The sequence below is a fragment of the Aedes albopictus genome, chromosome 3 (genome assembly GCF_035046485.1).
Source record: "Aedes albopictus strain Foshan chromosome 3, AalbF5, whole genome shotgun sequence".
In the NCBI taxonomy this organism is placed as follows: domain Eukaryota; kingdom Metazoa; phylum Arthropoda; class Insecta; order Diptera; family Culicidae; genus Aedes; species Aedes albopictus.
In genome coordinates this window covers 420,282,571-420,390,792 of record NC_085138.1, presented here as the reverse complement: position 1 = coordinate 420,390,792, position 108,222 = coordinate 420,282,571, and the positions used below count along the sequence as shown (strand labels likewise).

General features: G+C 42.2%; 3 protein-coding genes and 2 long non-coding RNA genes across 5 annotated transcripts; 2 read left to right on the top strand and 3 right to left on the bottom strand.

The window, feature by feature from the left end:
* Positions 1-15,110: 15,110 nt before the first annotated feature.
* Positions 15,111-37,586, bottom strand: LOC109410735 (putative helicase MOV-10). The gene is made up of 4 exons (XM_019684250.3): positions 36,919-37,586; positions 36,588-36,867; positions 36,230-36,525; positions 15,111-16,738 (listed from the first exon to the last, which is right to left on the bottom strand). The coding sequence occupies exons 1-4, from the start codon at positions 37,485-37,487 to the stop codon at positions 15,298-15,300; spliced, it is 2,586 nt and encodes an 861-aa protein (XP_019539795.2). The 5' UTR covers positions 37,488-37,586; the 3' UTR covers positions 15,111-15,297.
* An 11,471-nt stretch (positions 37,587-49,057) lies between these two features.
* Positions 49,058-49,741, bottom strand: LOC134292037 (uncharacterized). Its single transcript, XR_009999418.1, has 2 exons — positions 49,311-49,741; positions 49,058-49,240 (listed from the first exon to the last, which is right to left on the bottom strand). It is a non-coding gene; the product is annotated as an uncharacterized LOC134292037 (long non-coding RNA).
* A 6,117-nt stretch (positions 49,742-55,858) lies between these two features.
* LOC109403373 (putative helicase MOV-10) lies at positions 55,859-83,633 on the top strand. Its single transcript, XM_029875740.2, has 4 exons — positions 55,859-56,765; positions 56,817-57,096; positions 57,159-57,454; positions 80,986-83,633. The coding sequence occupies exons 1-4, from the start codon at positions 56,197-56,199 to the stop codon at positions 82,502-82,504; spliced, it is 2,664 nt and encodes an 887-aa protein (XP_029731600.1). The 5' UTR covers positions 55,859-56,196; the 3' UTR covers positions 82,505-83,633.
* An 8,376-nt stretch (positions 83,634-92,009) lies between these two features.
* Positions 92,010-92,888, top strand: LOC109419365 (ATP synthase subunit s, mitochondrial-like). Its single transcript, XM_062860695.1, has 2 exons — positions 92,010-92,111; positions 92,178-92,888. The coding sequence occupies exon 2, from the start codon at positions 92,189-92,191 to the stop codon at positions 92,789-92,791; it is 603 nt and encodes a 200-aa protein (XP_062716679.1). The 5' UTR covers positions 92,010-92,111; positions 92,178-92,188; the 3' UTR covers positions 92,792-92,888.
* A 1,033-nt stretch (positions 92,889-93,921) lies between these two features.
* On the bottom strand, positions 93,922-95,095 carry LOC134292036 (uncharacterized). Its single transcript, XR_009999417.1, has 2 exons — positions 94,727-95,095; positions 93,922-94,651 (listed from the first exon to the last, which is right to left on the bottom strand). It is a non-coding gene; the product is annotated as an uncharacterized LOC134292036 (long non-coding RNA).
* Between the last annotated feature and the right edge of the window lie 13,127 nt (positions 95,096-108,222).

Here is a 108,222-nt window from a genome sequence, read left to right as displayed (position 1 = left end):
ATAACACCCAGTAAGCCGAGGGGGTCAAAAAATGCCATTAGGCATCTGAGCATTTGCCGTTTTGTGGGCCGTTCTTCGCTGTGTATTATCTGCTTCACGTCGTCCTTCAATTCCGTTGAAAACCCCAGCTCGTCTTCCCTGGTCCTCCACAACAGCCCCAGCACACGTTCGCATCCATAATCGTCGTTCATAGTGAAACACTTATCTTTCAACGGCCCGACTTCTCCAAGATCCTGTAAGACTCCTTCGCTGTTCGACAACCAGTTCGTCAACTCGAAACCTCCTTTCCCGTGTATGAGACGCATTTCTGTAGAGACTCTGCTGGCTTCCTCATCGCTCTCATAGCTTTCTAAAGAGTCATCAACGTAGTGATTCTTTATTATCCCCTCGGTGGCTCGCGGGAATCGATCCTTGAACTCGTTCGCGTTTTTGTTTTTTATAAATTGCGCTGATGCGGGTGAACAAGCCGATCCGAAGGTTGCTACGTCCATTATATAGATTTGAGGGGATTTGGCTGGATCCGTTCGCCAAAGAAATCTTTGTGAGTGTCTATCTGCCGGCCGAATGGAAATTTGGTGGAACATTTCTCTTATGTCCGAGGCAACTCCCACTTTGAATTGCCGGAAGCGCATCAACACGGCCGGTAGCGATGAAAGCTGATCAGGTCCCTTGAGCAGCAGCGAATTGAAGCTTACACCATCGACCTGCGCGCGGCCATCCCAGATCATCCTTATTTTTGCCTTTCTTGGATTGAATACAGCGCCGAGTGGCAAATACCATATCCGCCTCGGGTCCGCTTGAGCAAGTTCATCCGATGTTGCTCGGTGTGCGTAACCTTTGGATTCGTATTCCGTCAGTTGTTTCTGTAAGTTTTCACGCAGTGATGGATTCCTGTTCATTCGATTTTCGAGACATTCCAGACGCTTGAGCGCCATACCGTAGCTCTCCGGAAATTCTACGTGATCGGTCTTCCACAAGAGACCTGTTTCAAAGCGATCGCCTATGCGTACGGTTGATTGCTCCAGTATTCGTAAGGCCCGTTCTTCCTCCCTCGAGTTGTTCATCATTTCACTTTTCGCTCCACAGTCTTCCAGGGCGAAATAGCTTTTCACGATGTTGTGCACATCGGCATCTAGTTCTCCGTTGCAGCCGCAGTAGTGACAGTTGACCGAGAGTGGTTGGCAGTCCGATCGTTCTCCTCCGTAAATACACCAACCCAATCTCGTCTTTACGGCAACTGGCTCTTTGCGCATCCCTTCCTTCACTCGTAGTGGTACCATAACGTTCAGGTTATTTACGCCGATCAGCAATCGTGGAGTTGCATCCTGATAGCTTGATACTGGAAGTCCTCTGAGATGTTCATATCTTACCGACAGCTTTTCCAGCGACAACGACTGTCGGGGCAGTGCTAGCTCTTTCACCGTCCGCACGTCGACCAATTCGTACTCACGTTCACTGTCCATTGCAGAAATGCTGAGTTCAACCCGTCGAGAGATGTCCTCCGTTCGTGAGACATTACCCGTCCACAGTAGACATAGTGGCTGCAGATCTCCCTCGACGCCAAGTTGCTTCGCCAGGCTGTCCTCGATTAACGTCATGGACGAGCCATCGTCCAAAAATGCGTAGGTATCGATCGATGCAACAGGTCCATGCAGAGTTACTGGGAGAATGCGGAAGAGCAACGAGCTTTCCAACTGACGACGAGCATGGTTCTCGGCGTGAGTAACTGCGTTCGGTTGAGCCGAATGTAGGAGGGGATGATGGCGGTAGTGGCATCCGTTGATTCCACATCGATTTGTGCTACGACAGCTTCTTTTTCCGTGATCGTTGAGACATGTTCGGCAAAGTCCTCTGTCCTGAATCAGCTTCCACCTATCATCAACAGAATACTGCTTGAAGTTTCCACAATCGACGATTCGGTGATCAGGTCGTCGACATGCATTACACAGCTTTTGCTGTTCCTGTCCGCTTTCTGTTTCCTCAGCGTGAACATTCAGCATTCCACGCGGCCTTGAATTCGTCTTCTCAGTAACACCACTTTTAGCACTTGCACTTGCATACACGGTCACTTTGCTTACCGACATGACGACATCAGACATGAAATTCGCGAAGATTTTCAGGTTCACTTCCGGAAACTGCCGAAGATAAGTGCCCCACTGAATCTTGACCTGACCCGGTAATTTCCCTACCAGTTCCGAAAGCAGCGATGGGTTAGACAGATGCGCGTGCTGGTCTGCCGCCTCCATATGGTCACACAAGCTTTGTATGGCCATACCGAAATCGATCAGCGTTTCGAGCTTTTCGATTTTGGGAGCTGGTACTAGCCTGACTTTTTCCAGAAGAGCGTTGATCAATATCTCAGGCCTTCCGTATAGCAAGTACAAAGTATCGATCACGTGCGGTACTGACTCGGGGAGTAACAACCGACTATGTACCGCCGTGTATGCTTGACCCTTAATGCATCGCTGTAAGCGTGCCAAATTTTCGGCGTTCGTGTACCCACAAGATATCGTAGAGTTTTTAAAGCTGCTTATGAAAACAGGCCACTCGGTCGGACTACCCGAGAACAATGGGAGGTCGCGAGGCATAACTTGCCTGGCGGCTAACTGCGAGGGGGTAAGTACGAATTCGGACATATTCGTATTTTGAACATTCGGAGCTATGGGAATGCTCGGATTTGATTGCGTCATGTTGCCATTTTCGTGCCCCTCATGAGGTAGCCAAGCTTGCCTGAGAGGGGTCAAGTTCGATGGAACGAACTTGGGTTGAGCAAAAGCTGGGAGTGATGGGATTGTCTCCACTGGATTAGGACGTGACAATCCAGCATCGTATAGCTGTCTACACAGGAGGTTCATATCACCGCTCTGTTGGGCGGGCACATTCTGAGTTGGATCATAGGGTGACTTACCTGGTGCCCGAGTGGGGAGTACGGGGGGGAGATTACCTACGTCCGACATTTGGCTTTCTTCACCATCAAAGGCCAGCCGCCTAGGCCTGGGTACCGGCTTAGGGCCCGGTACGGTATTCGGGTGCTCATCCGATGAACTGAGACCGACCAGCTGGGTCTGCTGGAGTTGGCTGAATGTCACTTTCTCGATACACCGCCGCGGATGCGGATCCGTTTCTCCAATATTGGTATTTCCTCCATCGTTCGGTTTGTGGCTCCTGGTTCCAGTGGGATCATCAGCGTTTTCCTGACCAAGGTTGCGTGACGTATGCGAAGCCATCAACGGTGGATTGGTTCGACCAACAGCGCCTCCTGCTTGATAATCCGCACACGTATTAATCCACAGCCTCACCTTGTCGTCGTTTTCTCGCTCACCTATTCTGCCACTGATTCCGGTCCTGTCACTGTTGAGTGAATCATCCAGCTCCAGTTCGAGAAGCTTGTACTTCTCCTCGAGGAATTTACGCTCTAGAGCGTACCGTTCATCCAGTTTCCGAAGCTGCAAATCCAAACGGGAAGATCTAGATGCGGCCGAGCGTGACACCGATCGTACACTCAGCGAAAAAAACTAGCAAAATTCATCAAAATACCTTATGAAAATTTGCTATAACTAATTCTTATGGATGGCATAAGAATACCTTATGAAAATTGATCGTGCTTGCTATGACAAATTTCATAAGATAGACTTATGAAAAGAACAAAAAAATCCTAAAATGAAGCAGACTGGATTCGATCCATGAACGTCGGGATCACCGAGCCCGTGTTTTATCCACACGGCTATCGACGCTTGAGAATACCAAGTTGCTAAACATGTATAAAAGCCAAGCTGTGAGACGATTTTACGTCATAGAGTGACCTTATGAAATTCATCCGAATCATTATGAATTATTTAAAGGCCGTTTCATAAGTTGGGCCTTATGGAAATCTTAAAGTTATTTGGCTGAGTGTATGCTTCCAAACTCTTGGAGGCATGTTTGGCAAATCCATTGTCGACTTTCTATCGATTGTGATACGCCAGCACAGGACATATGCCACCAGGCATCACATTGGTCGCATTGCACCAGATTGTCGGCACTATCCAATCGATCGCAATTCGCACAGTTTGATTCCGCAGCTGGCGTTCCCCGACCGCTGCCATCCATACTTCTCGATTTATCTAAAAGTTTGTTCCGGCTACCGGGCGTGCAGGGAGTACCGACTTCATTTAGCGAAATAACGAAACACGGTTTGTGTGGTTTGATGACGCTTTTAGCTGTAATTACACGAAATTCAGTTCGATGTTCTGGTGGTACAATAGTGGGATTGCTTACATAAATCGGTTTAGGAGTGATTTCTCCGATCCCGCAGGAATCCTTGATCTCCTACACGCGTTCCTAAAGGGCAGATGCCGTTAGGTTAGGTTATCAGCTTGTCCTCTTTAGGTTTACAAATTAGCAACAAATTTTCGACTGAAGAATGGAACTGCTTAGGTATTTAACAAATTTCAACGTTTAGGTTTTCGAATTCTAGGTAGGAACTAATTTTAGCAATCTAACAAATTATTGTCTGCCTGTTGACCGTCTGGTCGAGTTTTCTGCTCACGTTTCGGGCGGAAATCGATTCTTGTCTCCTACTTCACGCCTCAGTGCCGACAACATTGACATTAGGTGGAGAGCGCCGTGGCGACCCCTCCAACGTCATCCATGGGCGTCGTAGTCTGCGCAGTGCTCCCAGCAACAACTTGATTTGAATTTAAAATAGATATGAATTGGATTTGGATTAAAAGTGATTGAGATTGGATTTGAATCCGATTTAAATTTGATTGGAGTTAGTCTAGATATGGATCAGATTTAGATGGATTATATATGAAATAAACTTTGATTGAATTGGATGTGACGTGAACCTAGATTGCGTTTGATTTTGATATGGAACAGATTTGGATTGGAATGAATTTTGTTGGAATTAGATTGGATTGGACTTGTTCTGAATTTGAATAAAATATGGATTGAATTTGGATATGGAATTCAAAGGAATGAAAATCGATAGAATTTGGACTGAGTTTACTTTGGAATTGGGTTCTTTAGGGGTATCCGGATTATTTCAGATTCAGATTCTCCGCCCGAAAATTAGCCGAAATCCAAAATTTCATAATTTTTTGAGTCCGGGAACTATTTTTAAAATGCATTTAAAGTTTGTATGGGGATTTTTTTTTTGTTCGGGTTGAACTGTCATTTTATCAATTGAACTATCATTCTATCCACGAAAAATAAAACTGATATGTTAATTTGAACATCAGAACAAAGGTATTTGAATCCAATAAAGTAACGTTATATTCAAAAAAATGAGCTCTTTCGATTAGGCTACAGAAAATAGCAATATTTTATTCACTAAACAACCCAATTGAACAAGGTAGGATTCCCTCAAGGTGATTAGATTAGTTATGAATTAGATTCAATGTGAATTGGGTTCAGATTTAACAAGTATCGGATTTGCTTCGAATTCAACCTGAATATGAATTGGGATGAGATTGGTTTTGGTTTGGATTCGACTTTCATGATGGCCTAGATTCAATTTGCATATTTTGCACAAAATTTGAGCCATATAGAACATACTTATTGAAGCTGAGTTCCCACAATTTACTCACAATTTTAGATCAAGTAGATCAGTACACAAAGAGTAGAGGAGAGGAAGGATGTAGTGAATGGGGTTCTGTCAAATAACTGATTGAAATTTAATGAGCGTGTTTGCGGTCGGTTGAAAATCCGCAGTACTAGAAGAGGAACAATATTGCGCATTGCGCGGTTATAAGTGCGACGATGAAGTGCGGAATCTCAAATAAAAGTGCGATTTTGCGTCAGATCGTTCCGGTGTCTTCACCGCACTTATTCATTAGCTCGTGATGAATAAGTGCGGTGAAGACACCGGAACGATTTGATGCAATATCGCACTTTTATTTGAGATTCCGCACTTTGTCGCAGTCCAGTTAGCAATGCAATAAACTATATTGATGACGATGATTATATTACCCGTTGCAAGAAAATAGAGAGCGAAAAAGGTGCAAAATCACTAATAGACCGCCGCTGGTTTGTTTAATCGTTATGGTGTCTTCTACAATAAGTGCGCGAATTGGCCAAGGAATACTGCGCCGAAAACACCGAAATGATTTTTCTTACAGACGGAGATGTATGGGCGCTTGCGCGTACAAATTTTCGCGCAACGCATAATACTCCGTTTGCGAGCGCACGCACACAGACACACGTACTCGCTGCTGAATGGCATGATGGACGGAATGAACGAGAGAGAATGAAAATGGTATGTGCCAGAAAGAGAAAGAGATTATTTTCGTTGGAGAGTTGGGTTCTTGAGTTGAGAATGGGGAAAAAAAAGATTCATTCTAGAAAGTATTTTTGCAGCGGACGGTCGAGTGTGAGTTTTGCGTTCCGGAATTAGTTGCGGTAGGGGCATTCCGGTTTCGTTCACTACAATTACCTCTATTGAAAGGATGATAGGTTGATCTGGAGGGGAAATATTGAACCAATCAATTGATCCATGGAATAATTTGACCCATGGTTTGAACAATCTTCGAGAGGATTGATGTAAAATTTTTGAAGGTGGGGAAATATTGTAGAGAAAATAGAAGTAAAATGCGCTACGGAGGGGAAATATTGCTGCGTGGTTGATCAAACGGAAGATAGGGGATAAGTTGAATGATTGATATCAATCTATTTTTGAACAATATCATACATTCAATGTTTCCATAAAACGGCCAACTATTGATCAATATATGCATCGTGTGACTGGCGCTATTTTCTCTGGTGTATGCAAAATATTGTTGGACCGGCTCGAAAGGCAGCTCCCTCCACTACCGCAATACCAGATGGCTTTTCAGCAAAAACGCAGCGCCTGCGACCAAATCTTTGTTCTTCGAAGAATTCTGGATGAGAGATGGCGGGAAGGAAAAACTACGATACTAGTGTCGCTAGATCTACGCCTGGCGTTCGATCGCATCGACACTTCTAAGCCACAGACAAACAGACGTAACACTTGCGAAATTTCCATCGACCACGCTTTTAACGATCATTTTAATTTTTCCTAGTTGTCGCTTTCACAACCAGAGGCGCTCGCATCGTTTTTCTATGCGTTTGACGTTTCACACTAGCGCCTTCTGTTGACGATATTGCACAACACAGTGATTCGTGCAACTTTTCCACCAGGTGGTGGTAGTGTGAACTGGGCGATGGATTTCCATGAAAATCGTTCAAGGTGTTACGTCTGTTTGTCTGTGTCTAAGCTATCGGCAATACTCAAGTCCATGAATGTTTCGGTTGCCCCAATCAACCGTATTTTGAAAGCATGCGTTACCGAAAAAACATCGATACAATGGTTTGCCAACAGAGCCTCTTCCGTCAACAAAAACCGTGGCATCAAGAAAGGCTGTCCGATCAGTCCGATCCTATTCATTTTAATGTTGCACAATGTTTTGTCAACATTAAAAGAGTTTATGCCGCAGCTGAACGTTGATGACGTTGAATCGATTGTTTTGTCGTTCATATTAGCATACGCGGACGATATTCTATTTTTATGCGAAACGGAAGAAGTAAAGAGAATCATTGAGCTATTAGAACCCCTCCTCGCTTCTATTGGATTGGAAATCAATCAAGCCAAGTCAAAAGTTCTCTTTAGAATACCACATATAACAGACAACAACGATTCGGATAATACACGCTGACGGTTACCTCAAAGATCCGACATCTAGGGGCGTACATAACTAGCAGTCTGTCGAGGAAAGAGACCACGTTCGATCGTATCAAAAAAGCATACAAAGCGTTTTATACCTTGAGTATACCTTTCTAAGGCAATACCCACTGAAATGGAAAACGGTAAAAAAGCTTTACCACTCGCTAATAACGGCAGTGGTCACATACAGCATGGGAGTTGCAACCATATTGCGCAGTTCCCACCCCACTGGACCCCTTTCGCAGTTAGTATAAGTGCGGGATCGTGAATAAAACTGCGATTTTGCATCGAATCGTTTCGGTTATAGATAGTAGAGTAAACATAGATCCCTGTTGATGAATCCGTTGTATCCAAACGAACTGTCAAAATCTGTATCCAAACGAGCATGACGTCACGATTTGAACAACATCAATGGAGCGCATGACGTCATATTCAACCGTCACACTCTTGAAAATTACTACTTACACGCTTGAAACATTTTAGTCAGCGGTGTCCGCGGATCTACACTGAGGATACTGCAACTCCGAAAATCATACGAATCAACTATGATTTTTTGCCACAAGAATTTCTTGCGAAAATCATAGTTACGAACTATGATTTTGGATTCAAAGGGCCAACTATTATTGTCATACTGTTACTGTATAAATTTCATAACACTCACGTATGAAAATCATACCGATAACGTATAAAAACTGAAACTATGTCGTATGACTATCATACAGATTTTTATGAAATATTTTACACAAATTAAAAAAAAATCGCAACCTGTAATCGAACCAGGGACGTCAAGGTTTACGAGCGCGTGCTTTACTCATACGCCCATCGACGCTTCGGAAGTTGAAGCGGTTAGAAGCCAATAAAAGTTTTGTTGTTTTTTAGCAATGGTGTTTTATAACACATCTTATTATTTTCATACGATGCTTCTTATGAGATTTTTCATACGACAAATCTTATGGATTTCGCATTTCAAAGTATGAAAAGCATACGAGAACTATGAAATGATGAAAAAAATAAAAATTACTGATTCATAAGATGTAAACTATGAAAATCATACGAACAGTATCCTCAGTGTATGTTTACTCTACTATCTATAGTTTCGGTGTCTTCTGCGCACTTATTCAGCACAATGTAATGCATAAGTGCGCAGAAGACACCGACACGATTCGATGCAAAATCGCAGTTATATTCACGATCCCGCACTTATACTAACTGCGAAAGGGGTCCAGTGGGGTGGGAAATGCGCAATACTGAAAAGAAACCGAAACTCACTACGCCGAATGGAAAATACAATGTTGGCGGCGCTGAAATCCCTTAGCATCCCAGAGAACTTAGAAAGTGACGAGCCTCTGCAACAACCTAACGATCAGGCTGATGCCAACAACGCGGACAGCGAAAATCAGTCCAACTCACGAGCAATAGCTGCGCAAGAACTGGAACCATAAACGACAAAATAATAATAGCAAGGCTGCATTTCATGGGTCATGTGTTCCGAAGTGCCAGGAACGGCATCATGCATAAAACACTAAGCTACAGAATACCGGAAAAAAAGAAAGTTGGAAGACCATGTTTCTCGTGGAAATCCAGCGCTAGACAAGATGTGGATAGGAGCGGATGTTCGTTGGAATATTGGAAGGACATTGCCAATGACAGAGCCAAATTCAAGGAAGCGACGAAGCCACGGTATCAAGAGATGGTGGAATCGGACTGCAAAGACGACGATTTCTTAGAAACCACAGGCAGCGAAAATGGTATAGGCGTATCGGATTTCGAAGGTTTTAGTGATGAGGAAGAAGCGATATTCCAAGGGTACAACGAGCACTAAACCACACCTAGCACAAAAAAAGACACGATCGAACGGAAATAGGAGAGAGAAACCCAACTTTAAAACAAACCAAGTATGTTAAAAACGCCATCGAATCAACAATTCAAAGGTAAATTACGTTGACCATGTAACTAACAAAACATTCTCTTACAGCTCAATACACCACATCGATTTCCCACCTTTCCTAATCCTTAAGGCCACGCAAAACTTAAAAGCCGCAGTGCTAAAGAGGTTGCAATGCCTACTCCCAAATTCAAAGGTGTATTATGGACCACAGAGAACAGACATCCAAGTCCAATCTGAATTTTGTGTAAGCAATATTTCATCGGCAACACAAGTGGCGCTGCAATCGGTTAAATTCCCATACTAATTAAATTCACCACTTGAAATGTTTCAATTCACCACTGACTGTGGCAATATGGTGTTTGGCGGCGTGAGTGTTGTCATCGTACATTGGTTTGCAACCTTACTCAAGTGAAGATTCAAATCCTTACACAACTTTCTGAATGAAATTTGTTCTAGCCTGGATGTCTGTTCTCTGTGTATGGAGTATGGACGGTGCAAGCTGTCGGACTTGCATTGGAGACTTGGCCCTATGACCCCCTTGTGCATCAATAAAATAAAATAAAATAAAATAAAATAAAAATAAAACATTCAAAATTGGTCGATGTTATTACACGATTCAACACTTATGCTTCATATTTGAGGCAATTTACTTGTTTGAACTTTAGACGCGTTTTTTTTTCGATTGTCTGTGTTTGCACATGGGACAATTATGCGTCCACAGGCAGTTTAACTTTATGATACAATTTTTTGAACCAAAAATATGTCACATAGTTTCATAGAGGCCCACCCAATGAGAGTCTAATAGGAGGTGAGGAAGAAGATACTTCGTGTGCGTGAGATCCGTGTCTGGTGCAAAACATGTCACTACTACAAGCAAAGCGAGCTCCCATAAGAACGCGTGTCAAATAGTGACGCCACTATTTGTGTTTACATTTTTCTTTGCTTACTAATACATAGCCATATCTTCTTCTTCCCCACCTGTAATATACTCTCATTGAGGCCCACCCAGTACTGATTTTTCAGAAATTCTTTTGACAATACAGCGGCCGTTCGCTCGTTGCAAGTCCGCTAATTGCAAAATTTGACAAGTTTTTGCAATCAGCGGACTTGCAACTAAAAAACTTTGCAACGAGCGAATGGCCGCTGTACAATTCTAATCAAACCCACACATGAATTTGTCGCAATAACCTAGAAGTATAAAAACGGTTTTTTTTTTGCAAATTGGGGAATATCAGTGTATTTCTGCCCCTATACACCATGCTCCCAAATATTAAATCCGGGGTTCCGTTAACAAGGAACAACTAAATGACCACTTAGAGTAAACCGGATTTGTTGATTTAACTAAATACTTGGGCTGGACCCGGTTGAACTGGGTAACTACACTTTGGGGTTTCACTCGGGAGCTTTAATAAAAACACTTGTTGTTAGCTTGAGTACTCGATCAGAAAGAACCTCTTGGTTCGATTTATTTATCTTTTGCGTTTGACAGTAGCGTTGCGCAATCAGCTGCGCATACGCATACGCGCTCATCTATTGATAGTGGAATACACTCTAAGTTGTATTCACACAAGTTTACAATATACATTAGCTCTTCCCCCTTTGGAAGTATAAACTTCAGAATGAACAATTATTCATCAATAAACACTTCTTAATCTAGGTTTACAACATATTCTCGAAAGCCTGGGTAGGCCAGTAAGCCTAACCGTATTTGCTAAACATTTTCTTTTTATAGTTTCACAATCTAATATTTCAGACAGAACACTTTTTCTTCGATCAGGTATTTGCCCGACATCGGTCTCGTACTGCGCAGAAAGCATCACGGGTTCCTCGACAGTCAGGATCGACCAACCAGTCTTGACATCCTTCGTCGGCAGGCCTGGCTGACTCGAGCTACTTCGTCCATCCTCAACGACTCTGTTTTGGTTTGGATAGACGCGAACCATTGCCCTATTGCCATCTACGATCTGTAATGAGTTTTCAAAAGAACTTTTTAGAAATGATGTCTTTAACAAGTTCCCATGTAAATGCAACTTGTAAATGATTTTGTAGCTAATCAAAATCAACATCCCTAATTTGTAAGCAAATACCTCTATGGAAGGAAAATAAACCTCCAGCGTCACGCAATTGATTTTATAACCAATGAAAAATAAAGTTATCTGGATTTCAATACACAACTCAATCATTCCTAAGATCAAGGAAAAAATCCCGAACAGATGTTTAACCGTTTCTATTAGTCTCTTTCCCTCGCCAGCAGGATTGTTTAGTATTTGTGCTTGAATACATTTGTGAATGGAATGTGAGTTGAAAGAAATACCATCGTCCGACAATAAGTCTGGCAATCTAAACCAATCAACACATTTTGATAAAGTTTTTTTCATACTGTTTACCCCCACCCATTTAGAGAAACTATTCACCAACAATAAGAAGGCATTGTACTTAAAACGAAAATCGATTGTGTGTTTCTCATCAAATGGTGTCTTGGCAGGTTTGCATTTTGTAATGATATTTAGCTTTGGAAGTATTGCCAAACTTGCACAAAGGCCACAAGCAACAACAAACTTTTTGAAAGCAGTGTGCCAACCATGGTGTAAAAAGTTTAAAAGCTGTTGTAACAACGTATAACGCCTTATCTGCTTTGCCATATCCTGTAAAATTACCGGTGAGTTGTTTTCAATCATCAAGCTTTTCTGCAGTTCTCGATCATATTTCGTAGGCAATGACACTTTCGATCGGAATCGTAAACAAACATCAGCATTGCCCATTAAGGCAGCACTGTGGTTTAAGATTTGCACTGCATTCAACAAATCAAGCGTTGAAATTATCGGTTCTTTAACGTTGTCCAAAATACTAGCACTTGCTTGGGGTATTGTTTCAATAGAAATAGTTGACTTCTCTGTATTAAACCTATTATCACATTTAAAAATAATCTCCCGAAAATAAAAGGGAACGTCATAAAAATGTTTAAAAACAGGCACTTCACGAGTTAAAATCAAGTCTGATTCAAAATATTTTTCAGTTTTTGTCGAATTCTTGACCACTATGTCAGAAAAGTTTGGATTTGTATCAGCAATTAGTGTTTCGCTTTGATTTTTCAAAATATTGTTCACTGGCATTAAATCACCAAAAAAAATTCTCCAGATGGGACAAAATTCATCCAACCATGGTCTTCCCAATAAAGGAATGAACTGGTAATCACAATCAATCACTAAAAGATTTAATTTTGCAATTTTGTCATTATGTTCAACCTTAACTTCCACTTCGCCAGACACCTTTAATCTGGAACCATTGACCACTACAAGTTGTTTTGAGCTTTTCGATATAGGAATGTCAAATTTAGAAGTAAATAATTTTTTGCCCATCACTGTAACTGAGGAACCACTGTCAACCTCCATTTGTACAGGATTGTCTTCAATAGAAACATTCAATAGACAGGGATCACTTTTTCCAATGGAAGAAACATGCATGCACTCAAGTTCACCAGAATCACTACCGTCCGAACCACAATCGATGGTCATTTGCCTGTCAACTTCCTCGGTCAGTCCATCTGCATCATCGGTAAACGCCTCAGGAATGTAGTTGGCTTCCTCTTCGCACAAGTCGTCCTGGAGTTTGTAGCACTTTCTTCGCAGGTGTCCTCTTCCTCCGCAGTAATCACAGATTGGTTGTTCTATTGTCCATCGCGTGTCGTCCATTCTTCTGCGCTTATGGATTGTTCCAGATGTTGGACATCGACGCCTAGGTTGCAGGAATTTGGATGTTGCTGCGTGATGGCGATCTTTTGCAGATCGAAAATCAAAATGACTATTAACTGCCCTACAAAAACCATGAGATCTTTTTGTCATCACACGTTCAGCCAATTGTCTTCCATCATGAAAAGAAAATCTATTATCAATTGAAGCCAGTAGGTCAACATTGTCATTGTTCTTTAAAGTTTTTGTGTAAATATCCGCCATTTCCCAAGAAGCGATAATGTTTTCAACATGTGCTAAAGTCAATTTCGAACTATCTTCAGTTAAAAGTCTATGTTTAAGGGAATTATCAATTAAACCAACAAGAATGCGATCAAGTATAAGGCGATTTTTTTGGTCACCAAATTCACAATGTTCCGCCAAAGCTTTAAGCGAAAAAATGAAATCACTTGCAGTTTCCCCAGGTTGTTGCACTTTCATACTAAAATGATACCTTTGTAGTAGAATTGAATCAGTTTTATCAAGTTTTTCTTTAAGCTTTTGAATTAAAATTTCATAAGACACTTCGTCTAACATTGTTTCGGTCGGATACAATTTGTCCGCCATACTAAAAAGGTAATCTCCACCTAAGAGAAACATTTGATCCTTCTTTTGATCATCACTGACTTTGTTGACTCGAAAATGAAATCCTAATCGTTTAATCCAACTGGAAAAAGATTGACCTTTGCGGTATGGTTCAATATTAGGATTGACTACATACGACATATTTGCCAAAATTGAGCAAAAACACCAAATTTAGTCTTTAAATACACTTCACAGGTTCACAACACTAATTGCAATCCATAAAAATTCAAAATGTTAAAAAGTTTTAAAACAATCTGTCTATCGTAGTCCTACGTCAAAATTTCTTCAACATTCGCACTCAATCAAATAAATGCAAAAACTAAAACACAAATCTTCAAACTCGTCGCAATAAAATCTTCACTACTCACCTGATCGATGTCCCTCTTACCACAACGCCAACGGACCAAGGACCAGTCGTCGCCCGGCGGGAAGAAACCGCCGCCCTGCGAAACAGCACCAGAAATTCTCCCGGCAGAACGAAACAGCCCAATATCGCCGCACAATTGCTCCCGCTATGCAGATGGCTATTCACTCAAATAAAAAGAAAATACACTTTTAATAGGTTGTAAAAAAAAACAAATTTGTTTTGTCAAAGCCAATTCGCTGCAAAGAAAGGTAAACTAGTTTTTATTGTTCTGTTTTCACAAAACAATGCCGCCAATACAAATGGCGTTTCGGGATTATCACCAAAAAATCTCACCGAAAAAATGTTTTGCAATATTTTCTTTCACCGTTCACTTTACCTTTTTACCTTGCTGCAGACCAGTAGAGTCGACGCCGCAATTAATCTTCATCAGCCTGCCGCCGCCGGAGATGAAATTTTCTTCCTACTAGCTGCTGTTGGTTGGTGGTTGGGGAGGCCAAAATCACGCGTCTCTCGTACGGTAGAACGCCCACCGTTAAGTTTTACCTCGTCGCCACTATTAAATCCGGGGTTCCGTTAACAAGGAACAACTAAATGACCACTTAGAGTAAACCGGATTTGTTGATTTAACTAAATACTTGGGCTGGACCCGGTTGAACTGGGTAACTACACTTTGGGGTTTCACTCGGGAGCTTTAATAAAAACACTTGTTGTTAGCTTGAGTACTCGATCAGAAAGAACCTCTTGGTTCGATTTATTTATCTTTTGCGTTTGACAGTAGCGTTGCGCAATCAGCTGCGCATACGCATACGCGCTCATCTATTGATAGTGGAATACACTCTAAGTTGTATTCACACAAGTTTACAATATACATTACCAAATTTAATGAATGATAGCTGAAAGTGATATGAGAATTACTGTACGATAATGATTTACTTAATGACATCGAACTTAACGCTTACATGTTAAAAAGACAACCTCACAACAGTAACTACATTTGACGATCTAGGTCGAGGCGGTAGAAGCTATCGATTGTTGCTTGAAGTTCCTGCATATTAATTCCCTCGATTCAGTCGTCTGGAATCGCCGCCATCAGCGAATTCATTGACGCCAAAGACTCGCCCGTCGAGGCAGTTACCTCACTATCACTGTTCGTTTCTTTCCCGTTCAACTTCGGCTTCCGGTCATGTGGCCTGGCAATCGCTCCGTTTTGGCGGCAGAATTCGATAAACTTTTCCCACAACGGATCCAGCCGCAACGTTTCCGGATTACCGATCACAATCATGAGCGATCGCGCCCTGGTAAGCATAACGTTTAGCCGCGCGGCATCGGCCAAGAATCCTACGTTTTTGCACCGAGATCGAACGGTGGAAATAAGCATGATGGCTTTCTCCTTCCCTTGAAACTGCTCGACCGACCCTATTTCGATGTCAGTCCAATCTCGCGATTTGCAGCAATTCTTCAGATAGCGTACTTGCTGAACGTAGGGTGAAACGATACCGATGTCACTCTGCGTTACCGACCTTCCGTTAATTCCTTTGTTCAGCATATCGCCAACGTAGAACATGACCTTCCAACATTCCTTCCGGTTGAACAAGCTGAAGTTGTGCTTGTCCTGTTCCGTTTGGCCATCAACCGGATGCAGAATAATTGGACACTTTCGGTTTGGCAGACGCCACCATCCAACGGCGCGCTCCTGAATGTCGTATGGAGCCTTCGCTTGAAGCATCCCGTTGTAGAATTGCTGGTTGCAAAACTCCAGCAGTTTGGCATGAGAGCGAAAACTCTGACGTAGCTGCGATACAACCTTACCGTTGTATTCGTTCGTCTCCGGATCCTGAGCGTACAAGGGAAGGTTCATCAAACGTTCGAGCATAGACTGACTATGAACGGTTTGCTTGAGTAGCTCGTACTGCAAAACTGGCCCCAGCTGTTTGGGATCGCCCGCTAATACAATGCTGGCGTTGATTTCTTGGTTATGTGTGGCAAGTCCAGCTATCGGAATCAACGAGGTGATCTCCTTAGCACTTCCGCATTCATCGATGAATATATAGCTGAAGTGCTTGGGATTGATTTGCGCCTGCACCAGTCTTCCGGTCATCGTTAGGGTAGTCACCACCACTCGGGAGCCGTAGATGTCCTCATGGCAGATGTTTCCGGTCGAACTTCCAGCCAAGTTGGAAAATTCAACAATATCCCAGTTGATTTCGTCGATCTTTTTGCCGCTGGTACGCGAAAAGTATCGAAAAATGCTGCTGCTCGGGATGACCTGCAGCAGACGGCAAGTCAGTTCATTGGCGGCAAAATTGGACGTGGCCGTCACCAGGATGTTTGCAGTTGGCCGAAGCTTGTAGACTTGGGCTATGGCTTCCACCAGGGTAGAGGTTTTGCCTGTGCCCGGAGGCCCGAATAAGATGTACGGGGCTGGGAACGAAGTCTGGTTGACAATGCTCATGACGGCCACCATCTGCTCTTTGTTGGATGTAATGCCCGGACGGAACCATTCGAAGCTGGAAAACAGAAGGAAGGTAGTGGGAATAAAGTGAAAATAGCATAAAAAGAAGTTATAAAGTCGGCTTTATCGGCGACCAGTCCACAACGAAAAATCTTCCACAAATACAGTAAATATCAGATCTCAATGCATTGGCTTCAAGGTGGCATACGACAGTATCGACAGCTCAGGGTAATGGAAAATCGTCGATGAGAACGGCTTGCCTAGGAAACTAAAAGTCTACACGCTTCAAACTCTTTTAATTTCTCTTCACTTTCCTTTCGTCTATCTCAAGTTCAGTTGTGATTCTCAACTTGAACAGTTCCGGAACACTTGGTTCAAGCTGTTGTGCTAAACTTTTCCACGCAAAAACGGGGAATTTAGCATCTCACCATGCAAAATTCAGCTCAATACTAAAAATCTAGTACTTCGTGTCCTATTTCCAACGATTGTCAGCCGACAGGGTTATTGCAATCTCCAAAGTCAAAATAGGAGAGATCAAAGATGAGGCGATATCAACAGTTTATGGGCGTTTCCCATGAAACAGTGACACATTTCGCGTCATTTAGATCCCATTTAGATCCATCACGAGCTCACTGTACTCTGCGACGACCCCAGCATCCAGAGGTATTAGGATCATCCCGTGGACGAGAAAGAAGCATAACAGCCCGGCAGGATCGAACGGGCTCATCAGGACACGTAACTCTTGTCGCTTTGTGGGATGATCCGTTTCAAGTGCCAGTGTTGTCGGAAAGGTGAACACACCTTCTTCCGGTTTTCAGAACATTTCCTGTGCACGCTCGGTCGAGTTGCCCTTGTCCAACTGGAGACTCCTCTCAGCTGCCGTATCGGATTCCCCGACCCGTGCAAGAACTTCTTCTGAGTTTGACAGACCATTCCACAGGTGGAACCCGCCGAGGGAGTGTACATGTTTACGTCCAAAACTATCTTCACCGCTGCCTCGAGATTGTCTGCACTGTCGAGATAGTCATCCACGTATAGTGCTTTTCGGCGTTTCTATTTCCAACAAACTGTGTCGAACACGGCAAACAGGTTGCTCCAAACGTGGCGACATCCATACGATAGACTATGCTCACGTTCCGCGATCCATACACCGTCCACCCCAGTCGAGACTTGGCCGCAATAGGTTCTCCGGGCCGACCTTCCCGCATCTTCAGCATCGCTGTGACGTGCGCGTTATCATTGCCGAAAAGTATTCGCGTAAGCGCGTTGTCATACCCTCTAATGGGCAACCCCTTCAGGTACGTACGGGAAAGTAGCTGCCAATTCTGTATATCGCAGCGATTGTTGTGATAGGTTCAGTTTTCGAACTGTGCGCACGTCCTTCAAGGCAGATTTACAGTGCCTCTTCTCTTCATAAAGCTCCAAGGCTACTTGTTTAGAATCCGTCTCGACGCGTTTTACGTTGAAAGTCCACTGCAGGCACAATGGAAGTGGTTGCCCAGTTACACCCAACTCCTTTCCGATCTCCTCGTCCATCCATGAAAGGCATACGCGGCCACTGTCCGATTATTGCGATTTGGAAACGTACTGCCCTGTCCGTTGAGTGGTGGTTGGTTATCGCATTTGATCCTTCCGCCTTCGAGTCAGCCTTCGCATTATTTTCGTTTCCTCTCTGCTTCGAGTACAGCAAAGAATGGTGTCGCAGCTGGCATCCGTCGATATCACATGTTCCTGGAATCCTGCAAGGACGTTTCCCATGGATTCTCAAGCAGTTTCGGCATAGGCCCAACTGCCCGGTTAGCTTCCAGCGTTCTTCCAGAGGCTTCTTGGCGAACACGGAACAATTCTTCACCCGATGTACTGAATCTTTGCAAACCAGACAGACTGGACTCGATCGCTCTTCGCCGGCGTCTTCAAAGCTGCTTCCCGTAGAGTACGCTCCGCAGAACGTCTTGTCCTTTCCACCTCTCGCTCCTCGCTGCTGCTGTTGTGGTTGATGCTTTGGGTCGTATTTAATGCAACGTGACGACAGCTGCCGCTCGCACTAGCATTGGCATGTACTGTGAAAATGCCCGGATGTTCGGATCCACGCAGCGTTGCCTCCCCGCATAAACCAAAACCACAGACCATATCAATTGGGGCTCTTGCACTACGACAGTTTATATTGGTTTAGTTGAGACGGTTTTGAATTTAAGTTTCAAAGTTTTTCTAATGTTTTTGTTTATGCTTTAAACACGTCATCCTGTAAACTAATTGAATTCAAAAATCATCATCAAAAATTTTGTTTATCATTTCATTTGTTTATTAGTTAAATGGCTACTAATGTTATGTAAACTCCTTTGTAAAGACGTTTGGAAGACCGGCTCTTTTATTTGGAACATTTGTTCCCATCTGTTTTCATAATCCCATATGCTTGACTAATAAAAATTCGAACTTCTATTAGAACATGCTTATTACCTGAGAAACACACCGCTCCTGTTTTATTTACCTGAATAAGTTTTATCTCTTGAAGGTTTTTTATATGAAGATCCATGCTTTTGTAACAGTGTAATGCAAAAGAACAACCTGTTTCTAAAAGAAGGAAACGTCTCAGATGCAGTTTGGTTGTTAACCAACTTTTTATCAGTGTAACTGGACGCATTTTCTCATTTGTTTAGTTTTTGATTTTTTATTAAATAATGAAGCAATATTTTTATAATCGGTTTTTATACACAGTTAGAGGAAGGATCGAGCTATCTCCTGGAATTTTTCCAGGTGTAAAACTTTTACCAATTTTTCAAAAACCATATTTTTTTAAATTTTATTTCAAAATGGTTTCCATAAAACTGAAAAACATTTTCCACCTGAAAAAAAAATCAGGAGATACCTTGATCCTTCCTCTGTGTACGAAACCCGATTTTGAAAATATTGCTTCGTTATTTAATAAAAAATCAAAAATCAAAAAGTGAGGAAACGCTTCCAGATTCGCCTTAAAATAGAAAATCTACCATAGAGTTAACAGTTCAACTTTCATAAGCTACACAACAATGCCACTCGAAAGAAAAACTATGATTAAAATAAGAAAACATTTCTGTTGTCATTCTCAGGAGTTGGGCCACAAAAAATGTAACACTGTGACTTGAAAGAACTGCCTATTATTAAAAGAAGGAATAATCTCAGAAAGAGTGGCAGTATAAGGAGCAGGAAGAACAACCTTTGTGACAATTAGGACATGATGATCATTCTGCCTAATATTAATTCGGAACATTGTGCATTCGGCTGGACGACGTTCGGCCTAATAGCCGTCGGCCCGACATCACTTCCAAAATATTCCTTTTCTCCTTCCAGGGATGGATATTACGGACATTTTTAGCCTTCAAAAACCACCATATGCAAAATTTGGTTTCCTTTGCTTTTTACTGCTCATGTTATGTTAGGCTCAGTGTACCAGTTATGGCTATTGTACCTCAAATTGGCCATAGTTGATTTTCAGCATTTAACGATGCACATCAACACGAAAAAAAATGTGAACAAAAGGTCATATTCACATAAGATGGAAAAGCTCATTAAAACATCAACATTTGCTACAATTATAGTAAAAATAAATCATTTTTCTTTAAATTTCGGCTCCTTTGCACCTTATTTTGCCATAGTGTACCAGTTATGGCAAGTCCCATAAGGAATGCAAGCAAATAGTGCGAAGTGGAACCAAAATTACAAATGTATCCATAACAGGTACAGGGTGCCTATCATTGGCACACGCCGTAATAAATATCAAAGGCAGTTTTGATATCGTTTCTATATTTTTCCTCTAAAGTATGGAAACTAAGCTATGATTTGACATATTGTTGACTTTCGTAGGTTTTCTTCTTATTTTTGTAGAAATAGTTTTACTTAGGTAGTGTTATAACCGGTACAGCCGCCCTACTTTTTTTGGTTGAATAGTAGGAGGGTCCTGCGAGATGGGGGTCGCACATGACTTTTCAAACATGTGTTGCCTTCAAAACCCATCACATTAATAATTTAGTTCCATTTACTTTGGTCTTCATATTATTCATATTATTCATATTTGTTCTATAAATATTCAGAAAAGTGTTGATTTATTTGTACAGGATATGTCCTTCCAGCGCGGGGAAGGGCCTCAAGCTATCATAAAAACATTTATTGTTCTCTTAAATCTGCACATGGCAAATTAGGTTCGGTTTGTTTAATTGGCTCTTAAGTGATGAAGAATTTTTCGATTCATTTGTTTGACAGCCCCCTCTTTCCAAAAGGTGGAGGCGTCTCAAGTTATCATGAACGCATTTCTTAGCTTCTAAACCCTTTACATGTCAAACATGGTTCCATTTGCTTGATTAGTTCTCGAGTTTGCATTTGAATGGGAGCCCCCCCCTTTCCAAAGACCCTACCATAGTAACGTGTTTTGGCTTCTAAAACTCAAGTTATGCAGTAATTTCCGTTACATTTGTATGGAAACCCCCTTTTCGAGGGGGGAGGAGTCTCACTCTACCATCGGAACATTTATTGCTTTCTAAAACCTCCGCGTAGCAAATTTGTTTTCATTTGCTTGATGAATTGGCCACCACCAAAGAAGGTGTTGAGATAATTCCATATTCTGAATATGCATGCCAAACTGAGCCGAAATCCAAATTTTCATCAATTTTGGTGCCCGGGAACCTATTTAAAAATCAATTTGAAATTTGTATGGGAGCGATTTGTCGAATCACCCCTCGTCCCATTTTGTACTGAGCGGAGCTGTCAAGCAGTTGCCCAGCTGTCAAAAGGTGATTTCAAAAAATCTCTTTGAAATTGATTTTAGATACCAAAATAAAGTTCTAAAAATCTGAAAAAAATCATAGCGGCTCAGAAAAAGGTGCTCTTTTGTTTAAAAATAGAAAATCATTAAATTTATCTTAATTTAAAAACCCAATTCTCGAGTTATTCATTCAGAAATGTCCGTTTCATGTATGATGGAGCCTCCCTTTCCACAGAAAGGAGGGGTCCCACAACACCGGAAGAACATTTGTTTCCTTCTGAATCCTCCCCCCCCCCTCCTTGCCCTTTGCAGGAGCTAAGTGGGCGTTTCGGGAAAACTCTGCTTAGGTAATATAATTATCCTGCATGGTTCTTTAGAGCATACATATATGAAAACTTATTTGCGTCCAATAAGATTTCTTTTGTTGGACCAGCACACGGCTCGGCCCGCGAAACCAGATCAGTTTTTGCGACTTACCGTAACCGATTTCCTTCCCCTGTTGGCCAACCCCCCTCCTACAATGCCCGCTTTCCTGTCGGCCGAGTACAGGCCCAGACACCGCTCACCTTGCCGTCCGGCGAGACTTCCGGCCGCACAGCTCCACAGGAGTCGCTGATCGGTGATCGAACAGCAGCGTTATGTTGTCGATTCGTTTCAGCCCTTTCAAATATGACAATCATTTCAGCGCCGCACTCTAGATTGGATTTGTTTGCGACCGTGTTGAACTCCTCTCCCAGCTCATTTCCGGTTCATTCCTATGGGAGCCCCCCGTTTTAGAGACCGGAGCGGTCTCACACCAAGCCAAAAACCTTCCCCGGCCTCAAACATACCCACATACAAAATTTCACATCGATCGGTTCAGTAGTTTCCGAATGCATAGCGGTCAGACAGACAGACAGACAGACCGACAGACAGACAGACAGACAGACAGACGGAAATTCATTTTTATATATATAGATAATTTAGCTTGGGGTAGTGATAGGACTGATGGCAGGGGTTCCCTGATTATGGACATGATAGATGATCTCAATTTAATTATTTTGAATGATGGGTCTTTCACCAGGGTCGCTGCGCCTCCTGCTCATCATTCATGTATTGATTTATCTATTTGTTCAAATAGTTTATCCTTGAAATCTAATTGGAAAACTATAGATGATCCAAATGGAAGTGATCATTTACCAATTATAATCCAGCTTTCCACGCTAGCCATAATGGCGGATGCCATAAAAAATTTGACAAGATCTGTGCCCTGTGCACTGAACTGAAATTGAAGAAAACAATCTCAGCAAACCTTGAGTTTGCCAAACTTGTTTGTTGATTTTGATGTCACCTAACCAACCGTTGATTTGTAAAAAAAAATATAAAGGCGATACTGAAGGTTTTTCAATTCAGTTTTGTAGCATTTAATTATTTTCTTTTCGTTTTAGATTTAATTGAACTAAGCTTGAATGTGGATCCCGTGAAATAATTTTGGAGCATTATCCATTCAAACGATTCTGATGAGTTGGACTAAGAAATGTGAATTTTCATCGGTCCCCATTGTTGCATAATTTTTTCTTTTGAATCCCAGAATTTTCCCTCAAAAATTGTAACTGAAATCGCCCCAAATACCTAACGAGAAAGAATATGCTTAACCCCGTTACGAATCGTAAAAACACGTGAACTTCTCATGAATGTGAACTCATAAACTGAAATCTCTATCGGAAAGTTAGAAGATTCGCTCCTAAATCAGGCCAAACATTTCAATAGGTCCTATCTGCATTTGAGAGGCTCTCTTGGTTCACTTTCTCTTTCTATTATTGCAAAGTAATGATAGACATTTCAACTATTTTTGCAGTACAAATCAAAAGACGAATGTTTTGACTATCGTTCAATGCAAGGAGACAATCATAATACAAATAAACAGCTGAGATATTAGCGAAAGAGAGGGAAACCAAAGAGAGCCTCTCTTCTGCAGATTGGACCTTTAGACATGTTTGGCCTGAAATGCTCACTGAATGTCATTGGCTATCTTTAATTATAGGATCAAAACCGGAAAAGCTCCGCTCGAGCCACTTCTATGTAACAGACATCTAATCATTTCTAACAAAATAATAGCATGGGTTTCTCTACGCCCTGTCGTGGATCGCGTGGGACTCTATCCTGGTCCGGTGCAATGTCTATTCTCATTACTTGAATGTATTTAATACGTTAAGGAATTTTTCCGGGATAAGTAGAACATAAGCCCACTTAAGGCCCATCTGCAAGCGTTCTTGGGTTTGCATATGACCGTTCTTATGGAATCATGAATATCTTTTACAATTACATTTATTGAAGCGAGAATGTGTTTAGCTCGCGATTTTCTGATTAGCTGACTGGCATTGGGATACGGTTTGAGAACCCCGGTTATAAATTGCCCAATATGGCGTCAAGTGGTAACCCCAATGGTGGGGCACAACCACGGAACGGGGCTCTGCAGGGAGCTAGATCGGACGGTGCACGGGATTCGTGAAAGGTCTGTCAAATAGCGAACATCGATGCGAGTTTTTTTTGGATAAGATTTGTAAAAGTTGTCAGGCTTTGTAGCTTGGTTAGTGATTCGATCCCCATGCTCCAAGGTCGAAAGCCTGCCAAGCAATGGCCTGAGTGTCCTCCAGTGCCAGTCGTGGTGTTCCGAAAGTTTTCACCCATGGGCAGTTGCCACCGCTTTGCGCCACCTTTATCTTCGGGGTGGTAAGTGGAGTTCCTGGAGCACATCCTACTGCTGGCGTCCATTTTCGTTTCTCTACCGACACCGTGGTCAGTGCTGCATCTACCACGATACTGTAGCCACAGTCGTAGCTCGCCATTGTTGATCGCCACACGACTTCCCCCCCCCCCCGGCACACGTGGCCGCTGAAGCCTCCGCTGCCACGGTTCGTCAACAACGCGGTCAGTCCGCAATTCTTTAACGTCCGCGGATCCCTCTCAAGCTTTGCACGCGACCACCGAAGCTGTCGTTGTCCCGGAAGACCGTTATTACCGACATCCGTAGGAACATCCCAGAAACGTGCGTGGCTGACTGCCTTCGTGGATAACTCCGCATGCCACCGACTTGACCTCCTGACATTTTCGCAATACGGATACGGACGCTGACTGAAACTTATGTAGTAATCCTTAAAATAAGAAAAATCGTAAATTATGGAATTTAAAGAAAAAATGGAAGCAAAAATATCACGTCTGACAGGTAACAACAAAACGGCTAATTTTAGATAGCACAGCTTGCTGAGAATATTTTCTTCAATTTCAGTTCAGCGTGGGGCACAGTTCTTGTCAAACATTTTTATGGCATCCGCCATTATGGCTAGCGTGAAAAGCTGGATTAGTATTCATAGTCCTTTTCGAGATCATTCTTGTCAAATTCCACACATTCCTGATTTGACTAAAAATGTTGATTGGGATAAATTTTCGGATTTAGTTTCTTGTAGTTTGAATAATTTCAATAACTCACTTGATCCTGTTCAAAATTATAATAGTTTTTCAAAATTATTAGTAAATTGTTTACAGAAATCTCAAAACAAAAAATGGCCGATGCAAATATTTAATTTGTTTTATGTCACCCCCCCTTCAAAAATCCCAAAATATTGAAGGGGCGAAAAAAAAACATGGCGTCCCATGACTCCATTTTCAATAGAAGTTTTTTTTACAAGCAACTATTTTTCAATAGTTAAAAAATATTTTTTCAATAGTTGGTAATTTTTTTAATTTTTCAATAGTTTTTTTTTTGTTTATTCCTTATTTATTTTTGTCCCCCCCCTCGTACCTGATGAGAGGTCTCGGACATAAAAGAAAAATAATAATTGCATCGGCCTAATTTGAATTCCTTTAAAAATAAAAATCCTTCCTTTTGGTGGGATAATGATTGTACTGTGGCAATGCAGAATAAATCTATGGCTTTCAAAACTTTTCGTCGGTCGGGTTCCAGGGAGCATTATATTTTATATCGTAAAAGTGAAGCTCAGTTCATTAGAGTAACCAAATTCAAAAAAAGAAATTATTGGAGAAATTTTGTCGAAAATCTTGATTCTGAAACCTCTTTGTCTAAGTTGTGGTCTGTTGCTCGTAATTTGAGAAATTATAATGCTTCTGCCCCTGATATTTCGGAATATTCCGAAGAATGGATTGATAAGTTTGCTTCGAAGATTTGTCCTGATTTCGTTCCTCCCTTTATTAAATTTAAAACTCATCAAACTTATAATTATTTTCCTGAACTTTGCATTGAATTCTCTATTGAAGAAATGGAATTAGCATTGTCAATTACAAATAATACTGCACCTGGTATTGACAACATAAAATTTATTTTGTTGAAAAACTTGCCAATTGATGGGAAGTTACATTTGCTTTCTCTTTATAATTCGTTTTTATTACAAAATATTTTTCCTTTAGAATGGCGTTTTATTAAGGTAGTTAGTATTTTAAAGCCTGGAAAAAATCCATCGTTAGTTGATAGTAGAAGACCAATTAGTTTACTATCTTGCCTTCGTAAATTGATGGAAAGAATGATTTTAAACCGTCTTGAATTATGGGCCGAAAAAAATAACATTTTTTCATCCTCTCAATATGGGTTTAGGAAAGGTCGCGGAACTCGTGATTGTGTTGCGTTGTTGGCCTCTCATATTGAACTATCTTTCAATAGAAAACAAGATGTAGTTACTACATTTCTAGATGTTTCTGGTGCTTACGACTCTGTTTTAATTGATTTACTGTTTGAAAAGATGAATAATTGTAAAATCCCTTTATTTCTTTCAAATTTTTTGTGTAATCTCTTTTCTTTTAAAATAATGCATTTTTTTCATAACGGGTCCTCTAGATTGATTCGTAACAGTTATTTTGGACTCCCACAAGGCTCTTGCTTAAGTCCTTTTCTTTATAATTTATTCACCAGAGATATTATATCCGTTATTCCTAATGGATGTTATTTAATTCAGTTTGCTGATGATAAAGCAATTTCTATCAGTGGCAAGTGTAGAGAAGTAATTCGGCACTATATGCAAAGCGCGTTAGATAATATTGATTCGTGGGCCCATGATAATGGTTTTACTTTCTCAGTTCAAAAAACCAAATTTATTTTATTTACCCGCAAGCTATCTCCAGTTGATATTCATTTGTTTTTCAACAATCAGCAAATTGATCAAGTTTTTGAGTATAAATATTTGGGCATATGGTTTGATTACAAATTAAGATGGAGTAATCATATTCAATATGTTCAACAAATTTGTTCAAAAAGAATTAATTTTCTTCGGATGATTACTGGAACATGGTGGGGGGCCCATCCCAATGATTTAATTTCTCTTTATAAAACTACTATTCGTTCTGTTATGGAATATGGTTGTTTTGCATTCGGAAGTGCCGCTCAAACTCATTTAGTCAAACTTGAAAAAATTCAATTCCGTTGCCTAAAAATTTGTCTTAAATTATTGAATTCTACTCATTCTAAATCCGCTGAAGTTTTAGCTGGTGTAATTCCACTCAAAATTCGTTTTCATGAAATTAATTGTAAATTTTTATTACAATGTTTTGCGAACAATCATCCAATTATTGAAATACTGAAATCCATATTTCAAATTAATTCCTCTAGTAGAATTTTAGGCTCATTTATTTATTGTTCTGCTGAAAATATTTTACCAGATTCCTCACCTGGATTTTATGATTTCAATATGCAGGTTCACTCTTTTCGTCCATGTATTGATTTTTCATTGTATGAAGAATTAAAACTTATTCCTTTTTACTCACGCATTCATTTTGCCCACTTGTTATTTGATCGTAAATTTACTGGAGTTGATCTTGAACAAATTTATTTTACTGATGGCTCTTTGATTGGAGAGGTAGCAGGTTTTGGTGTGTTTAATCATTTTCAAACACATTTTTTCAAATTGGATAATCCTTGTTCTATTTATGTAGCTGAGTTGACAGCTCTTTATTTTGCTTGTACTTTGATTCAAACTTGTGCGCCAAATATTTATATGATTTGTTCTGATAGCTTTAGTTCGCTATTGGCTTTGGATTCTATTAACTTTAATTTAAAAACTCATCGCTTAATATTTACTATTAAAGAAATATTGTTGAATTTATATTCTCAAGGATACATCATAAAATTTGTATGGGTTCCAGCTCATTCTAAGATTTATGGCAATGAACAAGCCGATTATTTGGCAAAATTGGGCGTTTTACGTGGAATAACCTACAACCGTGTAATTTTACCCTTTGAGCATTTTCCTAAACTAAAGAAAACATCTATGATTGAGTGGCAAAATTCTTGGAATTTAAGTGATCAAGGACGATATTGTTATTCTATTTGTCCAAGGGTTAAAAAAATTCCTTGGTTTAAACATCTACCTGTTGGGCGTAATTTAATTTGTTGTTTTTCTAGACTCATTTCCAATCATTACATTTGTAATTGTTATTTGTACCGCATCAATATCAATGACTCTAATCTTTGCTATTGTGGCGTATCATATGAGGACATAGACCACATTGATTGTTTTGAATTGTTCAAGGTTCAATTTACCAAGGCAGATATTTTTTGATCGAATATCCAATTTGGGTTCAACTATCCCTATATCTATTCGTGATGTTTTAGCTCAGAAAAATGTTCCAATTTTGAAACTCATTTATAAATACTTAATGGATATTTCTTATTCGGTTTGAAACTTTCTGCTGTTTTTTTTTCTTGCCTTTTCATTTTCAGATACCTTGTTTTTTGAATGTTTTCCTTTGCCCGCACTGATGCTTCAAGCTTCGCCTTCGGTTGAGATGGATTCCTTGAATGATCTCGGCTCCGACATGGAATTCCTCCGGATGAGCCTAATTTTAATATATAGTATTATAACGTTAATTTGAAAAGATATAGAGGTTTTGCGCCCTTTTGAGGAAGATTTCAAATGGAAATCACTCAAGGGGGCTTTTCCCTCTTCCAAAATTTACATTTAAAAATAAATAAATAAACCGTTATGAATAAAGCGTGCGTTTGGGGGTACCGATAATTTGAAATTTATTGAATTTAAAAAAACAAACAAAAACACACAATTAATATTAATAATCAATTTGGAATTACTTTTTTAATGCCAGTTAGTTAAGAGATCATCTTTAATCAACAAAATTGTTATGAAAGTTCAGCATGAAAGACACTGCATTGGCTCGGAACAAGGTTCGGAACTTGGTTCGGAAACACTTTCTAGGTGTCGTTTAAGGTGTCGATTGAGTACGATGATTTTGATGTTGAAGTCCGGAACAATCATAACTGTAGCTTTTATATTGAATCCTGCCGCGGGGGTAAGCACTGAGCATCCCTGTATGATCGGAATTCTCTTGATTCGAATCTTCCTTCAGATCACCTTTGAAATAAATATTATCGGTAAATTTTCCGCTCTTAAATACTGAAGCGCTAGAAATATGATGAAACACTTACCTTCACATACGATTATTAGAACGCACACCTTCGTTTGATTTGATTCGTCTTTTTGATCCTTGAACTGGCAAATAACTTTAAATTAAAAGAAAACAGCACATCAGAACAATCCAGAGGAGCTAATGAAAACAAACATGGCTACCGATCACCTCGGATAATGCTGTGCTGCCAGACAGACCAGACAAAGTTGATGGACATCAGCATCTATGGTACTTCTAATGTTTGGAAAAGTCTCTTCACAGTGGGATAATTCCCAACAGTAAATGGACAATAGTTGATGATGAACTTAATGCCTGCAATATTGTTCTACCATATTGTCTATCCGGTTGGAATCAAGACCGACATTCAATCAAAAATTGCCATTTTCTTGATCCACAAGTGTCGCAACTGTTTCGCATCTAGTGCGCTGTGTTGCTGACAACAACGGGAAGGATGCGCACTACTTTTGGCATGATTAAAAAACGTCGCGAGTTGGGTCGCGTCGCGACTTGATTGTGCGAAGTCCGGTTTGGTGGCGGCCCGACAATAATTAACAGACCATACGCGAAATGTATGATAAATAGGTGACAACAAAAATAATGGTAATGTTAATTTTCGAACCGTTTTAGGTGCGGTAAATTTCTATGCGGGTCTACAGCAACCAGTCCAGCATCATGTTAGCTGCTAGCTTATTAACCAACTCGAACAACATCGGATTGTTACGATGAGCCCAGGGAGAACGACACTAGTTTTGCAAAGGCAAAAAAAAAAACAAAAAAGCAGAACTTTTGCGGGTTTTACTGGTTTTTTCGGCTTTTTTTAGTGCTCGGCTTGACAAAACTAGTGTCCCAGCAAACACAAAGTCTTATATAATGTTGAATAAGATGCTAAAGTGGAGCCCATATGCGTATATGCTTCCAATTAATCGCGTGTAAAGTGTGCGTATGTCGCCTCCATTTTTGCATTCTATTCAACATCATACGCGATCGTGTATTGACTGGGGTCGCTCCCCCTGGATGAGCCTGATGTCCGCCTACCTCCAGGAGGTGATCGATGAGGTTTTGCACCGCCATGCTATATCCGATCAAAGTCTCGAGCCCATCCTGTTTCGGCGCTGGAGCCCCAAGGACTTTCTGCAACAACGTATGGTTTAATAGGTCCAGTCTACCATACAGCGCCTCAAGGATAGCTAAATATAACGTGCAGAACGGCTGCAGGAACAAGCAAACGACTACGCACTGCGTCAAGTGCATTCCCCTTCAAACTGCGCTGCAGTCTGGCCAAGTTCTCTGCATGTGAATATTCACACGCTTAGGTTGTGTTAGTGAAAGAGCTGGTGAACAGTGGCGAGTCTTCTGGGTTTCCGGTAAATGTGGGTTTTTTTTTTCCTGTAGGGGTACACAACCACTGCGACCATTAATTGATCTATTGTGGTAAGACCCAGTTGCTTTATGCAGTACATTAGTACACTCACTAGTATTAAGAACTAGCGATTGTTTTTTTTTTAGGCCTGCATTATACCCCAGTCTGGAATAGCTTCCAAAATGAAAGCCACTACTTTCTTGGGATTTATATTCCACCAGATATCTCGCTGCTTGTGTCGCGCCGCGTAGTGCTCGTAAAAATCAGAAATCAAAACGCGTTCGAAGTGATATTTCGCAGAACATTCGATATTTTATAGGCTTAGTTTGCGATTTGTGTAGAAGTTTTTCGATAGTTGGAGAAGGGGGAATTCCAATTCAGAGCAAAAAAGGTAAGATTACGCGATACTTGTTAATCGGCTGACGGTAGCACCCCATTCGGCTTCGTTCATGTGGAATGCGTAGCACCATCTTGAGAGACGAAGTAACAGCAACAAGAAGAAGGTCGTGCACACAGTGTTTGTTGTGGAAACTTGCACGATGTTGCAGTGTTGCCAAAACTTTTGCGATGGATTTTTAGTTTAACCCTCTAATATCCAACCCCACCTTTAGACGGAGTATAGTTTGAGCATTTTTCTAATTGTTGTTTCGTGGAAAATCAAAATTTTTATATTTTTGGCAGATATTTAGGACTGTTTTGTCTATCACAAAATGGTTTTTGGTGTATTTAAAAGCGTATTTACATTTTTTTTAAAATTATTGAAAAATTGATGTTTTAGTCACCTTCTAGAAGTAATTGTTTATTTTGTATTGAACCGCTACAAATAACATATTTTTATTTTTTCCCAAATCATTCTATCCTAGTTTTGTAGTTTAAGGGAATCGAATACACTCTAAAATTAGTTTCCTTAAAATTACACGGAAAATAAAATTTTCTATGAAAAAAAATAAAAATATTTTAACAATAATCATAAAATCTCAAAATGTTTTCATCTGAAAAAATCCGTACCCCAAATAGGCTTCCAGGAAAAATATAAAACTGTGGGGATGTCAAAAAATAAAAATTAGAAAAAAACAAAAACTGAAATTCACGAAATCGAGAATTAAAAAGAATCATCTTCCAAAACATGTTTAAATCGATTTTAGATGACGAAAAATGATATTTAGATCAAAATCAAAAATTTGGGTATAAGAGGGTTACACTCAGGAAAATTGCCTCATACTTAATGGCAAATATCCATGTGCCAAACCACATCCAAAGTATATGCAACCAATACCCGATTACGCAGGCAAATTAGCGCATGAATAGTATGTGCTCTAAATTGTATGAGTCGCTGCTGTATGGTGCCTCATCAAAAATATGAGTCGCACTAATGGAAAACATTTGTTTACCCCCATTTCAAAAATCCATGTCCCGGACACATAGAAGGAATTAAGATTTTTTTCCCAGTGTAAGAAATGAAATTTATTATCAGGATTTATCCCAAGAACTCCACAAGAGCTCTCAGCATATACCGTAGTTGTTTTCGCGGAATTTCGGTTAGTGTTCTCTAGGGATACCTCTTGAAGGTGTTATTCTCGGCATTTCTACTAAAGCTCCTCCAACGGTTTCAAGGAGTTTTTCATTAATTTTCTGCAGAAATTTTTTCTGGGATTTCTTCCGAAGTCTCTCCTGTGATTGTTTCAAGAAATTTAGCTTTTTTCTATAGTTTCTCTCTGGATTTCTACAGAAGTTTCAGCTGGTATATTTCCCATAAGTCCTCGCGGGATTTCTTTTGAGATTTCTCTCGAAGCTTCTGAGAGAAAGATTCCTTCCTGTGTTGATCCTGGGATGTCTCTTATAGTTTTTCAGAATTTATCTGTAGAGAAATGCGGGAATAATACAAAAAAATGGAAACTTTAATAAGATTATGATTAAGCCATATAAAGCAGTCGAAAACGCATTGTTTTCAAAACAATGCGTTTTCGACTGCTTTATATGGCTTAATCATAATCTTATTAAAGTTTCCATTTTTTTGTATTATTCCCGCATTTCTCTACATTATCCTGAAATTTCTTCTAAAAGATGTTTTAGAAAGTCTTCTGGGATTTTTGCAGGAGCTACTGCTGGCTGGTGTCTCTCATATAGTTCACGCCGCATTTTTTTTTTCGAATAGTTGCTAAGGCTTTTCCTTGTAGTTCATTATATAATTTCTTGCAATGATCCATCTGAGATTATTTTCTTACAAATTTTCTCTGGATTATTCCCAGACCTCTTCCCGGATTCTCTACCAGAAATTATCCCGAAATTCTGGATCCTCCTCTTTAGCATTTCTTCAAAAATTGCTCCCGGAGTTCTTGCAGGATTTTTTTAAAGAGTTTTTCTCGGAATATCTCCAGAGATAACTCACAAGATTTCTTGTAAGATAGGGGTAGGCGGGGCATTATGGACACCCGGGGCAGAATGGACACCCTCAATATTTTGAAATATGTGAACTTTTTTGAACTTTTAATGAATGGAGAATATAGTTCATTTGTCTAAAACGTAGTTTCAGGAAATAAACATTCGAAATTAAAATTATACTTGATTTTACACAAGAAAGTTGCGTCCTCCGTTTTTTGTGCATGGAAATTATAATTTTCACACCATCTAAAATAAGATTTAGTGATTAATTTATTGCAGGTAGATTAAAACCTGATATTTCTAGAACACATGCAAGTAGTTTTGCTGTATCTACATGCTTAACATGTTTATATTTTCTTCTTTATTATATCAAAAATCAAGTTTGGAAATATCTTCTGCTGCCGGGGCAAAATGGACAATCACCTTTTTGAAAGAAGCGGCAAGGGAAAAATATAACCTAAATCACAAACCAACCAAATTCTTCGATTTCAGTATATTTTCGGTTAAATGTTCACAATAGTAGACATAGGGTGAAACAAATTGGTCAAAAAACGACAGCAGTGGAAAATAGTTTTTCTAGGCACAGCTGTACATGCCGACAAAAACGAAGCTTTATCCAAAACAGCCTGAATTTAAATTAACTGAACAAAAATGAACTACTTCGGCGTATTATTCATCCATAACAGTTGTTTTGTAATGAAATGACTTTATAGGTGTAAATAATGTACGAAATTCGTAAAAGTCTCATGGTGTCCATATTGCCCCATGGGGGTGTCCATTCTGCCCCGTATGCTTGAAGACGGTCATGAAAAACTAACATTTTTCATAACATTTTTTGAAGTGGATAAATCATTTTTCCTCGTGAGCTTTCTTATGCAATAGATGCTAAATAGACTTTAAAAGGATACATGTATCAAAAACTAAACTTTTTTGACATCTTGCCAGGTAAAGTTGGCAAAAACCTTAGGGTGTCCATATTGCCCCGCCTACCCCTATTTCCGGAGAAATATTCGAGAACCCGGCCAAATTTTGCGAAAATCTCTGTACAGATTATTGGAGAAATCTCGAGAGGAACTACGAAAGAAATCCTGAGAGAACTGGGACATCTCGGAAAAAAGTTCTGGGCCTAATCTCAGAAGGAAATAATTAGGAAATTTAAGGAGGAACTCTGAAAACCTCTAAAAGTATGTAATCCCGGGAGAAACTACGTGCAAAATCTCACAAGGAAATCCACAATAAATATCTGAAAACTGTCTCTGGAAGAACTTCTGCTCAAAATCCTAGCGAAATTCTTGGAGAACTTTACCGAAACTTCTAAGAGAAATTCCTGGAAGAACTTTGGAAAAAAATTGGAAAGACCTCCGGGAGGAAAAACTCTGAGAGAAACTGGAAATGAATTGAAAGGAGAAATTCTGGTAGGATTTGAGGGAAGAATCATGGGTAGACTTTCGAAATCTCAACATAACTACACCACCAGCACAGAATACAAACATCCAAGTTCAAATTCATAACTGTGTATGGAATTTAACGGTCATACAGTCTGTGGAATTGGAATTACTAATTGAACTCCTGAATGTTTTTTCTTGATTTTTTAAAGTATTTGGAAGTGAAAGTGTCAAATCAATGTTTTTTCATTAACCAAAACAAAAATTGGGAAAGTTTAGAAATATTCCAGTTTTTGCAATATATTCAAAAGAGTTTTGTTGTGCGGTAGTTCGGCAGCAGCAAAGCTTCGCGCGCTTGCTTTGCTAGATTTTTGCGATTTCTTCTTCTCTGCGGGGCTCCGACGACGACGACGGGACGCCAAGCAGTCAGTAGTGTGCGGTAGTTCGGCAGCAGCAAAGCTTCGCGCGCTTGCTTTGTAAGATTTTTGCGATTTTTTCTTCTCTGCGGAGCTCCGACGACGACGACGGGATGCCAAGCAGTCAGTAGTGTGCGGTAGTTCGGCAGCAGCAAAGCTTCGCGCGCTGGCTTTGTTAGATTTTTGCAATTTTTTTTTCTTCTCTCGGCGGGGCTCCGACGACGACGACGGGACGCCAAGCAGTCAGTAGTGTGCGGTAGTTCGGCAGCAGCAAAGCTTCGCGCGCTGGCTTTGCTAGATTTTTGCAATTTTTTTTTTCTTCTCTCGGCGGGGCTCCGACGACGACGGGACGCCAAGCAGTCAGTAGTGTGCGGTAGTTCGGCAGCAGCAAAGCTTCGCGCGCTGGCTTTGCTAGATTTTTGCAATTTTTTTTTCTTCTCTCGGCGGGGCTCCGACGACGACGGGACGCCAAGCAGTCAGTAGTGTGCGGTAGTTCGGCAGCAGCAAAGCTTCGCGCGCTGGCTTTGCTAGATTTTTGCAATTTTTTTTTTCTTCTCTCGGCGGGGCTCCGACGACGACGGGACGCCAAGCAGTCAGTAGTGTGCGGTAGTTCGGCAGCAGCAAAGCTTCGCGCGCTGGCTTTGTTAGATTTTTGCGATTTTTTCTTCCCTGCGGGGCTCCGACGATGACGACGGGATGCCAAGCAGTCAGTAGTGTGCGGTAGTTTGGCAGCAGCAAAGCTTCGCGCGCTTGCTTTGTTAGATTTTTGCGATTTTTTCTTCTCTGCGGGGCTCCGACGACGGGACGAAGTGTGCGGTGGACGCGTCGTGGCTCGAGCCGGTTCCGAATTTTTCGCTTTCCGTCGGCGCTACTTCCCAATACACTTTTAGTGGATAATAAATATTTTTTTTTTTTGCATTAACACAAAAGAGTGGAAAATGATAGTTCGGGCTCGCCGGTCGAGAAAAAAAATCCGGGCGCCGACAAGTGAGTCGCGTTCAGTGTATTTCTGTGTGGAATAGACTAAAGGTCTCTGCTCCCTAGTGGAGTGGAGACGCGCGATAGAATTTCCTTTTTGGCTAGTTCTTGCGTCGAAAAGTGGTCGATTGTTAACGGCGGTTTGTGTATATTGATCCATTGTCAAATCATATCACCAACCATAGGTGACTCCCGGACTGACAATGTACCTTACCCTACTAACAAAAAATTCCTTCCTGAGACAAACGTGGAGATGCAGCGATTCGCGGTCTTTTTAACAACGTTTGTCTTACTAACATTCCCTCCCATCCTCGATGACCGTAAGGACGTGGCCGGCGCCGTTATTGACCTTATTAAAGTTGAGAGCTCTCGAACTGTGTACATTGAGAATAGTAAGCTAGTCCCAAGCCCTATTCATTGGTTCCTTGTGCAATTTCGATTGCTCTGGTCAATCACGGAGTAGCAACTACGAATTGTGCGGTCATCAATGCTCATGCTCATGCTCATGCTCATTTATATTCCACCAGATATCTCGGGGATGCATGATGCATCCACCGAAATAACGTTCTCTCTTCTTAAAGAGAAAACTACACTCACAAAGTAGATGTTCCGAGGTTTCAGAGTTGAAACCACAGAACCGACATTCTTCTGATTGAGGGCATGTTGAAAGAACGCCGGACAACAAACATGCAAAGTTGGTGTTCGCTACTAATCCGGTTGGCACGAAAAGAGGTGGAGCGTAGGGACAGAGAGAACGATGGGGCGGATCAGATAGAGAGAGAGAGAGATCAGGCGAGCGTTGGTCGTGACCGGACGTTCGGACAGATTTCCTTAACTTACGGTGCAATCCCAATTGTGTCACACACATATCCATGCGACTTACCTGTCAATAGCCTCCACAGGACCGCCGGTAACTGCCGTGGGAAAGCAAATTTGCTCGACCAGCGGCTCCTTCATCAGTACCACCGCGGTTTGCTCCAGCTGAAACGTGGATCGGTCCACGTGGAACACGACTCGTGTCACATCATCGATATCAACTCGCTTTTCCACGAGGATTACGATCATCTCCGCGGTAATTTTCGAAATATATCCGAACACATTTTTGGACTTTTCTTCTTTGACGAATTGTACCCTGACGTCTTCACTCAGCAGGGACGGTCTTACGGCGAATTGTTCAATCTGGAAAATTGATATTTTTGTAGATAGGTAAGTGCTATGAGGGTACATCCTAGATCATTTACCGAAATGTTGTAATGCAGCGGAGATTCCGTCGCTTGGATGACTGGTTTCTGAAGTGTGTATTTGCCGAACTCCTGCAGCAGGTGATGCAGTTCGATTTGATTTAGAAGATCAATTTGTTGGCCGTAATTGCTCGGCGAAAACTCCTGCTTGGACGTTTCAATTAGTTCCAGAAGATCTTTCTGCATAGATGAATCATCGATCTTGGAGTGGTTCGTGTACATGGCCGAAACTAATGGCGATATTATAAATGGGCGCAATTTTGTCAGATTGAACTCGGTCCTACAAAGAGAACATTTAGAATATGTACTGGTATCATACCACAGTAAATACCTCTTGCTGTTAACCTTCGACTCATCCTCCGTAAGGCGATACTGTTCGATGATCAGCTTACAGTGCTCTTGGGAATTATCATCCCCCGACTTTCCCTTCAAAATTACACGATAGGTTCGGCCGACCGTTAGCACCATCTCTTCGACTGTGACGATATCCTTGCTGATACCCTTTTCGAGCGCTGCTCCTAGAAGCACCGGCTTTTTGACTAATATTTTCACAAGCTTTCCGTCGGCATCGAAAACAAGGACCGAATCCAACCAGACCGGTACGTCACTTCGGTTTCCGACGCCAATTTGAAAGGTCGAAACTCGGGTTTGCTTCACGGTGAGATGGAATGTTTGGTTCTCGGATGATGTTGGCTCACTCTCAAACATCTCGGGACAAATGGGACAATCCTTCAGCGGATATAACTGGTTATTGCATTGCAGCGATTCTATAATCGTTCCGGCAAACTTGATGTCCCACCGGTGATACAGGGTTGGGCACTTTCCACCGTTGATAGGAGGTTCGGATGGGCGCGACTTTCGTTCGTCATCCTGTTTTGTTGCGGAGTTTTTAGGCGCCATCGTTCCAAAACACTCGATATTACTAACACTGGAAGGGAAATTGACGAGCACCAACTACCGGAATTGGCTTGGGATGGAACAACCGGTTTCCGCCGTAAGCAAAACCTAGAGCAAAACGAGCGAGTTGTTTACATTCGTCGATGCGCGCCACTGGTACACACTCGTTTACATTTGCACACATCGGGCGGAAATTAACATTTTGTCTGAAGCACGCTCAAAAATTCGCGACTACGAAGTTGTCGAATGCTTGGTCGAAATGTGTGAAGGTTTAAGCACAGACAAACAGACGTAACACTCTGATATTTTGCATCGTTCACCGATTTAACGGTCTATTTGAAAATTTGATAGTTGGCCAACTGACCACCCGTGGCGCTCGCATCGTTTTTGCTCGAGTTTGACGTTTGCCCACTACTGCCACCTAGTTGATGGTCGGCCAAACTCAGTCCTTTGGGGCTGTCCATAAACCACGTGGTCATTTTTTTGGGACTTTTCAACCACCTCGCCCCCCCCCCCCCCCGCGCGGTCATTTGTCCATACAAAATTTTTTATGTGTCCATACAAAATGATCATTGGCCGAAAACGCCCCCCCCCCCCCCCCCCCCCATTGACCACGTGGTTTATGGACAGCCCCTTTTAGCATTAAGCGAACATGTTTCCGTGACTATGATTTGATTCGAAAAATATTCGAAGTGTTACGTATGTTTGTCTGTGGTTTAAGTCTACACACAAAAAAATTTTGTAATGTGTTTTACATATCAAGCGGCGAAGACTGGCGCTCGAGCCTAGCTATTTAGCACTGTAGTTGGAGGAAATGCCAATGCAGAACCCGTAGCTTCCGGGAAGGTAAGCCCAGCTCCCTGGGTTAGTGGGTTGGTGTCAGGCCCTGCGAGCCAGCCGTAAAAAAGACTAGCACCGGAAAATCAACAAGAGAAGAATGCGAACCGATACCAATGGCGACGACCACAGCGACGAAAAGGGACTTGCGATTGGAAGCTCGGTACGTGGAACTGCAGATCTCTCAACTTCATCGGGAGCACCCGCATACTCGCCGATACACTGAAGGACCGCGGGTTCGGAATCGTAGCGCTGCAGGAGGTGTGGTGGACAGGATCTATGGTGCGAACGTTTAGAGGTAATCATACCATCTACCAGAGTTGCGGCAACACACGTGAGCTGGGAACAGCTTTTATAGTGATGGGCGACATGCAGAGGCGCGTGATCGGTTGGTGGCCGATCGATGAAAGAATGTGCAGGTTGAGGATCAAGGGCCGATTCTTCAACATTAGCATAATAAACGTGCACAGCCCTAACTCCGGAAGCACTGATGATGACAAAGACGCATTTTACGCGCAGCTCGAACGCGAGTACGACCGCTGCCCAAACCACGACGTCAAGATCATCATAGGGGATCTAAACGCTCAGGTAGGCCAGGAGGAGGAATTCAGACCGACGATTGGAAAGTTCAGCGCCCACCAGCTGACGAACGAAAATGGCCTACGCCTCATCGATTTCGCCGCCTCCAAGAACATGGCCATTCGTAGCACCTTCTTCCAGCACAGCCTCCCGTATCGTTACACCTGGAGATCACCACAACAAACGGAATCGCAAATCGACCACGTTCTGATTGATGGACGGCACTTCTCCGACATTATCGACGTCAGGACCTATCGTGGCGCTAATATCGACTCCGATCACTATTATCGTCGCACCACCAAATCGAAGTCGTCGCTAGAAGCACATGCGAAGTTGCAGCTGCGAAGTAAATTTTAATCTATTTTTTCTGTTGCGCATCATTAAGCTAATTAATAGCAACAATATGCACTAATCCAAATTGAGTTGCGACATTTCTAAGTAGGTTGAAAATCAATTTTCGCACGTTCGGTCACTTCGTATTTCGACCAAAAGCATAATACCTGGTGATGGTTAAACTGCGCCCAAAACTCTCCGTTATTAACAACGTACATTACCGGCGGCCGCCCCGGTACGATCTAGAGCGACTGAAGCAACCGAATGTCGCCACCGCATACGCGCAGAATCTCGAGGCAGCGTTGCCGGACGAGGGTGTGCTCGATGTGGCCCCTCTAGAGGACTGCTGGAGTACAATCAAAGCAGCCATCAACAACGCAGCTGAGAGCACTATCGGGTACGTAGAACGGAGTCGACGAAACGATTGGTTCGACGAGGAGTGCAGAGCGGTTTTGGAGGAGAAGGATGCAGCGCGGGCGGTAATGCTGCAGCATGGAACCCGACAGAATGTGGAGCGATACAGACAGAAGCGGAAGCAGCAGACCCGTCTCTTCCGGGAGAAAAAGCGCCGCCTGGAAGAAGCGGAGTGCGAGGAAATGGAACTGCTGTGCCGTTCACAGGAAACACGCAAGTTCTACCAGAAGCTCAACGCATCCCGCAAAGGCTACGTGCCGCAAGCCGAAATCTGCAGGGATAAGGACGGGAGCCTCCTGACGGACAAACGTGAGGTGATCGAAAGGTGGAAGCAGCACTTCGACGAGCACCTGAATGGCGAAGAGAATGTAGGCACGGATGACCAAGGCAGCGGAGGAAATGACTATGTTGGTGCAGCAGAGGACGGGAACGAACCAACTCCCACGCTGAGAGAAGTTAAGGATGCCATCCACCAGCTCAAAAACAACAAAGCGGCTGGTAAGGACGGTATCGCAGCGGAACTCATCAAGATGGGCCCGGAAAAGTTGGCCACCTGTCTGCACCAGTTAGTTGTCAAGATTTGGGAAACCGAACAGCTACCGGAGGAGTGGAAGGAAGGGATAATCTGTCCCATCCACAAGAAAGGCGACAAGTTAATGTGTGAGAACTTTCGAGCGATCACCATTTTGAATGCCGCCTACAAAGTGATATCCCAGATCATCTTCCGTCGTCTTTCACCTAAAGTAAATGAGTTCGTGGGAAGTTACCAAGCCGGTTTCATCGACGGCCGGTCGACAACGGACCAGATCTTCACCGTACGGCAAATCCTCCAGAAATGCCGTGAATACCAGGTCCCAACGCATCACCTGTTTATCGACTTCAAAGCGGCATACGACAGTATCGACCGCACAGAGCTATGGAAAATTATGGACGAGAACAGCTTTCCCGGGAAGCTGACTAGACTGATAAGAGCAACGATGGACGGTGTGCAGAACAGCGTAAGGATTTCGGGTGAACTATCCAGTTCATTTGAATCTCGACGGGGACTACGACAAGGTGATGGACTTTCCTGCCTACTATTCAACATCGCCCTGGAAGGTGTTATGCGACGAGCCGGGCTCAACAGCCGGGGTACGATCTTCACGAAATCCAGCCAATTTGTATGTTTTGCAGATGACATGGATATTATTGCTAGGACATTTGGAACGGTGGCAGAACAGTACACCCGCCTGAAACGTGAAGCAGCAAAGGTCGGACTGGTGGTGAATGCGGCTAAGACAAAGTACATGCTGGTAGGTGGGACTGAGCGAGACAGGACAAGCCTTGGCAGCAATGTTACGATAGACGGGGATACTTTCGAGGTGGTAGAAGAATTCGTCTACCTCGGTTCCTTGCTAACGGCTGACAATAACGTGAGCCGTGAAATACGAAGGCGCATCATCAGTGGAAGTCGTGCCTATTATGGGCTCCAGAAGAAACTGCGGTCAAAAAAGATTCACCCCCGCACCAAATGTACCATGTACAAGACGTTAATAAGACCGGTGGTTCTCTACGGGCACGAGACGTGGACGATGCTCGAGGAGGACATGCAAGCACTCGGAGTTTTCGAGCGACGGGTGCTAAGGACGATCTTCGGCGGCGTGCAGGAGAACGGTGTGTGGCGGAGAAGGATGAACCACGAGCTCGCTGCACTTTACGGCGAACCCAGCATCCAGAAGGTAGCCAAAGCCGGAAGGATACGGTGGGCAGGGCATGTTGCAAGAATGCCGGACAACAACCCTGCAAAGTTGGTGTTTGCTAATCATCCGGTTGGTACAAGAAGGCGTGGAGCGCAGAGAGCACGATGGGCGGACCAGGTGGAGCGTGATCTGGCGAGTGTTGGGCGTGACCGACGTTGGAGAGCTGCAGCTGCAAATCGAGTTTTATGGCGGCAAATTGTTGATTCAGTATTATCATGAATTTGATGTTAACTAAATAAATGAAATGAAATATCAAGCATAACTTTTCAATCCGACGTAACTCGAGAATGTAAACAAATCCGGGTTAACTGCTGCATGCATGATTCATAAAGCAAATTGAAGGATCCGCATCACTGTTTGATGAATTATTGCTTAATTTGTTTAACTAAACATATTATTCGAAACGACGTATCTAACTATTTTGATCAAGGATGGAAATCTAGTGATCATGATAAGATTCCGAATGTATCGCGGTTGAAGCACATCGCGCGATCATAGCAACAACGATAGAACGTTGTCGTCAAGCATTATAACAAACCACGCTCCGCGAAAATTGAATCGCGAGGCATGTTCGGCCATGATGCGATCGTTATCATGAAGTCGAAATGATAAATACCGAAAATCATTCACTTTTTGTGCATTCTTGGTGCTCTAATATCAATATATGCCAATGAATGTATTGTTTTTCATCATAAATTCTGTTTGGTGGTCCATAAAAGGTTTAAATCCAGGTTTAAATCGTGATGAATAACATTTATCGCGACTTGTAACATGATCTGATAACGTGTGATCCCATGATAAAGCGTGCATCAGATGCTTTGATTGTCTATGATCCCATGATACAAGCACGGGGCGAGGGTTTCGGCATCATGCTACTGCAAGAGCAAAGGCAATCTTGGATTGTTCGTATCCTGTTTCATTTATCACTAGAGGTGATTTTCTTCCATCCTTGATTTTGATGTTTACAACTTTACTGGTAGATACACCGTTTTGATATATGAGAAAACCAAACGACGTATCTAGCCAAAATCAAAAGTAACAGCTGTTCTAGATACACCAAACTGGCACCATACAAAAGCGACGTATCTGGCATGACGTATCTCTAACCAACCCGGTGTATGTGTATTTTTATCAAAACCCAAGTAACAAAATTAATTTTATAATGCTTTTGAAGTATTCTTCAACACCTGGTCTTTAAAACCATGCATAAACCAAATTGCTCTACAACACGACATCAGCTCAACCATAAACTCGCCATAAGATCAAAGAGGCCCATCCTAAGATGCTCTTGGAGAGTTGTTTTTAAATTTCTCTTAAAACTTGTTATACTTCCTAAGTTGTCCCCAAGGCGAATTACTCTCTCCTTGTAGAACTCTTCAAGTGCACGATAAAACGATAATAAATTTGTCAATGTTGCTGATGCAGCTTTTATGTCGACAGATAAGTTTGATGAATTAAATTGAAATTAAAAACACAATGAAAATGACACATTATTGTAATCGGGATTAATTTATTACACAAATTGGAAATATTTCCGTGATGCAGCAAGGATGCCAAATGCCAAGCAAAATTCATCGTATATATGTTGCAAGATACTTCCAAAAATTGCAACGCGCTTCCATTATAACGCACTAATAAAATATTTAAAAATATTATTCCTGGTCATGCGAACATTGCTCATGAGTTTTCTCAACATGGCTTCCATTGAAATCTAGGCCGGTGGTCGGTCCATCATCGATGGTTTTAATCAACATCACCATAAGATCGTCTTAAATTTCTTTCAACTCATGAGAGAGCTAAAAACATAACTCAAGAATACTAGGATTTATAACGTTCTCAATGCAGCCTGGTTGGCCTCCATCAAGAATGTCTTAAATTTATTTCATCTTATGCAAGGGTAAGAAGTATTATTCAAGAGTACTCAGGTTTATAACGTTCTTGATGTAGGTTTATGCAAACTCCGCCGAGAACGTCATAAATCATGTACGCCAAATTGTAAACAAACAATAAATTATCGCACCGCGGTGTATTTTGTGAACTTCGTGCGATAAATTTAATCATCAGCCCGGTACCGTTGCCAACCAGGCAGACCTTTTTCGGGAACCGGCCTTGATGTGGTGCAGCGCCTTATTCCTCCGGTCAGCATTTCCAACAGGTAAGTGATTTTGCAGGTCGATTATATGACTCCCGATTACAAGGGAATCGATGTCCTGGATGACCAAACCAACCTCAATTCGGATGCTGCAACCGGAGGAACTTGGCACTGCACCGCGTCGCGGTTGGGTTTCCGGGTAGGTGTTCTTGATTGGCAGCAATAATGGAACGATGAGAATCGAAATCTGATGCTTCAGTTTTGTCTTGTATTTTTCATGTACCAAACTGTTCTCATGCGAGAACAGTTGCTCTTGATCAAGAACGGATGATTGAAGATAACTACAAGAACCTTATAAAACTGAAAATAAGTTCAACAGTTCTTGTTGTGTTTATGGTTTTATGAACTGAACCTCAAGTATTCTTGGAGGTGTTTTTAAAACCACATATTGATGAAGAATAGTTATGCTCAGCTGAAACTCCGATAAGATCAACTAGAATATGCAATGTTGCGATAAAACTATCATAAAAACAAATAAAACCAAATAGAATTAGGATTGTTACCTGGGAATTCATTGTGAAAATGATATGGAATGAGTAGGTTTTGTTTCTTACCTAGTGCGTGCTATATCCCTGGTGATGTTAAGCACGGAAAAACTTATGAAAAGTCATTTTATAAAAAACAATTTTAGTGAAATGGTCGTCAACATTGACCATGAATTTACTCAGATCAGTGAAAAAGTTAGATACGTCGATTTGAAAAATTATGCTTGATATAGCGCATTTAGTTCACCACTGGACTATCGCACTAGTTTTCACGAGTGCGAAAACGCTAATGCCTGGTTTAGACGGTGCAAGTGACTTGATTCCAGTCAGTTGAAAACGCCCAATTGAATGTGAATTGAACGTGTAAACACCACCGTTCATCTCACTTCAGCAACTGACTTGACTTGAACGAAAGTTGAACATGTTGAACTTTTCCGTTCAAGTCAAACGTAATCATCTCACTTGCCCCGTCTGAACCCGCGATTCATGTGAGTTGAATTCAAGTTATCTGTCAGATGAGCTGAATTCAATTCAGTTTGCTTACGCACCGCGCGAATTGATCAATGTAAACATTTGCTTCAACTGAAATGCATTCAAGAGCATGCAAGTGGCCGTTCGAGTCGTTTGCTGAGTCTAAACACATCATTCGTTTCGAATGAATATATTTGAGAAGTTGGCAAGTGAAATGCTCGTTTCAGTTGACTCATGTAAACCAGGCATAATAAAAGTGCGCGATTGCATCAAATCAACTCGTTGTCTTCAGAGCACTTCTGGAGCTCGATTTGAATAGGTCGTATGTGCTTTTGTCGATATAAAATTCGATCAGTTTATTTTAGTCATTGTAGCAATATGGCAGATATTTTGCAAACTTTCAATGTTGGAACAGAAAGCCTGTTTTGTGAGGATTCTGCTCTATGTATCAACTTTGCTCAATTTCGACGGTTTTCGCTATAATAAGCGAATCCAACTGATCGAATTTTTAATCGACAAAAGCACATACGACCTATTCTAATCGAGCTCCAGACTTGTTCACCATAGATTGAAGAAATAGTGCGCCGAAGACATCAACCCTAGGGGCAAGACACTGTGCAAACGAGAGTAACTCAGAGAAATTCTGAGTAACTCTTTTCACCAATGATCGACGAAATTTGTTGAAAGACACCCCTAAAACTGCAAGAAAAGCGAGATATCGGGCAATATTGTTTTGATTTTGCGATAAATCAGGCAACACCCAAGCAAAAACGGGAGCAATCTGGAGAAATTCTGAGCAACTCTGTGATGGGAAATGTACTCTCCAGCACAGTGTCTTGCCCCAAGCATCAACCTGATTTGATGCAATCGCGCACTTTTATTTACGTTTTCGCACTTATGAAGTCGCAGTTCGCAGTCCAGTGGTGAACTAAATGCGGTATATATGATTTGCGCAAATTGTAAAACCAGTGAATGTCACGTGTAAAACTTATACACGCAGAAAAATATATATTAAATTCAAAAATAAACGACTTTGAAATAAAGAAAAATAACCTTTGATCCACGGCCTAAGTGCTTTTTTCATTGATTCAATAACCACTGAGTATTAGCTTCAAAGCACTTTTGTTATTGTTTTTAAGTCTAGCTTTCGGAAGCTTGAATGTAAATTCAAAAAGAAAAATATTTGATTCGAATACTCCATTACATTGAAACAAATATATTTCGACTTTATTTCAAAAAATATTTATTTTTGAAGCAAAAAACTCATATTTTAGAATCAAAAACTTATTTTTGTTTCAAAAATAATATTATGTTCTTAATATTTTTCAAAAGATTCAATAAAAATAAATAGGAGTTTTAGGGACCATATTTACTTTATTTATATAATTTTTACATATAAATCTTCACATAATCATTACTGATGTTTGTCGTAAGTTGCTACGTAGGTGCCTCTTGCAACATCAGCAGTTCCAACGCGCGGGAGTGGTGGAGGCGACATACTTGAAGCACCAGACTCGGAGGAATCTTCTGTTTAACAAAAAGGGTTTCGTTAGTAAAAATAATCTTACGAAAACCAGTAGGTTCTTACCAAGTTTTGTCTCCATTCAATGATGCCGTACTTCGTCCTTTCAGCTAGAAGTGACTGCGGTATATAGTTCCTCGACTTCCTTCTGCACGATTAACTACATAGTCTGGAGAAATGATACAATTTTGGAATTAAATAAACATTTTCACATTAGATATCGTACTTACCAATGAAGGCACCCACTAGATCATCCGGTAAATCAAACTATTTCAATAAGTTCAACAACTCTTAAATCCGTACCGAGCGTCTCAACTACGATCTCTTCTTTTACATTTTTATTTTATTTTATGACAGTAAAAGCAAAATGGCGGCAAATAAACTTGTTCTAAGAGCTATATTTATTTCAAAGTAGATATTTTCTTGAATCAAAAATGAAACGACATTGTTTCTATTAAAACTGAGTCAAAGCTGTTAAGTATTAGAATTAAATATTAATGTGCTTTGATTCAAAAAAAGTATTGAAGTTGAACCAAAGTGGAAATGTATTAGGTTCTAATATGCGATATTTTTCTGCGTGTAGAATCACCAATATTATTTTTGCCCCGATCTATAAACAATCCACTCAATTTTAATGTGGATCTCACATGGAATTTGATTTTTTTACGTATGCATTCAGATCGAGGGGGGCGACATATGCAGATTATCTCGATTTTAGACCATAACTAAATTATTTATGCATAATTTCAATAAAATTTGACGAATGAGCAATAATCGAATAAAATCGTCCATATCCGAGAAATCCGATTAAATCGATTTTAGTTTTGGCATAATCATCGAATCGAATATAACCGATTCACATCTCTTAACTAATAAGTGTCAAATTTTCTTGTTTTTTTTTTGTTTTTTGTTTACAAAAGTTGTGATTACAAGCTGGACTTTGTCCAGAGCGTTCGGAGCTAGAACTTTGATTCCAGGAAAAGCGTTTTCTAGTGTCCTGGTCGGAGGATTGCGTGTCGACTAGTTCGACCAGGATCAATTATGAAGTAATTATTAGGAAGTTTAAATGATTTGGAATCGACGATTCAGGCATTCCGTTTGAAAAAGGATTCTATGAGGGTGCTGTCTGAGATACTGTCGTGCCGTCGTACTCTTCCAATGACCATCGAATATGAATTTCTCCGAGTTTGACGGTTCAATAGAGATGAATAACAAAATCAAATTTGGGGCTTGTCCCGAGACTATTATATTTTGAATTCTATGTTTCATTAAAAAAAACTTAAACAAGGAAAACTACGAAATACATTTTATGTTTGTTCAAGAACTTAAGTGCCCGAGGATTGATTGGCGGTTTTGAGCTTCGTTGATGTTTGAACTGCGGCTTGTGTGGGTTTTTGGGCTCCAAGGCAGATCCGGTGCCAAGACTGTTGGTCTGGTAAGCTGTGTTCCTTGGGGCAAGACACTGTGCTGGAGAGTACATTTTCCTTCATAGAGTTGCTCAGAATTTCTCCAGATTGCTCCCGTTTTTGTTTGGGTGTTGCCTGATTTGTCGCAAAATCAAAACAAAATTCTAGAGCTCGATTTGAATAGGTCGTATGTGCTTTTTCGATATAAAATTCGATCAGTTTATTTTAGTCATTGTAGCAATATGGCAGACATTTTGCAAACTTTTAATGATGGAACAGGAAGCCTGTTTTGTGAGGATTCTGCTGTATGTATCGACTTTGCTCAATTTCAACGGTTTTCGCTATAATAAGCGAATCCAACTGATCGAATTTTTAATCGACAAAAGCACATACGACCTATTCAAATCGAGCTCCAGAATTGCCCGATATCTCGCTCTTCTTGCAGTTTTAGGGGTGTCTTTCAACAAATTTCGTCGATCATTGGTGAAAAGAGTTACTCAGAATTTCTCAGAGTTTCTCTCGTTTGCACAGTGTCTTGCCCCTAGCTGTGTTCCCGAAAAGGGATCCGGTGTCAAAGTTTTAACAGCCTTTAAATTAATGTTCCCTTCAAAGACGAGGTGTTTCGGCGTATGCCGGAGTTGCCAATTTGTTCATGATTCTTCAGAAACTTGTCGTCGTGGCCGGTGCCGAAAAGTTTGCTTCCGGAAGGTTCCGTTTTTTGGCCAATCTTTATCAACGTATTTGGCGATGCCGTCCACTTGTACTGCACAGCTGTCCCATTTCCAGCGCCGGATAGGAACGGGAGCCGGCTTTGGCTTCTCCATAAGTCCTTGTTCGAATAAACATTCTGCCAAAGTGCTGGCATGGCAGTACAGTGACGATTCGCTCGTTGAGAGCTTGTTAAATGGGCTGTCTCGATGGTTGAATGTTCACTGGTTGGGGCAAAACCCAACTAAAAAGCACTGTCAATGTCAAAATAGATGTCAAAACGAGTTTGACGTCTGACCGCCGTCGCATCACAGCTCCTGTATACAGAACGTTTGCGCAAGTATGTGAGTGTTTCTTGACGTTTTTCTCGACACTTGCGTGTGTCTAGAGCATTTTGATCAGTTGTCAGTTGCCCCAACGAACGAACACGATTCGCTAATCGGGGCGCAGTCGTGACCCAACCAGCGAATCGGGACTGTACATAGAATATAATAATAATTACGGTTATGATTAAAATATCTAACTTATTTTTTCCACTCACCTTTATTTTTCGACGAATTACGAATTCCTTCGACAGAAGTTTTTGTTTTGATTACAGCTGATAAACGACGCCTGGAAGAGCTGTCAAGTTACGGCGTCGCGACGTCTCAACCGTTTGAGCGCACTGAGAGACCAAAGTACTCTTTAAAGAGTGAAAAAGTACCCTTTTCGAGAGTAACTAGGTGAACTCATAAAAAGAGTAAACGGTCTTTACTCTTTAAAGGGTAAACTGCTTGTACGTCAAATCACCGTGTGATTTTTACTCTTTTTCTGGAACGATTTCAAATTATGAAGAGAGTAAAATTTACCCTTTTTATCATTTTATAGGGACTTTATGAAACTTTTGAACTTTTAAATAAATAAATAAATAAATAAACAACTTTAAAATACTTTTTTGCAAACGTTTTATTAATTTTTGTTATTTTTCCTTTTGATGTTAATTTATTGATGTGGACTTTGCCAGTCGGGCACGGACAACTTATATTCCCGCGCCTGGTTGAAGGAATCCTGGGCCCAACTTTGATCCAGGTGGAGGTCAAAAGGAAGGCCACTCTCGGAGCCACCGACATCCTAATGAAATAAAGAATTTACAAATTAGTTCGCGACTTAACAACGCTGTTGAATATTTTGTTTTACTTACCCGCAAAAATCAGCAAAATCACTTACATCAGCACTGGATGCACCTCGAAAATGCTTAACAAAATTTTCACTCATTGAAGAGTACTCGGTTGGAATTGTAATAAGGGCAAAATTTACCCATTTTCAAAATTTGACAAGTACCCTTTATTTTGACAGTTTCATATACTAGCAAAAAAAGGGTACTTTTTATTCCTTAAAGGGTAAAGGGTAGTACGCACCTGATAAGTACTGTGGAAAAAGATAGGCCAAGGAACGGTCAAGAAATGATTTCGCTGTTAAAATTTCTTGAGCGGTCCGCAGCTGGAAAGAAATGAAAATTGTGTAACGCTCGTAACGCCTGCCGGGCAAATCAAATGGAGCTGTCACTTTTCCTTGCGGAAAAATATTCCGTTCAATTATTCCTCAAGGAAAAGTGACATTTTTTCCCATACTAATCAGTTCTAGAGCTCGATTTGAATAGGTCGTATGTGCTTTTTCGATATAAAATTCGATCAGTTTATTTTAGTCATTGTAGCAATATGGCAGACATTTTGCAAACTTTTAATGATGGAACAGGAAGCCTGTTTTGTGAGGATTCTGCTGTATGTATCGACTTTGCTCAATTTCAACGGTTTTCGCTATAATAAGCGAATCCAACTGATCGAATTTTTAATCGACAAAAGCACATACGACCTATTCAAATCGAGCTCCAGAGTTGTCAAAATTCCTTTGGTAATTAGAGGGATTTTTTCTGGAGTGCTTTTCTTACCAGGTGCATACTAGACTTAATGCTGGATTCGCAGTGCGATTTCTACCGGTATACACGCTAACCCTCAGCTACCCAGATTGATGTCAAAGTGACCCAGATCGAGAAAATCTGCAGTTACTCTAATGTGGGTAAAGGTACCTTTACTCAAATCTGGGTTACCGAAAATCTGGGTAAAGGTTACTCAGATTAAGGCGTTTCTCATCATACCCATTTTTGTATAAATGAGTAAGCAAGCATGCACCCAACTCAAATAAGTAACCCCAAACAAAAAAAAATCTGGAAATAAAACACTTACGATAGGCTTGTTTGTCATAATAAATAAACATTTATTTCACCTATTTCACACGTAATCACTGAAATATTTATTGTTGGGGAAGTCCTGACTGATTGAGGAGGTTCGAAATAACCGACGGGGAAAATGCCGACTTCTCTGTTGCAGCCGGGCAAAGCGGACGGCATGCCTGAAAATAGAATGGCTTTGAAGAATTTCATTATGAAAAGGACCGTCAAAACTCTTACCAGTCCATAGTTCGTAGCTTCCGTCGTCGAAAATTGCTCAAAGCTCCTCCAAAGGCTCTGATTTTTTTCACTCCACCATATTATCGTCGCACCACCAAATCGAAGTCGTCGCTAGAAGCACATGCGAAGTTGCAGCTGCGAAGTAAATTTGAATCTATTTTTTCTGTTGCGCATCATTAAGCTAATTAAGAGCAACAATATGCACTATTCCAAATTGAGTTGCGACATTTCTAAGTAGGTTAAAAATCAATTTTCGCACGTTCGGTCACTTCGTATTTCGACCAAAAGCATAATAGTTCACTTTGCAAGACGCGGCGGTCAAAGTGATTTTTTTTTCAAGTACCAGGTACCCAGATGGTTACCCAGATTATGACAGCAGCTCACTACAGACAAAAATGGGTTTTTGGATTTTCACAAAGACCCGTTTTCCCAGAATGAGGGTAAAGCTTACTCATTTGATGTGACAACGGTTACCCGGATTTTGACAACTGTGAATTACATAATAATCCGGGTAGAATCGACCCAGTCGATGGGTAGTTTCAGATAAGCGTGTAGACCTTTTCATGTGACAGATCCGTGCATGCATTTGTTTACAAAGCTTGAACAACAGCTGCTAACACGAACGTGTCATCTTCATAGAAGAACTGTCAAACGCCCGAACAATCAGCTGATTTAAGACGTCAAATGAAAAGGCCCATTGAGCGGATATCGTCATTTTATCCGATTTTTTGAGATAATTTCGGATTTTGACCAATTTGTTGAGCGATGAAAATAATCCAAAATGGAAAAATGGGGGAAAATCCGATTAAATCGATTTAAAATCCAATGTAATGGAAGTAATGGTTGATAATTGGTAAAATCAAGGAAATCGAATATTATAACGCATTATCGCATGATAATGAATTAAATGCTTTGGCTGTTTTCCTACTCTCCGCATCGACCAATGTGGCGCAGGCTTCTATGCGCGAAAAATCGCGAAAATATTGTATGGCGAATAGCATCTAAAGGCGTATTTCTCGAAGTGGAACTCATTAATCGAAAAAATATTTGGTAGCGGTTGTGCACAATGATGACCGGTTGGGTGCCTCCCAAATATTTTTTCGGTAAAAGCTTTTCATTTCGAGAAATTCGAGTTCAGATGCTTTTCGCCATACAAAATAAAATGATTTTACTCCTGCTGACCAGCATTGAACGCACTCCCTGCGGGTCTATCCACTTATACTTATGACACACATGTGATACAAGAATCACTGTACAATTGCGCTTGAAATGAGTGCCATACTGAAAATTCTCTCAGTTCAAGTCAGTCTTGTTAAAATTTTCTTGACACTGCGTACCGTTGTACAGGAATCACACTCGTATCACATGTCTGTCCGGGGTATTATCCGCGAGCGGTAATGGCGGCGGCGGGCACAACCAACCGATTCGAATTTTGACGTTTCGTGGGGATCGCTATCGGTTGGCGCCACCGATCGGTGGGTGAAGGGGTGAAGAGGGGAATGAAACTATTTTGACTTTCCCCCAAGAAACGTCAAATTCCGAACCGGTTGGATATGCCCGCCGCCGCCATTACCGATCGCGGATAAGTGGATTGATCCAAAATGGATTATTGTCGCCCCCCTCGGTGTAGGTGCTGAGTGGTTTTAGCGTGTGGGTGACATAGAAGGCATCGCGAAACTTCCCATTCCCGGTAGCATTCGACGAATATGCAATGTGCGGAACCGAAGCTTCGCGGTACCATTCGTGCCGGCGAAAGTCATGAAGGTTACCGGTACCGTCTTTCCTCCTAAAAATGTTAATAATTAAATTAATTAATTTACAGCGGCCGTTCGCTCGTTGCAAACCCGCTCATTGCAACGCTTTTTGGTTGCAAGTCCGCTAATTGCAAAATTTGACACGTGTTTGCAATTAAAAAGCAATCAAGTGTCAAATTTGTGCTGTCAGTCATGCTGGCAGTGCATTTCGATGCACTTTAGTGTCAAAATGACGTTGCAATTAGCGAATGGCATTCGCTCGTTGCAAAGTAAACATTTTGCAACGAGCGAACGGCCGCTGTATTACAGCGGCCGTTCGCTCGTTGCAAACCCGCTCATTGCAACGCTTTTTGGTTGCAAGTCCGCTAATTGCAAAATTTGACACGTGTTTGCAATTAAAAAGCAATCAAGTGTCAAATTTGTGCTGTCAGTCATGCTGGCAGTGCATTTCGATGCACTTTAGTGTTAAAATGACGTTGCAATTAGCGAATGGCATTCGCTCGTTGCAAAGTAAACATTTTGCAACGAGCGAACGGCCGCTGTATTAAGTTTCACTTGCTGTACACTGTTTACCTAAACCGACCACGGAAGAATGGATTACAGTGACGATTCGCTCGTTGAGAGCTTGTTAAATGGGCTGTCTCGATGGTTGAATGTTCATTGGTTGGGGCAAAACCCAACTAAAAAGCACTGTCAATGTCAAAATAGATGTCAAAACGAGTTTGACGTCTGACCGCCGTCGCATCACAGCTCCTGTATACAGAACGTTTGCGCAAGTATGTGAGTGTTTCTTGACGTTTTTCTCGACACTTGCGTGTGTCTAGAGCATTTTGATCAGTTGTCAGTTGCCCCAACGAACGAACACGATTCGCTAATCGGGGCGCAGTCGTGACCCAACCAGCGAATCGGGACTGTACCAGCAGGGAGTGCGTTCAATGCTGGTCAGCAGGAGTAAAAACATTTTATTTTGTATGGCGAAAAGCAAAACTCGAATTTCTCGAAATGAAAAGCTTTTATCGAAAAAATATTTGGTAGGCACCAAACCGGTCATCATTGTGCACAACCGCTACAAAATATTTTTTCGAATAATGTATTCCACTTCGAGAAATACGCCTTTAGATGCTATTCGCCATACAATATTTTTGCGATTTACTTTTAGCGATTTTTCGCGCATAGAAGCTAGCGCCGCATTGGTCGATGCGGAGAGTAGGAAAACAGCCAAAGCATTTAATCCATTGACAGCAGTCTGTCAAACAAAAATAATCACCCAAAAAATGGTTTCATTCCTAGTTTCATTCTGTTCATCTCAGTGGGGTGACATGCCTGTCAAACTCGGTACATCGCCGTTCCACCCATCATCGTTGTTGGTACGGCGCGTTCTGGTACCCACTTTCTGGTCGGTTTACCCTAACTTGCTCCTGATTTTCGGGTGCGTGGCTCGTGTGTCGCTAGTGCTTATTTCGGAAATTACACATTTCAAACGAAATCGTTATTTTTGATGATTGTTTCTCTTTCTTTATCACTTTGCACGATATTACAGTGACGATTCGCTCGTTGAGAGCTCGTTAAATGGGCTGTCTCGATGGTTGAATGTTCACTGGTTGGGGCAAAACCCAACTAAAAAGCACTGTCAATGTCAAAATAGATGTCAAAACGAGTTTGACGTCTGACCGCCGTCGCATCACAGCTCCTGTACAGCGTCCGTTCGTTCGTTGCAAACCCGCTCGTTGCAACGCTTTTTAGTTGCAAGTCCGCTAATTGCAAAATTTGACAAGTTTTTGCAATTAAAAAGCAATCAAGTGTCAAATTTGTGCTGTCAGTCATGCTGGCAGTGCATTTTGATGCACTTTAGTGTCAAAGTGACGTTGCAATTAGCGAATGGCATTCGCTCGTTGCAAAGTAAACATGTTGCAACGAGCGAACGTCCGCTGTATACAGAACGTTTGCGCAAGTATGTGAGTGTTTCTTGACGTTTTTCTCGACACTTGCGTGTGTCTAGAGCATTTTGATCAGTTGTCAGTTGCCCCAACGAACGAACACGATTCGCTAATCGGGGCGCAGTCGTGACCCAACCAGCGAATCGGGACTGTATAAATAGCAGTGAAGCAGTGTCGATATTTCTAGCGCATTTTTCCATGAATTAAGCAATCAAAACAAAAACATTGGACGCCATGTTGAATTGAATGCTGGGTAGATGATTCTGGCCCTTCGTCATCCCCCTGGTTCATCTCGCTGTTCATCTCATCATTCTAATCATCCTCAGTCATCCTTAACTCATTATTTCGGCACTCTCACATCATTCTATCATCCTTTGCAGTACACGCTCATTCCAAGCCATGGAAATTTCATCCTCGCAAGTGTCGGCCCCCTCTGTAGCACCACTGCAAAAACGAAAACGACATAAAAAAGTGCCAGCTTGTGCCAGCAACAAGGCCAGCAAGCGTGCCGAAAGTGTGCTCGGCACATTGTGCCTAGGGGCAAGACACTGTGCAAACGAGAGTAACTCAGAGAAATTCTGAGTAACTCTTTTCACCAATGATCGACGAAATTTGTTGAAAGACACCCCTAAAACTGCAAGAAAAGCGAGATATCGGGCAATATTGTTTTGATTTTGCGATAAATCAGGCAACACCCAAGCAAAAACGGGAGCAATCTGGAGAAATTCTGAGCAACTCTGCACGCAGAAAAATAAATTGTAAACATAATTGAATTCTAGTTCAAATCAACCGATTTTTCAGTTTACTATAGCGACAAATTGATTTCTAGTTTAAACTGAACTGTTGCATTTTTTGATAATACAAATGTTTTCATTTGACGAAATTTTTCACAGTTTGTTAGAACAAACACAGATTTGGTAGTTTCAACATAAAATAACAGATTGTTTTAAACGGCTGCACTTTTGTGACTAACAAAGCCGGAATGTGATTGTGTTGGTGACGGCAGCTCCTGCGGCAGCTCGGAAATCTATTTTTAGACCGTCGGTGAGCGGATGGAGAGGAGAACGACTAAAAAAAAGACAAAAAAGGCGAAGCCGATCAACTTTTTGTGGATGCTGTCGTGAGTACCAGCGCGTTATCCATCACGACCAAAGCTGCACTTGGAAGTTGGCGTGATGGATTTGCTGCACCTTCTTCGTTGTGGCGATGTTGGGGTAAGCATTTTATAGGTGTGTGAGTGCTTTCGGACCATGTTTATGGTTTTTATTTTGTTGAAACAAATGAAATTTTTGACATTATATGAAATGATGGTAATCGGTTGTTTTTATCGATAAACTCTAAATGAAAACAATTAAATATAACTTTGGAATAAGTAAATTCTCAGTTTGAAAATCAACCATGCGTTTTATTGTTTTAAACAAGCGCCATTTTTCTGCGTGTGTGATGGGAAATGTACTCTCCAGCACAGTGTCTTGCCCCAAGCATTGTGCCGAGCTTGGAGCCGAGTTTCTCACCCCCTGGCCAAGCCAACAACAAAGTAATCTGATCGCAGCAAACAGATATTTATCAATTTCGACCGGTTAGCGACTGCAGTCTCCGTTTGGCAGCAAATTGGTCTCAAATTGGCTGACTACATCTACGTGTGACGCATCCTATCCTAGCGAGAGAGTGCGTTCAAACCATTCAAACACCTTTTTGGCAGAGTACTATTTTTTAGCGTGCTTCAGACAAAATTTATGTTAATTTCCGCCCGATGTGTGCAAATGTAAACGAGTGTGTACCAGTGGCGCGCATCGACGAATGTAAACAACTCGCTCGTTTTGCTTACGGCGGAAACCGGTTGTTCCATCCGAAGCCAAATTCCGGTAGTTGCAGTTGGTGCTCGTCAATTTCCCTTCCAGTGTTAGTAGTATCGAGTGTTTTGGAACGATGGCGCCTAAAAACTCCGGAACGAAACAGGATGACGAACGAAAGTCGCGCCCATCCGAACCTCCTATCAACGGTGGAAAGTGCCCAATCCTGGATCACCGGTGGGACATCAAGTTTACCGGTACGGTTATCGAAGCGCTGCAATGCAATAACCAGTTATATCCGCTGAAGGATTGTCCCATTTGTCCCGAGATGTTTGGGAGTGAGCCAACATCATCCGAGAACCAAACATTCCATCTGACTGTGAAGCAAACCCGAGTTTCGACCTTTCAAATTGGCGTCGGAAACCGAAGCGACGTACCGGTCTGGTTGGATTCGGTTCTTTTTTTTTATGCCGACGGAAAGCTTGGGAAAATATTAGTCAAAAAGCCGGTGCTTCTAGGAGCAGCGCTCGAAAAGGGTATCAGCAAGGATATTGTCACAGTCGGAGAGATGGTGCTAACGGTCGGCCGAACCTATCGTGTAATTTTGAAGGGAAAGCCGGGGGATGATAACTCCGGAGAGCACTGTAAGCTGATCATCGAACAGTATCGCCTTATGGAGGATGAGTCGAAGGTTAACGGGAAGAGGTACTTACAGTGGTATGATGCCAGTACACATTCTAAATGCTCTCTTTGTAGGACCGAGTTCAATCTGACCAAATTGCGCCCGTTTATAATATCGCCATTAGTTTCGGTCCTGTACATGAACCACTTCAAGATCGATGATTCATCTATGCAGAAAGATCTTCTGAAACTAATTGAAACTTCCAAGCAGGAGTTTTCGCCGAGCAATTACAGCCAACAAATTGATCTTCTAAACCAAATCGAACTGCATCACCTGCTGCAGGAGTTCAGCAAATACACACTTCAGAAACCAGTGATCCAAGCGACGGAATCTCCGCTGCATTACAACATTTCGGTAAATGATCTAGGATGTACCCTCATAGCACATACCTATCTACAAAAATATCAATTTTCCAGATTGAACAATTCGCCGTAAGACCGTCCCTGCTGAGTGAAGACGTCAGGGTACAATTCGTCAAGGAAGAAAAGCCCAGAAATGTGTTCGGATATGTTTCGAAAATTACCGCCGAAATGATCGTAATCCTCGTGGAAAAGCGAGTTGATATCGATGATGTGACACGAGTCGTGTTTCACGTGGACCGAACCACGTTTCAGCTGGAGCAAACCGCGCTGAAACTGATGAAGGAACCGCTGGTCGAGCAAATTTGCTTTCCCACGGCAGTTACCGGCGGTCCTGTGGAGGCTATTGACAGGTAAGTCGCATGGATATGTGTGTGATACAATTGGGATTGCACCGTAAGTTAAGGAAAGCTGTCCGAACGTCCGGTCACGACCAACGCTCGCCTGATCTCTCTCACTCTATCTGGTCCGCCCATCGTTTTCTCTGTCCCTGCGCTTTGCCTCTTGTCGTGCCAACCGGATTAGTAGTGAACACCAACTTTGCAGGTTTGTTGTCCGGCGTTCTTTCAACATGCTCTGCCCACCGCATCCTTCCGGCTTTGACCACTGTTGCGGTGTCCAACGTCAAGCCAGTCCACCGCTGCTGGCAACCCGGGTATGATATATTGCAGATAGGGCACGGGGAAATGATGATAGAATAGAATAAACCGTACTGTTATAGCACAGAGAAACAGATGTCACACTCCGCTCGCTTCCCATCGATAACCTTTTTAACGGATGATTCAAATGTTCTGTAGTAGGTCGATTGACCACTCACTGCGCTGGCGTCGTATTTGCTCCTGTTTGACGTTTGCTCACTACCGCCTGAAGTAAATCATATCTGTAAGTATTTATATCTTGGGGCAAGACACTGTGCTGGAGAGTACATTTTTCTCCACAGAGTTGCTCAGAATTCCTCCGGATTGCTCCCGTTTTTGCTTGGGTGTTGCCTGATTCATCGCAAAATCAAAACAACATTGCCCGATATCTCGCCTCTTGCAGTTTTAGGGGTGTTTTTCAACAAATTTCGTCGATCATTGGTGAAAAGAGTTACTCAGAATTTCTCAGAGTTACTCTTGTTTGCACAGTGTCTTGCCCCTAGATTTATATTCAATATCATTCCTAAATTAATTCCAAGACAGCTTGTTAGGACATAGTCGCTATTGATATAGTGCGTGCCATTCAATAGTAACATTGGGCTTATTGAAAAAACTTGTAATTAGAAGGCACGAAATGTTGCTAATTGATAAATTGAGAGATGAAATTTGTGGAAAATTCGCGTTCTGGTGGAATTCGAACCCACGACTCCGTATTCGCTAGACGCGTCACATGGCGCAGTTCTCACTTGTAGTCAGTGGGCACAAACGGGAGTGTGCTGTGGATTGGCATCTAAGCCGAAAGAGAGATGAGTCGTGGGTTCGAATCCCACCAGAACGCGATTTTTTTTTTCACAAATTTCATCTCTTAATTTGTCAATTAGCAACATTTTGTGCCTTCTAATTACAAGTTTTTCCAGTATGTTTCAGTGTACCAGCAAATCTGGTAAAGTGCCAGTAAAATGGGCAATATGTGTCATTTTGAACATTGGGCTTAGCTAGGGTTACCGTAATCCGGGGTCAAATTGATCACTTTAAAACAACTTTTGCGGATAACATCAGTGTCTGTTCAAATATTGCCAAAAGAATTTCTGTAAAACCAGTACCCAGTGGATCTCAATGGAACCACGTGACAGAATTTTGTTCAGCAAATTTAAACTTTAAGTTAAATAACTTCAAATATCAAAATATCGGAAATGCCACTTTGGGGCGAAATTGATCAGTATACAATTAAGCATCGGTTGGAAAGGAAAACTTCCTTCACCGTTTAATTTTGCTTTTCTAAAACCGAATAACGCGTCTAAAATCTTACAACTAGTGAATTTAATACTTTAAATGCAAATTAAATTTCGAAATTTCCCCCTTAAACGCCTAAAGGTAGGCAATTTCATTTGAAATAAGTGATTTCTACTACAATAAATGACTATTTCTTCATAAAATGAACTTTTTATAACAATTTCATGTTCTGATTAGCTGCATAACATCCCAACCAAGGCTCCACAAAAATGTTAAAACAGAGAATTCACGGGAAGTCCTATTTGCAATTGATTGTTTAGCAGCAATGATTTCAGCTAAATGAGAAATACATTGCAGATTCCTTGAAAAAATAAGGCAAAACTAGCATTTTTCTAAAAAATTAAAAGTCTACACTCATCTCTAGACATCTACGAATCAGATGACGTAAAAAGTTTAAGATCATTACGACGCTTAAGCGTTCCTAGTATGGAATTACAATGTAGTACCTGAGTGATCAATTTCACCCCGCTGATCAATTTGACCCCGGTTTACGGTACCAATACGTGAGTAAGCCGAGAGACGAACCAGCCAAGGGCTGAAAGTCTCTCAAATAAAGATAAATCAATCAACGTGAGTAAGTACCACCGATGAAGAATTATTCGCAACATTAAGCTAGCTTTTTGAACATATATACTATGAAATACGAGTTGCGAAACATCTTTGGGATAGATGGCCCGCCCGACGTGGAGATTTGGGTGACCAATGTATGGTAAATTTGTTAATTATTCCTAATTTTAGCATATCAACACTGGAAATCACCGGTGTGTGTCTCAAAAGAGCCCGGAAAACTCTTCCCAACAAATCTAAAAGATTGCGGTCGATCAGACGAGCTGCGATCCCGATGTGCACTCGTAGTACGAAGGATGGTGCCGGCGCAGGTGCACACTACCAAGCGTGTGGAAACCTGGACACCGAGAGTCCGAGAGAGAATCTCGCTCAGAATGCTGATCAGCATTGTTGGGGACCGAGCCCGCAACAGATTGCAGCCCGGCAAGTTATTGCAAAGGAGTTACCCACATTTACCGGAAACCTGGCCACTGTTCACCAGCTCTTTTACTAACACAACCCAAGCGTGTGAATATTCACATGCAGAGAACTTGGCCAGACTGCAGCGCAGTTTGAAGGGGAATGCACTTGACCTGAGACGAGACTCGCGAAGAGGAAAAAAAGCAACGTCAAGTGCAGCCCAACTGAGCTGTCAGTTGTAGCCCGTTTGATTACGTTACCTAAAACGAGGAAAGTATTGCTATCCGAGATAAATTCTAAAGCCAAAATTCACTCCGAGCAGCATTTTCTTCTACTGTACTGTCAAAAATAAATTGAAAACTAAATATTCCAATGATTACTTTGCTTGGCGATTGTTGGCGGTGCAAAATTTCACCTCAACATGATGTTGTGCATGAATGGGATTCAGTCACACTGCATGTGAGGTAAGGGTTCATTCACAAATATCATAACGCCAAAATTGGCCTATTTTAACACCCACCCACCCCTTCGTAACACTGTTTGTATGGGAAGAAAAATAATTTGTTCGGGCTGTAACACCAAGAAGGACACCCACCCACCCCTGCGAGCGTTATGACATTTATGAACAAGCCCTAATGCGGTCACGTACGTGTTTGAACCACCAGCCCAAAACATAATGTCAACACAGATAGGAAGAAGAAAAAAATAACAAAGTGGAGAAAAAGAAGACCGTCTTCGCGAGTCTCGTCTCAGCACTTGACGTAGTGCGTAGTCGTTTGCTTCTTCCTGCAGCCGTTCCGCACGTTATATTTAGCTACCCTTGAGGCGCGACCCCATAGCCGAAACAGGATGGGCTCGAGACTTTGATCGGATATATCATGGCGGTGCAAAACCTGAGCGATCACCTGGAGGTAGGCGGACATCAGGCTCATCCAGGGGGAGCGACCCCAGTCAACACACGATCGCATATGATGTTGAAATCACAGAAAACACACAGATTCAACTTCTGAACATTTACTCACTTCGAAAGTAACCAACAAACTGAATTTTCAAATTTTTCATTTTCGTCAACTCGCCTGCTACGATCATCAAAACATGAATTTCTCTTTTTTTTCTTTTCTAAGGTTCTATACACTATTCTCTACACCCTTCAAGTTCCCTACATTCTTCTCTACTCCTACACTTCATGAAAACACGTGGTACAAAATCATATCTCTGAAGTTCTCCGGTTTCCGAGATTCCCTCATTGGTCTACGCTTGGTCTCCTGGTTGACGTGCATTTCTTCAGAACGGATTTCATCTTGTTCGTCTTCTTCGTTATTTTCTGAAATTAAAATTTATTTAGGTTATCTGAGAAAATAGTTTCTTAAAAAAAATGGTTTGTTTTTTTTTTTGTTTCTATACCGTTGCTGTAGAGAACGTTATCTCGAGCGGCGATTGCCGGGTCTTCCGGAATCCTAGAGTCGCGCTTGACATCCCGGACGTTCCTCGTCATTTGTACCCCACTATCGTTGCGAATGACAACTTTAGCGCCTTCTCTAGCCAGTACTGTATACGACTCCTTTGAAAAAGTAGGATCAGTTTTGTTGCGTTGAAAGATGGCCACAACAACTTTGTCTCCGACAGCGATATCAGCGTCTTTGGCTCCTCTATGTTCGTCTGCATAATGTTTGCTGATAAGCTTTGCCACTGCATCGTTTTCTCGTACTTCTTCACCGTCAACACCCGTTGCTGATTCCCAGAGACAGGGGAAAGTACCTCTGTACTTCCACCCGACCAGCAATTCAAACGGAGTGATGGCCAATCGGGAGTGCTGTTTCAACGTGTTGTGTGAATGAACGTAGATCTCCAACGCATTTCTCCAGCTCTTTCCATCCTTCTTTGCTCCTGCCATTGCCTTGATGATTCCCTGGTTTTGTCGCTCTACTAGCCCATTCGTTTGTGGACATAACGGAATTGATTTGCGAATCCTTACACCTTTCGATTCCCAGCATTCTATAAACTCATTTCCTTGGAAAGGAGGGCCGTTATCGCTTTGGATAATTAACGGGAGGCCCCACGTCCAAAAAATCTTGAAAAGTGCTGCGTTTGTACTCTTCGCGTCAGTACACTTCAGTTCCACCACATGTAGATATCTCGAAAACGTGTCTACGTGTTTAAGTCTCATGGATATTTCTGTGATACGATTGGGATGTCATCGTTAGAAAAGGAAAGCTGTCCGAAAGTCCTAGATCTATATAGCTTCGCCGCCCTGCGATCCTTCATCTGGAAGGGACTATTCAGGTTTTTTTTTAATTCTTCAATCTAAGTTGTTCAACATAGATTGTAACGAAAATCATCTGCTTCTTGTTAATCTTGTAATACAGACAAGGGTCCACGTTGGATCGGGAAAGTTCAAACTGCCGTATCGCTTCATCTAGCTGTCTCTTCCACACCCTGCTTGACTGTTTCAAGCCAATAGCGCCTTTCGTAACATTCAGACCTTTATATCCTTCTGGTTGATCCATGGTTTCTTTCTTCAGATCGGATTGGAGAAACGCCGTGACGGCGTTTATTTACTTCACGTCTAGGTCATGCTGCACCGCCAGAGCCATCAAATAACTAATTGTTACGTACTACCGGACTACGGGCGAGTTCAGCTCTGCATAATCGATTCCTGGACGTTGTAGGCAGTCTTTCACCACAAGCCTGGTCTTGTACCGGGATTTTTTCCCATCTGCTCCTCGCTTTGTCTTAAAATCCATTTGTTACGGGCAAGTCATCCTTCCTTCGGGCAAGTCATTCAATTCCCACCGCAGTAATCCAACGTTCACGATCTGGTCGGTTGGCCGCGTCGCTGTATGTAGGTTAACGGAACACTCATCGCATAAATTTGAAGTTTCGATCTGCTGGGAATCGCCAGGAACAGCAAAAGAAAACATAATTGCTGTGCTTTCCGGGGATCCTACGCTCCGGACCGCGCTGTGCCTTGACCGTTGCTGCTCGTCAGCTGGTCTGGTAGATTGCGATGGGAGCACAGAAACGAACATCGATGACTCGCTTTGGGGAGTCCATCAAGGTAGCATGCTGGTACTAAGTAAGTTTCCCGAGTGGTCCTTACCATTCCCTTTGTCTTCGGAAGGCAGGTAGGGTCGACACCACGCCTGCTTCCAACTGCACAGAAGGACGTGCCGACATAAGGCCTCCACCTGCCCCGACCCTGCCGAGGACCCCTTTCCAACGGTGGGCTCGGATCCAACCTAGTAGACCGACGCAACGACAGTAACGCTACCATGATGTTCTCCCCGTGGCCATTTAACCGCTGTAAGGGTCGATTTCGACCGCATGGCTCTGGTATGGACCTACGTTGCCGACTGCGAACCCTAGCCATTCTCCGAGTCCACGCGTAACCTCCTCTCTGTAGCTCCAAGAGGATGGGGTGATAGCCGTTGAAACGGCATTCCAGTCAAACTCATCCCTACACATCCTCTGGACAAGATTGTTCGGCTAGGTTACCGTTAAGGAGAGATGAGGATATAGCAGCAGGTAGCTGTGCACACAGTGCCAGCGTCGTAAGTCCGATTCCTTCCCCGGTTAGCCTGTCGGAGGCGATAAAGGACGGAGCGTGGTTTATGGGGGCCATTAACCAAAATCGAGACGGGCTGCCTGCAATGGCTGTGCAGCAACTTGATAAAATCATCGACTTGTGTCGTCGAAGGCCAACATAAGTAAGGAAAGGTCCTGGGTTCAATCCCTGGCCGCCCCTTTCCTCCTACTTTGTATCTTTCAATCTCTTTCTCTTCTCTACATATACAATTCATGTACAGCGTCCTTTCGCTCGCTTTTTAGTTGCAAGTCCGCTAATTGCAAAATTTGACAAGTTTTTGCAATTAAAAAGCAATCAAGCGTCAAATTTGTGCTGTCAGTGCATTTCGATGCACTTTAGTGTCAAAGTGACGTTGCAATTAGCGAATGGTATTCGCTCGTTGCAATGTAAACATGTTGCAACGAGCGAACGGCCGCTGTACAAAATGATTGCGATCATCACTTCCTTCCCCTTCCCCACATTGACCTGCAACCTGACGTGACAGGCGCCATTGTCGCCTAAAAGTAGAGAATCACCAACGCTCACACACTGAAGATGTCTGCTTAGTCCCGGCAGATATCTCATTGGTTCCTTGTGTGAGTGTAGCTGGTCTGGCGATACTGGAGTAGTTTCCACGGGCAGTCAATCAAGCTCAAGCTCAAGTAAGGGCCTTGAACAGGCCCTGTTGCGACTTTGAAAGTCGATGAACGAGGCCAAGAAAGACTACGAGAAACTTGTGGAAACTGCAGCAGGGCAGAATCGGCGAAAGCAGTACGACGTCTACCCCCAGACGGAGGCAATCGCATTCACAGGTAGCCCAAAGAGTGTGTCATGCAACTGCTTTTCATAAGCACGAAGATTCTATAACACTAGCCCGAATGACACTAGCCCGAACGACACTAGCCCGAATGCACCGTTAGCCCGAATGTCACTAGCCCGAATACCACAAGCCCGAATCGAAATTCATCTATCAGTATTTTGGTAATAATAGAATATGGAAGAACAGCGTATGTTCCAAGGAAGGAAAAACCTCTGCCGGGGCGCTAAAACGATGATGGTGCTAAAACGATTTGCATCAATAAAACTTGAAAGAATAGCCGATAACTTAAAGAAGGATAAACCTCTGCTGAAATTGTTAATCAGTATTCCCCAAAATACCTTATGCTACCATTCGAGCTAGTGGTATTCGGGCTAGTGTTACATTCGGGCTTGTGGCATTCGGGCTAGTGTCTGTCGGGCTAGTGTCATTCGGGCTAATGTTACAGAACCCTCACCGAAGCGGGTGAGGTAGCTGTCAGGTGAGGAGCTGCCAAGTGATGCCCGCAAGGCTAGGCGATTACAGCGACCGTTCGCTCGTTGCAAAATGTTTACTTTGCAACGAGCGAATGCCATTCGCTAATTGCAACGTCACTTTGACACTAAAGTGCATCGAAATGCACTGACAGCATGACTGACAGTACAAATTTGACACATGATTGCTTTTTAATTGCAAAAACTTGTCAAATTTTGCAATTAGCGGACTTGCAACTAAAAAGCGTTGCAACGAGAGGGTTTGCAACGAGCGAACGGACGCTGTACTAATCCCGAAGGTCGGCAGTAATTCCGGAAAGCTGGGAAGGGGGAGGGGGCTTAAAAGGCTGGCCCGTCCCGGATGAAAGGGAACAGGGGGTTGCGATCGTTGTAAGGCCCTACGCAACCACAAAGTAGGGAGGACCAGGGGGAGGACCCCCATTGAGCGGAAGAGAGAGCAGAAAAAGGGGCGTACGGACACCAAATGAGCACCGCAGCCGTTTGGCTACGGAAGGGCCTGGCAGGGACACATGAAGCTAAAGGTTGACTGGTCAGTATGCCAATTAACCTTGCATGAGCCACACGCAACCGCCAAACTACCCAAAATTGAGTTCTTCTGACGCAATCCTATAGTTCCGTCCAATAAGCCAAATTTGAGTAAATCGATTAAACTCACACTAGGTAAATTGCCTTTACCTCCAGCAAAAGAATACATATACTTAAGAGTAGGTAAAAATGGCGGCGATATGGACGACGGAAAGATATCCCGTCCAAGAGTTGGTGTCTACTACCTATGAGGGATTCTTGATCGCCAAAGTAAACGAGGTCTTCTTCTGTAGCTGCTATGCGCTTCCGCGGTGCCCGATCGAGCAGTTCACGCAGCGCAGATGCTAGACTGTATGACGACCGTGACCGTGACAGAGCAAAGGCCGGTGGTAATAGCAGGTGACTTCGTCTGGGCCGTGGAATGGGGCAGCCGTTTCACGATCCAGCGGAGTCAGATCCTGCTAGATACACTAACCATGCTAGATGTCGATCTGGCTAATGTCAGTACCAAGAGTACCTTTAGTCGGAATGTAGCGGAGTCGATCACGATGGCTATAGTCACAGCGATTCGCTACAGTATCGACTACAACAGCAGGCAGCGGGTAGAGGAAGAGGCGGCTAGGCCAAGGTTAAGCCCTCGCAGGTGGAAGACATCATACTGATGGTGAACGCGTCGAAAACGAAGTTCATGCTAGCGGATGAAACCACGAATGACAGGGCAAGCCTAGACAACAGTGCTACGATAGACGAAGACACGTTTGAGGTAGTGGAAGATTTCCAGAATAAGCTGCGGGCGAAAAAGATTCACTCCTGCACCAACTGTACCATGTACATGAAGCTAATAATACCGGTGGTCCTCTACGAACACGAGACATGGACCATGCTCGAGAAGAACATGCAAGCACTTGAAGTGTTCGAGCGCCGTTTGCCAAGGGGCATATTTGGCGGAGCCCAGGAGAACAGGGCTGGTAGCGATCAGGTGACAAAATAATAGTGACTTTAGTGACTAAAATTATCAAAAAAGTGACCAAATAGTGACTGAATAGTGACCTCAAAGTTATTGGAAAACTGAATTTGTAGGCTGAACATTCGATGAATTACCAAATTACCTAGAAAATCAATCTATAATTTTCAGCTAAGTCCCAGAGTTTATGATCGTGAATACTTTATTGTTTGAATAATCCTTTTTTGTTTTGTAAAGTGTTCAATTTAAGAAGCCTCAACTATATTCTCCTATTTTCAAAAGCTTTGTTTATAACTGATTGTTGGAGACAGTATCAAAATACCACCTCATCGTACATATTGTACGGCATTGGCGATTTGGTACAAAGCATGAATTGGTCATACGACACCTTTGATTTTTTTGAATTTTGTTGATGAAGTTCAGTACTACAACTATCAAAAACGGGTGCAAAAGGTAAACAATCCATTATATTTGATGTTCTAATTTCGTCAAAAAATTACCGTACACGGTTTTCAAAATTAAGTGTGTTGTTATTTACCAAAACAGGTTTTTTAACAGCTGTTGTAATTTGAATAACAGTTCAAATATAAATTATGATAGCAGTTGCAATCATTGCAATTACTCCGTTACTATGCAATAAATTCGAGTAAAGATTTCGTAAAAAAAGCTCGCGGAACTGGAGGTTTTAATTGAATAAAACTGCTGAATTTAAAGTAGAGATTTCAAAAAGATTTTTAGATAAAAGCTCTGTCACATGCCCCGACAATAAATTACTAAAAGTATTCTTGGTGAAGTAAATGTAAATATTGAATTGTCAAGAATACTGAAGATATTCATACTACACTCCTAAAAAATATAGCCTAAAATGTTTTGGAGGAAATTCTGGAACTGAATGAATCTATAAATTTCTGATGAAACTAATATGTTCCTTATCTTGAAGGGCCAAATGAAAAACTGATCGAATTTTTGAGAAAACATTACAGTATTAGAGCACATTTTGGGAGAGAAACTTAGGCAGATCTTTTGTTGAGTTTCATCATCGCATATATGATGACGTTTTGGTTTTGGCACTAATAAAAACTCAGATATGAACAAAAGATTCTTGAAGAAATGTTTAAAGAAACGATTTGAACAAACTTCTGGATTCATTAAATAAATAAAATAAATAATACATTGTTAGAGTACAATAGATCATAGCAACCTTTGATTATTCGATGTATGACTTTTAGAAAATAAATTAGATCATTCCTTTGTCAACCACCAACCAATAAAGGTGTCTCAAGTTTTCACTCTGTTAAAAGGTTGTGGGCCCAGTGAACCCAAACCGAGAAGATTCTGGAAGCCGATTGAAAAAATCCGCCACGATGGGAGACGACGAGAAGTTCCTCAAGATCAAGCCTTTCGACGGGACGGGTTTCAACAACTGGCGGTTCAGGATGCTGGCATTCCTGGAACAGCTGGAAATCGCGCACTGTGTCGAAGAGGAAGCGGAAGAGGAAATTTTCTGGGAAATCCTGGAAACGGATTCGGCGGCTGTCAAGAAAGAAAAAGAGGAGAAGAAAGCGTGCCGGAAGAGGCAGGACAACAAGTGTCGCTCGGTCCTGATCGGTGCGGTAGCGGATAGTCACCTGGAATACATTAAAGACAAGAGGAGTCCGAAGGAAATCTGGGACGGACTGCATGAAGTTTTCGAGCGGAAGAGCTTGACGAACCGGTTCATGCTGAAACGGAAGCTGCTGGAAATGAAGCACGACGAGCGTTCAAGTCTGGAGTCCCACTTTCTTCGTTTCGACCAGTTGGTTCGAGAACTGAAGTCAACCGGTGCGAAAATGGACGAGGAGGACATCGTGTGCCACCTGATGCTGACCATGCCGTCGTCGTATGAGTCGGTGAACACGGCAATGGAGGCGGTTTCGGAGAAATTGACCCTGGAATTCGTGAAAGGGAAGTACCTGGACGTCGAATCGAAGCGCAAGGGAAGAAGCTCATCGAATCAAGAACCGGAAGACGTCGCGTTTGCTGGTAAGTCCGGTGGAAAGTGTCGACTGAAGTGTTTCGGCTGCGGAAAATTTGGCCACAAACGAGCCGAATGCCCGGAATCTGGACTGCGTCAAGAGCAGGTCCGGAACCACGAGAGGAAGAAGCCTACGAAAGTCGGCGCTGGCGCTGCTGCGAAAACTGTGTCGTTTGTTGCCGATTCTGGGGCGATCTCGGATGAAGAATCGCGGCGCTGGTACCTGGATAGCGGGGCGTCCGACCACATGGCCAATCAACGGGAGCTGTTTGAAAATCTGGAAGTGCTAGAAGAGCCTGTATGGATAGCAACAGCGAAGAAAGGTGTCAAACTGGTCGCTAGGCAACGTGGCGAAATCAACGTGTACTCGATTGTCGACGGCAAGCAGATCCGCATCCGGATGGAGAATGTGCTCTATGTCCCGGAGCTGACGCTGAATCTGATGTCTCTACGCCGGCTGGAAAGTGCTGGAAAGAAGGTAATTTTCCACAAAGGGAAGGTTGTCGTTCAGGACGAAGACGAGGATGTTGTAGCAACCGGAAAGCAAGTTGGTGTTCTGTACGCGATGGATTTCCATTACCTAGCAACGCCAAAACATGCCATGGTAACGGGAAAAATAACCAAGGAAATGGAGTTGTGGCATCAACGATTTGGTCACCTAGGCAGCGGAAACCTGATGAAGCTCATCGACAAGAAAATGGTGGATGGACTGGATCTGGACAGCAGCGTGAAACCTGGATGCTCGCCACCAGTGGTGTGTGAGCCATGCCTGGCTGGCAAACAAACACGAGATCCGTTTGTCAGTCGTGATGCGAAGCGGACAACCCGTCCGTTGGAGCTAGTCCATAGCGACGTCTGTGGTCCCATCTCGCCTGTGTCCTGGGACGGATACCGGTATTTCATCACCTTCACGGATGACTACACCCACCTGACGGTCGTCTATTTGATGAGGTCGAAAGATGAAGCGCTGGAGTGTTTGAAGACGTACGAGGCCATGGCGACAGCACATTTCCAAACCAGGATGTCTCGTCTTCGCTGCGATAATGGAGGCGAATACAGCGGTAAGCTAGTGAAAACGTTCTGTCGGCAAAAAGGTATCCGGTTGGAGATGACGGTTCCGTACACACCGGAACAAAATGGCTTGAGCGAACGGATGAATCGAACCATCGTCGAGAAGGTACGGGCCATGCTGGCTGGAAGCAAAGTGTCGAAGCGCTTGTGGGGCGAAGCTGTATATGCAGCGGTGTACCTAATCAACCGTAGCCCGACCGTTGCTGTGGATGGAAACCGCACTCCGTATGAAGTCTGGAATGGAAGAAAGCCCAACGTAAGTAATCTTCGAGTTTTTGGGTCAGAATGTTTCGTCCACATCCCGAAACAAAAGCGGAAGAAGCTGGACACAAAATCCGAGAAGGCGACGTTCGTCGGATACGCACCAAACGGGTACCGTATTTGGAATGGAAAGAAGGTCTTCGTTGCTCGTGACATCGTGTTCAACGAATGCAAGATGAGTCCGGCTCCACTGGACGATAGCAAAAATGACGAAGAGCAGCTGATCGTGATTCAAGACTGTGTGCACCGACCGGCTCGTGTCGCAGAAGAGGACGAAAATGAGCCAGTGATCCATGACGAGCCTGAAGCTATCGCTGAAGATGACCTGGATGATACGTTGATGGACGAAGCTGCCGGAGGTGATCTGGATGAAACTGAGGTGCGTAAAAGCTGTAGAAATCGTGCACCTCCTATCTGGCATGAGGACTACAACATTTCGGCTTTCGCGCTGAACGCCGAAGAGTATGTGGACAATATTCCAAGCGATATGGAGGAATTGAAGAAGCGCGATGACTGGCCCCTATGGAAGGACGCAATCGAAGCTGAAATGGCATCTCTGGAAAAGAACCACACGTGGGTACTGACCAAGCTACCCGCTGGGAGACGGCCTGTAGGCAACAAATGGGTGTTCACTATCAAGCGTGACGGTGAAGGTAAGATCGATCGTTACAAAGCCCGACTAGTTGCGAAGGGTTTTACGCAAACAAAAGGTTTCGACTACTCGGAGACTTATTCGCCAGTGGCAAAGATGACGACCTTGAGGATTCTGCTAGCATTGGCGAACCAGCGGGACCTGTACGTGCATCAAATGGACGTGAAAACCGCGTTCTTGAATGGCGAATTGACGGAAGAAATTTTCATGCGGCAACCAGCAGGCTTTGAGGCGGGAAACGATCTGGTCTGCAAGCTCAACAAGGCGATTTATGGACTGAAGCAGGCATCCCGGAGTTGGAATATGCGGTTCCATAGTTTCATCACCAGCATCGGATTCAAGCGTAGTCAGCACGACCACTGTCTGTACCACTGGTCGGAAGGAGAGGTGACCATTTACCTCGTTATATATGTTGACGACATCCTGATTGCTGGGAACTCGATTGCGGCGATCAACGGATTGAAGAAAAGATTGTCCCGAGAGTTCGAGATGAAAGATCTGGATGACGTGAAATGTTTCCTTGGACTGAACATCAACCGGAATAGAACGAAGGGCGTTATGACGGTTGATCAGAAGCAGTACGTGATGAAGATTCTGCAGCGGTTCGGGATGGCAGATTGTCGACCTTCTGCTATACCGATGGATCCTCATCTGAAGCTACTCAAGTGTGAAGATCCGAAACGGTTCACGAAGAAGCCGTACAAGGAGCTGATCGGTTGCTTGATGTACCTGATGGTGACGTCAAGGCCGGACATCTGCGCAGCGGTAAGTTACTTCGCGAGTTTCCAGTGTTGCGCGACGGACGAACATTGGACACACCTGAAGAGGATACTGATGTACCTGCGAGCTACTGCCGATTATCACTTGGCTTTCCGGCGATCGACGGATTCGGAAACACTCTCCGTGTTTGCCGATGCGGACTGGGGCAACAATCCAAATGACCGGCGATCCGTCTCTGGGTACGTAGTGAAGCTACATGGCGCAACGATTTCGTGGGCAACCAGGAAGCAGACGTCGGTGGCATTGTCGACCACTGAAGCGGAGTTCATGGCTCTTTGTCATGCTAGCTGCGAAGCGATGTGGGTGGTGAACCTCTTGAAGATGCTCGACGTGTCAGTTGCCTTACCGGTGACTGTATATGAAGACAATCAGCCGTGCATTGCCATCTGTGAAGAACCAAGAAAGCATAGAAGAATGAAGCACATTGATATACAGTACTTTTTCCTGCGAGACCTGATCCAACAGAAGCAGATCAAACTTCAGTACCAGCCAACCGAGGTTCAAATAGCGGACTTGATGACGAAAGGCCTTGCTGCTCCACGATTTGGAAAACTTCGGACGATGCTGGGATTGATCAATTGAGGCGGGATGTTAGAGTACAATAGATCATAGCAACCTTTGATTATTCGATGTATGACTTTTAGAAAATAAATTAGATCATTCCTTTGTCAACCACCAACCAATAAAGGTGTCTCAAGTTTTCACTCTGTTAAAATACATAAATAAAATAAATTAATAAATTCCAAATAAGGCTGGAACAAATCTGATTTTCATCTTTTGTCACTTTGCTCGTTGACTCGTCAAGGGGGGGCATGATAAATAATAAATGTAATTTGAAGAAAATTTACCCAAACAATTAGGCAAAATCGCCAAACTCAACGGATTTGTTAAGAAATTTTCTCAACGACTCTAATTTCACCTTAGAATTTATAAAAATTTTAAATATTTTGTTTGCGTCCCCTTCAAAATGTCGAATTCTGACCAAAATTTACCGAGGAGGGGGGGGGGGGGGGGGTGACATGAGAGAAAATTGAAATTTGTGTCAGCCTTTTAGGAAGAGCCGTAGAAAGAAACTACACTTCGGTTGACGGTTAAACTAGGAATGAAAATTTTATTCAAAATCTATATTACGCCTACTGTGATGGGTTAGGCGTCGCTGTGGGTTACATATTTAAATTCAAATACTGCACGCCTACTGCTACTGACGACACTCCTCCTCGTGCAGATCTGGATTGACTCCTAATTGTTTCCGGAGGGTCTCCAAACGCACGCGATGTAATGGCTTGGTCAACAGGTCGGCGAGCATCTCTTCTGACGGACAGTACTGCAAATCAATTTGACGTTGTTGGTGTAGATCACGAACGAAGTAGAATCTGGTTTCGATGTGCTTCGTTTTGCGCTCCATACGGTCACTCTCAACCAATTTTATGCAGCTCTGATTGTCTTCGTACACGACAACGGGATCAGAAGAAGACACTCCAACATCCTCCAGCAAACGCTTCGTCCAGATGAGTTCCTGGCATCCTTCTGCGAGCGCGACCAATTCAGCTTCGGTAGAGCTTAAGGCCACACACGATTGCTTCCTGGAACTCCACTGAATGACGCCTCCTCCGAACATGATCAAATGCCCAGATTTCGATTTTCGATCTCGATGATCTCCGGCCCAGTCTGCATCAGCATACATCGAGAGACCGGCGGTGGTAGCTCCAAGTGCTAGTTTGAAGTGACTTGTCGCTCCCAAATACCTCAGCACCCGCTTGGCTTCGTTCCAGTCTTGCTGATTTGGACAACTGGACTTTTGCGCCAAGATTGTGGTGCTCACCGCAATATCCGGACGCGTATGTAGGGCAACGTATAGTAATCCTCCGATCAAGCTCAAATATTGGCTGTTATTCGGAAGCTGCTCCTGCTCCTCCTCCTTCAGCTGCAAGTAGCCTGGGTCGAGCGGAGTCTTTGCCGGCTTGGCATTCTCTAAGCTGAACCTTCCGAGAAGCTTCTGGATGTACGCCTGTTGGTTGAGCTTGAATCCATCCTCACAACGTTCAACTTGCATCCCCAGGAAATGTCGGACATCGCCAAGGTTCTTGATGGCAAACTCCTCCTCAAGATGCCGCAAAATCGAACGAAACTCCTCCTCGGATTGTGTAACGACAATCATGTCATCCACGTATATGAGGATGTACGTGAATGTTCCTCCTTTCTTCCGGATGTATAGGCACGGATCGGCTTTCGATTGAACGAACCCCATCGCTTTGAATACGGAATCCACCTTCTTGTTCCATATGCGCGCGGACTGCTTGAGGCCGTATAGGCTCTTCTTTAGACGACAAACGGTGCGTTCGGTTCCGGAATGGAAACCCTCGGGTTGGCGCATATAGATGACTTCATCCAGCTCTCCATTAAGGTACGCCGTCTTGACATCCACATGCTTCACGACCCAATTGTTGCGGGCAGCGACAGTCAGCAGCACGCGAAACGTGACTTGCTTCGCCACGGGCGCGAAAACTTCGTCGTAATCGACACCAAACTTCTGCGTGAAGCCTTGTGCTACAATCCTCGCTTTATGCCGTTTGAAATTTCCTTTCTCGTCCTGTTTGGTTTTGAACAACCACTTGCAGCCCACTGCACGCTCGCCGGGTGGCAAGTCAACTAGCTCCCATGTGTTGTTTCGCATTAACTCACGATACTCTTCCTTCATTGCAGCTCTCCAGTGGTCAGCGTCTGCGGATCGCAACGCTTCGGTGAAACTGCGGGGGTCATCGCAGCCCTTGCTCACGAGACAGTTGCTGGTCGACGCTCCTTGTTGCGTTTGCTGCTGGCTCGCAGCGGGAACCGATGCGACTCGTGAAGTACCGGCGGTTGATCGATCCTGATGCTGTTCTGAAAATTGGTAGGAGGGCAGGCCTTTGTTCGGAAGATAAAAGTCATGATACTTGCCTGGGAAAACGCGCTCCCTGCCGCTGCGCCTCAACACCTGTGACTCGGGTGGATATGAAGATTTTTGCGGGGGGAGCGCAATGATTGTCACGTCACCGGATGCCTCATCCGAAAGATCGCCTTCGCTGGTGTCTGCTTGCGAAAAGTAGTTTGAAGCATCGGACTCGTCCGACTGGTCATCTTCGGACTGAACCTCTTCCGGATCGGGTCGCTCATCTGGTTCGGGCGACTGAACGACGACGACTTCACCTGGTGGTTCTTCAAAGTCAAGCTTCACAAACGTACGGACTGGTGTAGGCTTCCTAAGTGGAGCAGATGCCGGACTTGGTGACGGCACATGAGACGGCTCACTGATGAAGACGACGTCACGACATTTGAAGACCTTCCTGGACACAGGATCGTACAGGCGGTATGCCTTCGTGTCTTCGTCGAATCCTACGAGAACGGATTCCTTCGATTTGGCGTCCCATTTGCGCCGTTTTTGCTTCGGGATGTGTGCCATGACCTTGGCACCGAACACACGGATGTGCGCCAAATCCGGCTTGCGGCCACTCCAAGCTTCTTCCGGCGTTTGCTTGTGCCCTCTGGTCGGGGAACGGTTCACCAAGTATGTGGCAGCTGCCACCGCTTCGGCCCAGAATGCCTTGGGTAGATTCGCCTCAAGCAGCAAACATCGAGCCCTCTCGACAATTGTCCGGTTCACGCGTTCCGCTAAACCGTTTTGTTGCGGGGTATACTCCGTCGACGTCTGGTGCCGGATGCCCAGTTCCTTCAAGCGTTTCTGGAAAGACTTATTAATGTATTCCTTACCATTGTCCGTTCGAAGAATCTTCAGTTTGCGTCCGGTTTGACGCTCAGCTTGAGTGCGGAAATGGTCGAATGCTTGCAGAACTTCCGTCTCGGATTTCCTCTCCAAGAAATAAACGGAAATACGCCTCGTCTTATCGTCGGTAAAGGATATGTAGTACCGACTACCGCCCAACGACGACTCCTCCATGAGTCCACAGATGTCGGAATGTACTAACTCCAACACTTCGCTGGCTCGATGTCCCTTTTTCGGAAACGGTAGACGAGACTGTTTTCCCATCGCACAAATAACGCAATTTTCGCATTTCGCCTCGCTGAACTCGATGCCAGAAGCCAGTCCATCCTTCAGCTGCTTTAGTCCGCCGATGTTCAGATGTCCCATTCTTCTGTGCCACACTTCCATACCACTTGATGTGCACGCCAGCGACGACGACGACGACGACTTTTTCTCATCGAATCGAAACAGACCTTTCTCTACATCGTGGCAACCCGTTGCTATGACGACGCCTGATGGATCGATCACCTTCACACCGCTTGCAGAAAATTGCACCACGTGGCCGCGGCGAACGATTTGACTTACCGAGAGGAGGTTATTCGACATCGACGGGATGAATTTCACATCATTCACTTCTATCGGTGGGCTTTCGGGAGAGCAATTTGCATCCAGTTTCGCTAAACCGGTGGCTACGATGGTCATAGCAACATTATCCGCTGACACAACTGTGCCGCTTGCTGCCCTGGCGTTCACCAGAAGGCTTTTATCGTTGGTGAAATGGTCCGACGCTCCTGAATCGAAATACCACGCTGTGGAATCTGCGCCGTGGTTCGTCGACAAAACTGCACTGAAAGCTGACCCTCGGTTCGCTTGACAGTCTCGGGCGATGTGTCCAAACTTCTTGCAACGTTTGCACCTGGGTCCCCTCGGCTGCTCGGCTGACTTCTCGTGTGCGCTTTGCGGTTTTCTCGCCGGCGGGCCCTTTTTGCCAACAAACGCTGTCTTGTCCCTCGTCGTCTGCACTTCCTGGAGTAATTTGGTTTTTATGCTGTCGCCGGTGATCGCCGTTCCAGAGCTTTCCAGGGCCATAATCATCGGTTTGTACTCCTCCGGCAGTCCGGCTAGCAGCAACGTTCCAACCCATTCTTCCGATATGTCGAATCCAACACCCCGGAGCTGGTGGCCCGAGCAGGGAATGAGAACTAATTGAAAACAAATTGAATTATTTAGATATCACGATTTTTGATAACAAAGTGAGTTTTCATTTTGTATGACTTAAGTGTTAACATAACAAAAATGATAACAAAATAATGTACTGGAATGTCTAATTGAAAACAGAATGAGTTCTCATTGATAACAAATTGATATCTCATTTTGTTATCCACATTTTACGACTTGATATCATACGCAGTTCTCAGGGAGTTATCAAATCTATAGGGTAATAACTAAAAATTTATAACAAATTTAGTATTCATTTTGATATTTTATTAGATATTAATTTACATGAATAAGTAAACATTTAAATGAGATCTAATTTTAAATTCAGAAGAATCTTGTGATTGAAAACTTGTTTTGTTTGATACGATCAGAATATGGCTCCTATTAATAGCGTAGTATTATCGAGTATGGGAATCGGATATGATATCTTCATAGATATGCAGCATAACTATACCATGATTCAACTAAAAGATTAATGATGGACATTGAAGTTACAAAGAAAAGTAAATTTCGAGTCAAAGGACAACTGCACGTAATATTTTTGTATAATTATATTTCAGCTTTTCCTTCTGATTATATACACTGCAGTATGTAAAACAAATGTGGGAGATGTTCACGACATCCCAGAGCCACAGGCATCGGGACTCAAATGAAATGACATCGAGCAACGAATTGAGTCGCATTCGGCTTTTCAGCTCTTTCCTTCGTTACCCGGAGAAAAATCATGACATTGAAAAAATAAGGCATCCGATTGGAAAAATATTTTGCTTCATTAATTCTATCGGGTTTGGCATAATGATCAAATGGCATAATCTGGTATAACAGTCGTTTGGCAAAAAGGCCGTTTGGCATAACAATAAGTGAAATGGCATTTATCATTTTCATGTATGATAAATATCTGTACACTGAAGTTTTTTTTTTACGACGGTAATGGTCCCGCGTAAAAAAAAAACCGCGTAAAAAAAACCGCGTTATTTCAAGACCCGTCGTAAAAAAAACCGCGTTATTTCAAAAAACGTCGTAAAAAAAGTCAAGTCACGTTAGATGTGGTGCTGACTATTTTACGCGTGTTTTTGAAAAAACGCGGATTTTTTTTACGACGGTTTTTGAAATAACGCGGTTTTTTTTTACGACGGGTCTTGAAATAACGCGGTTTTTTTTAGGACGGACCGCGTAAAAAAAACCGCGTAAAAAAAAACTTCAGTGTATTATTTTCAACAAAACTGTATCAGACATCATGGGATCATTGTACGGAGCTACGACGAACCCTTTTTCTCGCGAGAAAACTTTATAAAGGTAAAATATGTGACCTTCGACAGTAGAAAGACCGTGAATTACTTCGGTTGGCAATATCCAACTTCTTCTTCTCTTCTTCTTGGCGTAACGTCCTCACTGGGACAAAGCCTGCTTCTCAGCTTAGTGTTCTATGAGCACTTCCACAGTCATTAACTGAGAGCTTCCTCTGCCAATGACCATTTTGCATGTGTATATCGTGTGGCAGGCACGAAGATACTCTATGCCCAAGGAAGTCAAGGAAATTTCCTTTACGAAAAGATCCTGGACCGACCGGGAATCGAACCCGTCACCCTCAGCATGGTCATGCTGAATACCCGTGCGTTTACCGCCTCGGCTATATGGGCCCCTCCTCAAATATCCAACTTCATTTGTCTTTAATTTAGAATTATGCCAAATGAACATCATGCCAATCGGCTATAATGCCAAACGACTGTTATACCAAACGACTATTTTGCCAAATGACTATGTATATGCCAAACGACCTAAAGTGTGAGAAAATTTTGAACAGGGGAACTCTCGTTATTTCCTTACGAAATTGCGAATGGTGCTGTTTATAAATATAGAATTGGAGAAATAATCACCCTGTAGTTCAACTTTTTTATTTGACAATATGTTTAGATTGATATAACTGATATTGGGGAACTTTTGTATTCTGGACAGTTTTGTTCTCTTCATCATGGAAGGCTTTTTGAAACCTGTTGAATTCAACGTTGGCCTCAAATCTTTCCCATCCACGCTAAGCTATACGACCAAGTTTCAGGCAATTTGGCCGATGAAAAACTCCTCATAATGAAGAGAACAACGCTGCCGATAATGACCAGTCGCCCTTAAAAGACTTATTAAAGTTCAAGCCAATTTAAATCAACAGCATGACCTGACCATTACCCAGAATCAGCAAATTATAAATTTTGTGTCAATATGGAAGTACAACACTCAGCTAAATAGATTTAACAAATATTATATTCACAAAATAATTAATGTTAATAAAGCATGTTATTTTGGATTTTTGAAATCAAATCTTGTTATCATTGAGTTTTTGAAATGATAACAAAATGATATCTCAATTTGATATTAAATAAAAACAATTGGGAACGAAAATTTGTTTTGATTTCATTTTGTTATCAATAACAAAATGAGTTATCAATTTGTTATAGGTTTGTTCTCATTCCCTGCTCGGGGGGCAGTTGAAACGATTTGTGTTACGTACGTGTCGATGGAGTCACACGCGGCCAACGTGGTGGTGATGAGCTTCCTGAGGAGTCCTACACGCCGGGTCAGGCCGGTGTCTTCGAATGCCGCCTCAAGCTTCGCCCATACCGTTTTTGCGTCCTTCACGTGTACGTAATTGACGGGGTCGAGTAGAAGGATTATTTTAGCACGCGCCTTCCTATCCTTACGTGCGTCCACCGCCGGGAATGTTCCGTCAGGGTTGGCTATCGGCTTCACTGCTTCCCAAAGGTCCTCGAGTTCCAAAAATGTCTCCACCGCGAATTTCCACGTGGTCCAGTTTTCCCGGCCGGCCAAACGTTCGATGCACGGTAGCGTTGACGAAATTTGAACTGCGTTCGGGTTTCCTTGTGGGTCACCGATTCCGCGGACTCCTGCGGCATTTTCCGGCGATGCCATTTTCACTTTTCTTTGATTTTTCCTACTTTTTCACCTGGCCCATAACCTTTTAGGAAGAGCCGTAGAAAGAAAACTACACTTCGGTTGACGGTTAAACTAGGAATGAAAATTTTATTCAAAATCTATATTACGCCTACTGTGATGGGTTAGGCGTCGCTGTGGGTTACATATTTAAATTCAAATACTGCACGCCTACTGCTACTGACGACACAGCCTAATACTCTTAAAAAAACTACCACATTTTGTTTCACTAGATTGTTATAAAATATCACGTGCATAAAGATTTTCATCAGAAACTCTCAAATGAAGTTCATCATAAACTCTTTTGGATTTCAGCAAAAAGCTGCTGAATAAATGGCGTCACATCTACGACCAGTAATTTCATCATAAATTCATCTCGCATTTGTAACAGAAAATGTTTGGCAAACTCTAAAAATAATTAAAAATATTCGATTAACTCAAGATAACCCAATTCGGGGGATTACAACGCACTATATGCTATCAAGATTTAATCCAATAAACTTAATGCACCATTGATTCATAATTAGTTTTTGAATTCATGGACATAGGGTGATATAATTAAACTGACATTTTAAATGCAGGAATATTTCAGTGTTACTTTTCAAAAGTAAAGTAATTCTGAAATTCAGTGGCGTTTCCCTAACCTCAAATCTACGTGTTCAACGAACGTAAATTCTTGAATTTTCTCATCAAATTCGCTTGTAACTTGTAGAAAATGATGAAAATAGTTGTGTTCGTCCATTTTCAATATAATTCTGTTCATGGGTTCTCCGTAAATGCAAGTTTTAGGGTCATTGAACAGATAAAAAGTGAGGTTACGAGGCGCCACTGCTAAAAATCATATATAATCTTAGCTACAAATCCATCATCACTTCTCTCGAATACGACAAAAATTGTAATAAGTCGATATTATAATGTTGTAATAAGCGGCGCAGCCTAAATTTTTTTAAAAGCAAGGTTTCTGAGGAAATTTTAGCATTGCTGTTTTACTAAAACTCTTATATTCTCAATGTTGTCAGAATCACGAAAATAGTGACTTTAGTGACCATTTTACTGAAAAAAGTGACTTTAGTGACTTTTTCATGCAAATAGTGACTTTTTAGTGACTGACTCGAAAATAGTGACCAAATCACTAAAAGTGACTCGCTACCAGGCCTGCAGGAGAACGGTATGTGGCGGCGAAGAATGAACCACGAGCTCGCTGCACTCTACGGCGAACCTAGCAACCGGAAGGTCGCAAAAGCTGGAAGGATACGATGGGCAGGCCATGTTGTGAGAATGCCGGATAACAACCCTGGAAAGCTGGTGTTTGCAAGAGATCCGGATGGACAGCGTGCAAGATGGGCGGACCAGGCGCAGAACAATCTGGCAAATGCAGCTGTCGACGGAGGTTCTTCCTTGGCGCTCCATAAAGCAAGTTTAACACAACAACCGTTGAAGATAGATAGACGTAGACGTAGATAGATAGAGATAGACGTTAAGTGTGAAACTAAATGAAAATAATTTAAAGCGTAGGTCTACATGTTCATGGCCAATTAGTCTTGTAGAGGTTTTCAGAGCCGCCATAAAACCTAATACGTTTTTTTTTGGTTTTATAATGGTTCTAAGAACCTCTCCTAATATTTTTGACTAAAACATGTCTCTTGGGAGACTGTCAGTTTTGTACACCGTCTATTGTTGCATTGGTCAGTCTGGTGAACTTCTCAGAAAAGCCGTTCTCGTCCATGATTTTCCATAACCCTGAACGGCCGATACTTTCTTGTGTCATCTTAAAATCGAAGGAAACCTAATAATCAAGGCATTTATGGAACACTTTTCCTTCGATCAAGATCCAGCGTTGTCAATAGCGGCCGTTGTAGACTGGCCGCCAGTGAAGCCCCGACTTGATCACTCCCTTTTATGCTATTTTGAGTTTATTTCAATTAACTTCTTTCTGTTTTCCAGCTTCGAATGGTTCCGTCCGGGCATTACATCCAACAAAGAGCAGATGGTGGCCGTCATGAGCATTGTCAACCAGACTTCGTTTCCGGCCCCGTACATCCTATTCGGGCCTCCGGGCACAGGCAAAACCTCTACCCTGGTGGAAGCCATAGCCCAAGTCTACAAGCTTCGGCCAACTGCAAACATCCTGGTGACGGCCACGTCCAATTTTGCCGCCAACGAGCTGACCTGCCGTCTGCTGCAGGTCATCCCGAGCAGCAGCATTTTCCGATACTTTTCGCGTACCAGCGGCAAAAAGATCGACGAAATCAACTGGGATATTGTTGAAGTTTCCAACTTGGCTGGAAGTTCGACCGGAAACATCTGCCATGAGGACATCTACGGCTCCCGAGTGGTGGTGACTACCCTGACGATGGCCGGTAGACTGGTGCAGGCGCGAATCAATCCCAAACACTTCAGCTATATATTCATCGATGAATGCGGAAGTGCTAAGGAGATCACCTCGTTGATTCCGATAGCTGGACTTGCCACACATAACCAAGAAATCAACGCCAGCATTGTATTAGCGGGCGATCCCAAACAGCTGGGGCCAGTTTTGCAGTACGAGCTACTCAAGCAAACCGTTCATGGTCAGTCTATGCTCGAACGTTTGATGAACCTTCCCTTGTACGCTCAGGATCCGGAGACGAACGAATACAACGGTAAGGTTGTATCGCAGCTACGTCAGAGTTTCCGCTCTCATGCCAAACTGCTGGAGTTTTGCAACCAGCAATTCTACAACGGGATGCTTCAAGCGAAGGCTCCAAACGACATTAAGGAGCGCGCCGTTGGATGGTGGCGTCTGCCAAACCGAAAATGTCCAATTATTCTGCATCCTATTGATGGCCTTGCGGAACAAGACAAGTACAACTTCAGCTTGTTCAACCGGAAGGAATGTTGGACGGTCATGTTCTACGTTGGCGATTTGCTGAACAAAGGAATTAACGGAAGGTCGGTAACGCAGAGTGACATCGGTATCGTTTCACCCTACGTTCAGCAGGTACGGTATCTGAAGAATTGCTGCACATCGCGGGATTGGACAGACATCGAAATAGGGTCGGTCGAGCAGTTTCAAGGGAAAGAGAAAGCCATCATTCTTATTTCCACCGTTCGATCTCGGTGCAAAAACGTAGGATTCTTGGCCGATGCCGCGCGGCTAAACGTTATGCTTACCAGGGCGCGGTCGCTCATGATTGTGGTCGGTAATCCGGAAACGTTGGGGCTGGATCCGTTGTGGAAAAAGTTTATCAAATTCTGCCGCCAAAACGGAGCGATTGCCAGGTCGCATGACCGGAAGCCGAAGTTGAACGGGAAAGAAACGAACAGTGATAGTGCGATAACTGCCTTGACGGGCGAGTCTGTGGCGTCAATGAATTCGCTGATGGCGGAGATTCCAGACGACTGGTTCGAGGGGATTAATATGCAGGAACTTCACGCAATAATCGATAGCTTCTACCGCCTCGACCTAGATCGTCAAATGTAGTTACTGTTGTGAAGTTGTCTTTTTAAAATGTGAGCGTTAAGTTTGATGTCATTTTAAGTAAATCATTATCGTACAGTAATTCTCATACATATTATTTCAGCTATCATTCATTAAATTTATCCCAACCGAAATTTCTGAAAGGAATCCTGATAGAATTTCTGCAGAAATCTTCGGTAGAATCCCTGTATAAATCTTAGGAGGTCTTTTTTACTTAATCTTTTTTTTTTTTTTTTGACGTTTCCACTATGTGGAGAGCTCGGACATAGTTGATCTGTTACTGAATCTTTGGAAGAATATCCGAAGAGGAATATTTTTAAGAACTTCCTGGAGGAATACCTGGAGAAACTTATTGGGAATCCTTGGTGGAATTTATTAAAAAATATTGAGGGATGTATAAAAAAATGTTTGAAGAAATCCGTTAATAAAATCATTGGAGTATTTTCTGAAAGTATTCCTGGAAAAAATTGTGGCAGAATTTCTTAAAAAAAACTTGTAAGAATACTTGGAGAAGCACATAGATAAGCGTCTGCTAAGATCCCTAAAAAAACTATTGTGAACTGTAGAAATTCCAAGGAAATATTTTCAAATTAATTTTCTAAAGAATCCGTCCAGGAATTTTTGGCTTTATCCTAAGAGGAAATGACAGATACATTTCTGGGGCAATACATGGAGGAATATCAGGAGAAAGTTCTGAAGGAATCTCTGTAAGAACATCTGCAGTGATCTCTGGAATTTCTGCTTGAATCACTGAAAGTAGTAATGCAAGATCTTTGGAAGAATTCCTGCAGAATTTTCTGGATGAATCCATGAAGAAATTTCTGAACACATTAATGTGGAAGTTTTCAATGGAATCCCCAGAGCAATTATTTACCAAATCTATCTGAATTGAATGAATTTCTGGAGGAATATCGGGGAAAGGTTCTGAAGAAACTACTGGAAGAGTTTATTAAAGAATCTTTGAAATATTTCTAAAGAAATCTCTGAAGAAAATTCTGAAGAAATCTCTGGAGAAATTTCCGTTATTTTTTATAAATGAATTCCTAGAAGAATTTCTTAAGCAATTCCTGATGGAGTTTCAGAAGAACCCATAGAGATCTACGGAAAAGAATTCTTGGAGAAATTCATCAGAGAATACCCAACTAACATTTATTGTGAATGTAAACGTCAACAAAGCGTCCTTAATACGGCTTGATGCTGAGTTACTGTGTTGTACATATGGACGGAAGCTTCTATGCAAGCCCTATACCAATGAATCTGGCGAACTTAATCAGCTTGTACATGCTGCGCGATCAGCTTCTATGCCACCTAGCCATAGCTCTTTTCTCGGCTCCTATGTAACCACTAACTGAATAACATCTTGAGAAGGCGCTTTTTCAGCCTTTTCGCAGTTGCTAAATAATAGTTTTACGGCATCCCCAAATTAAACGATTAAATATAATTGGGTTATGGATACCGTGACGCAATACATGTGGAACTGGAATTATTACTTCTAAAATTGAATAATTAAAGTACTTGCCGCTACTTGGAATCGAACTCCCGATCTCCGTATCCACTGGTCCCGATGATGTCCTCGCTGCCACACTGCTATATATAAATAACATAGAAAATAGCCCGTTTTGTTTTACTCCAGACAAGACTTCATAATTGTGCCACAAGAAACCTTACCCAACTTCATCTTGCTGTAAAAGCTTGTGAAACGTCAAACGCAATAATGTTTACATTGAACAAGCTGTGTGGTTGCGTCAACAGATTCTTCTTCACAGCTTCTAGCTGAAAGAGTGTTCTTTAGACGGCTACGAAGCGCTGCTGTTTTGTGTTTTGGCAACATTACAAAACTTACTGTATAAAAGCAGCTGTTGTATTGGCTGGAACTCTTACTCGATTTGCACATCTTCCGGCAAATCTTCCGGCGTTGAATTAAAGTGCAATAAAAGCAACCCAAAAAATTTCACGGCGCATACATGGATAGCTGTAAAGAATTTGTGTAGTAGCTATATATCCCGCTTAAAGTTTGTTTTGACAATAATGTTTATATCCGACAAGCCGTGTTGGTAAACCAACAGTTTCTTTATTACAGCTTCTAGCCGTAATGAAATCGCATAACGGCCTTTAAAGCGCTGCTAGTTTGGGGATTTGTCAGTATAATGGATTGTACTGTATAGTAGCAGCTGTTTTGTTAGCGGGGACTCCTATTCGATGTGTTCAAATTTTCACATCTTCCGGGAAATCTCCCGGAGTTGGAATAGGGTGGCTTAAAGGCAGCCCCAGTGACAAGCAATGGATTTATGAAAACCGAGTTTGCGTGCTTGTTTTGCAGTCGTGTATTAGCTTATGATTTATATTTGACTAGCTTTCCTTTTATTCAGCGTTGACTGCTTTTACTCGATGGTTACACAACAGAAAGCAAATGACTGAAGCTTATAGCGCTGAAAATTTTAGTTGGGTACTGAAGGAAGACCTGGGGCCTGTAGCATAATGAAAATTTTACTAATAATATTAGTCTTGTAGCTTGTAACTTATAATTTTCTGTTGTATAAAAATACTACAAGTACAAGTTACAAGTCCAATACTATAAGTCGGATGGACTAATATTATTAGTAGATTTTACAAGTGTATGTTGCATAAACAAACTACAAGTATAAAATATTAGCTATGACTTGTACTTTTGATTACAAGTCTCAAAGGTCTTGTAAAATAATTTACAAGTTAAATTTAAAGTACTGCAGAAGTCATATTTAGTTTTGAATGTATCGATTTACCATTTTGATGAACTCAAAAGATATTATTTATCTAACATGTCAACCTTAATTCCAGTTTTCGACGATTAAATTTGGCAGTATGTATTCGAAACTCATTGAAGAGAAAATTGCGTTGATGTACACTTTGTATCCAAAATATAATTGCTGAGTCTCTCAAGTTCTCCAAAGTTTCTACAATACCCATCTTTGATTGGAGGTTCTTGGTAAAGTTATGGTTATTATGGTCACTGCATAAGCACAGGTAAAGTTGCAGATGCGAAATAAATTTGAATCAATTGCTTGTATTGCGCATCATTAAGCTAATCAAGAGCTACAATATACATACACTAACTCGAATCGAGTTACGACATATAAAAGTAGGTAATAGCTCAATTTTTGCATCCCAGATCACTTGGGATTTTAACAAGAAGCATAATACATGTTGCTAAATCTTTATACATTGTTTTTCATCCAGTACTATTAAATTTTTGGGACATTTTGCTAAAAATCTAGGTACTTGCAGTGCCATACTTTGTAAAAAACTATTTCGTCAGAGCGGCCGAAAATTATCCAAACAGCATATGGTTTTCTTCATCTATCGTATAAAGAATGCAAAACTTCGGAATAAATGAAGTTATTTCCGGATGTTACGCGAAAAATGCAGAATATAAACAAACATCAACTGCCATTTCAAATTAATAGTTAACTGTCTGTCGGATGAATTTTGACAGGTAAATGAACCAAAACAACTTGTATTTTCATAGTAACTAATATTACAAGTGCTAATAATATTAGTGGAAAATTGAGCCTTTATGCAACACAAATTATTAGCACTTGTAATATTAGTACTTGTAACTTGTAACTTGTAGCTAATATTATTAGCCCGATTATGCTACAGGGCCCTGGAGAAATTTCTTAAAGAATCCCTGGAAAATTTTTGAATGCATTCTATTAGAAAATTTTCTGGGAATTCCGTTTGGATAGTCTTGAACGGATTTCTTTTGAAAGTTGTTCAGGACTTTCTCTAGAGCAAAACAATAAGAAATATTTTTTTTATCTTACATACAGGGGATGGCCAAAATGTTTGGGATAGGCAACTTTTTTCTCCCACAAAAAAATTCAATATACTGTAACTTTTCATAGAGTGCATCAAAAAATCTCAAATTTTGACTGTTTGTCAACCTATTATATGTGCATCATTGGTACAAATTTGGGCTCGATTGAATAGTTTTTCGCGAAGTTAGAAGCGTTCGGGTAAAACACTATTTTAGACAACTCATTTTTGAGCTGTCATATCTCGGAAACCAGTGAACCGAATTGAACGAATTTTTTAACGTTTATCAACAATATATTAGGGGTACTCACTAAACAGGTTCAATTGTTGCGTAAGCCATGATTTTCTGCTTATTTGAAATGTTTCATGATTTTGCGAATGAAATAATCAACGATTGCCTTGGTGATTGCGATGTTTAATCAGTTTAATCAGTTTACGCTGTTAAGTGAATCCCCCTATTGATACTTAATACAACGTTATAAAATGTACAAGCTGTTCAAGATGGTCCACAACCTGAACCCGTGGTACCCGACCGATGATCTCCACAAGCTGGCTGGTGTCGATACAATTGACGCAAGCATCGAACGTGCTACAAGATCCTTCAGGACTTCCTGTGCAATGTCCGCAAATCCGCTCATCGAAGCACTCCACCTTCAACATCTGTGATATTAGCGTTAAGAATCATGAAATCTAGGGTTTTTTCAATCCTAAACTCGTTTTCCCTAAAAAAGCTACTCGTAGCTAGCAATTTCTAAATTTGTACATACGTCTCTATTAATGAAATTGAATTGTTCTCAGTTGTAAGGTTATCCAAATCTCTGAATTGTTAATGTTAAGTTCTTTCTTTAAAATAGTGTTATTGACTACAGAAAAATAAAAATGAATTGAATTGAATTGAAAATGTAATATTTTCCCACGGCGAATTAAGTTATACCGGGTTGAATTTTTTCCCCATATAGAGGAAAATAAGTCAAATTTACAATACCACACAAAAATTACTAAATGTGTTCTTTCTTTAATCTAAATTGGCTCTAATATATCTGATTAAAGATAACTCGCGAAAAGAAGTGGAAAATCTTTGGACATCAACACTAAAATGTATTGACATTGACGTAAAAAAATTTCATTTTTTGGAGAAAAATCCAAAAAGTGTCAATCCATGATAACTTTTTTCAACGTTTAAAAACTATATACCCACAGACAAACAGACGTAACACTTGCGAAATTTCCATCGACCACGCTTTTAACGATCATTTTAAATGATCATAGTTGTGGCTTTCACAACCAGAGGCGCGCGCATCGTTTTTCTATGTGTTTGACGTTTCACACTAGCGCCTTCTGTTGACGATATGGCACAACACAGTGATTCGTGCAACTTTTCCACCAGGTGATGGTAGTGTGAAGTGGGCGATGGATTTCCATGAAAATCGTTCAAGGTGTTACGTCTGTTTGTCTGTGATATACCTATGTTTTAATAGTTTGTGAAGCATTTGTATATTGTTAGTGTACGTTCAAAATTTCATTCAAGTCGGTTCACTGGTTTCCGAGATATGACAGCTCAAAAATGAGTTGTCTAAAAAATAGTGTATAACCCGAACGGTTCCAACTTTGCGAAAGAATAATCAATCGAGCCCAAATTTGTACCAATGATGCACATATAATAGGTTGACAAACAGTGAAAATTTGAGATTTTTTGATGCACTCTATGGAAAGTTATAGCATGTTGAACTTTTTTGTGAGCAGTGAATCAAAATTCAACCATCGCGCAACAATAATGACAATGTCGCAACCTGTATTTGTTGCGACAAACAAACCCATGCGACATAAGTTTGTCCCAACTTGAAAATAATGGGATTAACATCGTAAGCCTTGCATTGCGATTTAGGAACGGTAACTTCGAGTCGGTAAACACTGCAACTCTGGTAAAGCTCTATCATCAAACAGTTTCGACCTTGGGTTAGCAATAATTGATTATTCACGAGTTGAAAAGTACGCAACAAATTCAGCTTCCGTTTTGTCTGCAACAAAAAATTTCGAGATCATGTCATTATCAGATAATGACAGATTCTGTTACCAGTAGGGATAAAGAGTAATCGTCGCACCTTCTTTGTTGCTTGTTTTGTGCCTCTTTTGTCTGACAATTCTCTTCACTGTTTGTGAGAGAGAAAAAAGATGCCTATCCCAAACATTTTGGCCATACCCTGTATATGACGGCACAAAGCTCGTTCCCAAGGGAGGGGTTTTGGGGGTTGTGGTAGTTTAGCAGACCGCTGAGTAGGCGGTGTATTCAGAAAGATCATTGTTAATACAACTGTCAAGAGAGAAACACCACATTGGCGACGACGAACAAGAACCCAGCGCAGAAAATTGAAGTTAATTGCAATTTAAATCCGAATTTGGCTTATCGATGGTAAATATATTCTGTCTGATCCCGACGGATAACATCTGCTCGGGTCAGACAAAAAGGGGAATAAGATGCTGCACCGGCCGATGAAAATCTGGCCGGTGCAAGCAAAAAGGAAAAGCTCGCCTCAAAAGGGGGCTGCCGTTGCGACAGATACGATCTGTCGGGTCCGGCGCAGTGATGCCACATACACAGATTTACCTAGAATTACACAGATTTTTTCCCATTTTCGCCTACAGATATCTGTGATCACAGATCAAAGATTTTTGCAATAAAAAAGATTTTCAAGATTTTTAAAACAATGACAATGACTTTCGTGAAAAAAAGCTTTATTATAATTTTCAGGTACTCAAATTTAAATAATAGAAATTAAATCTTTTAGTTGGATGGCCTAGGCCAAGCCTCAGGCGCTTTGTTTTCGGCGTTCTTATGGTTTCTGATGATCTTCAGATGCAACCTGGGAGTGTTTTGGTCGACGTTATTCTAAGAACATTGTTTTCCGTTTTTTTATAAACAAATTGTTCAAAATTATTCGATTTTGGAGACATTAACCTATCACAGATTTTTACTAAGATTTTCTGAAATTTCCTACAGATGAAAAAGATTTTTTTGACCAAAATCACAGATGAAAACCGAAAAAAATGTGGCAACACTGGTCCGGCGGAAGTTGGTAAAGAGAAGCTCGCTTTCGAAGGGAGCTGGATGCTGAAGCGATGGATTCGATCCATCGGGTCCAGCGAAAGAATGCTTACCTGAGAAGGAAGCAACCGAAGCGACAGTTTCGAACTGTCGGGTCCGGTGGTTGAAAAAAATCTCGCCTTTCGAAGGGAGCTGCTGAAGCGACGGATTCGATCCGTTGGGTCCAGCGAGAGAATGCTCACCTATAAAAGAGCAACCGAAGCGACAGTTTCGAACTGTCGGGTCCGGTAGTCGCAATAAATTCCATCTACTGGGTTTGAAAAAGTCAAAATGCCAGCAAAGGAGGTTGAAGCTGGGGGGAGGATAGGCAAAAAATGACACGCGAAGCTAAATGACGTCAGTCTAGTGCAGTGAACCATCAGAGCAAAAACTGCCGTAGAAGCCGAAATGGTCGGAACAGTAGCACTCAATGCGAAATCCGATCGAACTAGCTCTTCGGGAGAAACCCGATAGAGAGAATCTGTAACCACGGCGCCGACTGCAGACACTGACGATGAGTGTGGATGACAACGATTCGGATGGTGTTGATTTCGTTGCTTCTTCCACTAACGGAATCGACGGATTGGCTGACCGCCGTTAGTGCCATATAACACCAATCGCTTCGTGATGGAACGCCACATGCTTCACGTCCTAACTTCCTCAGAGGACAAATAGGAATTCCTTACCAAGGCGTTCTCCAGTGTGTACGAACACGAAGACGCGTGCTCGGAACGGTTGGAAGGGCTCAGCAAGAGCTAGCTAATATTTACAGGAATATTGGTAGCTGGAGGCCTGCGCAAGTCAGAGACACTAAAACACCGTCGAATCGCTAACAGATGCGATCAGTTCGTACCGGCGTAAAATGGGATGAAAACCTGAAAGCTCCCCTGAAAATGGAGCTGCTTCATTTCTTCCTCGGTCCATTTCTTGACATGTAGATACTACGAGAGGAAACCAGTCGCTAAATAAACATCTTCCGTTGAAGAAAAGGAGATGTGGTAGTTTAGCAGACCGCTGAGTAGGCGGTGTATTCAGAAAGATCATTGTTAGTACAACTGTCAAGAGAGAAACACCACAGGGGTAAAACCCTTCCCATTACCACCCACCAGTGAAGTTGCCCTAAGCACATATTTTTTGAAAAAGATAGCGATGACATTATTGTTATCAATCGCTAAAAAACAAAGTTGCTCGACCATATGGTCGACATTCTATTTTCATATCGCTGTCATCCGGTTTTAAGATGACATCATTTGGTCGGCGGACCACGGTTTCCGACCGAATATCGTCAAGGGGCGTGATCGTACCGCCTCTCAGTCGATCTTGGGCGGGGGGTTTCGTTCAGTGTACCATGATTCCAATGCATTTGATATAGGCCGTGTCAGGGGCCTGAATAGGCCTTTTCATGTGACAGTTCCGTGCATGCATTTGTTTACAAAGCTTGAACAACAGATGCTAACAAGAAAGTGTCATCTTCATAGAAGAACTGTCAAACGCCCGAAAAATCAGCTGATTTAAGACGTCAAATGAAAAGGCCCATTGAATGAAGAATCGTTCTTTGCACGGCGGGGGTTTTCGTTTAGTGTACATGTCTACACACGGGGAAACGAAAAAACTCAAATTTGAGTCTTTTTCATCCATCTTGACAGCTAAGTAAAACCAGTCAAATTTGAGTTATTTGCGATATACTCAAATTTGAGTTGTTTCACCAAAAGCCCGTATTGAGTGAAATCTACTATATTGCGAGCAGTACGTTTTGGTTCAAATTAATCCAAAATCGAGTCTTGCTTAACAGCAACTTTTTTGGAAATTCCATTGATTTAAATGTAAATAATGTTTGCCAGTTATTGCACTGAAATATTTTTTATTGCACTTTTATCAGTATTATACAAATAATATCACTTTAGAACATATACATTAACTAAGAAAAATGAACATTTGTGTTGGAGGCTCCGCTATCCGGAACATGTTCCCTTGGCTGATCCCATGGCCGTTTTGTTGGCAGCCGCTCGGTGTTTGGCCATCTATTCCGCTCCAGCACTGATGTCATCGTGGGTGCATTTCTGCCGAAGTAGAAGACACTAATTAATTTTCGTTTTTAGTTTAAATTTATCACAACTTACCGGTTCATTCGTGCGGGAACTGAAGTCTTCCATTCTCCGATCTGCTGGATTTTATCCTCGATTCTGCCTCTGGTTTTGCCTGCAGCACGTTCGTTGTAAGAATGGATTCAGCGGAGAAGAACTAGAAATTTTTAAAATAGTTGTTTAAAATGTTAAAAGGTCATTTTGTTTGATACTTACAGAGAAACCAAACCGAACTTGTGGTACAAATATGGCGCACAATAAAATTTTCATCCAAAATGAAGTGCCACTCCAACACTTCATTTTGGATACTTTCATAGCAAGCGAAAAGCAAAACAAAATGTTCGACAACCATAACTACAAATCTACCCAAAAGCAAGTCTTTGTCGATAACTACAAGATTAAGTCAAAAGTACTTTGTAGTCAGTTCGATTTTGTACCCAAAAAGCAAGTGTTGCCACAGTACTCGATTTTAAGTACTTTTTATCTGAGTTTTGAGTAATTTCATTTCCCCGTATGAATTCATATTCTGATGAAATATGTCATATACACAAATTTCAGTAATCTTCAATAAAAGTGTGAACAGACATTTCGATTGTTTTGATCAAATACTGAAGCGCATTAAACACCATAATATTATTAAATTTTATTGGTAAGTTCAACGTTATTGTTTTAATCTACAATTTTTGTAAATCCAATTGTTACATTAATTCTTCAGAAAAATAAAATATGTTGGCCTTACAAGCGCTACGAAACATTGGGCCAACAGTGGCCGGTAGGGCACGGAACTCCCCCACAACAGTAACAACCACCCGTCACTTTTGGGGATGGATCAACATGATGTTCAACCGGGTGGACACCGCACGACTCAAGGTGGTCGGCCCGGATCGGCTATGTGCCGAGTGGCTCCTTCGGAACGGTGCCAGGGCAAAATTCGTCAACGTACCACACGAACAAGTTAACTACAATCTGCTGCCGAACGAGTCGGTCCCGGTACTGATCGAGGAGTTTGACGGAACGGATTCCGGAATCATGCACATTGGCTTCGATCACCTGAAGGGTCTGACCCGGCTTAGGAAGATTAAGCTGCACAATTGCGTCTACCTGGAAGACCAAGCGCTGGCTAAGTTACATTTCGTTGCTCACACCCTCGAGGAACTGGAGGTTTCAAACTGCAAAAATATAACAGACTTTGGGTTGTTGACGCTGAGAGATTTGAAGAAGTTGAAACAGCTCAGCACCCACAATTTACCGTACGTGAAGAATTTGCAGAAAGTTGAAGAGGAATTAAGAAAATCGCTGCCCAACTGTAACCTGGATCTGAAGCCCTGAATGTGTTCCGAAGAAGCTGAGCATTGCGTATTTACCTACCTCCTAGTCATGTATTGCATTATGAGTTGTGTTTGAATAAAGTAAATTACACGTTTAACCAATGCCTTCTTTTTAAGAGAGTTTAGTTAGAGTTAAAGGCTGAACCCGCTGTTCAAAATTTGCATCTACATAAACCGATAAGACGGAAATGGGTACCGTGGGGTACCTATATGCCCCTCAACGTTATTTTTCGCATTGTATCTGAGCAGCTCTGATAGTTATTTATGCAACAAGTTGCAAAATGATCATTTTTTAAGCACAAGTCATACTGAAAAAATCATCATTTTGCAACGAGTTGCATGCAACATTTTTTTGCAATTACGATAAATATCTACCCATTCCGAATGATCATTTCTAATTGGTGATTTGTTGTTGCATGAAGAAGAATGATGGTGTTTTGAAAAAATCCTATCCCTATAACACAGGGGAAGATTTTAAAATGCCTCTATAAAATCTAAAACAAAATCTAATTAAAAACGGCTTGATGTACGGTGTTAGACTTTGGACGGACTACATATTGAACGTATAAATTTAAATTTACCATTTTTTTCTTGATAAGGTACTTAATTTGTAGTTCGTTCAAAGTCTAACACCGTACATCAAGCCGTTTTTAATAAGATTTTGTTTTAGATTTTATAGAGGCATTTCAAAATCTTCCCCTGTGTTATAGGGATAGGATTTTTTCAAAACACCATCATTCTTCTTCTTCTTCTTCATGCAACAACAAATCACCAATTACACAAACATGTTTCAGGATCTTGTTCAGGAGGAACCACGTGCAAGCATTTATGATCGTCTGTGTAGTCACAGACAAACAGACGTAACACTTGCGAAATTTCCATCGACCACGCTTTTAACGATCATTTTAAATGATCATAGTTGTGGCTTTCACAACCAGAGGCGCGCGCATCGTTTTTCTATGTGTTTGACGTTTCACACTAGCGCCTTCTGTTGACGATATGGCACAACACAGTGATTCGTGCAACTTTTCCACCAGGTGATGGTAGTGTGAAGTGGGCGATGGATTTCCATGAAAATCGTTCAAGGTGTTACGTCTGTTTGTCTGTGTCGAGGCGGTTGAAGAATTCGTGCACTGAAAACAATCCAAACGTCATTGTTACGTGAAAACATACGTGATTTTTTTCCATCGCACTTTTCACGTAGTACCTACGTGAAACACAAGTGGCAAGAGATGAACTCAGTATTCATCCATGAACAATCATTCCATTGACCTTTCTCGTAATATCTACGTGATTTTCCACGTAACAACTACGGACTTTTTCTGTACCTGTTACAGAGCACGCCTGTAGTTTTTACATAGCGTCCTATTATTGTTAATAATGAAATATGTAGGAAACACTGCATTCCAAGATAGCGCAATTGCTGGCTTTGTTCACTGTACCCAATAGATCCAACTGATTTTGCAGGGAAACGCACCGTTTCCCAGCAAAATCAAATGGGTCTGTTCCTGTTGAGCACACTAAACAAAGCCAGCAAGTGCTATATTGCTTGGCAGCAGTATCGTGGCCGGATCGACCGGATTGAAAGTATACGAAAGTACAGCAATGCAAACGTATTCCTGGACGTAATCATGAAAGGAGATTCGTTTATTTAAAATCATATGTAGAATTTCACACACTTTAATGGGTTTGCTTAAAATTCACTCCCGTTCAGTTGAATGAAAATTGATAATGTGAAATTAGGCGCTCCTCAGCTCAAATTTTAGTTGAGTATAACTTCTCCATATCTTGATAAGTCCTTCCGGGGGAGGTTATTTCTTCGATGGCATGACAGCTTGATGACGGCACCCGAAAATTATTCCTGCAGAAACGTGGAAAATAACTGGTATTGCTCGTACTAACCAAAGTTTTTACACAACGAATCCTTTTTACTTACATAATGTGATGAAAATGCTAAAAAAAAAAACCAAATTAAGAATACTGCTATTTGTTTACAATTCCGCCATCTTGATATTTTGAAAGCTAGTTCAGTGCGGCATTGAGTGAATGCAAAATGAAGTTATGGAAATGAACTGGACTGGGTATGTGACTTTCATTTAAGGAATATTGGGCAATTTCGTTATGGTAACAGGCACATCATTTGATGTTTATGATTGCCTTGGTAAGGGTTATCTGCGTCAGGTAAAATGAAGCAAATGAACCATTTTTTGATGTTACGTGATTTTTCACGTAGCAATGACGTTTGGATTATTTTGAGTACTTGTACTTGTACATGTACTTGGGCTTGGGCTCACTGGTGACCAAGGTAAATTTAATGGAAGGTACTGGCATATACGCAGTCAGTAGATGCGGGGAGAGGCTTATGACGGGGGTGGTGGAGGCGACTGCTGGCGAGTTTGTTTACGCTGTACTCTATCGGTTTCTGTGGGGTTGCTAGGGTTGCTAGGAGTTGTTGTTTACCCCCACACAAGTGAAATTTTTTGTCGTAGTGGCAGAGCAGCTGCTTGTTTTGCGATTTTAAATTAATGATTGTAAATAAGAAAAATTCAACTTATTTGGGTGGTTTGGATGCAGCAACATTGGCAATAAGCATGTGGAATCTTTACTGTCATAAATTCGAAGAAAAAACTTATTTAAAAGAGGACTTGCAAGAGGACTTGACATGATGGAAGGCGGTGTAGCTGCGGTAGTTTCTAAGGTTTTAAATGGGAATTACACCCGGAGCTGTAACTTTTTGGGCGACAGGTAGTGATGGGAAAAATGGGTGGCAAGGACTAGCCGTACCCACCAAGTCATTGGTACCCACATAGGCGCCAACTTAGGGGGGGCAAGCATGGTTTTGCCCCCCCCCCCCCCAATATCTGACCAAGTTGGCGCGTCTGGGTACCCAGGTACGACAGGTACAAGCAGGAGGATCCTGAAGTCGGCGGGAAGCGGTTGCCATCAACCAAAGAGCGTCAGATGCAGTTGGGAAACATTTGGGATTGCCGTGATTTGTCTGGCGGGTGAACGGATTTCCGATACTTTGTCCGGCAAACACTGATCTGTACAACCGCGAATTTCTTTGGGGACGTACGTCGGAACGTATCCCCAAAGTCTATCGGATGGAACGTGAAGAAAAAGTGCACAAAAGTGATCGCTTCGAGGCTCTGACACTTTTGGGTCATGGCTTGTATGCCATGTATATAGTTCCAAATCAAAACAAACTTGCCAGCTGTCATTCCGAATTCTAATATGGCGGATTGTATTATGCTTTTGGTCGAAATACGAAGTGGCTTAACGTGCGAAAATTGATTTTTAACCAACTTAGAAATGTCGCAACTCAATTTGGATAAGTGCATATTGTTGCTCTTAATTAGCTTAATGATGCGCAATAGAAAAAATAGATTCAAATTTACTTCGCAGCTGCAACTTCGCATGTGCTTCTAGCGACGACTTCGATTTGGTGGTGCGACGATAATATGATTTATCATATTGGATTACCTTGCTTTTACTTACCTTGCTGGTGACCACCGACAACGACACCAGCAGAGAAATTCAGAAAGAGTTTCGCCGTCACACGAAGTTAATCATCTACAAAACGCTGATTAGACCGGTAATTCACTATGGGCACCAAACATGGACTATGCGTGCAGAGACCAACGCGCCCTGGGAGTTTTTGAACGGAAGGTGTTCCGTACCATACGACAGAATGCAGATGGAAGACAGGACTTAGAGATGACGAATGAACCACGAGCTGCATTAGGGTTCATTCAAATATTACGTAACGCAAAATTTGACAATTTCAGACCCCCTCCCTCCCCCACGTAACAACTTTTGTAAGGGAAAATTTGAAATTTTGTATGAAGCGTAACACAGTGCTAGACCCCCTCCCTCCCCCCTTTGCGTTACGTAATATTTGAACGAGCCCTTAGCTGCTGAGAGAACCAACCATCGGCATCGTTCACACTGTAATAGTAGGCTGTGCTGAGGGTGACATTAGATCAACAGGAAATAAACATCACTTCTGTATCAGACCTCAAGCTACTAACAGTGTTTTCATAAATGTTACAGTGGCGACGAGAATTAAGGATCCTGAAACATTGTGATTGTGTTTGATCTTGCGTTTGATGGTCTTAATGTTAAAAGGGAAGTACATGTTATTATTGACTTAATCCATAATTTAAGTGGCCACAAGTAAAACAGATTTCATTGCATGTTTCAGTTATAAGTACTGTGAACCGGTGAATCGGTACGAACTGGTGTACAATATGCATATCCGTGGAAGGACTCAAACAGACGCAAATGTGCATCGGGTCCAAAGAAGACATAGTCTGGCCAAGAAAATTGGTTGCTGGCACGAGCCAACATCCCACCAAGATAAGTGATCCTGGCTCTGCGTTCTGGTAGTGTTGAGACTAGGGTTTTGTTGAAGTTGTGGAAGTCGTCATATGATATGGATCATAACAAAATGAAAGGTGGGTAGATTTGTAATTTAATGTTTAGAGTATCCATGCATAATCTGTGTTAAAGTGTCTCGGGTATACCCTATACTCGAGTATAGTTTAATCCAGGCTTGTTAATCTGTGTGTAGTGGCTCTGCGGGAAATCGACGTTTGCCACAAGACAAGAGGAATTTATTTTAAGCTGGCCGGGGGTACACGGTTGTTAAGTGTCCGTGTAAGTGTCCGAGGTTGGAAAATAAGCAGCGTACTTTACTACCATTCGAGCATTGCCAAAAGTAGGGAAGGACGGAGCAAGATGAGCACCCTAAGGATCACGTTGAGTTTATTGAAAGTTAACACAATTTTTCAAAGTAACTCACAGTAGTTCTTTTCTATATCATGTTTTCTATCACCCATAAACATGGGAGGGTTCAAAATTCACAATAAGGATGATTTATTTGACTAAACAAAAAAGATGTGTTATGGTCAGTTCGAACATGCTACGGGGCAAGACGAGCACCCCTACGGGGCAAGAAGAGCACTTTATTAAAATCCCAATATTTTAACAATAAATTGGCCATACAGTGATTGATATAGTGAACCTTGTTTATAGCTATGGTATCACGTTCTCAAATTATTATTTTTTTTTCGATTATTGAAAAAAAATGCGGTTTTATAATACTTTACAAAATGACCCGAAAATCAATAAACGATTATTAGGTTACTTATTTTTAGGAATTTACGCAACCAAATAGTTGCAGAGGTTACGGAAACCTATGTTAGGCACTATTGAGTGGATTACAATAATTTCAAAATATTTTCTGTATTCCCCTCAGGGGTGCTCAATGAGCACTGCTCATCTTGCCCCACTATAGATAAATAACTAAAATTGAATAAATTTTAATGTTTATTTTTAGAAATTATTTTCCAATGTAAATTAAAATGCTTTGCAGTAAGCTAGTAATGTTGTCTGATAACCAGAATTATGGTAAAAATTTGATTCTGACATAAAAACCTTATTTTATTCTAATGATTTCTTATAAGAAAATGCTAAAAATCCATGCTAATTTGACGATATTTTTTAATTCGTTCATTATGAAGTACTTTTTATCAGGTTTACAAACAGGATGAACATTATTCTAACGGATTATGAAGTTGTTTGGGCAAAATTCATCATGAAAGTAGTAAAACGGAGGGGTGCTCATCTTGCTCCGTTATACCCTACAAATTGTAATATTTACTTTTCAAATCAGTAACATAGTGAGATTGGTCGAAATAGTTGTACTTTTTGTTTGTTGTGCTTCTTAGGGGTGATACACAAATTATGTCACGCAAAAATCAACCTTTTTCAACCCCCCTCCCCCCTATGTCACACTTTTTGTATGGAATCTCAAATTTTTTTGTAAGGGTCGTCACGCTATGCAAACCCCACCCCCTAAAAGCGTGACGTAGTTTGTGTACGGCCCCTTAGAACAGCATTACGATAACTAGCATTGAGTGAAAGGCAAATTTAGTCTTTAAGGAGAAACGTCAGAGAATACAAACATGGCCGCCTTGGACCCCGACTCCCGTTTTCAAGAGCACCGCAAGATGCTTCGTTTTTCTGATTCGTGCATCTAAAGTTTGTATGCAAAATTGCAATGGGATTTCTTAACCCATTTACACCCAGTGATCTATTTATAGATCAGATGCCTCGAACGCCCAGTGATCTATTTATAGATCAGTATCTTTTGCGATAACTGCGGAGAAATGAAGCATTTTGGAAGACTGGTGTTTTCAGCAAAGTTGTTGAGGAGATCAAGGACTCTCCGATAGTATATAATTTAGTACGTATTCGCTCCAGTAGATGGCGCTAGTGATCATGAAACATTGTGCTTTGATAGGTGTTTCGTTAACAGTCATTGTCAATAGGCTAATCCAAATGACCCCCAATTGCAGAGGCGCTTGGTGAGATAAGGAGAAAATCGTTTGTTTACATAAAAACCCGATTTAATCCACCTATGGTGAACAGAACCCTTCTTACACTTAATAAAATTATTGTTGTATTATTTGTATTTAACATATTTATTTTGTGTGATGGACCAAAAGTTCTAGAAAATATTGTGGATTTGGCATCTAGTGGGTTGGTTTCCAAAATAGCATCATGGACCATGGACTAAACTACCAGCAATGCCAGACACCTACTAGAATCTTGTATGGAATGTTTAAAAAATATGTAGCTTACATATTCTGGAATATTGTATCTTTTGTTAACTGCCAAAAGATCTTGAATCGATTAACAAATGGTAGTTTGGGGGCTATCGACTGTGAAAACTTATGTTGAAATGGTAATTCGGCTTATGCAGTCGGAAGACCAGCTAAAACCTGAGAGAGAGGAGACAGCTGGCTTCGATTGCGTGCTACTTAATGTCAAGGAGGACCTGTCACAAACTGTCACCGCAAACCGAGCTGAAAATCGCACATTGATGGTGTGGAGTGGTCAAATATCCAAAAGATCTTATTAAAATTTCGCTCCGTTTGTTGTAATTATAAAAGATAAAATATTAATGATCAATTTTGCTCGAGCAGCGCAACGAATCCATTTATTTTCCATGCTCTGTTGCAACGAACTCAATATGCAAATCATTTTTGACCAATAATATACTTTCAAACCGTTGTGCGGCCCACAAAGTTGTAAAAAGAAGTAAGAAGAAGACATGTCAACATCGTGGCTGTCAGTGAGCTGTCTCCTCTCTCTCAGGCTAAAACGTATTTTTTTTAATACTGATCAACGGATCAGAATTAAAAAAAATAACGTTTTAGCTGGCCTTCCGACTGCATAAGCCGAAAACTTTTTCAACAACACGATTAACAAATGGGAAAGAAAATCAGCGAGATACGCTTTGTCTAATATCTCTTAATCAGTCGATTAAATTAGCTCCGAAGTACTTGGTATTCATGGTTATGGTGTAAAAAGGACAAAAATGATATATCTACTAAGTTAATCAGTTTTGGCCTCGGTTTTGGCATTAGCTAGTTATTTTATAGGTGTCCGGTTCTTGCACTTTTCCCACAATATTTAAATTCAAAGCATTCATTTAACATATTGTTAGTTTTCATAGAATTCCTGTGTATTTGTAATTTGTTATTTATAATTTTGTTGAAAAGAATAACCTGCTAGTATACACTTTGTATGAGGTCAGCATTATTTATTGAAAAATAATTTCCCATAAGCTGATCAAAAATTCATGCAAGATAACAAGTGAATATAATAATAAAAAAAAGAATTTATTGAAATACTCTTCGTAAGATATCTCAGTAATCAAATGTCGAATCGAAATAAAATTTCAGGGCCTTTTACAAGGATATTGTAGCTTTCATTTGGTGCTTAGAGAACCCAAATCGGTTGACAGATGGCTGAGATATTTATTATGGTACCCTTGGTCAAACATCTCTCAAAAAGTTAACTTGTATTACTCCCAAGTACTCTGTGAAAGATATCTCGGAAACCAAATGTCCAATCCTAATGAAATTGTATAGGGTTCTACTAGAATGTTGTAGCTTTCATTTGGTGCCAGGAGAACTGAAGTCGGTTTACATACGGCTAAGATATTTATTATGATACACTTGATCAAATATTTAGTTTAGTTGTATAAATCCTAAGTACTCTTCGAAAGATATCTCTGTAACCAAATGTCCAATCGAAATAAAATTTCTGGGCGATCTACTATGCTGTAGCTTTCATTTGGTGCCAAGAGAACTCAAATCAATTGACAAACGGCCGAAATATTTATTATGATACACTTGGTCAAAAATCTTAAAAAGTTTAGATGTATGACTCATAAGTACTCTTCGAGAGATATCTCGGTAACCAAACGTCCAATCGAAAAAAAAAATCAATAGCGTTCTACTAGGATGTAGTAGCTTTCATATGCTTCCAAGAGAACTAAAATCAGTTAACAGACGGCTGAGAAACGTGCGTGACTTTTTTTTTTTGTAACGCACATACACACACACACACACACACACACATACACACATACACACACACACACACACACACACATACACTCAGAATAATCAACATATTGAATATAAGTGCTCTGCACTTAGATTGTGACCAATTGGTTTTGCACTTAAAAAATAAGTGCAACAATATCGAAAAATTGTCAATTCAGTCAAGATGAATTTTAAGTGCGGACCTTTTACTTTGTAAGAATCAATTTATCGGATTTTGATCGTGAGGCATTGCCGGTTTTGGGAAGTACTTAATCAACTCGATCACATATTACGTTGTACATACTTCTTATATTCATTCAACAGTAAATAAAGAGTATCGTAGGCGATAGGTTATAGAATAAGTTTTATATATTTATAAGTAATGGTACACTTAATCCGCCGATCCGCCGATACCGCGGCCAATGAAGATGATGCTCCAGCTCCGTAGGGAGAACAAAGGGCGACGAAAATGATGGTCCAGGGTGATCCACCGTGGCATCGACTACCTGTCACGGCCAATGCAGTTGTTACAGTTGCAGTTATGATCGGGGTCGGGAAAGAAAGACTTGTAGCTGAAATGCTGGTTTTGATGAAAGGCAAGCATCGTGTCTCTACGTCGTCACTGCAAACTCACTCTTCCAACTCGTCCAAACCCTGAAATGTTCACCAACGTTTGATAAATTAAAACAAATAGCATGGCATTCAAATTAACTCACGTTCAGCTTCCGCCAGGTCATTTTCCAGTCAAAAAGCTCTTCCCAGTAGCAGCTCTATACGGCAGCCCCCACGTCCTTGGTGATGGCGGAGGAGCGATCGACGTGCAATTCTATAGAAATTTCAAAAGATATGTACATAGTTCGAACAGGTTTTTAAGTTTAGAATAATAAGTTAACTACTTACCTTCAAAACAGGTCGGTATATTGAATTCTTGGAGCACCGCATGCATGTATCAAAGAGAAATTTTGGAACTTTTCCGCGACAAAATGTGCATCTCCTGCACGCGCCATCTTCGTTTGTTGTTTGTTATGTTTGTGTTTGGTTTTTATGTTGACGCAACCCCTTTATATGTTGCTACACTCTAAATTTATAACAGCAAGAATGAAATTTAACAAAGTTAATTTTAATTTTTATTAGTTGCACATAGAACGATTTTTTTCTCTCTCGTTCGTAATCTATGTGCTTTCTGCACTTGGTTTCTATCAGTAAATTAATTTGAGTGTATACAGACATTTGCTCAGTTCGTCGAGCTGAGTTGATTGGTATATGAGACTCAGCCCTGCGGGCCTCGGATCGAAAGTCGGTTTTTCGAGCGGTATTTATACCCTTCTTATGGGTGTAAGAAGGGTAAAAAGAGAGGCATTCAGCTGATAATGACTGTGGCCAAACACGAATGAAAAAATGAGAATGTCAATCTTCACTTTCAGTCTTCGAATTTTTTACTCTCTGGTACGTATTTTCCATCGTCTTAAATTTGCTAGCTATAATATCAATGGCCCTTATTATGAGTATCACTTCACGGTGAAAATCGATCACGGTGACAGATTGCGAATCCAAGGTGAAAAAGTTGTGGGTTAATCAAATGGGAATCACTTTCACCGTGCTTATTACCGGTGTCACTTTTTTGTTTTCACCGTGAAGTGACACTCGTAATAAGGCCCAATATCATCGGCGAAACCAAGCAGCTTAACAAACTTCGTGAACATCGTGCTACTCGTGTTTATCCCCGCTCTAGTCGCTTGGGGTCACTCCTTGATCCCTAAAAATAAGGCGATGAATGAATCCTGTAGAAAAATTCACTAGGAATTGTTGTGGATTACGACCAACAGGGAAGCGAAACGACTTCAGCGAACGTCCGAAAAAGGAGCACCAGCAGAAATAAAACGCGACGACTCAACAATGCGGGAAAGCAACTTTTTATTGACCGCTCTTCTCGAGTGAAAGAAAACTTATGAATAGGTAGCGACGACTGCATCGCCAGCTCGTCGCTGTCTCGTTGTATTGGTGTCAACTTCGGGGATGAATACACTCTAAACTTGGGTTAAGCAGAAGGTGGTCAGTGTATACTTCCACACTCCTCCTCACTGAGCACCGGTCGTTACTGGCGAATGCCCATTCGCTCCAGCATCTGTCGGAAACGGACAGCACCCAAAGGCTTAGTGAGTGCATCCGCTATCATTTCGTTAGATGGGCAGTAGACAAGCTTTAAGTCTCCTCGATCGCAGAGATCCTTAACGAAGTGCATCTTGGTATCTATGTGCTTGGATCGTTTGGAGGTACGCTCGGCTTTCACAAAACTGAGGCAACTCTGGTTGTCCTCATACACGGTAGTCGCCATACTGATATCTTCGCCGATCTCGTTCAGTAGTCTCCGCAACCAGATCAATTCCTGAGAAGCCTCGCTCAACGCTATATATTCGGCCTCCATTGAGGACAAGCTCACACTTGATTGGCGTCGACTAACCCAGGCAACAGGCCCGGATTCAACGAAGTAGATGAATCCTGTTGTTGATCTTCTGCTTCTTTGGTCGCCGGCCCAGTCGGCGTCCGAATAGCCAACTAGGTCCCAACCATCTCCTGGTCTGAATTCGAGTTTGAACTGTTTGGTACCTTTTAGGTACCTCACTACACGCTTTGCTGCTTTCCAATCACGCTCTGTTGGTCGACTCACACTCCTTCCAAGAATAGCGACGCTTACGGCGATGTCTGGTCTGGCATTGACCGCGACATACAAAAGCCCACCAACCAGACTGCGGTATCTCGTAATGTCCACAAGCTGATCACTTTTTTCATCTACGCTCAAATATCCAGCTTCCATCGGCGTCTTTGACGGGTTACAGTCGGCCATCTCGAATTTGTTCAGCAATGTTTCAATGTAGCTGGCCAACCGGATGCTGTAATATCCCTCACTACGCTGCACTTCCAATCCAAGAAATTGACGCACCGGCCCAAGGTTGGTTGCTTCGAACGCCTCACGTAGGGCCATGTAAATAGCTTGAATCTCGTCCTCCTCCTTACAAGCCACCAGCAGGTCATCGACGTATACCAGAAGAATGACCGTTCTATCGCCATCACTACGTAGATACAAACATGGATCGGACTGGCACTGCTTGAAGTTTAGTCGTATCAGTACATCGTGCAACGCTCGGTTCCAACATCTGGCACTCTGCTTGAGCCCGTAGATACTTTTCTTGATCCGGCAAACCAAGCTCTCCTGGCCAGTAGCTTCATACCCCGGAGGCTGGCGCATATAAACCTCCTCCTCTAAAGTTCTGTTTAGGTAAGCTGTCTTTATATCGAAGTGGTGCAAAATCATTTGCCGTTTTCCGGCGATTGCAAGAACCGTACGAAGTGTTGCCAGGCGAGTGACTGGAGCAAACACGTCTACGTAGTCAATGCTGAACCTTTGGTTATAACCCTGGGCCACCAAGCGCGCCTTATGCTTGACGACCTCGCCGATCTCATTCCGCTTCAGCTTAAAAAACCATTTCGATCCTATTATCTTTTTACCCTTTGGCAACTGCACTAGCTCCCACGTTTGGTTCGAACCATGGGATTGCATTTCCGCATCCATTGCCTGCTTCCATTCAGTAACCTTCGCAGCTTCTTTGTAACACGACGGCTCTTCCTGGGAACTCTCAGCTACACCGACGACGAAATCGTTGAACCGACTCGGCAACACGCCTCGCGATCTTCGATCTTCACGCCGTAATTCTTGACCTTCGTCGTTGTCCACGTTTTGTGGTTCCACTGCGTCCGCTTGATCTTCGAGTTCACGTTCAGAACGGTTGTCCATCTCTGCTTCGTCGAATCCACGAAACATTTCTTCACCTGACCCGTCCGAGGCACTGTTCCATCCTTCGAAGCTGCTGTCACTACCGGGTTCTCCTTCTAGCTCTTTTGACTTGCACGGGATTTCTATTTCCTCGCCCACCGCGCCAAGCTCCTCCTGTTCCATGTCCTGTTCCGAACCATCGCCAAGCTCCAGAAACTTGGCATCTCGACTAATAGTTATCCGGTTCGTAGCTTCATCAAGAAAACGGTACCCCTTGTGGTCCTCGCTGTACCCGACGAAACGTAACTTCACCGCTTTCTGGTCCAACTTTGACCGCTTCACATCGGGGATAGCTTCGCAGCCGAAAACACGGAAGTGCCTTATGTCCGGCTTCCGCCCGGTCCACAGTTCGTAGGGTGTTCCCTCCACCACACGAGAAGGCAACCTGTTTTGCAGGTACGCTGCCGTCATCACCGCTTCTCCCCAGTACAGCTTGGTCATATTCGCATCCGCCAACAAACAAATCGCCATTTCTTGCAGCGATCTGTTTTTCCGTTCGGCGACTCCGTTTTGTTGGGGTGAATACGGAGTCGTAAACTGGGCTTTTATCCCTTCGCTTTCGTATAATGCTTGCAAGTCACGGTTCATGAACTCGCCGCCTCCGTCGGAGCGGATCACGAGAGGCTTTCTGCCGAATAGGTTTTTCACCCAGCGAACATACTCCTTTATCTTCGAGGCCGCCTCACTCTTCTTGCGAAGTAGATAAACTACAGTATACCGACTAAAATCATCGATTAAAGTCATTATGTAGCGGTTACCGGAAGGAGTGACCGTCTCCATTGGACCGCATAAGTCGGTGTGAATTATCTCCAGGGGACGTGTGGTGCTCCTCGCTTGCTTAGCCGGAAACGGCTGTCTCGCCAGCTTGCCCTTCAAGCAACACTCGCAAGTGATTCTAATCCCACAATCATTAAAATGAAATCCACTTACCGACTTGTCCTTTTCCATGATGTGCATGACTTTGGGGTCGCGGTGGCCGATCCTCCTATGCCAGAGGTGCTGGCAGTTCCCATGGCCGCTGCCAATTTTCTTGGCTCCTTGCTCCACACCAAGCCGGTATAGAGCACCGACTTTGTCTCCCACGACGACAATTTCACCAGCCTGGTTCTTTATTTCACACACTTGCTCCTTGAACTGGACGACGAAGTTCTTCGCGACCAACTGTCCGACCGATATCAGACCTCCATCGAGCTCCGGGACGTATAATACGTCCTTCAGCGTAATCTCAACACTGTCACCTTGTCCGTCCATTCCGAATACGATACCGTGACCGACACCGCCGACGCCGGTCTTCTTACCGTCAGCCAACGACGCTCGAAAAAGCACTCGTATTCAACGCCGCGAAGAATGACCGGTCGCTGGTCATATGACACGTTGCGCCACTATCGATTACCCAACCCGATAGACCGCCGCCCGCCATAAAGCAAACCGCACTTCCAGCTCCGTGAGCTTGTTTGTTCTTCGCACTTTTGTCTTTCGAGCTTCCATCCTTGTTCTCCCGGATTTTGTTCGGATCACTTTTCACAGACAACCACTTCTTACAGTTCTTCTTAAAGTGTCCCGGTTGTTTGCAAAAAAAGCACACTTTTTCCTTCCGCTCACTAGCCACGTCCGTTTTCATCGCTTTCAGATCCCGCGACACACGATCACCACGCTCATGCCTGGTTTAGACTGTTCAATTGAAACGAGCATGTGAGTTGCAAACTTCTCAAACATGTTCAATCCAATGGAATGACGTGTTTAGACTGAGCAAATGACTTGGGTGTCCACTTGCATGCATCATGCCGTCTTGAATGCATCTCAATTGAAGCAAGTGTTTACATTCTTCAACTCGTGCGGTGCGTAAGCAAACTGAATTGAATTCAGCTCATTTGACAGATGACTTGAATTCAACTCACATGAATCGCGTGTTCAGACGGGGCAAGTGAGATGACTTCGTTTGACTTGAACAAAAAAGTTGAACATGTTCAACTTTCGTTCAAGTCAAGTCAGTTGCTCAACTGAGATGAACGGTGATGTTTACACGTTCAATTCGCATTCAATTTGGCATTTTCCATTGACTTGAATCAAGTCACTTGCTTCATGTAAACCAGGCATCAATTCGCTGACTGTATTCGTCCAGCAAACTTGCTTTCACCGACGCGACAGTCCAATTTGCATCCGCCCGAGTTTGCAGGCTCTGTACGAGCGTACGGTACGAGGGCGGAACACTGCGGAAGATCATCGCAATCTGTAGCGGCACATCCAAATTCTGTCCGGCGGCTGCCAGCTTGTCAAATAAATCCTCCATGGAATTCAAATGATCTTCCATGCTGTCACTTTCACTCATATTCGCACCACAAAGCAAACTCAAATAATGTACTATCGTGGACATCGTTGCTTTTTCATGGCTCTCCTTAAGAGCGTTCCACATTCCCTGCGCACTGGTTGCACTCTTCACTAACTTGAACTGACTCTCTTCCAAGAACAGTCCGATATTCGCCCGAGCCTTTCGATCTTTATTCCGCCAATCATCGGTCACATCAGCCGGGTCCGGCTGCACGCCGCTGACCACCTCCCACAAATCTTCCTTTTCCAACAACCACTCCATTCGTTGTTTCCACGAAGCCCAGTTTTGTTGGTTCAACTTGGGGAAGGAAACTTTTGCAGCGTCCGCCATTTTGTTCCGGTCGCGACCGCGTGGTAGAAATTTCACGAAAAAAAGTTCAACCAGATTTTTCCACCGTCACCGCGAATTTTCTTTAATTGTTCACTTTTTCACTATTTCACTTGCTGGGCCACATAACCTGTTGTGGATTACGACCAACAGGGAAGCGAAACGACTTCAGCGAACGTCCGAAAAAGGAGCACCAGCAGAAATAAAACGCGACGACTCAACAATGCGGGAAAGCAACTTTTTATTGACCGCTCTTCTCGAGTGAAAGAAAACTTATGAATAGGTAGCGACGACTGCATCGCCAGCTCGTCGCTGTCTCGTTGTATTGGTGTCAACTTCGGGGATGAATACACTCTAAACTTGGGTTAAGCAGAAGGTGGTCAGTGTATACTTCCACAGGAATCAGACCTCCGAAGATCGCAAAGCGATGCGACGTTCGTGGGAAATGTTATTAAGTTTTACCCGATCAATAAAATGACGAGATTTTATTATTTATTGTTATTCCTTACATGTTAACCCCTTCCCGCCCACGACTTCTTTCA

Coding starts and splice junctions, on each gene's coding strand:
- LOC109419365 (XM_062860695.1), top strand. CDS start 92,189: ATGTTGGCCTTACAAGCGCTACGAAACATTGGGCCAACAGTGGCCGGT.
- LOC109410735 (XM_019684250.3), bottom strand. CDS start 37,487: ATGGCGCCTAAAAACTCCGCAACAAAACAGGATGACGAACGAAAGTCG. Junction 36,868..36,918: donor TCGAAGGTTAACAGCAAGAG/GTATTTACTGTG, acceptor TTCTCTTTGTAG/GACCGAGTTCAATCTGACAA. Junction 16,739..36,229: donor CCTGTGGAGGCTATTGACAG/GTAAGTCGCATG, acceptor TCTGTTTTCCAG/CTTCGAATGGTTCCGTCCGG.
- LOC109403373 (XM_029875740.2), top strand. CDS start 56,197: ATGGCGCCTAAAAACTCCGGAACGAAACAGGATGACGAACGAAAGTCG. Junction 56,766..56,816: donor TCGAAGGTTAACGGGAAGAG/GTACTTACAGTG, acceptor CTCTCTTTGTAG/GACCGAGTTCAATCTGACCA. Junction 57,097..57,158: donor CGCTGCATTACAACATTTCG/GTAAATGATCTA, acceptor TCAATTTTCCAG/ATTGAACAATTCGCCGTAAG.